This window comes from Marmota flaviventris, chromosome 7, assembly GCF_047511675.1.
Source record: "Marmota flaviventris isolate mMarFla1 chromosome 7, mMarFla1.hap1, whole genome shotgun sequence".
Lineage (NCBI taxonomy): Eukaryota > Metazoa > Chordata > Mammalia > Rodentia > Sciuridae > Marmota > Marmota flaviventris.
Window position 1 is genome coordinate 72995949 of NC_092504.1, and position 144179 is coordinate 73140127.

Sequence of the window (144179 nt, forward strand, 5' to 3'; positions counted from 1 at the left end):
AAGATAGAGATTTCTCAGCAGGTGTAGGTTTGTTTCAAGAGAGTAAAATACATCCAAGATTTTAATTGAAATCACAAGCCATCACTGATCTTGAAAAGGAAAAAAACACCTTTGACTGAAAAAAAATATTAATTTTTGCTAACTGAATAAGTCAAAATGGCTTCAATTTTACAATTTCTTAAGGTTTGATTTTTTTTTCATTTTAATCATTTATGTTTCATCATATGAACTACGGATTCTTTTATTGGCTACAGGAAATATTTACTACTGTGGAGGAAAGGGTATGCCCAAGACATAATTAAAATGATTAATGGGCTCTTCCTATAGGACAAACTTCAGGCTGTATTACAAAGGCAAAGGCATCTCATTGAAAGAGTGGGATGAATAAGAGGGGTGGAGAAATTGAATATTCAGCATATTTCAAAATGAACCTGTCAAATGGAAGAAATATTGGGTATATACAATCTCCCAAGAAAACAGAAGGATCATGGTAAGAGCTGTGTTGAAAAAATGAACTTTTTTATTTACCAGTGAAGGTTAAAAACTATCAAGTAGCCTGGAAAACAAAATGGCTTTGTAAAAAGCAACATATATTAAACACTGGAGGCAGCCAGTGTTCCCCCAAATCCAAATGCACATGAACTTTACCTCTGAAAAGATTATTGAATGATTATGAAATAAATGCTGTTAACACAAATTTTATTATTTATCCAGATCAATCTCTTAGTTTATCAAACAAATCTGAGCATATCATGAAATCCAATGTGCAGTTGCAAATATAGAAAAATTCTTAGGTTGTCAATTTATCTGTGAGTCCAGACTTTGAACTCAAAATAAATAAATAAATGGCAGTAGAAGAGGAGACAGGAAAGGGGGAAAGGCCAGTACAAAATTATGCTGTTAAAGTTGCCTTTGTAGGCAAAAGGCTGGATTCCTCCTCTGATAGCACAAAGGAATGCATCCCAAAATTTCCTGTCTGAAAAGCATCATGCTGGGACATTTCTCTCTGACCCTGTCCCTGTTTGTTACAGGTGCTCATGGGATACTAACCTTGGTCTTGCCCACCACACTTGCACACAATCTGACCTTCTTGTAACTTAGAAACAGGCCTAAGAGCAGTCCTAAGTGGAGAGAGGTGTGGTGCAGGCTGGAGGAGGGATGTTGTTCGAATGAGCTCAGCTCACAAGGAATTGTCCACCACAGCAGCAACCAAAAGTGGAGGTGCACAGAGGAGGTGTGACAGCACCAACAGCACCCAATTCAGCCCACCCCTCCCACCATACAGATCCACTTGTAAACATCTCAAGTTCACTCTGGACAGCTTGAGGGAGAGGCTAGTAGTAATATCTAGAAAACACAATACTGGAGGGTCAATGGAACTAGCTGGTCCCCATTGCTGCTATTTCCCACAGGCCACAAGCACCATTTTTTATTTCTCTCTTCTAGCGTCCTTTCTAGAACTTCCTTATTCTTGGCCATTACTTCAGCTGTATTAAGCTGCTTGCCAGGTGACAGCCCAGCTCTTATGAGATCCATTGACAGCCTCCATCTCTATCCCCTTGACAATTCTTTTCTAAAGCCCATTGGATATGCACTGGAGTAGGAAAAAGACATCTTACAAGTCAGTATTGTTACTGTTCAAATATGTATACGTGCAGTAGATGTTAATGAAATTCAAATCTAAGGTTTAAGAGGATGGCTTCAAAGACAGAGAAGAGATATGTACACTTCCTCTCTAATCTTTCTCTCCAAATTACCTGCTTTTTCTCCCCTTTATTATTCCATCCCCAACATATCAGCCTTCTGTAGCAGCATTCTTGCAGTTTTTGCCATCCCAAGAAGAGCAACTGGAGTATAATTATCAGATGATGCTTCATTTGCTCTTTGCTTTCTTTTATTTTAAACCAAATCAACTAGTCCCCTCCGTTATAGATTAGTTCTGACATCCAACGAAATAACAACAAATTACATGAGAGTACATACATGTTCTTAAATAAATTTCTGCAAACATACATTTTTCCAATTTACTTTTTAAAATGTTCCTCAAAAGGGGATTGTTGAAAGCCATCTCTGGGCTGTGTGTAGACTATATCATACATCACAGCCCAGTGAATAGAAGAATCTGGTGTCTGGGAACTTCCAGTAGACATTTCCTCTGGCAGACTTCCCATACACGCTGTGAGTCCTATTCAACATCTACCAAAGGTCCCACACAGTACTGGAGTTGGGGTGACCTGCTGTAGCTGCACAGCCCCCCCTGAGATGGGTGTGACCTGCCAAGACATGAATCAACCTGCTGACTGCAAGATATCAGGAAGAAAGACTCCTCCCCTCAAACCTTATCCCTGCCTTTGATGTACCCCCTTAAATAAACCAGAGGAGTTATTTTATAATTCTCTAGTTCCAGCTCCTGTGTTGACTAGACCTATCAGGGGCTCCATATTTTGAAAATATCTTTCTGACTTTGTCTTTTGGTTCTTCACTAATTATTGTAGACTTTAATTTCATAGGTGGCTTAAACCTTCCTGAGCAGGAAAAAGAACCCCCCTAACAAGGCACAGTATTTACCAGTACTGGTAAATACTTCCCTATTAGAGGTAAAGTTAGAATAAAGAGAGTATATAAAAATAAATGAGGTATACAAATGATGGGGCATCCTGTGAGGGGAAAGATAGAACAGCTATTAGACCATAGCTGTAAAATTTTTAGAGCTGAAAGGAACTTAGAAATGATGAAATCCAGCCCTGGCAAATTTCTTCTTGGAGGTGGCTCTATATGTACTGCTGTGGTGGGACAGGAGGACCAGACAATTATGCCTCCCCATCGTGGATAAGTTGATAAATTTTATTATGTGTTTCTTACTACAATAAAATATATAAAAAAGTGATTATAATACAAAAGGATAAACAAACTAGGGTTTACTTAAATTAGGAATAATCTAAAAAGAAGATATTTATAATTTTGGCTTTTTAAAATATTTTTGGTCTATATTGTACATAAAGTATGGATAAATATTTTCATATGTGTAATGAAATGTACATGTAGGGAACTGTAAATCACAGTTACAGAAAAAGCAGAATACTTCCAAAAATGGGAAAACCTCTTTGACTTTGATATTTACATAATAACCAGGTAAAGCAGATGTTATGATATGATGCATTAATGAAATGTTGTAAAAAGAAATAAATGTTAAAGTTTAAAGATAAACATTAAAAGTCATGTCTCTACTCTGATATTGCAAGAATATGGCAGGGCACCCACTGGTGGGTAAATGACATTCCAAGATGACCACATCAGGTCTACATCTGGTGATCCCCGGGACCCTTTAATTCCTGTAAGTATTTCTGTCTAAACAAGAAGAGCTATATGTGATATGCTGTCTTGAAACAGACCCCAAAACAATAAAAGAACTAGTCAAAAAGTGGTGGGATCGGAACTGGAGCTTGGTATGTAAAATGTGAATATTAAGGAAAGCTGGGCAAAGGGAACTTGGGAAATTTCCACACTACCTTTGCAGCTTTTTTGTAAATATAAATTGTTTAAGTACTAAAAGCTTATTAAAAGTGGAAGAGGTACTTAAGCATGTACTTGTACACATAACCCCACAAACTTGAGCTGCAGTGATGATCTGATAAACAGGAACTGAGAGGAATACACATGGAGCATTTCAAAAGCAACCCATGGAGAGAGGAAGAAGCAGTGATTGCAGAGGGCCTACAGGGCACCTGTGTACTGGTCACATTCTACCTCTTGACCTGGACTGGTGGCTGCAATATGTCTTCAATATATGATACTTCACTTTACTGTGCTTTTTGTTACATTGCCAAAAGAGAAGTTTTGAAACACAACACAGTACTGGTAAATACTTCCCTATTAGAGGTAAAGTTAGGATGAAGAGAGTATATAGAAATAAATGAGATATACAAATGATGGGCATCCTGTGAGGGGAAAGATAGAACAGCTATTAGACCAGGAGTCTGAATTTTTTAGAGCTGAAAGGACCTTAGAAATGATGAAATCCAGCCCTGGCAAATTTCTTCTTGGAGGTGGCTCTATAGGTACTGCTGTGGTGGGACAGGAGGGCTAGACAACTGTGTCTTAGCAAAACTCTCGAGAATCTGTTGCAACCAGATTATATACCACTGAGGCATCTGGTGAAGTGAAGTTAATTTGCAGAGCCAGAATTTCCCAGATATGACACAAGAGCTTCATTCCTAGAACCCAGGCCCTCAACTCTACCTATAGCTCAAAGCTCCCAGCCAAGAATCTTGAGATATTACAATTCCTTTAAAGAACTATCAGTAAGTTCCACCAACCTCAAAGCTTATCAAAGACATGAATTTCTATCTGAATGTGTTTATTTTACTGTAGAAATGGCACTATGTTTCCAATATATTTTAGGTTTATTACTTCTAGTAGAACATTAGCACACTTGTTATTTCTTGAAGAATGGCAGATCAAGGATACAAAGGCTGTTAAAACTGTCCAGCTTCTAATCTGCTTACTCATTTTGAACATAAGAAATCTGGTAGCACAAATATTAGCAACTTGTCAAGAGTTTCTATAGTTAAATTCTCCTTTGTTATATCAAGAAATTAGCTGGCATTTCTTCCTAATTCTGATTGTCCAATGAGATAAGTTAACATGCAATATGTAATAGCATTAGGTTTTGATGTGGATTATTTGATGAATAATTCAGTTATTTCTGTAATTTTTTATTAAAAATAATTATTGCTTACCTATGGTGTAATGAAACTGAACAAAAGACTACAAAAATTTTTCATTAGATATTTTTTAATGTGAGGGTAATTCATAGAAAATTAAAGCAGAATTTAAGAATGTTTGTGAAGAAATAATATTCTTAGGTAGGCAATTATGAGAAAGATAATCATCAAAATAGCCAAAGTCACATGATTTTTCCACAAACCCCAAGGTGAGAGATCAATGTTCTGCAGTCCCAAGAATTCTTCACCATAACACCTGAAATTAAACACAGAAAGAATGTAACTTCATTCCTAGAATCTATGAAATTTTAGTCAATACAGTTGCTGTTCCTTAAAGACATCTCTATGCACACAAAATCTTCAATAATTATCCCTTCATATATAATACCTATGAATCATTAAATAAATCAAAGGGGTATACATATCCTAATATTTAAAAGAGGAAGGGAAGTCGGCTTAATGAACTTGGCCAAGCTTATAGTCACATTAAGAACCAAATTTCTAGCTTGATCAAATTCATATGTTTTTAAGTCTATAATGCTGCCCTCTTCAAAGGGCAGACATGATTATCAAGTGACCTATCACTTACTCCTGATGGGGAAAACTGTGGCCTAAGTTATGACACCTATGCCCCTTCCTAAGATGATCAAAGTTGTTTGCAGTTCTGCTTATCCTCAAGACAACCTTCCTAAAAAACATAGGCTTAGAATTCTAAAACCAGGACCAGAGAAGAGCAAGGGCTTCCAGACAGAGTTATGTAATTCAAAATACAAAATTGTATTATTACTAAGAATTATTTCTAAGTTATTTGAACATCCAAAAGGGATTTAAAATACCAGTATTCTCTTTTTTATTAATATCAAATGATTAAAAACAGTAATAGTAAAGTAAAATATAAAAAGTACAAAACAAGATCTTATCATTTCACTAAAACCAGCATTTTTATTTTAAGAACTTGATGCAAAAATGAGAATTCCTTCTTGACTTGTTGAAATATGTGTTTATTCACTAAAGGACATAACCATTGATAGGGAGAATTCCAAGTCAGTGTCTCTCTCTCTCTCTCTCTCTCTCTCTCTGTCACACACACACACACACACACACACACACACACTCACACACACACATAATGTGAGCAGAGGAAAGGACTAGATCCAGATCTTAATGTTATACCCTTTATGTTACTGCAGCCCTGTTAGGGCCTACTGTGGTCTATGGGCTGGGCTGACAGCACAGAATCCATACATCCAGAGACTATAAGCTTTGCTAAACTATCAAACAGCCTGTTTCAAACTCAAATGCTCTAAAAACTAAAAATCACTCAAAAACTGAAACATTAATTTTCAACAGGCCCCCAGTGAACATTTCTATACAAAAACAATTTGGACTGTAGCATAATGCAAGTACAACATGTTCACATGCATTAGTGCACAATGACTCACTTTATGAGGGAGAAAATGTAGGCTCAGAAAGGTTTGTTGACCCTGAAAATTCTTGTTCCAGCTCTAAGCCCAGGGGACTCTCTATATCTCATCATAGTAATAATAAAGTCTCTTAAGACATTGGACACAAACTTACATTACGTAGTTTGGACAGTTATTGCCAGGTGTTATACTGAGGGCTGGACAGAAGTATCGTCCCAAAAATTCATTATGCTGCAAAGCCTATGTGACGCAAACGACAATGCAAGGTGGTTTTAAATTTCAAAACATTTCCAAAGAATCATAACAATTAAATCTTCAACTTCAATCTTTATTGTTATTTCCAAATATATACAAAGTTGCATATTCACAATATATCACAAATTAACTAATTTCCCTGGAAATTAAGAGGCCTAAGGTTGGGATATTCCTTCCAATTGGCCAAGAAGGGAAATCTCTTGGTAGATCACCCCATAGCCCCTTCTTTCTTCTCTCTTTAACTGTGTAACCCTATAATCTTTATAACTAAAATGATGTAGTATTGCTCCATGAATATTACTGACTTATGGTAATGATCTTTTCTTGTTTTCATCAAAATCACTTGTAGGAGTTAAAATCTTGGTTACACTGTATTAAGACATGGTTTTCTTTGGAGTTGATTCCTTTGCTAGCGCCATAGGACTAGGAGTGTTATTTAGCCTCTTTGTTTCTCATAATTTCTCTTTAATCATAAGCTAAGTATCCCAGTCTCCCATCCTCTCATTTATTTCCTTATTGAATGGAAACACAATGTTTTTCATCTGTCATTCTTTCCACTTTACTATAAGATTTATTCTCCTCACCTTTCCTCATCTGAAACAACAGGGTGACTGAGGAAAACCCCAGATGACTCCCTGACCTTGTGCTAAGGAATAATAGGAAGTACTCCTCCATTGCTCCTGGAAGGTGTCCACAGGTCATGGCAGGGGAAGTGAGACGTATAGGCTTTATTTTCACTGTTCCCTCCTTGGGCACCTATTCACAATGATAGTCAAGGACAACTTACTGTAAAGCCATAATAAGGAATGCTGAAGTACTGAAGCCACAAGATCTGAGGAGCCATGCTTCCAAAATACAATGACAGACCCAAAGAAATCTACAAAAAGCAAAAATCATGAATTAGAACTGATCCAGGAATTTCATGAGGAATTCTAGAGAAGATCATCTTCAAGAATGCTATAACCTTCTGAACATTTCTGGTAGGAACAACTCTTGAAATTCTTTGACCTTGCTCTAAATATTAATCTTCCTTTGCATGTGTAAACCTCACATGGCTAAGACTGTTTAGGGTTTTAATTAATGAAAATATACTCTAGTCTATATCATAGATTTCATTTATTTGGAAGATCCTTAATTGTTAATACTATATTTTCATGTTTTTCTGTACTTGCAAACAATGGAAAATTAAGAAATACATTCATCCCTTGGTATCCAAGGGAGACCAGCTCTGGTACTCCCATACATAGATACTCAAATCTGCAGATCTCAAATTCCATTATTTTAAAAGAGCATAGTATTTGCATGTAATCCCAAGCAAATGCTTTATACTTTAAATATATGTGTCCTTTGCATTTTAAATCATCTCCATATTTCTTTTACCTACTATAATATAAATCTTGTATATGTAGTTTATACTATATACATATAACCATATAAACTATATAGTTTAGGCAATAATAACTAAAAAAGAAAATGTACATATTCAGTACATACCTAATTCTTGTTCTGTATGTTTTCCATCTGTGGTTGTTTGAATTTTCTAATGCAGAACTCACTGACACAAAGAGCTGAATACTGACTATCCTAATTATAACACCAACATGTGTTGCCCCTAATGACCCTGAAAATCTAGGAACTTATACAAGAATGTTCCTGAGCTTCACATACACCTCTCCATTTCCATACAACTGTAAGATTTGTTATTTACAAGGATTTTCTTTTTGCATCCATGACATTAATAATAATTTGGGGCTCAGAATTGTAGGCTTCAGGTTTTCCAATGCCTAGAACTTATTAACTGTATAGCGTGGTGTAGTACAGTAGAAAACATGGACAATCCATCCCTCTGTTTAAAGCTATGAAAAAATGATATTGCAATGCAGATTCAGGAAGGAGTGCTGGAGATGAAGGAGAGGCCCACATAACACTGGCCCCAACTGGGGTGAGGTGAGCTGGGATTTGCACAATGGTGGCAGTGCCTTGGTGTGCCTGCGTATATCAGACTTGACCTACCAGAAGTGCCTGGTGTATAACATGACATCTCTGAGTGAAATAAAATTTTACAACTGGCTTTTAAAATTCTACACGAAAACTTCCAAATCACAATCAATGTATCAAATAAATCAAACAAAACATCTCTATTTACTGAAGGACTTTTTTTTATAGTAGATGAAATACAAATTAGACATCACATTGTTGATGGTATATATTGGCAGTTGACAAATTCAGAAATTGAACTAAACTTTGACAAGAGTATGTGTAAGCCATGCTTTTATGGTTGCCTCAAAATGAACCCCAAATTATAGATAACAATACCACATTAATAAAAAGAACTTTTTTAAGTGTTGTATATGTGCCATTCAAGGGCATCTCTTTCTATTGTACCAGAAAGGATGTATACACCAATTGGCTGAGCATCCCTGTTTAGCCGATATTGTGTGGGGTGTGTGGTAATAGGCTCTGTTTATCTGTTGATTCATCTATGTGAGTGCAAATTTTAGGACCATGAAAGATTATGACTTTGTAATCATTTTCTAAAAAGATGAAACAGAAACATATTGATATTAGCGATTCTCAGGAAGCCAGACAACAGGTGACCTAATACTATGGACTTTAGAAATTTCCAGTAATTTTAAAACATTTTCAAAATGCAAGAGGCATCCAAGCTAGACCCCCTGTTACACTTCTCATGGAGCTTCACTTTCACCTTGGGGAATAATGAATCCAACCAAACCAGCTCTGCTGCTTACACAGCTGGCAGCTCTCTAACACCAGCATGAAAGGCAGGTAGACAGCCTGTGGTTTTTGCGAGGGAATCAATCATTATTCTTGTTTTTGAAGTCCTAATTTATAAACATTCATAATCACCAAAAAGTCTTTTTTAGAAGCTCATTAATAAGAACATAGCTAAGATAAGTAACTACATGAGGACACTAGCAGAAAAGCCTATATAGGAGCAAGGAAGAAAGTGGTACATTCTTTAATATAAACTATAGTTCAGTCTATGGCTTCCTGAAACCATCAGATTCCCACATCCAGAATCCTCAAAACAGACTTTTTCATGACAGGAAGGTGTCAGAGAAACAGGGGGAAAAATTCTGTTCCCAGAGAAGCCCAATTCACACTCACCAACATAAACATAAAATAGATGTTCATGACCTGTCTTGTTATAGTTACATCACTATGATTTATTCCTATGGCCAGTGACATGGAAATGGATGAAAAAGCCACCATCATGAGGGTAAAGATCATGATGAAGAAAGTCTCCACTGCTGGTTTTGATCCTTAAAGAAAACAAAGGATCAGTTTAGCTGTGTAGCTCCCTGTGTATCTGGAACTGTTTATAGTGCCAATAACACTACAGTATCCTGAGAAAGTAAGATCAGAACAACAAAAAACATCACTCACATGCAACTACCCTGTGTCACTAATTCCATTGTTTCTCTTCATGTGAATGAATGGTAGCCATATTTATAACGTAAATCCCCCTAGTATAATCACCACATGGCTCTGTGATTGGGAACAGGGCTGCCAAGCTTCTTAAATTACTTTATAATTATCATGAGCTAATGCTCTGTATTAGAATGGTCTGAAGATTTTGGAACATCTGTAAGAATACTGATAAGAAGTCTACAGCTCTAAGATTCCATGCCTAATTCTCATAGCACACTTATTATTTATAAAATTGAAGTTTCCAGCTCTATTAGTGGTTTTAATCCTGGGGTGAGTTGTCAAAGAAAATTTGTGTGCACACACACACACACAAATCAGAGAAACTTATAGAAATGATAATTCAGTGATCCTGGTGTGAAGCCAGAGCAAAATGCACAACTGATTCTGTTCTACATCATCAAACAAGTAATTTTATTAAATCAATAAATCCCAAAGTCACCGTCTTCCTCTCGTTAGAGTAGGAGACAGGGAGAAAAGATATGCATACATTGTTTTTTTCAATCTCTTTCTACATATCTCTGTATATCATAGATATTACCAGCCTGTGTATGTTTTTTCTCTACATAGAGATACATGTAGTAAGATATAGAGAAAAAAATACAGATAGGCAATAAATATCCCAGCTTCTCTAGCACAGTCTCAAATAATTCGACAAATGCTTTCTGTGTTTGAGTATGACACATGGCATCCTTCAGAAACATATAGTTCTGTAAATAAATTTTCAAGTTCAGTTGGGAAAAAGTCTAGAAAAAGTGTCCACATTAACCAGCTAATTTAGAGAATATACCATCAATACATGATTCCTTATAGCTTGTTTTATAGTTTTGGGAACCAAAAGCGTGTTTGCAATGAGAAGTTAACATCTCAACATATTCAAGGCTAGAGACACATCCCCTTTGTCTTGTTACTTACCCACCATGAAGTATACTATAAAAGTAAATATAAAACTTGGCAAGAACCTCTTGGCTAGTAAGTCAGATAAAATATTTCCAAAGAAATAAGACGACACCCTGTAGTATCCACTGATGTGCTCGTGTCTACAGAACAAAAACACACACCACATACCCCAGATTAGTCCAAGAAGGCACAGCCCAGATGAGATGCTGCTGTGCAGACTCCTGCTGCCACCAGGTCTGACACTGCAGCTGCTCACAGGCTCCAGGCTGACCCCCCACCCGCATCCTTCTCCACCTCAGATGCAGCCTCCCTGGGGCATCAGTCCCATGAGGCTCTTGCTGTGACCCTCTCATGACAGCACTCCTCCTGCTGCCACCCACTCTGGCCCATATCACCCCTCCAGGGACAGAGTCTGCATGTCCTCACTCTCCTCAGAGACTCTGCTTCTGCTGTCAGGCTGGCTCTGCCTGATGAGCAGGAAGCACTTCAGTGGTAATGGAGGCTTTTCTTCTCTCCACTTCTGAGTGTGAAAGTAACATTGTTACTTTCCAAAGCCCTGAAGCAGATTCAGATCACTAAATTTGTTTACTTCTCTTTTGTTAAAAAAGAAAAAGACTTCTTCCTCCAGTAATCCTGCCTCCAAGGTGCAGCACTGTCAGCAATCAAATCCTCATCTCCCCTCTTCCTGACACCTTTCTTCCCTAAATTCCGAAGTCTTTCACCACTGTCTTCATTCCGTTCCTCTCTGGTGGGTGATTCCTGTCCTGGGCATTAAAGCTTGGGTAAATTTCCTCCATCCTTGAAAAATACAAGGGCAAAACCATCTTGCTCTTTCTTGTAAGGCTGCCCTCTGGGTCTCTTCACTTTTTCTTTGATCCACATACTTTGTCAACTTCATATCTCATTTCTAATTTGCTGCTTACATTTCCACTTAATCTCTACCAAAGCCTCTAAAAAATTTCCGTGGGAGGATCATTATGACCTATTTTTTTTTTCTAAAAACTAAAGATACTTCTTAACCCCTTTATTCCTTGCTTTCTCGGCAGAATTGGGATTTGATGACCATACCCTAACCTTGAAATTTCTTTTTTCTTTGTATTAGGCCCCACACATTCTTGACTTTCTATCCCAATTGGGACTGCTTTTTCTCACTTAATATTGGTAATCCTTATATATACTTTGTGTTTTACATGGTAAATATGTATAATTTAAATGTCAATTTGAAAACATAAAGAACATAAGGGAAAAGAATAGAAAAATAAATACCAGTAATCCCCAGAATCATATTTTTGGTCTAATTCTGCATTTAACCATTTTCCCCCAGCCAGCAATGTCCCTTACTAGAATAGAGATCAACTCACAGAAATAGCTGCTTCTGGACCACAAAGAGTTTCACGGCTTACACGCTGCTGAAATACTGGTGAGTCAGCAGGAAGAACAGCATTACTGCTCTGTCAGGACAGAATGGGAACAAAAGCACCTCAGTTAACTCAGCACTCTTAGGTTGGTTTCTTCCTATAAGACTCCTTCCAGAAATAATGTAACATCAAATACACCTTAAAAAGAAAAGTAGAGCTCTTTAAGTTTAAACAGATAGGAAAGCCTGTCCCCCTCTAGTGGTTCCCCCAACTCTGTATCTCCTCATTGGTACCCCTGTCACTCCACACTACAGCAAAAATTGAAATTCTTGTTTTGGGTTGCTGTGCACTGACTTGTATTCCCTAAAATTCACCTGTTGAAGAGATAACCCCCAATGTGATAGTACCAGGATGTAGGCTTAAGGAAGTAATAAGGTTTGCATGAGGTCATGAGAGTGGAGCCCCATGATGGGATTAGTGAATTGGTGGAGAGGAAGAAACATCAGCTGTTCTCTGCCATGAGAGGATGCCCAGTGAAGGCCCCATCTACAAGCCAGGGAGGGACTCTCATAGGAGCCTGACCTGCTGGAAGGGAATTCTAACCCCAGACTTCCAGACTCCATTATTGAGAGAAAATAATATTCTGTTGTTACAGCCACCAAGTACATGGGATTTTCCTATGACAGCCTGAGCTAACATAAAAATACTCCCTCATCTTCAAATTAACTCACAAAAATGCTGTATGTCATTCCTAATGTACGAAAAGAGAAACATTAAACTAAATGAACCTAAATAAATCTCCCAAGGGTTAAAATATCTAATTATCCAGTTTGGTTTTAAAGTGAAATAATAAGAAAGTAAGACATATGGAAAGAAATGAGATAGGGGAGGAAACCCCTGCTCAGCTCCTTGCTGTCGTCACCCAGGACAGGGCCATCAATAGCCTTGACAGTTATCCTTGATGTGGGACAGCCACTTTCCTACAGGATTTTCTAGGATGCTCAAAACAAAAATCAATCTGATGCTTATTTATAATATAAAAAGCAACTTGATAGTGTGTATTAAGCTTTAATACTTATTTCTTGGTTAAAATAATTGAGGTTTAGAAAGAAAAGTTTTCAGTTAATTTATACTCCAATAGAAATAAGGATTTCATGAAAGCATGCCACCATCCCTGAAACAAAGAAAAGCTTCCATTCCAAACCAAACAACTGAATTGACAGTGAAAACCAGAAAGTGAGATGATGTGTGTATCATTTAAATGACTTAAAAAGAAGAGAACATTTTTATACATGTAAACCCAAGTAAATAATTCCAACTACTTAGAAAAAAGAAAAAGAAAAAGAAGACCCCATAGGCACATTTTTTTCACCTAAAGAATGAAGAACTAAGGGGTGCAAGCTGTTTTTAGTATGAAAGTTCACATAATAATCAAAGTGAATGGAAAACAGCCAGGCCCAAGAGAAAAACCACTATATAACTTTTGCTGTTGGAATAAACATAATATCAAGTTGAAAGGCAATTTCAGAAACATGGGACAGGGCAAAAATTCACTTTAATTTGTTGTCTCGAATTTAATAATACAAATACATTTAATAATGTAAGTCAAAAATACAAATCAAAATGAGGTTAGTGTTCATTTTTTCCAGAAAACATCTGAAGAAACTGCTAAAGTTCCTCTTTATTTCTTTGGCTTTTTCTATTAAAACAATTAATGGTTAGCATTTCACTACTTTAAAATTGCAGCTGATGACCGATTCCTTAATTTTTTCCCAAATGCTTCCTGCTACATGATATAAATGGTACACAACTTTGAGAATCTGTGATTATGCTGAGCTTGGTTAAGAAATGGTATCTACACAGGGCATAAACCAAATATTGGCAGAGTTGTAAAAAATTCCAGAGATCTCTGCCTTTAGAAGCCAAAAAGGAGACTTAACTCTGTCTGGAAAACAGCTGTAATAATTGTCTCTTCGTAGGGAAACACAACCTGATTCAATAAAGAGGAAAATTCACTGTACTTGAGTAAAGAATTAACTTTTATGGTTATTCTTTCATTCAAAGCAACCAGCCTGTAACAGGGATCCATTTCAGGCATTGAGTATGAACTTTCCTGCTCAAACACAGGAGGCTTATTTTAAAACTGATGTGTTTTATTCTCTTTTCTTCCTATTTTCCTTCTTCCCCTCCCTGTGTGTGTAGAAGTAAGATTCACATTTTTTGTGTGTCCTAGTCTGGGCTATCATATCCAGGTCATTAACATGTTCAGAACATTAACAAGAATAAGGAAATTGGTATTAGTAAGATGTGCAAACATAGAAACTGGTACCAACAGATCTGACCAATGACTTCTTCAAGGCACCATGTGGACATTCTATATACCTTTTAAAAAGTATACTTGGAGTCTGGTTCCAGAATTTCCCTTTAATAACACTTTGTTCCCCCTTCTGGAAATGTTAATCTGCTCTTTCTTTTTCATATACTAGAGGAAATCAATAAAATTTATTTTTGTGTGTTTTGCAAAACCCTGTTCTCATGATTTGCACTGGCATCTGGGACAAGGACTGAGCTTTTGGAATCAAGCCTTTTCTAGACATCAAAATAGATTCAACATCAAATTCCTCAAAGGTTATCAATATTAAAATGGGGATGAGACTGTCCACTTCTCTGGCCATTGGTAGGTAACATGAGCCACAGCTGTCAATAATGGAGCTCAATGCCTAGCAAGGAGTGGTTCTCCTTATATGAATTATGATGAGAACCCTGTGGACTCTGATGTTGAGAATCTAGGTTCAGACTATGATGCAACTGTTTAAAATGACATCCTGGTATGCAAGTTTTTGGGATACATTTTGACTGAAACTAGAAAGGATCATAACACTGACAAGTACTTTCCAAATGAGAGGATAAATGCCATTCCATCCACGTGTGGTATACTCCCAAATAAAAAGCATTAGGAAAATTGGCTCACAAACCTCCAAAGAAAAATTATCAATAGGACTATATCAAAATTTAAAAATCTGTGCAAAAATGGTACTATCAACAGAGAGAAATAAATCCACAGAATAGGATAAAATATGCATAAATCATGTATCTGAAGAGGGATTAGTAACTCATAAATATAAAGGACTTTACATTAGCAGCAACAATAACAAAAAATCCTGCTAAGAGCAAAAAAAAATCCTATTTTAAAACTGGAAAAGGACTTAAAACAGACATATCTTCAAAGATCTAATGGAACTCTGTTCTTTCAAAAAAGAAAAATAATCAATTTTGATGAGAATGTGGAGAGATTGGAACTCTATGTTCTGCTGCTAAGAAGGTAAAATGAAGTAGAAGAGAGTATGCCATTAGTTAAAAAAATGAACAGAATTTCCAAATGATACAGAAGTTCTACTTCTGGTATTTTCTCCAAAGCCTTACTGAAAACAGAATTCAAATAGCTATGTGTATACCTATAGCAGCATCACACAAATAACCAAGATGTGTAAGCAATCCCTATTTTTAGCAATGGATGAGTGGACAAATAAAATGTAGTATATACATATGATAGAATATTTTTCAACCTTAAAACAGAAAAAAAAAATAGAATACCTTAATTTAGAAGAACCTTGAGGACATTATGCTAAGGTAAATAAGGCAGTCATAAAAAGATGAGTATAGTATGCCTGCACATTCATGAGCTTCCTAAAATAGCCACATGCAGAAACAGAAAATTGCAGATGGTTGCAGAGGTGGCTGTGGGTGGTTTCTCTTAGGTGGGTTGAAGATTCCCCCTGGGAAGATGAAGAAACCCTCTGGAGTCAGATGGTGGTGATAGTTGACAACGTGAATATATTTGATGTCCCAGAACTCTGCACTTAGAAATGGTTAAGATGTGTATGAGATGTGTGTAACTTACCACCACACAAGTATACATATGTGTGAAAAAAATTAACTCTTTTATTCAGTTTTCAATACATTTACTGTCCCTACCCCATAATAAAACACCAACGTTTACCCTCTATTGTCATAAATTCAAATTATTTTTTAATTATTATACATAGCAGTAGAATCTATTTTGATACAATAAGTTCAAATTCTTAATAGATGCCCCTGAGCTTGAGCAAAGTGACAGAATTTTCTCAAAATCAAGAGCTAATTTTACTTACCTATTTTGTATTTCAGTACAATCATTTTTTTAGCCAAAGGAAAGTAGCGCCTACAACAATTCCCAGAATGAATGTGGAAATTATCTTTTCAAAAATAAAAAAATGAAAACAGAAAGAAAAGAGTTTCAATTGCATGTAAAAATTTTATTATTAAATATATATATTAGCAATGGATGAGTGGACAAATAAAATGTAATATATATATATATATATATATATATATATATATATATATATATATATATATAAAATAGGATATCATATGTATATACTACATTTTATTTATATCATACTACCTAATCAAATTTATCCACTAAAATACACACTTTAAATGATTTGGCCAGAGTCCCACTGCTTTCTAAATCAGTCATTAACTGGAACTGAACTCTCAACTATCATGCCAGTGAACATGCAGCTTTGTACTTCAAAAGATCAAGTAAAAACAGGATGTCTTTACTCTGATCATTGGAAATGAATGAAATTTCAAGGCTGAGGAGGTAGCTTACCAATAGAATGCTGTCATAGCATATGTTACATCCTAGGTTTTGATCCTCACCATTTCCAAATAAAGAGATAAACAAAAATATAATAACATATATACACACACTCATACAAATTCTAACAATGGGATTTTGAATGATAATGCAGTAGTAATAGACACCTTTACAACTTGTAGGATATCCCCACCTGCACTAGAAAGTACATTGTCACTGTCACCAAAGCTCTCAGCCAGTTGAGGACACCCAAATGTTCCATGACCATCTCCAAAGACATTGCTTATCTTCCAATCCCAGCCAGTGAGGTCTACATTTACTTGGCACACCTGAGCCTCAAATTCTTTCTTTGCCATTCTCACTAATCTTTACTTACATAGTCTGTATGAATGGCTCCCATAGAGAGTGGACCAACATTTGTTTGTAGAATAAAAAGTGGCTTAAGAGTGATTTAATTGTCAAAAAGTTAAGGGTTACATTGTGATATATTCTATGTAAGGAATTCCTCTTATAATTATTCTTGCTTTAAATATAATAATATAGAAAATTGTAATGCAAAGAAAACAAAATATGCTACCATATAGCTTGGAAACATCAAAATAAAAAGAAACCTCAACATTATTGTAATATCAAGCCATGAGCTAATTTGTAAAGAACACATATGGCGAGAAGTCAAACAAAAGGCAAAAACAAGAATCATAGTCTGTAAACACTAGTTTGTAAAGACCAGATGCTGGAAACAATATTATTTAAATGTTTCGCCTATGAGATGTTCTTAAAATTCATTTCCTAATAAGAGAAATTTAGGAAGGAAAATCCTTTGCCCTGACATTTTTCAAATACCTTCAGGATATGCTCTATTTCATTTCAATAGCTCAAACTTTCAAAACAAATGCAGTTGGTTCTATTGACATGCAGCACACACATGTATACAAGAATCTATACTTTTACGCAGTATGACTTTTAAGATATTAAGACTTCAAAATATATGCTCTGCATTCTTTGCTTCTTTTGCATCCAAACTTGACATCTTACACTGACTGAATATTACCATTAGGATGTTTCTTAGATATTTTCAATTTTCAAACATATTGACAAATGATGGATCCTGGATCATACTATGCTTTCACAAAGTTTATATGTGGTATTTCTTCTTCCATAAAGAAAAAGAAAGCCTTTGAGCAAACTGAAACTCTCACAACAGAGCAAATGACACTATCTACGAGCTTTGTGCATCTGTCCACTAGTCTCTTTCAAAAGAGATAAAAAAAGAAATTTTCCAACCATCTTACTATGACTTTGTTCAGATGTATTTAAAAAACATTTCATTTCTCAAGGTGTGTTTTGAGTGATGTTTGTAGATTTCTATTAAAAAAGAAGTAGAAGGAGGAGGAGGAGGATCCATAGTCAAATGTTTGTTTTTTATGTGAATATAAACAATGAACTTCCAGGTGATTAGTGATAATGTTGTCAAAATTGATTTGTTCAGAAAACTTGGCACATTAAAAGAACATTAAATCTTCTTTCTCCAATAATCTTCATTCCTAGATCTTCTCAGTATTTTATCTGGTTAGATGTCAAGTCTGAATCATGTCAAAAAAATAACTAGTCCAGAACAAAGTACAACAATAAGACAATAAATACAGGATTATCAGCAGGAGTCATAAAATTTTTAACAACTCCATTTTTACAAGCTTAGAGAAATAAAAATAATGTGAGAATAAGAACCCTATGCAAGGGTCAGTAAACTAAAACATACAGATCAAATAGGGCTAGCCTCCTATTTTTCTTAAGCATATAAGCTAAAAATGGTTAGATTTTTTTCTATTAATTGGGAGAAACAAATCAAGAATAATATTTCCTGCAATATGGAACATCTAAAGAATTCAAAATTCAGTGTCCATGAATAGCATATGTATTAGCTGTGGCTACTTTGATGCTGAAGTGGCAGGGTTAACTACTCCAGACAAAGGCCATCTATAGCTCTCAAAGTCCAAAATATTTACTATCTGGGCCTTTATCAAAGAGTATTTGCCTGCTCCTGAGCTAATATTCCAGCATTTACAAACGGGAACAATAGTTGTCCTGCTAAACTCAGGGAGCTACAAGGTTCTACCCTTATTTTAGAGACTGCATCTTTTCTGAACACTGTTGGAATTCCTTCTGTGGAACTGAGTTTGCTGATGAGGCAAGTAGGCTGAATGTGCAACCTGGAGGCTTTCGGCCTATTGTCTGCACCTTAAGGAAGCCTAGACCCAAAACATGCACAATCCTGGTATTTTATAGATAGGTGTGTTCTAATAATGCCTGCCCATAACTACCATATATGTATTGAACAAGACATACCAGTTATAGAGGCAAAAAAGAAAAACCTAATGCATAAATTACTCTAAAGAATCAAATCACTACATCATCTCACTACTGAACAATGGGCAACTAAGGTTCCATGATGTAACTCACCTGACAATTTTCCAAATGAAATAACATCTATTATGAAGAATAAAATGTAACTTTTGGTTGACAAGGCACTAAAATGCCTGTGTTCTGAGAGAAATGCCAAAGCACAAGGATCAAAAATGTTTGCAGGATGGAAAGCATGATTGAGAAGGAGATGCTGGCTCTCAGGCACACTTGCAAATCAATAATACTTAAAAATGAAAAGTACGGTGCTTGTGCAGGGAAGTCAGTTATTTGGAGCCAAAACCAAGACACATCTAAATATTCCACAGAAACTCAATGATTGATAATAAAAATAATACCACTCCAAAACAAGCTAAATTGATTTTCTTATAAACTACCTGAGAGAGAACTAGTTTTTTGTGTGATATAGGGCCATGAATAAATCAAAAAATGGGCTGGCTCTGTAGCTCAGGGATACAGCAATTGTTTAGTATGTATGAGGCTCTAAATTCAGTCCTAGCACTGCGGTGGGGAAAAAAAAAAAAAAAAACAACCTTAGAAGTGATCATCAACAACTACTACAGAGCCAGTAAAAGGAAAAAAAAAAAAAAAAAAGAACACCATCACATCTTACATAAAGGAGTTAAGCAGACGTGAATAGCCTTGTTTAGTCTGGTTATTTCCTGTGCATAAACTGCACATTCTTTGAGACATCTATGGCTTTACCAGGATTAGAATCTCTTAACGAGGAGGGTCAATTATAAGGAACAGCATTCTGCCTACAGTCTCTTCCCTCAGACAGTGCACAGAACAAACTATCATCAGGAATAGTCAATAAGACTAGGTTCCTTCAACATCTGATATCAAGAGCAAACCAACCATGGTCCATCTATCTTCTTCCCTCTCCCTTCCCCTTTTGTATTTTCTTTCTCTTTAAAACCTCTTCATAGTCTCTTCTACCATATGGCACACCATGAATTTTCTGTTTTCAGATATCATGTCTCTGTCCTCATAAGAAAATAAAATCTATGCCAGTAGAGGTTTTAATTTTTACCCATTTCATTCACCAGTAGAGTATCAAAATGGAACACATACTCTTGAGTTGAACTTTTCAAATGAATCAATAAATGATTGTGGACAGCTACTAGGAAATACTATATTTAGTTGATATTTTCCTTTCTTGACACTTTTTAAAAAATAAAATTTTGTTGAAGATTTTCCATTAAAATTTGTCTACATCATCAAAATTTTGAGTTATATAGTCCAGGAAAACACTTTAAAAAGCATTGCAAAGGTAGAAATGTAATTGTGTCTTACCTGATGTGTTATTCAGCTTTTTATCATTGTGAAAAAAATACTTAAGAAAATCAACTTAAAGGAGATATTATAATTTTCATATGAGGTGTCCCCTGAAAACTTATTTGATAATGCAGCAATATTCAGAGGTGGAATGGTTGAATTGTGACAGCTGTAATCTGACCTGTCCATCCATTACTATGGAATGTCTTAAGTAGTAACTGCAGACACATGGGGTGTGCTAGGAGGAGGTGGGTCACTGGGGAGCATGCCCAGAAAGTATTGTTCTTCCTGAGGCCCCTTCTCACTCTCACTCTCTGCTTCTGAGCATTTACACTTATTTGTATAAGTGCTACCTCCCCCTGGGCCCAGAACAATGGAGTCAGTCCTCTATGAACTGAGACTTTCTGAAACCATGAGACTCAAATTACCTTTTCCTCCGGAAGTTGTTTTCTGCTATTTTGGTCACAGAAAAAAGGACACTGACAGGAGATAAGATTTATTTTGGTTCACAGTTTCAGAGGTTTCAGTCCATGGTCTATTAGTTAGATTGTTTTGGGCCTGAGGTGAGGCAGAACATCATGGCAGGAGGGCATGATAAAGAAAAGCTGCTTACCTCACGGCAGCCAGGAAGCAGAGAGAGCAAAGGAGGAACCACAGACAAGATAGTCCCTTCCAGGGCAACCCCCCACCACCCCAGAGACCACTTATTTCAATTAGGCCTCACCTCCTACTTTCCCAACCTCCCAATACTGCCACCAAACTATGAATCCCTCCATCCTTTGATGAGGTCAGATGATCCAACCACTTTCCAAGAGCCTCACCTCTGAATACTGCTCTATGGGGACTATGCCTTCAACACATGAGTCTTTGGGGGAAGACTTACATCATTTCCAAACTATTACACTGGTTCAATTGACTCTTTCTATATCTCAAGTAGAATAGGAATGACAAATAAATGGGAGGGTGGGTAGAAGATAAAATAATCCTGGAGCAGTTCATATCAGAACCAAATAGCTCTCACATGATTATTTCACAGCATAATTAGAAGAATCTGTCAGTTACCTGTTTTATCCAGGGCTGGGGATGACCCACCAAGTTTTGGAATGAACGCCAGGTGATGCCTATGAGCTGATGACCAAAAGAGGTAACATAGGTGATCTCCTCCCTGAATAAGCTCTTCTTGTTCTGATCATGAAGTACCTCACCCTGACAATTTCCAATGTCATTCAGGATATGTGGTACAGGTAAGTATGGGTGGGTTTTCCTTTTAGGTTTTCCCTGTTTCTATATGGGCAAGAGCCTTGGCTTGTAGTATACCATGCTTCCAATTGAACATGCTCAAGGAATCAATCTTATTTACACCGAATTTACATAATGTCCCTTAAGACTGACAAAGAGGTTAAAAGGAGAGGAAGAAAGGATCTGGAATATGAACCTGTAGGCAATGGTAACAATTCTAACTTTGAATCATTTCCAAGGATCTACTGTTGCCCTTTTGCCCTTCCTTCACTTCTCTTTTTCTCCTGAAATATGCCCCTGTCAAATCCTCATATAAAGTATTCTGGAAGTGCTTAGAAGTCACCATAATCACTTGTGCTCCATCTGGGTGTGAAGATAGGGAAGGAAAATTATTCCCTGGGCTCTGAAGCTCTGTGGAGTCACTGAAATGTTTAGAGTTGAAAGTTCACCATTACCTAGAAATTTTCCTAGGGTTTGTTATTTTTGTGAATAAACTTAAACATTCGCTGGAGTGATGGTCTTAGAAAAGACTCAGTATGACTCATTGAAAGCACATTTCCCTTCAGGATGATGTTGTGATGAGCACCCTGACAGTGAGAGAAAACATGTGGTCTGATCAGGTACTAGTCGTTCAAGCTCTTCTTGTTCTGATCAGGTACTAGTCGTTCTAGTTCAGATTTTGTTTCTCCACAGATGGGGGATTTTTTATAAAAATCAGCTAATGCTTCTATGACTGACTTTTCATTCGTTGAAGGCATTTCAGTGTTGTTGGCTGGAATAAAAGTGGATAACAGGCCTCAGATTACTACCTCATTAGTAACAGATTACTACCAGTTTTACCAGGTTTTCTGTGAACTCTTATTTGTATAACTCCTAAATTCTGAAACTTGAGTACAAAAAAACCAACATAATCACTTGTAAATTAGATAAAAATACTCACAGTATTCACTGACAACTAAATTTATTTGGTTACCACATTAATATGTAAATTCACTAGGCTGTGTTTTAATGAGCTACTGCATTGCTAAACCTTAACCAACTTAATTTGGCAAAAATATGGAAATGTTAGAGATTCACATACCTTCTGAATTTTGCTTTATTATACCATTAATGACATCAAAGAAGACTTCAGCAGGATTGACGTAGTGCTCACAGCTGTAACCTAGAAAAGACACCAGCAAGAACTCCACATAGGTCTTGGAAAATAGAGCAGATTCAGTAAGTCTGATGGAGGTAAGGCTAGGGAAGACTGACTCAATAACTTCTTTCTCCTTGCTCTCTTTTCATCTCACTGATTTATCCTTTCCTCTTATACATTTAGTCCTACAATATTTCATACACTCTGTCCCCAAGTTAAAAAGAAATATTCCAAAACATTTTTGAAATCTATAGACCATCTTATATTAATCCTTACTTCTCATAAATCTTTGAACCCCAAGTAGCTTTCAATATGTCTTGGTGCTTATTAGTACTTCTTCAAAAATCTAAATATAGGTCCAAGAAAAAATATTAAGTTTCTTGTGCACTTTCAGTTCATGTAAAGAATGCTGAAACAGCAATATGCATATCAGCAAGGATTGCTTGGCTACCTACTAAATCCATAGATCCAAAAAAATCACCTCTCAAGCTGCCATAACTCCAAATAGACAAGAAATTCCCATAGAAGCTTTATCAAGAGAATGTGACCAGCACAGCACACCTGAGCTCTCACTTCAACTTCCTGTGGCACAATCATCTAAACTTGGCCTGAGCTCTGACTTTTCATTTCCCTTGGATTCCCCAGATTCACATGTATTTGATTATTTTTAAACAACAAAGATTTAATAAAAACAAATTGAGGAAGATAATATTAACAATTTGATTTGGGGTCATGGAGAAACATCTATAAAAATACCCAAAAACTTCTAAAAAGAAGAAGATGAATAAGCCATTAAAGAAATCATAATATTTAATCTGAAATAGAAAGAACCAAGCAGCCTGGAATGTTGGTCCATTAATGTCAGATTCAGGGCCAGCCATTCCACTCAAGACCACACCACTCAAGATCTACATCTTCAAACTAAAGTTACTAGAAAATGCAGCAGCATCTCATGAACCCTCAGGAAGGCAGAGCAAGATCATGTGTCAGGGGAAATACTGGAAAACAACAATCTGTTACATGGTCCAAAAGGCAATGATTTGGGACTTTTAAAAAATGTTCAACCAACGAAATAACTAACTGTAAATCCAATATGTTAATTACTTAACTGTAAGGGAAAGGTCACCACAACTGGGGATAGAACAGGCAATGAATGGCCCATGAGAAATACACGCATATCCCCACTCCCTCCCAACACAGACACATACACACACACACACACACACACACACACACACACACACACACTATGCATACTCACGTAGGACAAGAGAAAGAGAGAGCCCTGAATAATAAGCAAGTGCTGCAAAATGAAGGAACACTCTGGCACCAAACTGATCAAAAATGTTTGAGGGTGGTGAAAATCCAGTTAGGTCTATGCAAAGATCAAGCAGCACTGTTGCTACCCCCTCTGCTCTCCCCAGGAGTCTATGAATGAAGGATCATGCATGAAAAGGTCAACTACACCTGCTGATTTGAAGTACTCCAAAGCCATCTTGGCAGGACCATGGTACATTAGTTTTCCTGAGGCCAATATAGTGAGGCTGTCAAATAGCTGGACGATGGAATACAGAGGCTGATAAATAGAGAAGATGATTGTTCATCCCTGCTCTGAAAGGCTAAGTGAAAAAGGGAAAATAATGAATTATTAAACTTCCAAACCTTGCACTTCTTGGTAAAATACTTTATTCCTGTCAGTAGAGCATTTTCTCTCAGTTCAACTTGATCTCATCTCACAAACTTCTCATTTCAATTTATACTTGATATTAGCACAAAAAGACCGGGCCGGGTGCAAACTTCATGGATCATTTCAGCCTTTTATTCCAGAAGGGGATTACATTCACAGGAATGGACTCACTCTTCTGGTGGAGACCCTGGACAAAGGAGGGTTCTGGGCTTATATAAGCTATACTGAGAGGTGACTGAACTAATGATCTTATTAGTTTAGGGCACTTAGGAATTTGGGGTATGACTTACTGGGTGAAATGGGAGAGGTCTAGGGTCAGTGGGCAGTTTGGGCACTCAGGAAATAGGTTTGTGAGAATTTGAAAATTTGTTTTTACTGGGAAATATTTTTACTTGGGGAAGAATGGAGGGTCTGGGGTCAGCGTACAGTGCTTGTCTCTTTCCCTTCAGTGTCCTACTGTACTGTCACTGGGAAAGGGTTTATTTGGGAAAGGATTAATGCTTTGGCTTCCTTTCTAGGGATTGTTCTGTCACTGGGAAGAATGAACTGGGAAAGGATCAATGCCTTTAATGTGCTAATTTTCTTTTTACATCCTCTGTCCAAGCCATACTATTTTAGGGTTTGTCATATTCCATATCTCATACTTGGAAACCGGGGAACCTAAATTTAATCTTTTATAAAGAAGATAAAGATTCTTAAAATTTGATGCATCAACAGTCTAGAATTGGCTAGAATTTTAGTGAAAATGCACATTCCTATATAGTCTTCCCAGACAGTGAATTACAATATCTGGAGTTATGTATAATGAATCTGTATTATTAATAAGCATCACAGATAATCTCTAAGTACACTCATTTTGAGGAGTAGTTATGGACCAATGATTAAAAAATATCATATAACTAATTCTCATTGATCATTTAAGTATTCTGGCTCATTAGGAATTGGTTTTCACTTCTATCCTCATGATATATTATTACTAAGCACTCAGAATATCTTCACTAAATACTTTAGAGTTAGACTTATTTCCATTTACAAAATGTTGTTATAAGGCAGTTCTAATATTATCATTTCCCTCCATTTTACAGATAAGGCTTAAAGGTCAAGCAACTGAAAAGGGACTCACAGTTACTAAGGGGCAAGTTGGGGATCTGAGCTCTGAATTAATGCTAAGCTAGGAACACTGCTAAACTATCTTTTATAGAAGTTATTACTTATGGGTAGAAGAAACAAAGGCCACAGTCACTATTCAAAACAGTTATTTAAATTATTTTAAGAGAAGAATCATTTTAATTTAAAAATTTGATAAGCACCTTGTGCATCTAGCAATGTATCCAAGAATGTTCTCATTCAATGAAAAACACAAGATAGGAATCTGTAATTTCAATATGATGATTAGAAGTAGCTAATGGTTCCTTGTAAACAAACAGAGGGTTACAACCCAGTCTTAAAATAATATAAGTAGAATATTGAAAGCACTAACAGGAGTGAGTTAAGAAAAGAGATACTCACGGTTAAAGAACAAGGTGAACAAAGAGTAAAGTGAACAGGTCTATTCTGAAAGTACCAGAAGCAGTTCTGTGTCACACAATAAGCAGTGCTTATGTGTGTGCTTGTCTTGGTGTTGTGTTGGGTGAAAAAATAACTAAAGTGAGGAGCAAAACAAACTCATGATGAACCCTTCACTTAGAAACTGCAACTTTAAAGGCCATAATGAGTTGGGAAATGTCTGGAAGATGGAAATGGGATTGCCTGGGAGCCATGTCATTCAATGAGTGCTGAGTGTAAATAGACGGTATGGAGAAGCGGTGAAATCTGAATAGCCCTGGATTGAATCCTGGCAAGCCATGCTTATTGACTGGGGAGTGCAGGCAGTGGTGTGGCCTCCCTCATTGGAATAGGTAGTATTTGGAGTGGAAGGGCATGATGGCAGAAAAAAATTATGTAGGGAGCTCCAGAGAGAGCAGGAGGGGCTATAGACGCAGTGGAGTATGACAGTGAGGAATACAGGTGAGAAGAGTAGGATTTCATCTGTATTATATTTGCATCCTTTCTGTCAGTATGAAATATTTTTCTATATTTTTGAAGATGATGTCTAAACCTCAGCTATTGAAAATTTTCTTATAAGTGATCCCTCATATTTTTCTTTCTTGTAAGAGGAAAGTCATTTCTTTCATTTCATTCTTCCACATCTTCAAGCCCCAAATCTCAGCAGTTTGTCTCCATCCTCCCATCCCAAGTCTAATCCTGAGCTGATCCTGTTGAGTCCCTTGAAAACAGATCCAGAAACTGCCCAATTCTCACCATAATTATCGTAGTCAAAGCTCCATCTGCCCTCAGCAACTTCTTCATGGGGTCCTCCCTCAACTCTCAAACCATCCCCATGTCCCCTAGGGACAGGAAAAGCACACATCTGAGATGGCCTATGAGATCTCTGCAATCTGACAAGAGCCCAACTCCACCTCATATCCTAATCCACCTGTGATGGTCTGAACTGGGTCCTCCCCAAACTCAGGTGTTGAAGCCATATCCCCTAGTGCCACAAAATGTGGCCACATTGGACACAGCACCTTTGAAGATGTTATTAAAGTTAAATGTGGTCTTCGAAAGTCCCACATCTGCCTTTCCAATTAGGAGCAAATTAGGACAAAGACACACAATGAAGTTGATGGCCATCTACAAGCCAAGGAGAAAGGCTAAGGAAGAAACAACCCTGAGGATGCATTGATCTCAAATTTCTACTTCCATAGCCATAAGAAAATTAATTTTTTTTGTTAAGCCCCCAGCCAACCTCTACTACCTTTAGTCCATGGGTCTGTCCCTCTGGCCTCTCTGATGTCCACACACCAGATATGACCTGCCTCAGGGCCACTACTTCTTACAACCAGAACTCTCTTCTGAATTTATAGTACATCTCTCTCTCTCTCTCTCTCTCTCTCTCTCTCTCTCTCTCTCTCTCTCTCTCTCCTCATGTGTCACATGCTTGTGGTCTTACCTGACCTTTCTGCTATTTTAAAAGCTTCCCAACTTTACATGATCTTCCTTCCCTTAGCTCTTGTTTCATCTTTCTTGAACCACTTCTTGTTTATTGACTGTATTCCACTAACCAAGAGGAGCACTTTTTTAGATTCTGAATCCTCTGCACCAAGAATACCAGGTGAACAGATAGTAAATAAATTAAAAAACAACGTTGCCATAGCATTTACCTTTTCAGGAGTTTAATTACCTTATATGCTGTGTTCCAGTCTAAACCAGTTGTGGGCTCATCCAGGAACAAGATAGAAGGATCAAGGATCAGCTCCATTCCTATACAAATCATTTTTCTTTCTCCTTTAGATTTCACCTAAAACACGAATTACTATCATCATCCACATGAATGAATATAGTCACTGTCATTTGATGAATTAACCTGTACCATTCTTCATAGAGACATGTTATCTCATTATGTTGATTATTCTGTATGTTAAGTAAATGACACCTGGGAGAAGGAGAGGTTTCTATTATCATATGCATAAGGTGAGGCCCAGAACAAAGTTATCAAGTGACTGCACCTGATATGATATAAAATTAACTAGAGTGATAGTAGTGGTAATATCATGTATTATTAAAGCTCAGGCTCTAATAGTCCTGTATGTTCCTCACCAAGTCAAGTATTTAGTTTTAAGAGAATAAGTTACAACACTAAAAAAAATATGACTCTGACATAAAAAAAAATCCCTACTAAGTAGGAGAGGAAACTATCTATAGCGATCTTTCAGTGTTTTCTAACCACCTCCCACTGACACACCTGCCTCCACAAAACAATCCCAAGTGGATTGATAAAGAGAGTCAAGTTGGAGCCAGGAATGTACACTTTTTACCATACCATTTTAGCATCTTTTCATCTTTTCATAATTTCCCCCCAAAATGTTGTTTTCTATACCTTAATTTACCTTGGAATTCCTGATTCATCTTTTCAGAAAAATCCAGAAAAGCGAATATTCCACAGGGCAACTGGCCCAGTCTTTGCAATGAATAAATATATACGGAGGGGAGAAAGAAGGTTTTGGGGAGGAAGGAAGTAGAAAACACATCTGGAATTTGGAGTCTCCAAACAGATGATATCCAAATGCTATTAATGGCCCTTGATTGGATATTATTAACAAATGAACTATAAAAGACATTTGGGTACCTTTATCAAAATGTCATATGCTTGTACAAATATGCCACAATGGAATCTATTATTCTGTATAATTATTATAAACTAATAAAAACACTTGAATATAAATATAGAGATGATGCTTAATATTAAAAGTGCTACACAAATACATGATATTACCACTAGTATCACTCTAGTTAATTTTATATATCTCCCTAAATAGATAAAAACCTTGAAAAGAAAAGTATACTAAAAAATGTAATTGCTTGGAGTTTTAGGAAACCTTTTCCTACAGGAGATTTTTCTTAAATTTTTTCTCTACTTTAAGTAACAAATTATGACCAATGTCGTGGAGTCTAATGGAATTCAACTTTTGACAAGCTAACCAGTATTGAAGGGGGGAATACAATGAATAATTTACACAGGAAAAAGTCAACAAGATACTGAATGTCAAATGTCTGTCCTATTTTTTCATCCTCCCTTTATATCCATGTTGATCTACTTACCTGTAAAACAAAACAAAAAGGATTTTTAAGATTAAGAAAACCTTAAAAATTGTGAACTTAAAAAAATGATTTGTATTAAATCTTCATCAATCACAAGTCTGAAGCAATTGTATATTGTATACCATGATTGTGACAAAAAAATATGGACTTAAAACAGCTGATTATACAGAGACATTTTTTAGAGACATTTTATTGATTGATAATGTGTTGATAAGATAAGTAAATGTACTTATTTCCTTTTGCAATTATGTGAGAAGAGGTAAACAAATGAGAAATCAAAGAGAATAATGCAAGAGTCTGGAAATAAAAACAACAACAACAAAAAATACTGGAGAGAATGAGAAAAGAAAACTGTGAAAGAAAGAAGAAAGGCTTTACAAAATAACTTTATCACTACACAAATTAGAAGTAACTCCAGAGGTAAACAAATATCATTTGGAAGCCCAATTACAACAAAGTGAATCACAGCACAAGAATTAGCGAGTCCCAACCAGCTCACACAGAAGGAGGTAGTGAAGGAAAAGCAGAATTAAGATTTGGGTGACAAAACAAATGCTTTAAGATGCAATATTACAAAGTTTGAGACCTGGAGAGACATGATGATAGGTTACCAGAGTAGAAAAAGAGCACAGAGTCCCCTAACCCTAAAACTGAACCAGGTAGGTAAAGTGGGACGGGGCAACAAAGAGAGAAAGGAGGGAGCAGAAAAACTCTTAAGCTCACCCACTTAAAAACAAGTAGAAAAGCCACAAAATTTAAAATGTGACAGGAACAGCAGGGTTCTTAGAACAAATAGCTAAAAACCAAATCTGAAAAGAAAACTGAACTGAAGTCCACAGTCCTTCCACCCCTTAAAGTTATCCCTTAAATCACCATGGCCATTTCCCATACCCAGACAGCTGCATCAAAGAACACAGAGTTCCTGTGCTCATAGAGTTGCTGCACTCAGTCACCAGGATCCTCACCACCACTAAAAGGATCTGATAGAGGGTAAGAGGTATACAGTGACCCATGGCACTCATAGGGACTCTCCAGATTCTGCATCCTGAATTCCTACACACAATAAAAACAACCAACATACAACACTGCACCCTCCAAGCAGACAGCTTCAAGCCCCTGAGCTGACAAACCAGAACTGCCTGGTGGAGGTTCACAGCAACTTGCAAATTGGCTCCTATGCCCCTGTAATATGAACAGATCCACAGCCAAAGAATGATGGTAATTTCCTAAATGTCCAAACCCCACTGAAATCTAAATCAAAATTCAACAAGGTTTTTCTTTACCTAAGCATGGTTTACTATAAACAACTCTAACATTAACTTTGATAATATATATAACTCTTTAACTTGAATGATAGTTGTTACTCAATAATTAACATTGTACCCTCAACCCATTTGAAAGTATTTTATCCAATGGTTTATAACATCCATTGGAATCAATCCTATCTTTGCTTTTCTAGCTCTAGCTGATAAATGTTCCTCTTACCCCTAATTCATCTTCTCACCTAATCTGCTACTATTTCAAATATACAATATCTAATTCTCTCTATATCTGGATCTGAATTACCCTTTTATAACTTTACTCTCTTTTTCTTATTTTCAGTATCTCTTTTCCCTCTCCATTTGTCCAATCTTTCTCCTTTCCCCCATTTAGCCCTCATTTAAGTATAGTAATTTTACTAAATTAAATACCCATTTTTTGGCCTGTTACAGAAGTTTATTCCAAGTTTACACTGGATTTGAGGAACCATAAAAAACAAATAGCAAGAAGTTTTAGTTTCTCATAAGGTTGAACAGCATGAGGCTTAGCTCAGAAGCAATTATAATAAAGAGGGTGGCACCTCTGAAAGTACTGCTGATATTGGGATAAGTAGAAGTCAAACATGGTATAAAAAATTAAAAAAAAATCAATATGTGGATACTCAACCTACCCAGGACTCTTAAGAGAAAGAAACTCACAAAATAGTCCCTCCCTTAAAAGAAGAAGTGAGAATTATACCCACACAACGGTAGACATACAAACAGTATGAAAAGGCAAGAGAATGAACTACCCCCAATTTCCTATAATGCTTCAACTGACTTCATCAACACTATAGTAGAAGAAATGTCAGAGAAATAATTTAGAAAGTTCATAGTTAAAATGTTCTATGACCTAAAGGAAGATGTAAGAAGTGAAATTGAAAGAAAATACAGGAAGTAAAGATTATTTCAATAAAGATAAAAAAAATTCTGAAAAGGCATCAAATGGAAATGTTAGATATAAAAGACTCAAAAAACCAAATTAAAAATTTAAATGAAAGCATCACCAATAGATTTAACTACTTCAAAGACAGATTTTCAGGCCTGAAAGACAAAGTATATAATCTTGAAAATAAAGCTGACGATAAAGAAAAGAGGTTAAGAGACCATAACTAAAATATTTTTTAAAATGTGATAACATTAAATGACCAAATTTAAGATTCATTGGGATACATGAAGGCTCTGAAATTTGAGCTAAAGGGATGCACAGTCTTTTGAATAAAATAATACTAGAAAAATTTCCAAACCTTAAGAATGAGATAGAAATCCAAATAAAAGAGGCATAAGAATTCCAATTATAGAAAAACCACAATAGATCCACTCTAAGACACATTATAATGAAAATGCCTAACATACAAAATAAGGATAGAATTGTAAAAGCCGCTATAGAAAAATGAAGCTAAACCAATCCAAATTTCAATTCATTTCTCAACCCATACCCTGAAAGTCAGGAGGACTTGGAATAATATATACCAAGCTCTGAAATAAAATTGATGCCAACCAATAATTCTATAGCCAGCAAAATTAAGCTTCAGAATTGAAATTGAAATAAAAACCTTCCATGATAAACAGAACCAATAGAATTTATAATTATAAAGCTTGACTTACAAGATACACTCATGGGAAAATTTTATGAAAAGGAAATGAAGAATAAAAATGATACGCAGCATAGGAATGAAGTGCACTAGTAGAATAGTCAAAGGAGAATCGAGTCTACTTTAAACATTAGAAATAAAACAAAATGACAGAGAATAAAAATCATCTCTAAATAACAAATTTGAAGGTAAATGGTCTAAAATCTTTAATCAAAAGACACAGGTTGGCAGATTGGATTAAAAAGCAGGACCCAACATTATGCTGTCTCCAAGAGACTCACCTTACAGGCAAAAACATCCACAGACTGAAAGTGAAAGGATGAAAAAGACATACCATTCAAATTTTACTCATGAACAATCAGGGGCAGCTCTTCTCATATCAGATAATGTGGACATTAAGACAAAATAAATCAGAAGAGAAAAAGAAGGTCACTTCATGCTGCCTAAGGGAGCATATCAAAAATATAATAATTGTAAATATTAGTCCCTCAAACAAAAGAGCATCTACATACATCCAACAAACATAATTTTTAATTTAAAAAATTAAATCAATATTATAAATCAACAAAACATAATACTGGGTGATTTTAATATACCTTTACATCACTGTATAGATCCTTCAAACATAAACTAAACAAGGATTTTACAGAATTAAATGTAAAACTAATAAGTGGAACTAATAGTCATCCATGAAATATTTCATCAATCAATGACTTGTTTCACTTTCTTCTTCTCAGCCGCACGTGGAAAATTTTCTAAAATAGACCATGTTTTAGGTCATAAAGCAAATCTTTGCAAAATAGAGAAAAATACCTTGCATTCTATCAGATCATAAAGGAATGAAGTTAGAAATCAATGATAATATTTTTAAAAAAACACTTTAACACCAGGAGATTAAATACTACACATTTGAATGATGAATGCATAGTAGAATAAATCAGAGGAGAAATAAAAAAATTTAGAAGTTAATGAGAATAGTAATACAACACATCAAAATCTCTAAGTTCATAGCATTGAGTTCATATATAATAATAATAGAAAGATGACAAATAAATAATCTAACATTACATCTCAAGGCCATAGAAAAACAAGAACAAATACACCAACACCAAAAGCAGTAGAAGATAGGAAATAATTAAAACCAGAGGAGAAATCAATGAAATTGAGAATAATAAAAAAAAAATTGGAGAGATCAACATAAGAAAGAATTGTTTTTTTTTTTTTTTTTTTCTGAAAGGATAAACAAAAAAAGAAAGGATAAACAAGATTGATAAACACTAACAAAAAGAAAGAAGGCTAAAAAACAAATTCAGGATGAAAAAGGAAATATCACCACAGAATCTATTTTGAAAATGTATATCCCAATAAGCTAGAAAATCTTGACAATGTTGACAAAAACATATTAAAATGGTAGTGCATCAAGATCAAGTGGGTATTATCCCAGAGACGCAAGTTTGGCTCAACATACAGAAATTGATAAGTGTAATTTGCCATATAAATAGACTTAAGGACAAGAATCACATGATAATATCAATAGTTGCAGATAAACCATTTGACAAAGTGCAGCACCCATTCATTTTGAAAAACTACAGACAGAAGAAATTTAACTGAACATTAAAATGCTATATATGACAAACCCAATGCCAACATTATACTGAATGGAGTAAAACTGAAATCACTTCCTCTAAAAACAGAAACAAGGCAAGTATGCCCATTTTCACACGTCCTTTTCAAAGTAGTCCTTGAAATTCTAGCCAGAGCACTCAGGCAAGAGAAGGAATCTGTAGAAATGCAAATGTAAAAAGAAGAATTCAAATTATCCCTGTATGCTGATGATATGATACTACTATATTTATAAGACTCAAATAACTCCAGCAGGAGACTTTGAGAACTCATAAGTGAATTCAGTAATGTAACAGGATACAATATCAACACTCATAAATCAAGCATATTCCTATACTCTAATGATGAATCAACTAAAAAATAAATTAGAAAGAGTATTCTATTCACAATAGTCTCAAAAAATACTTGGGAATAAATCTGACAAAAGTGGTGAAGGATCTCTACAATAAAAAATATCAAACTCTTAAGAAAATAGCTGGGTTCGGTGGTGCTTGCCTGTAATCCCAGTGGCTCAGGAGGCTAAGGCAGGAGGATTGTGAGTTCAAAGCCTATCTCAGGAAAAGTGAGGCAGTAAGCAACTCAGTAAGACCCTGTCTTTAAATAAAATATGAAATAGGACTGGGGATGTGGCTAAGTTCTTGAATTCCCCTGAGTTCAATCCCTGGTGCCAGCCTCCCCCCTCAAAAAATAAAGAAAATAATTGAGGAAGACCTTAGAAGACAGAAAAATCTCTCATATTCTTATATAGGCAGAATTAATATTATCAAAATGGCATTCTACAAGAAGCATGTACAGATTCAATGCAAATCCCATCAAAATTCCAATGACAATCTTCACAGAACTATAAAAAGCACTTATAATATTTATTTGGAAAAATAAAAGACCCAGAATAGCCAAAGCAATCCTAGGCGAGAAAAGCAGAGCAGGAGGCATCACAATACCAGATCTCAAATTATAGTACAGAGCTATTGTAACAAAAACAGCTAGCACCAAAACAGGTATAAAGACCACAGAGTAGAACAGAAGTCACAGAGACAAACCCACATAATATAATTATCTTATACTAGACAAAGGTGCCAAAAACATATGCCTTTTTAACCAATGGTCCTGGGAAAACTGGAAATCTATATGGAAGAGAATAAAATTTAACTCCAACCTCTCACTCTGCAAAAATATCAAATCAAATTGAATTGGAGACCTAGGAATTAGACCAGAAACCCTGCACCTGCTAAAAGGAAATGTAGGCCCAACACTCCAACAAATTAGCAAAGGAACTGACTATTTAAATAAGACTCCTAAAGTGCAAGAAATAAAATAAATTCAATAAGTGGGATGGCATCAAGTTAAAGTTTATGAATGGCAGAGGAAAGAATTAAGAGCATGAAGAGAAAACCTACAGAATGGGAGAAAATGTTTTCCATCTGCTTCTCAGGGCATTGATATCCAGAAAATACAAAGAATTCAAAAAAAAAATTAACACCAAATAAGTAAATGAACAAATCAGTAAGTGGGCAAAGAAATTAAACAGACACTTCTCAAAAGGAGAAATACAAACTCTCGATAAATACATGAAAAGTGTTTAATATCTGATAATCAAGGAAATGCAAATTAAAACTACATTGAGATTTCTTCTTGATCTAGTTAGAGTGGCAAATATCAAGAATACAAGTAACAATAAATGTTGATTAGGATGTGGGAAAAGGTACATTTATACATTGTTGGTGGGACTAAAAATTAGTGCAACCACTCTGGAAAGCAGTGTGGAGATCCCTTTAAATACTAGAAATGAAAGCACCCTTTCACCCATTTAGCCCACTCCTTGATATATCCAAAACATTTAAAATCATATACTATAGTGATAAAGTCACATCAATGCTTATAGCAGCACAATTCACAATAGCCAAGTTATGGAATCAAACTAGGTGCCCATCAAGAGATAAATGGGCAGAAAAAATAAAGTGGTACAAATATGAAATGGAGCTTTACTAAACCATAAAGAATGACATTATGCCACTTGCCAGTAAATGGATGGAACAGAAGTCTATCACGCTAAGTGAAAGTAACCTGTTCCTCAAATCTTAGGTTCAAATGTTTTCTCTGATATGTGGAAGCTAATCCAAAATAAGAAAACTAGAAGAAAGTTCAGTGAGATAGACAAAGGAGGATGAAGAGGAGAAGGAGGGGTGAGATAAGGAGAGACAGTGGAATGATTCTGACCAAACTTTCCTATGTGTCTATATGAATAAACAACAGTGAATAATCTTCCCATCATGTAAATCCAAAAGACATTAATTAAAAAAAAAAAAAAACTGTAAGTAAATAGCTGAAGTTTCAGTAGAGTAGAGGGAAGGATACAGGGCAGGGAGGTTAGAAGGGGAAGTGAAAGTATTGGGGACTGAACCAGAACAAACTATTTTCCATGCTTTTCTAATTATGTCAAAATGAATCATAGTGTTATGTGCAACTAAAAAGAGCCCATTTAAAAAAAAATCCTTGAATTCTTGTCATTTATGAAAGACAGAAGTGTATTTCAGAAAACAATACAACACTGTCCCCCAGAAGAAGAGAGGGAGAAGAAAAGTAAAAAAGGAAAGAAATAAACAACAACAAGAAGAAAAGTGCAAAGACATCAAATGATCTGTGTCTTGAGCAATGAGGGTGAGCTGTTCGGGGGTCTCTCCACATAGACCAACTCCATCCCCAGGATTAGATCACGGTTAAGATTATTTCTTCACTTAATTTACCCCTTTAAAGTAGGAATCTGGACACTTCTTTTTATCACTACAGAAAGCAGCCAGTTTTGACCACACACATCTTAGGAAACTTCTGATTAAGGTCATATTGCCCACACAGGGAAGTCTTCTTTCCTGGTTATGAATCTGTCAGGAATTTTCACATTACCTTGGAATCTGCCACTTCACAGAGACCTAACTTTTCAATGACCTTTTTGATTCGCTCATTTTTTTCCTCCTTTGACATAGTTGTTGGAAGTCAAAGAGAAGCTGAGAACCACATGTTTTCTCTCACTGTCAGGGTGCTCATCACAACATCATCCTGAAGGGAAATGTGCTTTCAATGAGTCATACTGAGTCTTTTCTAAGACCATCACTCCAGCGAATGTTTAAGTTTATTCACAAAAATAACAAACCCTAGGAAAATTTCTAGGTAATGGTGAACTTTCAACTCTAAACATTTCAGTGACTCCACAGAGCTTCAGAGCCCAGGGAATAATTTTCCTTCCCTATCTTCACACCCAGATGGAGCACAAGTGATTATGGTGACTTCTAAGCACTTCCAGAATACTTTATATGAGGATTTGACAGGGGCATATTTCAGGAGAAAAAGAGAAGTGAAGGAAGGGCAAAAGGGCAACAGTAGATCCTTGGAAATGATTCAAAGTTAGAATTGTTACCATTGCCTACAGGTTCATATTCCAGATCCTTTCTTCCTCTCCTTTTAACCTCTTTGTCAGTCTTAAGGGACATTATGTAAATTCGGTGTAAATAAGATTGGTTCCTTGAGCATGTTCAATTGGAAGCATGGTATACTACAAGCCAAGGCTCTTGCCCATATAGAAACAGGGAAAACCTAAAAGGAAAACCCACCCATACTTACCTGTACCACATATCCTGAATGACATTGGAAATTGTCAGGGTGAGGTACTTCATGTACCCAAAGATTTTCATATAATACTCTTGGTTCTTTCCTTGCAGCTAAGATATCTAATAACCTATAAAAGGACACACATGTTGTGAGAATTTTCCTTACTATAAAGGTCACATCTCTCACCTATTCTGAATCCAAATTCTGTTCAGGTTAGAAAGTGAACTAGCCAAAATATTCTGTGGTTTAACATATGCGTGTACATGCACGCAGACACACAAATTCTTACTTTCCTTTATCATGTGGTATAAGAAAGCCAAAAAAAAAAAAAAAAACGTTAAAGCAAGATATCATTTGCTTATCCAGTACAGATCTTCCAAGTGACCCTCACCTTTATGGATCCTACCCAAGCAATAAGAGCATTTACCTCTGAGTTATGTCCCACTGAGACCTTCAGCTCCTTATCTACACTTTTAATATTATTCCTTTATTTTCCTTTCTCATTATCTCATAACAAGGTCAACTGCTTTGTGCTAATTACTTTATCATGCTGTGTTGAAATGCTGAATTTAATAAGAATTCCTGGTCCTAGGATTAAAACCATAAGATAGTCCAAATGCACATTATCCACAGGACAAAGGCCCAGACAAGACATGAAAAGAAAATGCATGTCATTTGTAAAAGCACACAGAAACAGCACCAAAAGTCTTATTTGTGCTTTCTGTTATACTCACAGTGATTTGCCTCCACCTTGGGGTCCCACGATGGCATTAAGGCCAGGTTTCATGATCCCCCTGTAAACACAAAAACATACTGATTTATTATTTCACTTTTTAAAGAGTTCTATAGGTTCAGGGGCTACACTGAATATATTATTGAAGGCTAATGAAATTGCAGACATATAACAAGAACCAAATTTTAAGGAAAAAATCATTGGTTAAAAATAGTCTAGTATACATAGGATATAAATCACTAGTCAAGTCCTATGAGAGAAAAGCCTCAGATCCTTCAAAATCCCTTTCATTTATTCATGAAGCCACTAATCCCTAAATGGAAATGACACATTCTATATCAACAATCTGTGAAATTCTTATAAATAATCTCCATTCCTCTTACTCTTCTTAAACAGCTTCTGAATAATGTTTGATGATCAGCCTCTTCAAATCCCCTGGCATGCTTCCCAGTCAAGTAACACACAATTAATAAATCAATGATTTGTAGACTATCAGGAGTAGTGTTCTCACTTTTAAAATCTAATCAGAACAAAAGAATCAATACATCTTAAATAGAAATAAAAGACTGGAATAAAGCACTCTAGAGTATAAGAAACTATCACCTGTTCTTCACATTTGAGAAAAACATCTTACCAATTAAAAAGGCAAAACATGCCCTAGGATAGATGATTTACTGCTTTGTTCAGGATCTGATAAATGGACTGGAAAATGATCTGTGTAGAATTAGGAGACATCCCTCTAGCATGGATGTCCTTTGGGGATGTGCAGGCACAAAACAGATACAGTTGTGCTTCAATCTAATTAAGTGTGTATGTGAGGGTAGTGAGTATTCAGATAGAGAAGAAGGGGGTGATGATGGCAGTGTTGACTGTGCTAAGACCCAAGATGAAGTCAAATAGGCTGAATTTTGTCCTAAATATAAGAGGTGAATCTACTAAGAAAATTAAATGGAGGAAGGAGAACTAAGGGCAGGGACGTTGCAGGTGCACAGGAATGATCAAAGAGCAGTTTGACTTAACCCATTCAGAACACTGGTGTCTATGCCAGTCTCTCTTTAGAACTGTAAGGTACCTCAAAATGTGTTTTACAGTGGCCCACAGCACTCACACCACTAGGACTTTGGCATTCATGGCCGGTGCCACCTAATATGTCTCACAATGATACTAGGGCAGCTGGGGGCTGAGGTGAAATGTACCTTTCACTTTGCTTTTTAACTAGGAACAACTCACTCAATTACTGAACTAATATAATGAGCGTGTGATAAACCAGGAACAAGATGTGACACAGAAAATTCTTACTCTTTTGGTAACCTTCCTCCCCCAGTGTAAGGACACACAAATGACTGGGTACATCTGGGGGTGAAGATCAGTGTTAGAATGGGTGTTTAGCATGCATAAAGTCTTGGGTTCAATCATTAGCAAACTCCCAAATTAAAAATGCTTGGGTACACTCTCAAAGTGCATTTGTATATAGTTCCTAATGATCTTCTTTATTAATATCTACCTAGAAACTGCTTCTAAAATGAGTAGGAAAAGCCTTCTTATTCCCTAAGTCTTCATTCAGTGCCTGGAAAACTTCCCAGGTTTTTAAGATATGTACTGAAGGAAAGATCAAGCCATCCTGAATGATTCAACCAAAACCAAATGTAAATATGTAAAGGCAAAGTATTTCACAGGTACCAGTGTTTGGTTTTCTTTGACACTAAACCCAGTGTTGCAGAAAATGGAAGTAGTGTAGATTCCCAAATGCCATAGTTCCAATGTGGAGAGGTAGCTAATTCCATATCCATTGAGGCAGCTGGAAAGGATAAGCAAGGTAAATGAACCCTCACACAGAGTGTATTTTATATCTATTCAACCTGCACATATTCAAAGCATGGTACATTCACTTCTTTCATCACAAAATCTGTAGGGACAAACATATTTTAATTACTGTATTTCACAAAGGCTTGTTAGCTTTTCATAAGTCAAGTCTATCTAATGTAGTAAAAGATCCAAGCCTTTTATCCACCATTTCTCTCCTTATTCTCCTAGTCAGGATTTCCTAAACCTAGAGAGACAAGAAGTAGGCAAGATAGCAGGTGTTGCTGCATGGACAGAGATCCCATCCTAATAGCAGTCAAGGCCTCAGCCCAATCAGCCCTCAGATCCTCACCATTTCTTTTCCACCTATGCCTCAACATTTTCTATGCTATTTTATCACTTCCTTGATCTGAAGGGAGTTGCTGGAATTAACAAAGAAGTATAAAGTCACATAAAAAAATATCTAGAAAACAGAATGAATGTCTAATTCCATATAGATCTGCAGCCACATTGAGTCAAAGTACTCTTTTATAACTACTCTCCAGCCTTGGGGATCCAGGAAAAAGTTTTTGCTTTGTTTAGGAAGAATTTTTCCCTTGTGACACAAACAGAACTTATAGTGATGGTATCTATGCAAAGCCAAATTCACATCCTAACATCATATATGGGAATCAGAGACTCACAAATATCAGAAAAACATTGACACCCATAACGGTCAGTATCTGAACTCACAGAGGTACATGTGGTAGTGATAGGTTACATAGAAATATTCATTGCCCTCCTACTCTAGATCTCATTTCAACATTGCACTTTGAGTTCTGAATTTGTTGTGAGATGAAAAGAATAAAAATCATAATTGCCATGTACTTTAAAATATAATTATTTATTCCCAAATGACTTAAAATCATCATACTACAGTGACACAACCACATCAACATTTATAGCAGCCCAATTCACAATAGCTAAACTACGGAGCCAACCTAGGTGCCCTTCAACAGATGAATGGGAAAAAAATGTGGTATATATACACAATGGTATATTACTCAGCCTTAAAGAAGAATGAAATTGTGGCATTTGCTGGCAAATGGATGGAGCTAGAGAATATCACGTTAAGCAAAATAAGCCAATCCCAGAAAAACTGGAAGCTGAATGTTTTCTTAGGTATGTGAATGCTAATTTACAATAAGGCAGTGGGGGCTAGGGAAAAATAGAGTGGACTAGGCAGAGGGGAGTGAAGGGAAGGGAGAAGATACAGGGGTCAGAAGGTTAGTAAAATGAATTGGACATTATTACCCTGCCCTATGTGCATTTATGATTCCATGACTGGTGTTATTCCACATCATATACAACCAGAAGAATGAGAGGATATACTCTATTTCCATATGATGTGTCAAAATGCAAAATTCTACTGTCACGTAAAACTAATTAGAACAAATAAAAAATAGTTGATTTAAGAATATAAATTCTTATTACTCTGTACTTTAACTGTATAACTTCAATTAATTTACAGACATCTTATATTTAAATATGTTCTACCTGTCTTTATTAGAATAAGTGATAAGTAAATTGTTATAGAACAATTATAACTATTATAAAGAGACAATTTTAAAGCAACCATTCATTTAACACAGGTCTGTTTGAAAAGATAAGTACTTTCACAATATACTAGCATTTTAACTTTCTTGCTTCTAGACTATAAAGGATATAAAGTGCACAGGTACCAAAAATGCATCTGTTTCAGAAAGCACATTGTATTTCATAGTTTGGAAAGTTCAGAGTTACAATTATATACCCACAATTAAAAAACAATGATACAGGCATCCTTCCACCCAAACACAAGGCTTACCCATGAAAAACTAAAGACCTATTAATTGTTCAGTTTCTTAAATAAATATTGATATACGTTTTACAATCATTTTTAGAAATGGTGTGTCAGTTCAGTTCCTTTCAAACTAAACATACACTTAAAGATGACTCAATCATTTCAGTCCTAGTTTAGCCAAAAGATGTGAAAGCATATCTTAATATGTCTGTACACAGTCTTGAACACAGTAGCCAAGACCTGTATTCATTGTTGGTCAATATAGTGGTCTTTTAAAAAGTTCATGCACATACTTGATATTCCATAGTTCCTTTTCCTAAGTTGTTTTTTGATCAAATGGAAAGCCTTTCTTCTCTTTTACGTGATAAGAGACATTGTGAAAACTCAACACAGGCCCTTTCTTATCACTGGAAGTTGTCTCAGGGAGGTCATCAGAGTTTCTTTGGGACATGGAAATTGAACACAGGTCATTACTGAAAGACATCTGGATAGTTCTGCCTTTCTGTAGAGGGAAAAGCATTAGTAAGTTGATAGTCCATGTAAATCAAATTATAAACACTAGATAACAACATATGAACACATTTAAACCAGGATCCTTTTAAACTGTGCTGTAGTGAGTAGGTTCTTCTTTCTAAAGAAGAACCCCACATCACTGCGATAAAAAGAACCTTAGAACCTATAATGGGAGGCAGATCCAAACTAGAATACCTGCACTCCAATTAGATGTCACATTCCCAAATTAAGGTGTCCTAATAATTAAACAGTATGAAAATTATTCAAAACCCAGGAAGGCAGAAAAATGCAAATAATTATTAGTTTTGTCTGGCTTGAAAATCATAATATGATACAACCTCAATTCAGGAAGAGCCTAGAGGAGCATCATTCAGTGGTGGTATTTGTTTAATGTTAGTGTTTATAATATTTTTTACTACCAAAAGGAACTTATTCTAGCATTCTGGGGCAGGAGAGATTTCTCTGAATTTATAGTTGTACAACTTTGGTTGTTGTGCACCTTCAATCAGCAAAGTAGGTAAACGCCAACATTCTTTTACAATGACATTATTATTTCCTTCATGCACAAACATATGAAAATTATGAATTAAATCAAACCAATAGTTAAGCAGTTCAAAGCTTTAGAGCAAAAGTGAATATTAAGTTAAAAATATTTCATTACAGAAATTACAAAAGTTCCCTTAAAGTATTTAATCAGAATTAGACCTGTGGCTGAACTAAACTTGTTAAATTGGTTTTAAGTGCTAACTGCAATAATCCTAGCTCTCATTTTTAAAAGCCAAAGGCATTCATGAAGAACTTTATCTTTGCCTATGGTGGACTAGCTGCTCCAAACTAATCATCCTCCTGAGAACAACCATAGAAGCAGAGAGAACATGAGAAGGAGTGTGTGAAGAGTTCTCTGATGAGAGCAAGAAAGCCAATGGTACTGGAGGAACCAAAACTGTGTGGGCTCTCTCTCATCCAGCGAGTAGGTCCACAAAACAGGGTAGAGAAGAGTGTGACTGCAGAATTGCTAATCAAGACCTCTGGAGACCAAGCAGGAAACAGATCTGATTTTATTGCACAGTTACCATGTATATATTCTTAGGCAGTAGCTAAGCAGATTACAGGCAGCTACCAATGCAATTTCTGCTACCTGTCCTTGCAGTGACCAATTGAGGAGTGGACCATGGAGCAAGCACGGGGATTGCAACACATGGCCTCATGCCCAGGGCTGTGCCTATGGGGTAAGAGTTCTGCTGCTCACGTGCCTAGCACAAGGGAAGTTGCCTGCCACTCAGAAAACCTTGGTGTATGCCAGGTATGTAGTCCTCCATGTAGAAAATCCCACAAAGCAAGGAACAGCACTGGGCAATCCTAGAACCCTGTGCCTTTTCCCCTCTGGGGTTTGCAAATTCAAACTTTTACACACAGGGCACCACTCAGGAGCCAAGCAGAAAGAAGCTGCTAGAGGCATTGTCCAGGTAGCCCCTAGTATATCTGAGCAAATATCTCAACAGTCTTTCATCCAGGGAGACAAAATTTGGAATTGTGAGCCAGTGAAGGTGAGGATTCCTAGAAAACCAAGCTTTCGAGATCTCAGAAACATTATGTCCCGAGAATACAGGAAAACCAAAAAGAGACCATTCTCTGCTCAATCTAGGTCATCATTCTTGAAAAAATATCATCACCCAGATGGAGTGGCACATATTTTTGATCTTAGCAACTTAAGAGACTGAGGAAGGAGAATTTCAAGTTCAAAGCCAGCTTAGGAATTTAGTGAGGCCCTAAGTAGCACAGCAAGAACATGGTCTCAAAATAAAAAAGTAAAATAAAACGGCATGTGGATGTAGCTCACTGGTAAGGGCCCCAGATTAACAATACAAAGAAAAACAAAAGATATCCTCATTCAAATTTTCAAGTATGGCAGATATAGGAGCTAAAGTTCCAAAAATGAGAACATAAAAGAAGACCCACAGGTAATCCAGACTGGAGTTATTAAACATTGACATTAAAAGGTAGTTTTAATTACAATAGTAATATTTTAAGGAAAACAGATTATCACCTAATAACCACATCTTTAAAAAAAGATTAAAATAAAGAATTCAAGCTAGATATGGTGGTGCAAACCTCTAAATCCCAGCTACACAAGAGACTGATGTAGGACAGGGGGTCAGGAAAGCACTCTCCAGTGATGCTATTGAGCAGTCACTGAGGGTGGTTTTCTGGAGGAACAGTGCTATTCTAAGCACTAGTGTAAGGAACCAGCAGAAAGGCCAGAGGGCCTGAAGAGTGAAGGAGGGCAAGAAGACAGGTGATAAGGTCAAAGGAAGGAGAGCTCAGGCAGAGATCATTACTGACCACCATGAGAAATTTGACTTGGACTGGGAATGAGATTGAGGGTATCACAAAATTCTGAGTGAAGAAATGCCATGATGTAACCATATTTAAAAGGACCACTCTTACTTTTATCAGGGTAAGGATGGAGGAAGGAGATCATATAAAAGACTACTCTAACAACCAAAGAGCCAACAATGGGGACACTGTTCTCAATCCCTCCTCTGTTGCCTATGAGAGAACTTGGAAGACTTCTTTATCTCTGTATGTGCTGCCCCTGTGCAACACCACTTAGAAACTCCAAGAACAGAAATAGCCCCAGGTTTATCAGACACAACACACCAAGAACACACCACCTGTAGCACTCTCTCCTGGCCCACAAGAAAATGGGGGTGCAGGTGGGAAAGGCACAATACTTCAAGAGGAGGAGAACCTCATTCCCACAGCAAGGACTCTGTGGTCCAAACAGAGGATTTGTTAGGGTCCTTTATGATCTTAACTTGTTCCAAAAATATCCCAGTACCCTGCCTCACACACCTCATGATCACTTTAGGAAATAGAATAAGTATAATACATAATAACAGTTGACTTTATGTCCCATGGAAACTAGAGAAAAACTCATGCAAATTTAAAAGGAATCCAATGGAGAGGCTCCTATGAATCCAAACAAGAGCAGTAGGTATCAAGACGTGGGGGAGTGTGCGTCTGTGGGAGTCAGGAATACAACACTGGCAGGCGCCCTGGGAAGTCCTCACCCTTTGTCTCCTCTCTTCACCAAGCTGACCCCACTGTACTGCATCCTGTTTAGACCTTCTGTGAGAGGGTAGATAAACCTCTCAGTCAGTCCTTCCTCTTTCTTTGTAAGACTCTCACCTCCAGTGGCTTCAGTGGGACATGGCATCATTTATTTATCTCCAAATAAAATCCAGCTATCAAACAGTAGCATATGGACCACAAGGTCTTAGTGTCCAAGTGTGTACTGTCACATTTAGTATAAGGACAGTTACAGCTACAAGATCTTCAGACTTGTTATCTTCTAGAAACTTCTGTTTCACCTCCTGGATAAAATGAAGTGTATTATCTAGTGCCAGCTGAGCCTAAGAACTAAATTCCAGTCAGACCCTGCTTAAACAGCAAGGTCTTTCCAGTCACAAACCCAAGACATTGAGGTATTAATCAATAAAATATAGGAATACTGGTTCAGGAGGGTTTCTGACCAAGTACAGACTTCATTCCCTTCTTGTAAAAAACAATCTTATTCATAGACACCAGGATGCAAGCAGAAGGTTGAATAGCAATTTCTCCCTGTACTTATCATCCATCCCTGGTTTAAACAACTACTACACTACTAACTTTGAATATGATCCACCAAATATTTCCTCTCTGTATATAAATTAAATGTGTAGCTCAAAATCAGATATTCACTCTTGTCAGCCTCCTATTGAGTGTTAGAAATGGACAGATCTAGTGACATAAAATCAGCAACAAACTAGATCATCTCACCAACAGGATCAATCAAGTGTGTGTAATTGAATATAAAAATGACAGCCATAGACATTTTGCTTAACAATGGGCTGCTTCTGTGATGTTCCCATAAGATTATAACAGAGCTGGAAAATCCCTGTTGCCCAGTGACATGACAGCTGTCATCTGTTGTCAACATCATGGCAGCTGTTCTAGCAAGTGCACTACTCATTAAATTTGGGGTGTTGCTGGTATAAATAACCTACAGTACTTCTGTCATAAAAAGTATAGCATGAAAAGTTATGTACCATACATAATACTCAATAGCAATGGTAAATGATGATGTTACTGGTTACATGTTTACTATTCTATAGGTTTTCTTTCTTTCTTTTTTCAGACTTTGTGCATGCTAATCACCCACTCTAACACTGACCTACACCCCCAGATATGCCCAGTCATTAGCATGTTTTTACACTGGCAGAGGAAGGTTACCACAAGGGTAAGATTTTTCTGTGTCACAGCCTGCTCCTGATTTACCACACTCCCATTATGGTAGTCCAGTGATTGAATGAGATCCTCCCCAGTCAATGAGCCAAGTGAAAATCACATTTTACTTCAGTCCCCAGCAGCCCTAGTATCATTGGGAGACAGAGCAGGTGCCTCAGACCATGAATACCAAACTCATAGTGGATGTGAATGCTGTGGGGCAGATGTGCTGAAACGATTCCACTGTAAAACAACACATCTTGATGTACGTAGCAATTCTGAAGAGAGACTGGCATAGATACCAGAGTTGTGAATGGGTGAAATCAGACTGCTGTTTCGTCATTTCTGTGCAATTGAATTGTCCCTGCCCTTAGTTCTCCTTCCTCTGTTTCTTTCCTCTTGATAATTTCACCTCTTACATTTACGACAAAATTCAGCTTTATCTTGAGTGTAGCACAGTCAGTAATCACCTCCTTCTACTCTGAGTGTTCACTACCCTCACACACACACTTAATATGATTGAAACATACTTGTGTCTGTTCTGTGCATCCCTAAAGTACTTCCAGGCTAGAGGGATGTCCCCAAATTCTAAACTGAGCATTTTCCAGTCCATTTAACAGACACTGAACAAAGCAGTAAAATCTATCCTGGGTTGGTTTCTTTTTTCCTTTCTTTTTTTTTTTCTTAATTGGTAACATGTTTTTCTCAAATGTAAAGAACAGGTGATAGCTTTTTATACTCTGGAGTGCTTTGTTCCAGTCTTTGATTTCTACTTAAGATGTGCTGATTTTTGTTCTGATTAGATTTTAAAAGTGAGGACACTACTGCTGATAGTCTACAAATCTGTGGTTCATTAATTGTGTGTAACTTGACTGGGAAGCAGGTGAGGGGATTTGAAGAGGCTGATCATCAAACATTATTCAGAAGCTGTTTTAAGAGGAGTAAGAGTCATGGAGATTATTCATAAGAAATAGCTAATTATTTCATGGACTGTGGACATGAAATGTGTCATTTCCCAAAAAGGATTAGTGGTCTGAAGAATAAATGAAAGGAATTTTCAGGTAGCTAACACATTTTTATTATAGGTCCTAGTGATTGATATCCCTAATATACTGCACTACTTTTAATCAATTAATTTTTTTCTTTAAGATTTGGTGCTTGTTATCTGTCTGCAATTTCATCAACCTTTATTGAATATATTCGTTGCAGCCCCTAAACCTATAGAACTCTTTTTTTAGGTTTATTTATTTATTAATTTTTACTTTACACACAGAGTTATGAAAAATTGTGCTATATAACTCTTTAAAAAGTGAAATAATAAATCAGTATAATTTTGTGTTTACAGTGGGATCATGAAACCTGGCCTTAATGCCATCATGGGACCCCCAGGTGGAGGCAAATCTTTGTGAGTACAAAAGAAAGTGTAAATAAGCCTTTTTGATGCAGTTTCAGTGTGCTTTTAAACATCACAGGCATTTGCTGTGCTTACCTTGTCTGGTTCTAGGTCCTATGGATGACCTGCATTTGGACTATCTTATGGTTTTAATCCTAGGACCAGGAATTCTTATTAAATTTAGCTTTACTAACACAGCATGATAAAGTGATTAGCATATAACAGTTGGCCATATTATGGGCTAATGAGGAAGGAAGAGAAGGGAATAATATTAAAAGTGAAGAGAAGGAGCAGAAGGGTTCTGTGAGGACATGCATCAGAGATACAGGAGTGTATTGCCACGGTTGGGTCCATTAAGGTGAAGGTCATTTGGGAGGTCTATACTGGATTATCTGGTGATATCTTGCTTTAATGTTTTTTGGCTTTCTTCTAGCACATGATGAATAGGAAGGTAAGAATTTGTGTATGTGCTTGCATGTACAGACTCACACACACACGTGTTCAACTACAGAACTTGGCTAGTTCATGTTCTATTTTGAATGGAATTTGGATTCAGACTAGGTGAGGGATGTGGCCTTTGTTGGAAGGAAAAATCTCACAACATATGTGTCCTTTTATAGGCTATTAGGTCTGTTAGCTGCAAGGAAAAAACCAAGAGGATTATCTGGAAATGTTTGGGTACATGGAGTACCCAAATGTAATTCAGGATATGTGGTACAGGTAAGTATGAGTGGGTTCCCCTGTTTCTATATGGGCAAGAGCCTTGGTTTGTAGTATAACATGCTTCCAATTGAACATGATCAAGGAACCAATTTTATTTACACCAAATTTACATAATCTCCCTTAAGATTGACAGAGAAGTTAAAAGGAGAGGAAGAAAGGGCCTGGAATATGAACCTGTAGGCAATGGTATCAATTCTAGCTTTGATATCATTTACACAAGGGTCTACTGTTGCCCTTTTGCCCTTCCTTCACCTCTCTTTTTCTCTCCAAAGATGTCCCATAAAATCCTCATACAAAGCATTCTGGAAGTGTTTAGAAGTCACCGTAATCACCAGTGCTCCATCTGGGTTTGAAAATAGGGAAGGAAAATTATTCCCTGGGCCTTGAAGCTCTTTGTGGAATCACTGAAATTTTAGAGTTGAAAGTTCATCATTACCTAGAAATTTTCCTTGGGTTTGTTATTTTTGTGAATTAATTTACATTCACTGGAGTGATGGTCTTAGAAAAGATTCAATGTGACTCACTGAAACCGCATTTCCCTTCAGGATGATGTTGTGATGAGCACCCTGTCAATGAGAGAAAACATACAGTTCTCAGCTTCTCTTCGAATTCCAACAACTATGTCAAAGTAGGAAAAAAAATAATCCAATCAGCAAGGTTATTGAAAAGTTAGGTCTCTGTGAAATGGCAGATTCCGAGGTAATGTGAAAATTCCTGACAGAGTCATAACCAGGAAAGAGGATTTCCCCGTGTTATCAAAGTGACCTTAATCAGAAGTTAAGATGTGTGTGGTCAAAACTGGCTGCTTTCTGTGAAAATGAAAAAAAGAGACCAGATTCCCACTTCAAAAAAGTGAAAAAACAATCTTAACTGTGGTGAATTCTGGGAATGGAGTTGGTCTATGTGGAGAGAGCCCCAAATGGCTTTTCCATGGTCCTCCCATCCTCACTGTTCAAGAAACAGATCATTTGATGTCTTTTCACTGACTTTTCTTCTTTTTGTTTATCTCTTTCCTCACTTAGCTGCTCTTCTCCATCTCTTTCCCTGGGGACCATTGTTATATTGTTTTTTGAAATATACGTCAGGACTCAATAAATGAAAAGAATCCAGGAATTCTTTTTTATGGGTTCTTTTTTTTTTTTTTTTTGTATATAACATTAGGATTCATTTTGACATAATTAGAAAAGCAAGGAACATGTTTTGTTCTAATTCAGTCCCCAATGCTTTCACTTCCACTCCTCTCTGCCCCTGTACGCTTCCCTCTGCTCTACTGAAACTTCTGATATTTACTTAGAGTTTTTTTTTGTTTTTTTTTTTTTTTAATTAGTATCTTGTGGATATACATGATTGGGGGATTCATTGTTGTTTATTCATATATGTACATAAGAAAGTTAGGTGTGATTCATTCCACTGTCTTTTCCAATCATATCCCTCCTCCATACCCTTCACCCCCTTTAGGCTATTCCACTGAACTTTTAATTTTTTTAAATCACCCATATTCTTATTTTGGATTAGCTTTCAAAAAAACCTCAGCTTTTTGAGACAGTCTACTTTCACTTAGCATGATAGACTTCTGTCTCTGTCTCTCTCTCAACCCCCTTCTCTTCTGCAGCTGGCTGCTATGATCCTGGTAATAAAATCTCCGACAGGTAAACAGTTGTTTTGGCTTGTTGAGTTTATGGAGCTTTACAGTTATAGCACAAGACTTTCAGGTTGAAGTTATATTTTCCTTGTCCTTCCCTTTGTCTCTGTCTTTTTATATCTTACTCATTGATTTCAATGAAAATATCCCCCTAAATTCATGTGAGAGTACATTTGTTTCTCAATTGCAGCCATCAATTAACTATAGATACAAGGGTTCAGCAAAAATTAATTAAAAATATTCAGTAAGAATAAATAACTACATTGAATTTACCACATGAATTTATCTGTCTTCCTCCTGTAGTAAGAGGAATGGTTTATAGGGTTGAGATCAGGCAATGCATAGTACATATTTTTATTATTTATGAGTTTTGTGTTACATTCTTCTATTTATACCTGAAAGTTCAAGTCCTCTTTCTCGACACCAATCCAAAAATGAAGAAAAAAATTTTGAGAAAAAGAAAAAAGTGTTTATTGTTTTGCTAGCAAAGGAGAAACACAGGGAACTCCTTCCCAAAAGCTGTGATTCTGTCCATTTGCAGGAACAGGGGGGTGATTCCGAGAAAATGAGATGAGAGAGGAGAGATTAGAAAGGAGAAGTTTAGGGAAAAGATTAGGGAGGAGAAGTTTAGAGAAAAGAAGATCAGAGAAGAGAAGTTTAGGGAAAAGAAAATCAGGGAGAAGTTTAGGGAAAAGAAGATCAGGAAAAAGAAAAACATGTAGTCATAGTATCAAATGAAACCCTGTTACTTGTTATTATTATTATTTTGTGGTACTGGAATTGAACCCAGAGTGTTATACCGCTGAGCTACATCCCCAGAATTTTTTTTTTTTAATTTTTCAGTTTTGAGGGAAAGTAAAAAAAAAAAAAAAAAAAAGAAAGAAATCTCAATGTATTTTTAATTTGCATTTCCCTGATGCTAGGGATATTTAACAAGTTTTCATGTATTTGTTGACAGTTTGTATTTCTCCTGTTGAGAAGTACTTGTTTAATTCCTTTGCCCATTTATTGATTGGTTCATTTATTTATTTGGTGTTACTTTCTTTGGAGTTCTTAGTATAGGCTAGATATTAATGCCCTGAGGAGCACATGGCAAAGATTTTCTCCCATTCTGCAGGTGTCTCTTTATGCTCTTAATTCTTTCTTTTGTTATGCAGAATTGTTTTAATTTGATGCCATCACACTTATTGATTTTTTTTTATTTTATTTTTTGCACTTTAGGAGTTTTATTTAAAAAGTCTGCTCCTGTGTTGACATGTTGGAATGTTGGACCTGAATTTCCTTCTAGCAGGTGCAGGGTTTCTAGTCTAATTCCTAGGTTTCCAATTCAGTTTGAGTTCACATGTGTGCAGAGTGAGAGGTCAGAGTTAAATTTCATTCTATTCTATATGCATTTACAGTTTTCCCAGACCACTGCATAAAAAAGGCTATCTTTTCTCCAGCATATATCTTTGACACCTTGGCTATTATGAGATAACTGTATTATGTGGGTTTATCTCTGTGTCTTCTGTGCTATTTGATTAGTCCTCATGCTTGTTTTGGTGCCAGGTACCATGCTGTTTTTGTTACTGTAGCTCTGTACTATAATTTGAGGTCCAGTATTGTGATGCCTCCTGATTTGCTTTCCTCACTTAGAATTGCTTTGGCTATTCTGGGTCTTTTATTTTTCCAACAGGATTATATAACTGCTTTCTATAGTTCTGTGAAATTTGTCATTGGAATTTTGATGAGAATTGCATTGAATCTTTATAGTGCTTCTGGTAGAATGGTCATTTTGACAATATTCGTTCATCCTGTCTTATGATATGAGAGATATTTCTATTTCTATGGTCTTTCTCAATTATTTTCATAAGTGTTCTATAGTTTTCATTGTAGAGATCCTTCATCACTTTTGTTAGATTGATTCCCAAGATTTTGTTTGTTTTTTTGTTTGTTTGAGGCTATTGTGAATAGAATAGGCTTCCTAATTTCTTTTTTAGCAGATTATTTATTGGAATATAGGAATGTAATTGATTTATGGGTGTTCTTCTTCCATCCTGCTACATTGCTGAATTCACTTAGGAGCTCTCAAAGTCTTCTGCTGGATCTATTTGAGGCTCTTCTAAATATAGGATCATATCCTCAGCATACAGAGGTAATTTGAGCTCTTCTTTTCACATATGCATTCCTAGAGATTCCTTCTCTTGCCTGATTTATCTAGCTAGAATTTCAAGGACTATGTTGAATAGGCATTGTGAAAGCAGGCATACTTGCCTTGTTCCTATTTTTAGAGAAAATGATTTCAGTTTCTTTTCTTTCAGCCTAATGTTGGCCATGGGTTTGTCGTATATAGCTTTTAATGTTGAGGTAAATTTCTTTTCTCTGCAGTTTTTCTAGTGTTTAAAACATGAATGGGTGCAATACTTTGTCAAATGTTTTTTCTGCATCTATTGTGACAATCATGTGATTCTTATACTTAAGTCTATGTATGTGGTGAATGACATTTATTGATTTCTGTATTTTGAACCAACTTGCATCCCTTGAATGAAACTCACTTGATCTTGGAGCACTATCATTTAATGTGTTTCTGTCAATATCTTCAAGATTTTCTGGCTTATTGGGGTATAAATTTTCAAAATAGTTTCTGATGGTTCTCTAGATTTCAGTAGTGTCTGTGGTGATATTTCCTTTTTCATCCCAGATTTTGACAATTTTTTGTTTCATCTTTCTTTTCATTAGTTTGGCTAAGGGTTTAATCAACCTTGTTTATCCTTTCAAAAATCCAACTCTTTCTTTTGTTGACCACTTGAATTTTTTGTTATTCTCAACTTCATTGATTTTTGCTCTGATTTTAATTATTTTCTATCTTCTACTGATTTGGGTGTTGGTTTGTTTGTTCTTGTTTTTCTATGGCCTTGAGATAAAATGTTAGATTGTTTATTTGTTATCTTTCTATTCTTTTAATGTATGATCTAAATGCTATGAACTTTCCTCTTAGAACTGAGTTCATACTGTCCCAGAGATTTTTGATATGTTGTATGACTATTGCCATTTACTTCTAATTTTTTTTATTTCTCCCATGATTTCTTCTGCTATGCTTTCATCATTCAAGTGTTTATTATTCAATCTGCTGGTGTTAGAATGAGATCTTTTTTTAATCTTATCACTTATTTCTAACTTCATTCCTTTATGATTTGATAGAATGCAAGGTATTATCTATATTTGCAAAGATTTGTCTTGTGACCTAAAATATGGTCTATTTTAGAAAATGCTTCATGTGCTACTGAGAAGAAAGTGAATTGAGTGATTGATTCATGAAATATTCCATGGATATTGATTGTTCATTCCACTTATTCATTGTATTTTTTAGTTCTGTAGAATCTTTATTTAGTTTATGTTTGGATGGTCTATCCAGTGATGAGAGAGGTGTGTTAAAGTCACCCAGTATATTGTTTTGTGATCTATTTGGTTCTGAATATTGATAAGGGTTTGTTGGATATATGTAGATGTTCTGTTGTTTGGGACATTAATATTTATGGTCATTATTTTGTGGATATATGATTCCCTTAAACAGCACGAAGTGACATTCTTTGTCTCTTCTGATTAATTATGGCTTAAAGTCCACTTTATCTGATGTGATAATTGCTACCCCTAATTGTTCATGAGTACAATTTGAATGTTATGTCTTTTTTATCCTGTCACCTTCAGTCTATGGATGTATTTGCCTCTAAGGTGAATCTCTTGTAGCCAGCATAATGTTGAGGCTTGTTTTTTAATCCAATCTGCCAACCTGTATCTTTTGATTGAATAATGTTAGATCATTTACCTTCAATGTTGTTATATAGAGATGACTTTTATTCTGTGACATTTTGTTTTATTTCTAATGTTTAAAGTGGACTTGATTCTTCTTTATCTATTCTACTAGTGCACTTCATTCCTATGCTGCTTTTCGTTTTTATTCTTCATTTCTTCTTCATAAAATATTTCATTGCATCCTGTAGTTCAGGCTTACTAGTTATGAATTCTTTTGGTTCTGTTTAATCATGGAAGGTTTTTATTTCATGTTTAATTCTGAAGCTTAATTTTGCTGGGTATAGAATTATTGGTTGACATCCATTTTTCTTTCAGAGCTTTGTATATAATATTTCAAATCCTCTTGGCTTTAGGGTTTGGGTTGAGAAATCAGCTATAATCTGTATTGATTTAGCTCTAAATGTGATCAGCCATTTTTTTTTCCTGCAGCCCTTACAATTCTATCCTTATTTTGGCATTTCATTATAATGTGATTAGAGTGGATCTATTGTGATTTTGTATAATCTGAGTCCTATATGCCTTTTTATTTGAGTTTATATTTTATTCTTAAGGTTTGGAAATTATTCTGATATTATTTCATTCAAAAGATTGTGCACCCTTTAGCTCAAATTCCAGATTCTTTATCTATCCCAGTGAATCTTAAATTTGGTGGTTTAATGTTATCCCATATTTCTTGAATATTCTATTCATGGTCTCTTAACATATTTTCTTTATGGTTAATTTTATTTTCAAGATTATATACTTTGTCTTTGAGGCCTGAAAATCTATCTCCCAAAGTGGTCTACTCTATTGGTGATACTTTTATTTCGGTTTCTTTAGTGTTTTATTTCTAGAATATCCATTTGGTTTCTTTTCAGAATTTGTGTATCTTTATTGAAATAATCTTTCATTTCCTGTATTTTCTCTCTAATTTCACTTAATACATCTTCATTTAGGTCACAGAGCATTTTAACTGTGAACTTCCTAAATTCTTCCTCTGATATTTCCTCCACTGTAGTGTCAATGGACTCAGTCGAAGCATTATGGGCTGTTTGGGATGGTTCATACTGTTTGTATGTCTACCCATCTATAGGTGTAGTTCTCACTTCTTTTAAGAGAGGGACTACTTTGTGAGTTTCTTTATCTTAAAGGACCTGGGTTGGTAGAATATCCAGATATTGTTTTTTAAGTCCACATTTGATCTCTGCTGATCCCAATATATATCAGCACTACTTTCAGAGATGCCACTGAACCCTATTTATTATCATCACTTCTGAGCCAAGTCTTATGCTCCTCAACTTTATGAGCAACTAAAATTTGTGGCTGTTGTTTTCCATGGTTCTTCAAATCCAGGTGTAAACGTGGAATAAGTTTCTGGACTAGGTAAAAAAAAAAAATAGTTATTAAGTTTAGTAAATATACTAGAGCCTTAAATGAGGGCTAAATAGGGGGAAAGAAGAAAGGTTGGGCAAAAATGGGTAGGGAAAAGAGAGAGTGAAAATAAGAAAGAAATATAGAAAAGATATAAAAGCATAATTCAGGCCCATGTATAAAGGAGTAATAGATGGATGGTGTATATTTTTAGTAGCAAATAATGCCAGAGAATGAATAGGTGTAAGAGGAGCATTTATCAGCTAGAGATAGGAAAACAAATATTGAAGATCAATTTTAATTAAATGCTTTATATCATTAGATGAAATACATCCAAATGGTTTGAAGGTACAATGTTGGTTATTGGGTAGGAACTATCATTCAAGTTAAGGAATTGTATATGATCAAAGTTTGTGTTAGAGTTAATTTATAGTAAACCATGCCTAGGTGAAAAAAATCTTTTTGAATCTGGGTTTGGATTTCAGTGGGGTTTGGACATTTAGCAGATTACCATCATTCTTTGGCTATGGATCTGTCCTGATTACAGGGGCATAGTAGTAAATTTGTAAGGTGCTGTGAACCTCCACAACTGATTCTGGTTTGTCAGCTCAGGGGCCTGAAGCTGACTGCTTGGAGGGTGCAGTGTTGGATGTTGGTTGTTTCTATTGTGTGCCGGAGATCAGGATGCAGGTTCCGGAGTGTGCCTATGAGTACTGTGGCTCACTGTGTACCTGTTCCCCTCCATAGGATCCTTTTAATGGTGCTGAAGATCCTGGTGGTTGTCTGTGCATACATGACTATGAGTGCAGGAATTCTGTGGTTTGTGGTGCAGCTGTCTGGATTTGGGAAGTGGCCATGTTGATTTAAGGGGATGAATTTAAAGGGCTGAAGGTGCCATGAGATGACTGTGGATTCCAGCTCAGTTTCCTTTTCAGATTTGGTTTTAAGGTGGTTTTTCTGTTTTTAGGACTCTGCTTTTCCTGTCACACTTAAATTTTTGTCTGCCTTTCTACTTATTTTTAAGTGGGTAAGCTTAAGATTTTTTCTGCTCCCACCTTTCTCCTTCACTCGCCCCTCCCCACTTCACCTACCTGATTCGATTTTAAGGTTAGGAGACTCTGCACTTATTTTCTACTCTGGTAACTAAACTTTAAGTCTCTCCAGGTATCAGATTTTGCAATATTGCTTCTTAAAGTATTTTTTTTGTCATGCAAATCTCACTTCTGCTTTTCCTTCACTGCCTCTTTCTGTGTTGAGAGGTGTTTGGGACTTTCTAGCTCCCTTCCACCATCTTCACCAATCTAATCCAAGGATTCTTGCTCTGGGATTCACTTCAGTGTATTTTGGCTTCCAAATTATATTTGGTTACCTTAGTAGTTACTTCTCATTCATGTAATGATTAAGTTATTTTTCTATAGCCTTTTTCTTCTCTCATCCTCTCCCTCGCACTCTGTATTTTTTTCTTCCCCAGTATTTATTTCCAGACTCTGACATGTCCCTGTCTTTGAGGTATTAGAGATATAGTTGTGGACAAGAGGAACACAATGGAGAAAGTAAATCTTCCTTGTGTGAGTTGTGCAGGATCATGCAGATAAAGGGAGACAAATGTGTCAAGTTTACGGTTGATTATTAGGTGTAGGTGGTGTGATAAGTAGACATTAGGAGCTTAGTGCAAAAATAAGCTATTTAGAATGTATTATCCAGGGGGTTGGTGATGTGGCTCTTTGGTGGAGCACTTGACTATCAATTATGGGGCTCTGGGTTCAGTTCCCAGCATCACAAAACAAACCATCAAACAAAAACTGTAAGCCTGTGGTTCACCCTGTTATCTCCCTCCTTAGAGGCAATGAAGATAGTGGGTTCTACTGGCTGTTGTTTCCCATGGTCTTTCCTGATAGCCTCTCATGATTAGTGTATTTTTTTTAATAACCTGGGATGCCACCTTTCACCACTTATTTGTGTTTGTTGATTGACTGTGTTTACTTTGGAACTAATTTTGTGTTCCTAGAAAGGCACTTTCTTTACTGTCTTATTTAGCTCCAAGCAGGTACTTCCCTGAGTTGCTTGCTTGGATTTCCAGGGGAAACATATAACCGCAGTTGTTGGCATCTTAGAATCATATAAACTAATTGATTCAAATAGTTTATTTTTGTGGCTCTTAGGATATTTTAAAATAACAGAAATGTAGAAAAATAGTCTGATTACTCAAATGATATGATTGATTATGTAATAATTAATGTCACTTTATCATTAATATAATTTTCTTCAATTTCTCATTTGCTTTCCTCTCCTCACATAATTGCAAAAGGAAATTAGTACATTTCCTTACCTTACCAATACCATTATCAATGATCAAACTGGAAAATGTCTCCATATCGTCACCTGTTTCAAGTCCATCTTTTTTGTGACAATCATTTATATTATTAAAAATACAGTAAACAATTGCTTTAGACCCATGATTGATGAAGATTTAATACAGATGATTTTTTTAAATTTCATGATTCTTATGGTTTTCTTGGTCTTAAATCTTTTTTGTTTAAAGGTAGTAAATAAACATGGATATAAAGGAAAGATGAAAAATAGGACAGACATTTATTTAACATTCAATACCTTGTTGACTTTTTTTCTTTGTAAATTATTCTCTGTTCAGTACTGACTAGCTAGTCAAAATCTGAATCCCATAAGACATTATGTTATTGGTCATAATATCTTACTTAAAGTAGAGGAAAAATTCAAGAAAAGTCTCCTTTGGGAAAGGTTTCCTAAAATGCCCAGCAATTACATTTTAGTAGCATCAAGTCCATATTTATATTCAAGTCTTTTTTTAGTTTACAATAGTTATACAGAATAATAGATTTCATATTGGCATATTTGTACATGCATATAACATTTTGGTCAAGGTACCTAAATGTCTTTTATACTTCATTGGTAAATAGAATCCAATCAAGGGCCATGGGTAGCATTTAATTATGATCTGTTTGTAGATTTCAAATTCCACATCTGTTTCCTACTTTTTACCTCCCCCAAATCTTCTTTCTCCCTTACCACACATTTATTTGTTGTAAAGATTGGGCCAGTTGTCCTGTGGATTATCCGCTTACCTGGATTTTTCTGAAAAGATGAATCAGGTGTACCAAGGTAAGTTAGGTATACAAAGCATAATTTTGGGAAAAATATTAAACTGAAAAGATGCTAAAATGGTATGGTAAAAAACATACCTTCCTGGCCCCAAGTTGACTCTCTGTTTATTGGTCCACTTGGGATCATTTTGTAGAGGTGGTGTGTCAGAGGGAGGTGGTTAGAACACACTAAAAGATCACTACAGGCAGTTTCCTTTTCCTCTCCTATCTTAATAGGGATTTCCTTATGTCAGAATGGTATTCTTTAGTGTTGTAACTTATTATCGTAAAACTAAATATTTGACTTGGTTAGGAACATAAAGGACTATTAAAAGCCTGAGCTTCATATCAGGTGCAGTCACTTGGCAGCTCTGCACTGGGGCTCAGCTTATGCATGTGGTGAATGAGAGACCTTCTCCTTTTCCCAGGCATCATTTCCATGATGTACAAAATAATGAGCATAATGAGATAACATGTCTTTTTGAAGAATGGTACAGATAAATTCACCAAATGACAGTGACTACACTCATTCATGTGGATGATAATAATTTGTGTTTCAGGTGAAATCTAAAGGAGAAAGAAAAATGGTTAGTATAGGAATGGAGCTGATCCTTGATCCTTCCATCTTGTTCCTGGATGAGCCCACAACTGGTTTAGACTGGAACACAGCATACAAGATTATTAAACTCCTGAAAAGGTAAATGCTATGGCAACGTTGTTTTTTCATTTATTTACTCTCTGTTCATTGCTATGTACCTGGTATTCTTGGTGCAGAGGATCCAGAATGTTAAAAAAATGTTTCTCTTGGTTAGTGTGATACAGTCAATAAATAATAAATGGTTCAAGAAAGATGAAACGAGAGCATAGGGAAGGAAGTTCATGTGAAGTTGGGAAGCTTTTAAAATAGCAGGAAGGTCAGGGAAGACAACAAGCATGGGACACAGGAGCTGAGAGAGACAAAGAAAGAGAGACAGAGAGACAGAGAAAGTGAGATATGCTATGAATTTAGCAGAGTTCTAGTTGGAAGAAGCAACCAGTTGCCCTGAGGCAGAGCATGTCGATGTGTGTGGAACATGACAGAGGCCAGGACAGACCTTGGTACTAAGAATAGTGGAGGTTGGCTGGGGGCTTAACAAAAAAAAATTAATTTTCTTATGGCTCTGGAGGCAGTAATTTGAGTTGATGCATCCTCAGGTTTGTTTCTTCCTTAGCCTCTCTCCTCGGCTTGTAGAAGGCCATCAACTCTGTTGTATATTTTTGCCCTAATCTGCTCCTAATTGGACAGGCAGATGAGGACCCTCAATGACCTCATTTAAAGACCTTTTTGAAAGCACTATGTCCAATGTGGCCACATCCTGAGGCACTGGGGGATAGGATTTTAACATCTTAGTTTGGGGAGGACCAAGTTTAGCCCTTCATGGGTGGATTCGGACATGGGGTGGAGTGGATCTGGTTGCAGACTGCATTGTCCTCAGAGGCCATGTAAGAAGTATGGCTTTTCCTGTCACTAGGGGACATGAGGATGTTTTGAGAGTTCTAGAGCAGAACAAATGCGGTATACAAGACTGTGCTGTAGAGCAAGGGTGAGGGAGGACCCCATGAAGGACTCACTGAAAGATGAAGGAGTTTTGACTAGGAGGATCATGGTGAGAAGTGGATGGTTTCTGGGTTTGTTTTCAAGGGAACTAAGAGAATCAGATCAGGACTGGACCTGGGATGGTAGGATCCAGACAAACTGCTAAGATTTGGGGCCTGAAGAAGTGGAGGAATGAAATTTAAGAAATGATGTTTCCTTTTATCAAGATAGAAAAATGTTTGGAAATATTTATAGGAAAATTTTCAATAGCTCAGATTTAGACATCTCATCTTTAAAACTATAGAAACATTTCCTACTGATAGAAAGGATCTAAGAACAAAACAAGTGAACTCCTACTCTTCTCTCCTTGATTTCACTGCATCTACAGCCCCTCCTTCCCTTTCTGATGCTCCCTACATAGTTTCTATCTGTCATCATGCCCTTTCACCCCAAATACCCCCTACTGCAGACTCCAATCAGGGAGGACACATCATCATCTGCACACCCTAGACAATAAACATGACTTTCCCAGAATCCAATCCAGAGCTGCTCAAAATTCCCCAGTTATTCCTACTGTCTCTATTTATATTCTGCCTCAGAATCCTCTCCAGAAACATACTTTTCCTGTCTTTTTACAACCTGGAGCAGTTCATTTGGTGACTCTCCGCTGCGTGCATCAGGTGAGTGTTGCATGAAAGGATGCTGAGTTATCAGTGCAACATACCTATGAATGCGCCCCCTATAGGTGGTAGCAGCTTCAGCCCTCTGATTGTGGTGGTGTCAGCCTCCATCATCTGATTGTGATGGTGTCTACTGGGCCTCTCTGCTCTGAAATTATCATTCTTTACCCTGAGAAATAATTAGCATTTTGTGGTCTTATGCCTTGACCTGACCAGTAGGAACCTCTTCCATGTGGCTTTTGTGTTTTCACATGTCCTGTACGATTCTTTTACAGTACTTTACTTCATGGTCACGATGCTATTTATGGCTTATCATGTTCATCTCCTGAGTGAGCACTTTCTTCCAGCGGTCCTGGTTTATTCTGGTATAGTTAACACTTAGAGATCAATATCTGTTTGTTCAGTGTGCTCACTGATCCTAGAGTGGCATTGCTTCTAGGTCCATAGTAGACAGACCTGGGAAGTACATGTATAAATGTGTTTGTGTGTGATGTATGTATATACCCACACATAATATTAATATACTTTCATGTTTTATTTGGAAATATATTAAATAACAATATGAGCCTTTGTATATGTGTATGAGTGTGTGTGTGTGTGTGTGTAAAAAAATTATTTTTATTTTTTCCTTGCTGGGGATCCTCACCTAAGGCTTGTACATACTATGTACCCACTGAATTAATGAACTACATCTAGACTTCATATCTATTTTTTCTATAAAAATTCATGCATAAACAAAGATCTATAACTATTATTGTTTATGTTAGTGTGTATATATTGAAAAGCCCATGAGTTCATAAAAATATTTGTGATTCCAATCTGGCACCACTGTCTTATGTTTAGTCTTTGCCATTTTCATGTCTGTAAGTGACTTTGGACAGGGAGAGCTTGGGCTGCCATTATCTCAAAATATTTACTTACTTGCTCAGGGAAGTACTTTAATTTTTACTGGAAACACTCTCCCAGTAGTTCTGGTCACTGCTTTTTTTCCACTATCCCTGGAAACTCCTCTGCTCCATCTTTTTCAGCTGCTAGACATACCATCATTGGGAATTTGGATATTCTATTTACATCACCTTCAGACTGGGTTATCACTCTCCTTTTTTTGTTTACAAGGAGCCATTAGCTACTTTTAATCCACATTTTATTGAAATTATAGATTCTTATCTCATGTTTCTCTAGAAGATCCTTGGATACATTGTTAGATACACAAGGTCCTTATCAAATACTTAAATTAAAGTGATTCTTCTCTTAAAATATTTTAAATAACAGTTTTGAATAGTGATTTTGGCCTTTGTGTCTTCTACTCATAAGTAATAATTTATAGTAATAGTTTAGCAGTGTTCCTAGCTTTGCATTAGATCAGAGCTTAGATCCCAACCTTTCCCCATTAGTAACTGTGAGCCCTTGGTCAGTTGCTTAACTTTTAAGCCTTACCTGTAAAAGGAGGAAAATAATAATATTAGACTTTCCTTATAACAACATTGTGTAAATGGAAATGAATTTCACTCTAACTCATTTAGCAAATATATCCTGAGTGCTTAGTAATAATATTAGAGTATCTGCAATGCTTATTAAGGAATACAGATTTCCTATACATACTCCCAGAGATTGTAATTCCCTGTCTGGGAAAACTATGTAGAAACCTGCATTTTCACTAAATTCTAGCCAATTCTGTACTTTGATGTACCAAATTTTAAGAATCTTTAGTCTTCTGAATAAAAGCATTGGATTTAGCTTCCCCAATTCTCAAGTATATAATATAAGTTGAAATGAGAACTTTGTAAGAGAAAATCAAGTTGATCTGAGATAAAATGCTCTACTGGCAGGAATAAAGCATTTTACCAAGAAGTTTCCAGTTCAGATGTTTAATGATTCATTATTTTCCCCTTTAACTTAGCATTTCTGAGCAGGAAAGAACAATCATCTTCTCCATTCATCAGCCTGTGTACTCTATCTTCAACATGTTTGACAGTCTCACCATATTGGCCTCAGGAAAACTAATGTATCACGGTCCTGCACAGGAGGCTTTGGAGTACTTCAAATCAGCAGGTGTGTTTGACCTTTTCATGCACTCGATTTTTCATTCATACACTCCTGAGGAGAGCAGAGCAGGCAGCAGGAGACTACTTGATCTTTGCATAGACCTAACTGGATTTTCACCACTCCAAAACATTTTTGATCAGTTTGGTGCCGGATTTTTTCTTCATTTTGCAGAACTTGCTTGTTGTTCAGGGTTCTCTCTTTCTCTTCTCCTATATGAGTATGCATGGTGTGTGTGTGTGTGTGTGTGTGTGTGTGTGTGTGTGTGTGTGTTGGGCCTTTGTCTGTTCTCTTCCCAGGTGTGGTAACCTTTCCCTAATAGTTTAGTAATTAACATGATATATTTATAGCTAGTTATTCTGTTAGTTGAACATTTTTGAAAAGTCCCAAATCATTGCCTTTTCGACCATGCAACAAATTGTTGTTTTCCAGTGTTTCCCCTGACATGTGATCTTGCTCTGTCTCTCTGAGGGTTCATGAGATGCTGCTGCATTTTCTAGTAACATTAGATTGAAGATGTAAGTCTTGAGTGGTGTGAGTGACTATTAACTCAATGGAACAGCTGGCCCTGAATCTGACGTTAATGGGCCAACATTTCCAGGCTGCTTGGTTCTTTCTATTTCAGATTAAATATTATGATTTCTTTAAAGGCTTTTACATCTTCTTCTTTTTAGAAGTTTTTGGGTATTATTATAGATGTTTCTCCATGACCCTAAATCAAATTGTTAATATTATCTTTCTCAATTTGTTTTTATTAAATTTTTGTTGTTTAAAAATAATCAAACACATGTGAATCTGGGGAATCCAGGGAAGATGAACTAAAGAGCCATGCATAGGTCAAGTTTAGATGATTGTGCCACAGGAAGTTGAGGTGACTGCTCAGGCATGCTGTGCTAGTTATGTTCTCTTGATAGTGCTTCTCTGGGAATTTGTTGTCAATTTGGAATTATGTCAGCTTGAGTTGTGATTATTTGGATCTCTGGATTAAACAGTTTGCCAAGCAATCCTTGCTGATGTGCCTCCTGCCATTCCAGTATTCTCTAGGAGAACTCAGAGTACACAATACACACAGAAACTTAGTGTTTCTTTCTGGACCTATATTTAGATTTTTGAAGGAGTACTGATAAATACCAGAGCATATTGATAGCTCCTTGGGGATTTATGAGAAGTGAAAACTAATAATATAAGATGTTCTGAAGATTTCAAAATATTTTGAAATATGCTTTTTTTTTTTAACTTGGGGACTGAGTGGTTGAAATATTGTGTGACTGAATAAATAAGAGGAAAGGATGAATCAGTAAAGGAAATAGAGAGCAAAAAGATGAGGAAAAAGTTGTTGAGTCTGTCTTCTCTAGCCATAACTCCATCAGACTTATTGAGTTTTCTCTATTTTCCAAGACCTAGGTTGAGTTCGTGGTGTGTCTTCTTTTCTAGGTAACAAACGCGAATGCTATATCATCCCTGAAGAATTCTTCCTGGATATCATTACTGGTATAATAAAGAGAGAGTCAGAAGACCATGAAGGTATGTGAATAGCTTACATTTACATATTTTTGCCAAATTGAGTTGGTTGAGATTTAGCAATGCAGTAGCTCATTAAAACATGGGCTTGTGAATTTACACATTAGTGCACTGGCCAGAAAGATTTTTTTGTTGTGAGTAAGTGTATTTTTATTGACTTTACAAATTATCATTTCTTTTTGTACTCAAGTTTCAGATTTTAGGAGTTATACAAATAAGAGTTCACAGAAAAACTGGTGAAACCAGTAGTAATCTGTTATTAATGAGGTAGTAATCTGAGGCCTGTTATCTACTTTTATTCCAGCCAACAACACTGAAATGCCTTTAGATAATGAAGAGTCAGTCATAGAAGCATTAGCTGATTTTTATACAAAATCCCCCATCTGTGGAGAAACAAAATCTGAACTACAAGGACTCTCAAAGGATCAGAACAAGAGGTGCTTATTCAGGGAGGAGATCACCTATGTTACCTCTTTTGGTCATCAGCTCATAGGCATCACCTGGCGTTCATTCCAAAGTTTGGTTCCTCATCCCCAGCCCTGGATAGTTCAGGTAACTGACAGATTCTTCTAATTATGCTCTGAAATAATCATGTGAGAGCAATTTGTTCTGATATGGACTGCTCCAGGATTGTTTTATCTTCTACCCATCCTCCCATTTACTTGTCATTCCCACTTTATTTGAGATATAGTCAATTGAACCAGGGTTATGGTTCGGATATGAAGTGTCCCCAAAGACTCCTGTGTTGAAGGTCTAGTCTCCAATAATAGCCTTCAGAGGTGGGGCTCTTGGAAATTGGTTGGATCATTTGACCGCATCAAAGGATTGATTGATTGAGTGGTGGATTATAGCTTGATAGGAAATTGGGAGGTGGAGAAACTGTAGGAGGTGAGGCCTAGTTAGAAGAAGTAAGTCACTGGGGTAAGGGGTGCTGTGAAACAGTTCATCTTCTCTCTGGCTGCTTCCTTGCCCTCTCTGCTTCCTGGCTGCCTCGAGGTGAGGAGCTCTGCTTTATCATGCCCTCCTGCCATGATGTGCCATGTCACCTCAGGCCCAAAACTACTTAGCCAGCACACCATGGACTGAAACCTCTGAAATGTGAACAAAAAAAAAAATCTTATCTCCTGTCAGGGTCTGTGTTTCTGTGACCAAAATACCAGAAAACAACTTCAGGAGGAAAAGGTTATTTGAGGCTTATGGCTTCAAAAGTCTCAGTTCATGGACAACTGATTCCATTGTTCAGGGCCCAAGGTGACAGAGCACATGCCATGCTTAGGAAGCAGAGATGAGAGGGAGAAGGGGCCTCAGGAAGAACAACCCTGTCAGGGCATGCTCCCCAGTGACCCACCTCCTCCAGCCACACCCGATTTGCCTACAGTTACTTCCATTCCAACTAGGATGGACTGATTAGGTTATAGCTCTCACAGTTCAATCATTTCACCTCTGAATATTCCAGCATTATCACAGAAGATTTTGGGGGACACCTCATATCCAAGTCATAACCTCCCCTTTAAGCTGATTTTCTTACATATTTTGTCATAGTGATAAAACATTGAATAACACAACAGGTCAGACATAATTAAGTTTTTACTTGTGCAATGCTTTCTTAAGTGTTTTCCTGGACTATATAACTCAAAAGTTTTGATGATATAAACAAACTGTAATGGAAAATCTTCATCAAAATTTCATTTTTTAAAAAAAATGTTAAGTAAAGACAATATCAACTGAATATGGCATTTTCTAGTAGCTGTCCACTATCATTTATTGATTCATTCCAAAAATTCAACCCAAGAGTCTGTGTTCCATTTTGAGACTCTACTACACTAGTGAATGAAATGGGTAAAAATAAAAACCTCCACTGACATAGATCTTAATTTCTATGAGGACAGAGGGATAATAGTTGAATACAGAAAATACGTAGCATGCCAGATGGTAGAAGGGACTAAGAAGGTTTAAGGAGAGAGAAGGTTTAAGGAGAGAGGGCAGAAAGTAGACCAATGAGTATTGGTTTGCCCTTGATATCAGGTGTTGAAGGAACCCAGTGTTATTGACTACACCTAAGGGTAGTTTGTTCTGTGCACTGTCTGAGGGAAGAGCCTGAAGGCAGAATGCTGTTCCTTATAATTAACCCTCCTCATGAAGAGATTCTAATATTGGTAAAGCAACAGATGTCTCAAAGAATGTGCAGATTATGCACAGGAAGTAACCAGACTGAACAAGGCTAATCTCTGTCCACTTAACTCCCTTAAATAAGACATGATGATTTTTTTTCTTTTTTTTACTGGTTCGGTGGTAGTGATTATCACTCCTCTGGGCTTTTTGTTTCTCCCCAGTGCTGGGGACTGAACTTAGGGCCTCACACATGCTAAGCAATTGCTCTGCACCTGAGCTAAAAACCACAGCCCATTTTTAAGTTATTCATAGCCCGATGCCACACAAAACACTAGTTCTCTCAGACCATTTATAAGAAAACAGTTTAGCTGGTTGTTTGGGGATTATTATTTTTATTATCAATCATTGAGTTTCTGTGGAGTATTTAGATGTGTCATGTTGTTGGCTCTAAATAACTGACTTCTCAACATGAGCACCACATTTTTCATATTTAAGTACTGTTGCTCTCCAAGTGTGCCTAAGCATCCCCTTTCCAGTCATATTGTCCATGCTGCAAACATTTTTGATCCTGTGCTTTGGCATTTCTCTCAGAAAACAGGCACTTTGGTTTCTTATCAAAAGTAACATATTATTCTTTAATAGTAGATCTAATGTCATTTGAAAAATTGTCAGGTGAGTTAGATCCATGAATCTAATTGCCCATTGTTCAACAGTGACATGATGTTTGTAATGAGTTGATTCTTTAGATTTATGCATTAGGTTTTTCTTTCTTGCCTCTACTACTGGTATGCAATGTTCAAGACACAAAATGTAGTTATGGGCAGGCATTATTAAAACATGGCTACTTGTAATACACCAGGATTGTGCGTGTTTGGGGTCTAGGCTTCCTTAAGGTGCAGACACTAGGCCAAGAGGCTCCAGGTTGCATGTTCAGCCTACTTGCCTCATCAGTGAACTCAGTTCCACAAAAGGAATCCCAGCAATGTTCAAAGAATAAGCAATCTCTAAAATAAAAGTAGAACCCTGTAATTCCCTGTGTTTAGCAGGACAACTCTTGTCCAGGTTTGTAAATGTTGGCATATTAGCTGAGGAACAAGCAAATACTTTCTGGTAAAGACCCAGAAGGTAAATATTTTGCACTTTGAGGGCCACATATAGCATTTTTCTCAAATACTCAACCTTGCCACTTCGGTATAAATCTAGCCACAGCTAATATTTATTCAATAATGAACATGACAGTGTTTAAATAAAACTTAATTCATAGACAGTGAATTATTAATTTCATAGATGTTCCATATTGAGAGAAATATTATTCTTGAGATTTTCCTCCCAGTTATTGGAAAAACCATTCTTAGTTCAAGGGCTAGTGCTATTTGTTCTATGGGCTATAATTTACTGACTCTTGTCAAAGGGTTCTTATTCTTGTATTATGATTATTTCTCTAAGTTTTTGAAAATGGAGTTGCTAAAATGTATTACATCTTCCTTCTGATAATCCTGTATTTATTGCCTTACTACTGTCCTTTGTTTTGGACTAGTCATTTATTGGCATGATTCAGACTCTCTTATCTCACCAGAAAACATATTGGAAAGATCTACAATGAATGGATTCTTTTAAAAAGAAGGTTTAGTGTTCATTTAATGTGCTATGTTTTCTGATCAAATCAATTTGAACAACATTGTCATTAATCACTCAGAGTGTCATTGTTTCTATTTGCATATTAAACAATTAAAGAGTTAACTATGCATCCTCTTCTTCCTCTTTTCCTCTTCCCCTCCCTCTTCTCTTCCCTTCCTCTCCTCCTCCTCTTCCTCCTCCTCCTCCTTCTTCTTCCTTTGTGAAAGCTGCAAACAATCCATAGAACACACCTTGAGAAATGTTGTTTAAATACATCTGAACAAAAGCACAATAAAATGGTTGGAGAATTTCTTATTTTATCTGTTTTGAACAGAAACCAGAGGACAGATGCACAAAGCTCATAGATAATGTCATTTGCTCTGTTGTGAAATGTCCAGTTTGCTCCGTGGTTTTCTTTTCCTTTGTACAAGAAGGAATAACACACATGAACCTTGTAAAAGCATGGCGTGATTATGGATTTATTATTTTCTCAGGATGTTTGGAAATTGGCTGAAAATAGGAAACATCCTAAGATAATATTCAGTCTTAGTATAAGATGCCAAGTTTGGATGCAAAAGAAACAAAGAATGCAGAGCATCTGTTTTGAAGTTTGAATATCTTTAAAGTTATACTGTGAGAAAGCATAGAATCTTGTATACATGTGCATACTACATGTCAATAGAACCATCTGCATTTATTTTGAAAGTCTGATCTGTTGAAATGAAGTAGAGCATATTCTGAGGGTATTGAAATATGGCAGGACAATGTTTTCCTCCCTCAATTTCTCTTATTAGCAAAGGGATTTTAAGGACATCTCATAGGTGAAACATTTAAATAATACTGTTTCCAGAATCTGGTCTTTACAAACTAGTCTTTACAGATCATGATTCTATTTTTGCATTTTTGTTTGACTTTTTGTCATAAGTGTGCTTTACAAATTAGTTCATGGCATGATATTGTGGTAAATTTGAGGGTTTTTTTTAACTTTGAAGTTTCCAATAAATGTGGTAAGATTTTTTTCTTTATATTACAATTTTCTCAATAATTATATTCAACCTAAGAAGAATTTTAAGAAAAATTCTCCTAATAGACTATATTACAGTGTAACCCTTCACCTTTTGAAATTAAAACTTTCTTAAGCCACTTTTTATTCTACAAACAAGTGTGATATTGGTCCATTCTATCTGGGGGCCTTCACATACAGTGTGTAGTTAAAGATGGGCAAGAATGGCAAAGAATTGGAGGCTCAGGTGTGTCAAGTAAAGTGTAGGCATTGGCTGGGATTGAAAGACAAGCAATGTCAGAGGAGATGGTAATGGAACCTTTGAGCGTGCTCAGCTGGCTGAGTGCTTTAGTAACAATGACAATGTATTTTCCAGTACAGGTGGGGATATCCCACAGGTTGGATACGAACATGTCCTTAGCATTCAAAATTCCATTGTTATAATTTGTGTGTGTGTGTATGTGTGTGTGTGTGTGTGATTAAGTTTTGTTTATCTGTTAATTTTGAAGTAATGAAGATCAAACCCTAGGTGTGGCACATGCTATAACAACATTCTATTGGTGAGCAGTATCTCTAACCCTGAAATTTCAGGTATTTCTAATGATTAGAGTAAAGCCACTTGTTTTCACTTGAACCTCTTGAAGCACAAAGCTGCAATTTCACTGGCATGACAGTTGAGAGCTCAGTTCTAGTCAAAACTCTGATTTTGTTTCTGAAATTACTTCCCCATGCCTGCATTGTTCTGCTGTGCACTGTGCCTGGAGGAAACTTAGCTTGTCTAGTCCTCTGCTCTCTTGTCCTATCAAGTGTCCAAACAACAGAATCCTTACATTTTCAATTTGATTTTTAAAGCAGTGGGACTCAGGCCAAGTCATTTAAGGTGTGCATTTTAGTGGAGTAATTTGATTGGGTAGCCCTATATTTTATAACAAAATTTTACAACTCTTTTCTTTTTCTTTTCATTTTTCTTTTTGACAAGTTAATTGGCACATTGATTCTGGGACTCGTGGTAAGTGTCACTTTTCTTTTGCTGAGGGATCACTGTACTGAAATCCAAATTAGGTAAGTAAATTTGGATCTTGCTTTTGAGAAAATTCTGTCTCTTGGTTCAAGCTCAGGGACATCAGATAAGAATTTGAATTTATGACAATGCAGGGTGTTTCTCTTTTACTATGGGACAGCATGTGTTAGTGTATTGTAAATCAATGGAGGAATTACTTTGTGGTTTCACACATATATATGTGATGGTAAGTTACACACATCTCCTACACAACTTAACCATTTTTAAGTGCACAGTTTGGGGGCATCAGATACATTCACATTGTCAACTGTCACCACCATCCAACTTCAGAGCATTTTTTTCATCTTCCCAGGGGAAATCTTCAACCCACCTAAGAGTAACTACCCTCATCCACCTCTGCCACCTTTGCAACCATCTTTAACTTTCTGTCTCTGAATTTGGCCATTCTAGGAACCTCATGAATGTGAAGTCTTACAGTATTCATCTTTTCATGACTGCTTTAGTTTCCTTAGCATAATGTCCTCAAGTTTCTTCTAAATTATAACAGGTATTATAATTTCTTTTCATTTTTAAGGTTAAGGAATATTCTATCATATGTGTATACAACATTTTATTTATCCACTCCTCCATTGCTGAAAATCTGAGTTGCTTATACATATTGGTTATTTGTGTGATGCTGCTATGGGGGTCCACATACCTGTTTGAATCCTGTTTCTAATAGGGCTTTGGGACACAGACCCAGAAGTAGAATTTCTGTATCATTTGAAAATCTGTCACTTTTTTAAACCACTACCATACTCTCTTCTACCTCATTTTACATTCTTACCAGCAGCACACAGAGTTTTAATTTCCCACATTCTCATTAAAACTGTTTATTTTTTGTTTTCTGATATTACAGAGATCACTAGATCTTTGGAGATATGTGTTTTAAGTCCTTTGTGAATTTTAAAATAGGATTATTTGTTTTTGGTGTGTTTTATTGTTGTTGTTGTTGCTAAGCTGGAGATCTTAATGTATGGGTTTTTCATCTCTTTTCAGATACATGATTTACACCTATTTTATCCCATTCCATGGGTTTCTTTTCTCTCTGTTAATAGTACCTTTTTATGCACAGATGGTTTTAATTTTGATATAGTCCAGTTGATCTGTTTTCTTTGGAGGATTGTAAGCCAATTTTATTGATGCTTTTCACTTGCATGACTTGGGAGTATAGGACACATGATGGGATTGAGTTGTTCCTGCCTCTCACGTGGATAGCTCTTTATCAGTGTTATGATTCTTTCTAGTTTCAGTCATAATGTGTCCTAAAAACTAGCATTCCAGGATGTCATTTTAAACAGCTGCATCATAGTCTGAACCCAGATTCTGAACATCAGAGTCTAAGGGGTTCTCATCATAATTCATATAAGGAGAACCACTCCTTGCTAGGCTCCATTATCAACAGCTATGGCTCATGTTACCTCTTAATGGCCAGAGGAGTGGATGGTCTCATCCTTATTTTACTATTGATAACATTTGAAGAATTTTATATTGAATCTATTTTGATAACTAGAAAAGGCTTGATTGCAAAGCTCAGTCCTTGTCCCAGATGCTAGTCAAAATAATGAAAACAGATTTTTGTGAAAAAGAAAAAATGTTTTATTGATTTGCTAGTATGTGAGGGAAAGAGCAGACTAACATTTCCAGAGCTATTGTCCTCTCTTCGGGGGGAGGGGGGGGACAAAGGGCTATTAAAGGAAAATTCTGGGACCAGATTCCAAGTGTGACTTTTTTTTTTACACAGTACCTTTATTTTATTTATTTATTTATGTATGGTACTGAGGATTGAACCCAGGGCCTCACACATGCTAGGCGAGCACTCCACCACTGAGCCACAACCCCAGCCCCACCTAGTGTGACTTTTTTATTCTTGTTAATGGGCTGAAGGATATGATAACCCAGCCTGGGACAGGAAGAATATTAGAGTAGAAAGGTTCATACTCGATGCCTAAAGTAGATCCCTGTTACAGGCCCACTGTTCATTTATTTATTTATTCATTCTAATTAGTTATACATGACAGGAGAATGCATTTTGATTCATTGCCCACTGTTTTTGAATGAATCAATAACCATAAAAGTCAATTCATTACTCAAGTAAAGTGAATTTTTCTGCTTATTTAATCAGATACTCTTTTCCCATGAAGAGACAATTATTACAGCTGTTTTCCAATGTTAAGTCACTTTTTTATCTTCTAAGGACAGAAACGTTTAGTTGTTTGTTTGTTTGTTTGTTTTTTACAGCTCTGCTAGTACTTGGTTTATGTCCTGGGAAGATGTCATTTCTTAACCAAGTTCAGTATATGCCACAGTCTGGCTGAGCACAAATCAGGAGCCACTGAAGCAGGAACAAACTTTATTTCTGAACTCCACCAGCACACTCCACACATGCTCCCCACTCCCTGGGAATTCTCCCAAAGCCACGCCGCTCATCCAGGAACCAGCAACTGGAAAATATCTCTCCTCCAGCACTTCCCCAACCAATGGGAACTCTCTGGGAATCCCCGGGAGACCTCAACTGGAACTCCTCGAGAACTCGCTGGCATCATCTCTCAACCACTACTTCTGGCAAAAATGCCATGTGTCATCCCGACTCGGCTGTGGCCCTCAACAAGTATACTCACAGGCTCTCAAAGTCATGCCAGGAAGCATTTAGAAATATTGAAAATCTGTCATCAATTGCAATAAAGAAGTGAAATGCTAGCTATTAAAGTTTTTAGTAGAAAAATCCAGAGTAATAAAGAGGAACTTTAGCAGAAGGATTCTTAAGAAATTGAACACTAACCTTATCTTAATTTATATTTTTGACTTAGATTTGCTACCACCTTTTTGTAAGTTTGGGCATTGTAAAGTGGCTTGTGTATGTGGCTTATCACATCCATCTTGATGTGATAAGTTCTAAAACAAGTTCCACACAGACAAGATAAACTGGGTTTAAATGGGCTGGCTGCAACATGAAGCTAAGAATCCAGCAAAAAAATTATACAACAAAGAAGGTAGTATCCAGAAAGCTGGGGAGTACAGCTGTTTGACCTTAAGGTTCAAGCTTCCAGACTGGAAAGAGAGTGAGCAAGCCTGTAGTTCCTTTATTTATACAAAAGGGGGCTTCAAAGGATATCCAAGGAATGTTCTTTTGCCCAATAAGGTAGGAGGTGGACTGTCCAGGCCCAATGGGTAACGCCCAACTACACAGCAACCTCTATAGCCTAGCCAAAGACTTAGATCACCTGCTTTTGCTTTGCATAAGCCACAAAATGACTTATAAGGCCAGACCAAAATCTCCTTGGCTTCAAGGCCGAATAGAGGCTATGCAAATAGCTCAGGGATGGCCTCCCACAATCAGTGATTGATTCTTCTGCTTAGGAAAAAGAAAACATTCTCAGTTTTGTCTCTAGCACCAGGTTATCAGAGCTTTCTTCAGAGGTGAATAATCAGGGCCTCATCATTTGACATTGCTGGAGAAGCCAACAATTCGGCTCTTCTTTGGGACCAATCAGTGTCTTTGCACTCTATCTAACCTCTGTAACTGAGGAACTGGGTTAGAATCCTGTGTGGAGAATGAGCTTATTTGAATAGTTTTATGGTGTTGTAGTCACAGCTGAATAAATTAGGAAAAAAAATGTATTTAGAAAAATATTTGAATCCAGTAATCCCACGTTAGGGTGTTTACACAAAATACCTGAAGTCAGTTTGTTGAAGAGGGATCTACACTCCCACATTCAGGGCAACACTGTGCACAATAGTCAGTTCAGGAATCAATCTAAGTGTCCATCAGCCCATGAATGGATAAAGAAAAACCATGTGTGCACGAGGGAATGCTGTTCAGCCTCAGGAAAAGAAAATTTGCCATTTGTAACAACATGGATGGCATTAGAGAACCCTATGCTAAGTAAAATAATCCAGTCAGAGAAAGGTAAAAGGCACATGTTCTCATTTATGTGTAAATTCTGAAACTACTGGAGTCATAAAAACAGAGAGTAGAGGCTAACATATAGGGAAATGAGGCGATGAAGGTCAAGGTGAAATCTCCTAAGGCAGGAAGGATAGGTTTTACTTTTTCTGAGAGATACACTATACTTGGTGGTGAATCCAGCAAATAATACTGTACAATTCACACTTGCTGAGCATAAATGTTTTCACCATAAAAATTATGAACATTTGAAGCAGTAGGCATCACTATAATTATTTTCATTTTATTATTCTTTAACATTGTGTTTTTGAAACATAACATCACTTTGAACCTAGTACATATGAATATAATTTGTCCATTTATGAAGAAAAGATAAATCAGATATATAAGTAGATACAGCACATGGGTTACCACATTGAAAAAACTGGATGTATTAAATTATTTAATAATTATACTTGTTTAGTGTCAAATAAATCACTTTACATATTAGAAGGAATTTTACTGTCCTTTCCCAGAATCATGAATATTACTGTATTATTAAATGCGCGACAATAAATTGAATTGGATTTTTGCTCTGTCCCATATTTCTAAAACTGCCATTCAACATGTTGTTACATTATTTCAAATCCAAAATTAAACAACTTGTTGTCCCTTGGACCAGCCTATTTTCCATTCAATTTAATTACTGTGTGAACTTTTAAATTATAAACAGCCTGAACTCTTAGTTCTTCAGTATTTAGGTGTAAAAAACAATCTACGGACTCTCTTTTTTTCTTTAAGTTAGTTGAGATTATTCATTTGACCTTACATTTATGAAAGTGTTCTTTTTTGTCATTTAAATGATGCACATCATCTTTTTCTCTGGTTTTTCCTGTTATTTCAGTTGTTTGGTTAGGAAGGGAAGCTGCTCCCTATTTCAGGGATGTTGGCATGAATTCATGAGATACTTATTTCTGTTGAAGTACTTTTCATTCTAAATCTCAATTATTTTACCAAGAAAAAAGCATTAATAGTCTACATACATGTGATCAAATTACTTTTTTAATACAAAAAAGTATCAGATTTATTTCTGTTTTGATCACTTTGGAAATCTTGTAGGATAGTGGCTGTTCCATATCAAAGATAGCTGTCAAGGCTACTGATGGTCCTGGCCTGGGTGACTGTAGTAAGGAGCCGAGTGCAGGTTTTATCAACACCTCATTTCCTTCCACATGCCTTAATTTCTTATTACTTCTCCTTAAAACCAAGCTGGCACAAAACTCAACTCAAAGTAAATCAAAGACCAAAGAGAACAAAAAGTGACCCAAGTCTTTACCATGTTGGCTTAGGACCTGACTTCCTTAACAAGACTCTTAATATGCAAGAAGTAAAATCAAAGAACAATAAATGGGATGGATTCAACCTAAAAAGTTTCTTCTCAGCAAGGAAAAAGTTAATAATGTGAAGAGAGAGCCTACAGAATGGGAGATAATCTTTACCACATTAACCTCAGCACTAACCTCTAGGATATATAAAGAACTCAAAAAAACTCTACACCAAAAAAAACAAAAAACAACCCAGTCAATAAATGGACTAAGGAACTGAACAGAAACATCACAGAAGAAGAAATACAATTGATCAAAAAATGTTCAACATCTCTAGCAATTAAAGAAATGAAAATCAAAACTAGTCTGACATTTCATCTCACTCCAGTAAGAATGGCAGTTATCAAGAATACAAGCAATAATAAATGTTGCAGAGGATGTGGGGAAAGGTACCCTCCTACATTGCTGGTAGGACTGCAAATTCTTGCAACCATTATGGAAAGTAGTAAGGACATTCCTCGGAAAACTTGGAATAGAACCAGCGTTTGACGCAGCTCTCCCACTCCTCAGTTCATACCCAAAGCACTTAAAATAAGAATATTACAGTAATTCAGCCACATTACAAAAATACTCAGCAGTTTTTTAGTCAATTATTTATAACAATTCAATTCACAGTATGGAACCAACCGAGATGCCCTTTAACAAATGACTGGGTAAATAAAATGTGGTATATATACATAATGGAATATTACTTGTTAGGGTCCGTAAACAAGTCAAAATGGCACCTGGCATTTTGCCAGAGGGAGTGGTTTGTGAAGTAACACCAGCTAGCCATTAAGATGATAGAGATTCCTTAATGACTGACTGCTGTGTCTAGATTATGTCAATTAAGTTAAGCTGTGTGTAATCATTATGATCATTATGATGAGGATTCCTTATTGGTTGATGGCTGTATATAGTTTATATTAATTAAGATAAGCTGTGTGTAATTATATATATATATATATATATATATATATATATATATATATATATATATATATCCCTACTGTCCTACAATAAACGGCTCCCACTCCTGCTGTATCAACCTTCACAAATTGCTCGTCACCCCCCCGGTTAGTTTGCTGCAGCCGGACTGCGGCAATTACTCAGCCTTAAAGAAGAATGAAATGATGGGATTTGCCAGTAAATGGATGGAGCTGGAGAATATTATACTAAGTGAAATAAGCCAATCTCAGAAAACCAAAGACCAAATGTTTTCTCTGATTTATGGATGCTAATTCACAATAAGGGGTGGAGTGGCTAGGGAAAAGTAGAAGTGCTTTGGATTAGGCAGAGTGAAACAAAGAGAGGGGAGAAGGTGTGGGGATAGGAAGGATAGTAAAATGAACTGGACAATATTGCCTTATGTGCATATATGATTACACTAGACGACTGGTGTGATTATACATCCTATACAATCAGAGGAAGGAGAAGTTATACTGCATTTATGTATGATGTGTTGAAATACATTCTATTGTCATGTATAACTAATTAGAAAAAAAATTTTAAAAACTGGATAATCAAATATTTTAACCTTTGGGAGCTTTATTTAGGCTTACATAGGTTAATGTTTCTCTTTTCATATGTTAGGAATGATATTCAACATTTTTGTGAGTTAATTTGAAGATGAGAGGGTATTTTATGTTAGTTCAGGCTGTCATAGGAAAATACCATGTACTTGGTGGCTTAAACAACAGAAATTTATTTTCTTTCTACTGGAGTCTGGAAGTCTGGGACCAGAGTTCTCTTTCAGTAGATCAGGCTCCTGTGAGGGTCCCTCCCTGGCTCTTAAATGGGGCCTTCACTTCCTCTCATGGCAGAGAGCACCTGATGTTTCTTCCTCTCCACCAATTCACTAATCCCATGATGGGGGTTCCAATCTAACGACCTAATCTAAGCCTTATTACTTCCCTAAGGACCTACCTACCTCCCAGGACTGTTACATCGGGGACTATCTCTTCAACATCTGAATTTTAGGGAGCACAAGTCCATGCACAGCAACCTAAAACTGGTATTTTAATACATGTCATAGTGTGGAGTCACAGAGGCACCACTGAGACACAGAGTTGGGGGAGCAACTAGAGGCAGGTCACACTTTCCTGTCCATTGAAACCTAAAGAGCTATGTTTGTTTTTAAATTGTATTTGATGTTACATTATTTCTGGGAGGAGTTCTGTGGGAAGAAACAAACCTAAGAGCACTGAGTTGACTGAGTTGCTTTTGTTCCCATTCTGTCCTGGCAGAGCAGGGGTGCTCTTCTTCCTGATGTTCTACCAGTGTCTCAGCAGCGTGTCAGCGATGGAATTCTTTGTGAACCAGAATCAGCTCTTTCTGTGAGTTGGTCTCTGTTCTGGTAAGGGGCATTGCTGGCTGGGGGAAAATGTTCAAATCCAGAATTGGAACTGAAATGTGATTCTTGAGATTACTGGTATTTTTCTTTTCTTTTTCTTTGTATTCTTTTCATTTTAAATTGCATATCTTTATCATGTACAACACAAGCTTTTGAAGTATATATAAAGATTACCAGTATTCATTGAGAAAAAGCAAAATCTTGATTGGGGTGGAAAATTCAAGAGTGTATAGGACCTGTTACAAAGAAAAGTGAAATTTTATGGAGGGTATGGCAGCAAATATCAATTCTGTGGAGAGGAATAAAAGGGCTGAGAAATATCTTTTGTTTTTAGAAAATAATAGGCCATAATGACTCTCTCAAAGAAATTTTCAAGAGATTTGGTAGAGATTAATTGGTGGCTTAAGCAGCAATTTGGAAACAGGGTATGAAGTTGACAAAGTATGTGCCAAGAACAGCCCTGAGTGAATCATAGACTGCAGAGAGCCAGAGGGCAGCCTTACAGGAAAGAGCAGGGTGGTTCTTCCCCTGTATTTTTCAAAGATGGAGGAGATTTGTCCATGCCTACATTCCCAGGACAGGAATCACCAGAGAGGGAAGGAATGAAGATTGTGGTGAAAGAGTTTGGAATTTGGGGAGAAAGGTGCCAGGAAGAGGGGATTTGATTGCTGACAGTGGTGCACATTGGAGGCATGATCACTGAAGGAAGAAGTGTTTTTCTTTTTTTAACATGAAAATAGAAATAAACAAATTTAGTGATATCAAGCTGCTTGGAGGCCTTGGAAAATAACAATGTCAGCATCTTCCCACTCAGAAATGGGGAAAAGGAAAAACAAGAGTTACCCCTGAGATTGTCCCCTAAAGTGCTGCTATTCAGGCTGAGGCAACCTCAGAGGAGAAGTAGAGTCTCTGAGGAGAGTGAGGGGACACAGATTGTGTGACCCTGGAGAGGTAAGGTGGGGCCAGAGTGGGCGGCAGCAAGAGAGGGTCACAGCAAGAGTCTCATGGGGTGATGCTCCAGGGAAGCTGCACCTGAGGTGGAGAAGGGTGTAGGGGGTCATCCTGGAGCCTATGGGCAGCTGTAGAGTTAGATCTGGTGGCAGCAGGAGTCTACACAACAGCATCTCATCAGGGCTGTGTCTTCTTGGACTAATTGGGATGTGTGGTGTGTGTTTTTGTTCTGCAGGCATGAGCACATCAGTGGATACTACAAGGTGTCATCTTATTTCTTTGGAAATATATTATTTGATTTACTATCCAGGAGGTTCTTGCCGAGTTTTATATTTACTTGTATACTTTACCTCATGATAGGTAAGTAACAAGACAAATAGGATGTGTCTTTTGTTGGATATGTAAAAAAATTAAGTTCTGTTTGCAAAAACGTTTTTGATTCCAAAAATTATTTTACAAGCTATAAGGGAGGAATCATGTATCTATTGTATACTCTGTAAAATAGACTTTTGCCCAAGTAAACGTTAAAATGTATTTACAGAATTATATTTTCCTGAGGGATGCCATGTGTCATACTCAAACAGGGAAAGCATTTGTAGAACTATTTAAGACTGCACTATAGGAGCTGGGATATTTAATGCCTATCTATATTTTTTCTCTATATCCTACTTATGTATCTGTATACAGAAATAAAATATACATAAGCAGATAATATCTCTAATATCTGTAGAGATATGTAGAGAAAGATAAAAACAGTGTACATATATCTTCTCCCCCTGTCCCCTTCTCTAAGATGGTGATTTGGGGATTTATTGATGTAATAAAAGTACTCATTTGTTGAAGTAGACAGAATAATTTGTGCATTATGCTCTGGCTTCATTGAATTCTCATTTCTATATGTTTCACTATTTCATACACGCACACACAAATACACACACTCACACATACATATACACACACCAGAATATACTTTCTTTGACAACACACTAAAGGAGAACCAGTAATAGAGCTTAAATTTTTCATTTTACTAATAAGAAGTATGTCATAAGATTAGGTATGGAATCTAGAACAATAGACTCCTGATCAGTGTTCTTGTAACTGTTTGAAATCTTCAGACCATATCACACAGATCATTAGTCATGATAATTATAAATTAGTTTAAGAAACTTGACAGCCCCATTTTCAATCACAGAACCATGTGGCAATTATTCTAAGGGGCTTAGCTTATGGAGATACCTCCCCTCGGTAACATGAAGGGACACAATGAAATTTGTGACCCAGAGTAGTTGCATAGTGGATGAGATTTGTGTTCTCTTCTTCATTTCTCAGAATACTGTAGTGCTATTGGCACAAAAAATATCCCCCAATATACCATGAGTTACACAGAACTGATCCCTTCCTTTTTTCTAAGGATTAAAACCAGCAGTGGAGGCTTTCTTCATCATGTCCTTTACCCTCATGATGTTGGCTTTTTCATCCATTTCCTTGGCACTGACCTTAGGTGCAGGTAATAGTGACACAACTACAGCAACACATATTGCAGACATCTATTTTATATTTATGATGGTGAGTGTGTACTGTTCTTCTCTGGGACACAATTTTCCCCTTGCTTATGCTTGTACCTTCTTGTCACGTAAGCCAGCTGCAGTAGTCTGTGTTTGTGATTTTGATGCTTTTAGGAGGTCACAGACTGAAACATGGTTTTGTTAGTTTATAATGTATTTACTTAACTTAAGCACCATGTCCTCACTAATGTAATTTTAAAAGAGATTTCTTGCTGACATATTATGAAGCCCTTGATAAATTGGAACTTCCAAAAACAGAATAATTGGCTGATTGCCTCACAAAAGTCACCAGGCTGTCTGCCTGCCTTTCATGCTGGTGTTAGAGAACCCAGCTGTTTTACCAGCAAGGTGGTTTGGTTGGATTCATTACTCTCCAATGTGAAGGTCAAGATTCATGAGGAGTGTAACAGGGGTCTAGCTTGAATATTTCCTATATCTGTGGGTCTAGCTTGGACATCTTTATAACAGGGAGTCTAGATGGACACCTCTTGCATTTTGATAATGTTTTAAAATTACAGGAAAAGTATAAAGTCCATAGTAGTAGCTCTTGTCTGGTTTCCTGAAAATCTCTTATAACCATGTATTTCTGTTTCATCTTTTCAAAATCATGGTTATTAAGTCTTTATCTTTCATGCTCCTAAAATTTGTACTCACATAAATGAATCAATAGATAAACAGAACCTATTACCTCATTTTACCCCCTGACAACATCAGCTAAACAAACACGTTCAGCCTACAATAGGAAGAGATGGCTTTCAGTGACACATATGTAGCACATATACTTTAAACACATTTTTTATTAGTGTGGTTATCCATATAGTTATCCATAATGTCAGGGTTTGACATAATCATTCAGGCTTAGCTTGCACATACTCTTGCCAAAGTTTAGTTCTTCGCTTTCTGAATTTCAAATCTACCAATGTATATCATTGAGAAAGTGATATTTATATTTCATCTGCTATAAAGAAAATGTCCTTCAATAAATAAAGATGTTTTGTTTGATTTATTTGATATATGATTGTTATTTAAAGGTTTCTATGTAGAAATTTAAAAATGCAAAAATTGCTTTTCACCCAGAGAAAGGTCAAGGGTGGCATATGCAGGCACAATGCAGCTCTGCCATTGCTGTGCATATTCTAACCCTCTTTGCGTCAGTTGGGTCATGTGTTGTGTGGGTCTCTTAGCTGCCTCTCATTCATCTCCAGCATTTCTTCCTGAGTCAGCATTGCAATACCGCTTACTCATAGCTTTAAATGGGGGGATTTACCACATTTTCTTCTACTATACCACCTTAGACCATTTATCAGTTCTAGGCTTTGGGAAACCTGAAGCCTGTATTCTGAAACCCAAATTCTTAACATCATGGATACAAAATACAAACTCTTGTAAACAACAAATCTGGTTGCTGTTTGGAAGTAGAGAGGAATACGTAATGCTCAGGAATGTCCCTCTATCGATTCCTAGTTTTTTGGGATTATTAGGGGGGGGGGGAAATGGTAATAGTATAATAAGAAGAGTCAGGAGTCAGCTCATTGTGTCTGTGAGTTCTGCATTGGAAGATTCAACCAACCACAGATGAAAAACATACAAAACAAGAATTATGTCTCTACTGAATATGAATAATAGCTTTTAGTCATTATTCCCTAAACTATAACATATACATGGTTACATGCCTATGGTATAAGCTACATATGTAGCATTTATATGGTATTTAATATTATAAGAATCATGGAGATGATTTAAAATATAAAATATGTTCATAAAGCATAAAGGATTTACTTTGGGTTCCTTATTTTAAAAATGTGATGCTATTTTGAAATAAAGGGATTTGAACATCTGCAGATTTTGGTTTCTCTGTGTGGGTCCTGGCACCAGTCTCCTTTGGACACCAAGAGACAAGTGTACTTCTTAATCTTCCATTATGTAGGAGTACAGAGAATGTTCTTGACAGAGTATTGACAATTAAGGATCTTCCAAGTAAGTAGAATATATAATATAGATTATACTCTATTTTCCTTAACTTAAAACCATAAGCAGCCTTAGCCATGCAGAAATTTACACATGCAAAGGAAGACTAATGTTTAGGGCAAGTGCAAAGTATTGCAAGAGTTGTTCCTAGAGGAAATGTTTAGAAGGTTGTAGGGTTCTTGGAGCCTATCTTCTCTAGAATTTCTTTTTTCTTTAATTTTTTTTATTGTTGGTTGTTCAAAAAATTACATAGTTCTTGATATATCATATTTCACACTTTGATTCAAGTGGGTTATGAACTCCCATTTTTACCCCGTATACAAATTGCAGAATCACATCAGTTACACATCCATTGATTCACATATTGCCATACTGGTGTCTGTTGTATTCTGCTGCCTTTCCTATCCTCTACTATCGCCCCTCCCCTCCCCTCCCCTCCCCTCTTCTCTCTCTATCCTCTCTACTGTAATTCATTTCTCCCCCTTGTATTTTTTTCCCTTTCCCCTCACTTCCTCTTGTATGTAATTTTGTATAACCCTGAGGGTCACCTTCCATTTCCATGCAATTTCCTTTCTCTCTCCCTTTCCCTCCCACCTCTCATCCCAGTTTAATGTTAATCTTCTTCTCATGCTCTTCGTCCCTACTCTGTTCTTACTTACTCTCCTTATATCAAAGAAGACATTTGGCATTTATTTTTTAGGGATTGGCTAGCTTCACTTAGCATGATCTGCTCTAATGGAATCCATTTCCTGCAAATTCTATGATTTTGTCATTTTTTAATGCAGAGTAATACTCCATTGTGTATAAATGCCACATTTTTTTATCCATTCGTCTATTGAAGGGCATCTAAGTTGGTTCCACAGTCTTGCTATTGTGAATTGTGCTGCTATGAACATTGATGTAGCAGTGTCCCTGTAGCATGCTCTTTTTAGGTCTTTAGGGAATAGACCGAGAAGGGGAATAGCTGGGTCAAATGGTGGTTCCATTCCCAGCTTTCCAAGAAATCTCCATAATGCTTTCCAAATTGGCTGCACCAATTTGCAGTCCCACCAGCAATGTACAAGTGTACCCTTTTCCCCACATCCTCGCCAGCACTTGTTGTTGTTTGACTTCATAATGGCTGCCAATCTTACTGGAGTGAGATGGTATCTCAGGGTGGTTTTGATTTGCATTTCTCTGACTGCTAGAGGTGGTGAGCATTTTTTCATGTACTTGTTGATTGACTGTATGTCCTCCTCTGAGAAGTGTCTGTTCAGGTCCTTGGCCCATTTGTTGATTGGGATGTTTGTTTTCTTTGTTGTTGTTGTTGTTGTTGTTTGTTTGCTTTCTTATTGTCTAATTTTTTGAGTTCTTTGTATACTCTGGATATTAGGGCTCTATCTGAAGTGTGAGGAGTAAAGATTTGTTCCCAGGGTGAAGGCTCCCTATTTACCTCTCTTATTGTTTCTTTTGCTGAGAAAAAACTTTTTAGTTTGAGTAAGTCCCATTTGTTGATTCTAGTTATTAACTTTTGTGCTATGGGTGTCCTATTGAGGAATTTGGAGCCCGATCCCACCGAATGTAGATCGTAGCCAACTTTTTCTTCTATCAGACGGCGTGTCTCTGATTTGATATCAAGCTCCTTGTTCCATTTATAATTAACTTTTGTGCATGGTGTGAGAAAGGGATTCAGTTTCATTTTGTTGCATATGGATTTCCAGTTTTCCCAGCACCATTTGTTGAAGATGCTATCCTTCCTCCATTGCATGCTTTTAGCCCCTTTATCAAATATAAGATAGTTGTAGTTTTGTGGATTGGTTTCTGTGTTCTCTATTCTGTACCATTGGTCCACCCGCCTGTTTTGGTACCAGTACCATGCTGTTTTTGTTACTATTGCTCTGTAGTATAGTTTGAAGTCTGGTATCGCTATACCACCTGATTCACACTTCCTGCTTAGCATTGGTTTTGCTATTCTGGGTCTTTTATTTATCCATATGAATTTCATGATTGCTTTCTCTATTTCTACAAGAAATGCCGTTGGGATTTTGATTGGCATTGCATTAAACCTATAGAGAACTTTTGGTAATATCGCCATTTTGATGATGTTAGTTCTGCCTATCCATGAACAGGGTATATTTTTCCATCTTCTAAGATCTTCTTCTATTTCTCTCTTTAGGGTTCTGTAGTTTTCATTGTATAAGTCTTTCACCTCTTTTGTTAGGTTGATTCCCAAGTATTTTATTTTATTTTTTATTTTTTTTGAGGATATTGTGAATGGAGTGGTTGTCCTCATTTCCATTTCAGAGGATTTTTCACTGATATACAGGAATGCCTTTGATTTATACGTGTTGATTTTATATCCTGCCACTTTGCTGAATTCATTTATTAGCTCTAATAGTTTCTTTGTAGACCCTTTTGGGTCTGCTAGGTATAGAATCATGTCAACTGCAAATAGTGATAATTTAAGTTTTTCTTTTCCTATTTTTGTGCCTTTAATTTCTTTCATCTGTCTAATTGCTCTGGCCAGTGTTTCGAGAACTACGTTGAAAAGAAGTGGTAAGAGAGGGCATCCCTGTCTTGTTCCAGATTTTAGAGGGAATGCCTTCAGTTTTTCTCCATTCAGAATGATGCTAGCCTGAGGCTTAGCATAGATTGCTTTTACAATATTGAGGTATGTTCCCGTTATCCCTAGTTTTTCCAGAGTTTTGAACATAAAGGGATACTGTACTTTGTCAAATGCTTTTTCCGCATCTATCGAGATGATCATATGGTTCTTATTTTTAAGTCTATTGATGTGGTGAATAACATTTATTGATTTCCGTATATTGATCCAGCCTTGCATCCTAGGGATGAATCCTACATGATCATGGTGCACAATTTTTTTGATATGTTTTTGTATCCGATTCGCCAGAATTTTATTGAGGATTTTTGCATCTAGGTTCATTAGAGATATTGGTCTGTAGTTTTCTTTCTTTGAAGTGTCTTTGTCTGGTTTAGGAATCAGGGTGATGTTGGCCTCATAGAATGAATTTGGAAGTTCTCCCTCTTTTTCTATTTCCTGAAGTAGCTTGAAAAGTATTGGTATTAGTTCCTCTTTAAAGGTTTTGTAAAACTCTGCGGTATACCCATCTGGTCCTGGGCTTTTCTTCGTTGGTAGTCTTTTGATGGTTTCTTCTATTTCCTCAATTGATATTGGTCTGTTTACGTTGTCTATATCCTCCTGACTCAATCTGGGCAGATCATATGACTTAAGAAATTTATCTATGCCTTCACTATCTTCTAATTTATTTGAGTATAAGGATTCAAAATAATTTCTAATTATCTTCTGTATTTCTGAAGTGTCTGTTGTGATATTGCCTTTTTCATCCCGTATGCTAGTAATTTGAGTTCTCTCTCTTCTTCTCTTCGTTAGCATGGCTAAGGGTCTGTCGATTTTATTTATTTTTTCAAAGAACCAACTTTTAGTTTTGTCAATTTTTTCAATTGTTTCTTTTGTTTCGATTTCATTAATTTCAGCTCTGATTTTAATAATTTCTTGCCTTCTACTTCTTTTGCTGTTGTTTTGCTCTTCTTTTTCTAGGATTTTGAGATGAAGTATGAGATCATTTATTTGTTGTTTTTTTTCTTTTTGTAAGGAATGAACTCCAAGCAATGAATTTTCCTCTTAGAACTGCTTTCAAAGTGTCCCATGGATTCCGATATGTTGTGTCTGTGTTTTCATTTATCTCTAAGAATTTTTTTAATTTCCTCCTTGATATCTTCTATAACCCATTGATCATTCAGTAACCTATTGTTCATTCTCCAAGTGATGCATGATTTTTCCTTCCTTCTTTTATTGTTGATTTTCAGTTTCATTCCATTATGATCAGATAAGATGCATGGTACTATCTCTACTCCTTTATATTGTCTAAGAGTTGCCCTGTGACATAATATATGATCTATTTTTGAGAAGGATCCATGTGCTGCTGAGAAAAAAGTGTAACTGCTTGATGTTGGGTAGTATATTCTATATATGTCAATTAAGTCCAGGTTACTAATTGTGTTCTTGAGTTCTATAGTTTCCTTATTCAACTTTTGTTTGGAAGATCTGTCCAGTGGCGAGAGAGGTGTGTTGAAGTCACACATAATTATTGTGTTGTGGTCTATTAGACTCTTGAACTTGAGAAGAGTTTGTTTGATGAACATAGCTGCACCATTGTTTGGGGCATATATATTTATGATTGTTATGTCTTGTTGGTGTATGGTTCCCTTGAGCAGTATGCAATGTCCCTCTTTATCCCTTTTGATTAACTTTGGCTTGAAATCTATTTTATTTGATATGAGTATGGACACTCCTGCTTGTTTCTGAAGTCCATATGAGTGATATGATTTTTCCCAACCTTTCACCTTCAGCCTATGTATGTCTTTTCCTATCAAATGCATCTCCTGTAGGCAGCATATTGTTGGGTCTTGTTTTGTGATCCATTCTACTAGCCTGTGTCTCTTAATTGGTGAGTTTAAGCCATTAACATTTAGGGTTATTATTGAGACATGGGTTGTTCTTCCAGCCATATTTGTTTATTTCTGTTACTAAACATGGTTTGTTTTCCTCTTTGATTATTTTTCCCCCCTTTACTGTCCTACCTCCCACTGTTGGTTTTCATTGTTATTTTCCATTTCCTCTTCCTGTAATGTTTTGCCGAGGATGTTTTGAAGAGATGGTTTTCTAGCTGCAAATTCTTTTAACTTTTGTTTATCGTGGAAGTTTTTAATTTCATCTTCCATCCTGAAGCTTAATTTCGCTGGATACACAATTCTTGGTTGGAACCCATTTTCTTTCAGTGTTTGAAATATGTTATTCCAGGGTCTTCTAGCTTTCAGAGTCTGTGTTGAAAGATCAGCTGTTATCCTGATTGGCTTACCCCTAAATGTAATCTGCTTCCTTTCTCTTGTAGCTTTTAAAATTCTCTCCTTATTCTGTATGTTGGGCATCTTCATTATAATGTGCCTAGGTGTGGATCTCTTATGATTTTGCACATTCGGCGTCCTGTAGGCTTCTAGGATTTGGGATTCTGTCTCATTCTTCAAGTCTGGGAAATTTTATCGTATTATTTCATTGAATAGATTACTCATTCCTTTGGTTTGAAACTCTATCCCTTCCTGTATCCCAATGACTCTTAAATTTGGTCTCTTTATGTTATCCCATATTTCTTGGATGTTCTGCTCATGGTTTCTTAACAGTCTTGCTGAGCTGTCTATGTTGTTTTCAAGTTGAAATACTTTGTTTTTATTGTCTGATGTTCTATCTTCTAAGTGTTCTACTCTGCTGGTAGTATTCTCTATTGAGTTTTTAAGTTGGCTTATTGCTTCCTGCATTTCTAGGATTTCTGTTTGTTTGTTTTTTATAACCTCTATCTCCCTGTATAGTTGATCTTTTGCTTCTTGGATTTGTTTATGTAATTCATTGTTGAAGTGCTCTTTCATTGTCTGATTTTGCTGTCTGATGTCTTCCTTGAGACTCCAGATCATCTGAAGTATGTATATCCTGAATTCTTTATCTGACATTCCATTTGCTGCAGATATTACCTCTTCTAATGTTGAGTTGACCTGCATTGCTTGTGGTCCTTTCTTTCCTTGTCTCTTCATACTGTTCGCGTTTCTTTCTGCTTGGTGAAACTGTTGTGCTATTGAATTTTCCCCCTATATATTTATATTGCTCTTGTATAGTTGTGAAGTCTCCCTCCCAGGCGCGGGCGGCGGCTCTGCCCCTCCTCCAATTGGGGCAATGTGCCTACCACGCCGGCAGGCCGCTGGGCCTGTTCTGCCGGTCGGTAGCAGGTCCGCCTACCTTGCAGGCGCGGGCGGTGGCTTGCCCCTCTGCGGGCCGCTAGGCTTGTTCTGTCGGTGGTCACTGTTCTGCCTACTTTGCAGGCGCGTGCAGCGGCACTTCCCCTCTGCAGGCCGCTGGGCCTGTTCTGCCGGTGGGTCGCCGGTCCGCCTACCTTGCAGGCGCGGGAGGGGGGCGTCTCTACCCTTCCGCAGGCCGCTGGGCCTGTTTTGTCTGTCGGTTGCTGGTCTGGCCTGTTCTGTTGGTGGTCGCAGGTCCGCCTACCTTGCAGATGCGTGGGGCAGCTCTGCCCCTCCGCGGGCCGCTGGGCCTGTGCTCTCAGTGGTCACAGTTCTGCCCACCTTGCAGGCGCGGGGCGAGGGGGTGGCTCTGCCCCTCAGCAGGCCGCTGGGCCTGTTCTCCTTCTCTAGAATTTCTTATGAAATTCCTAGACCAGTTCTAACCCATGATTTTTATTTTTGTAGATTTTTTTGGGTCTGTCGTTATATTTTGAAAACATGACTCCTCAGCTCTCATGTATTCATTACTTCAGCATTCCTTATTATGGCCGAACGGTAAGGTTCCTTGACTGTCACTGTGAGTGGGTCCCCAAGGTGGGAACAATGCAAATAAAATCTACCCATCTGTTTCCCCTGCCATGACCTATGAATACCTTCCATCCATAATTTCCTTTCAGGAGCAATGGATGAGGATTTCCTAATAGCCTTTTTTAAGCACAATGTCAGGGACTCATTTCTGGTTTTCTTTAGTCACCCTGTGGTTTGAGGGCAAAGAAGGGTGGGGAGAATAAATCTCATAGTAAAGCAGAAAGATTGGTGAAAACATTGTGTTTCAGTTCAATGAGGAAATAAATAAAGGGATAGGAGACTGGGATATTTAGCTTATGATTAAAGGGAAATTATAAGAGAAGCAGAGGCTAAATAATACTCCTAGCCCTATAGCTCTAGCAAAGGAATCAACTCCAAAGAATGCTGTTTCTTAATGCAGTGTAACCAGATTCTAACTCCTATAAGTGATTTTGATGAAAACAAGAAATCATCATTACCATAAATCAGTATTATTCATGGAGCAATACTGTATCATTTTGGTTATAAAGCTTATAGTGTTATACAATTAAGGAAAGAAGAAGGAAGTCGCTATGGGATTCCAGCATGAGGTCTCCCTTCTTGGCCAATTGGAAGCAATATCCCAACCTTAGGCCTCTTGATTTCCAGGGGCAATAACTTTAGTTACTTCGCTGTGGTACACTATGAATATGCAACTTGGTATGCCTTTGAAAATACCATTAAGGATAAAACTTGAGGACTTAATTGTGACAGTTCTTTGGAAATTTTTTGAAATTTAAAACTACCTTGCCTTACTCTTTGTTTCACATAGGCTTTGCTGCATAATGAGTTTTTAGGACAATACTTCTGTTCAGCACTCAGTACAACACCTGGCCGTATATGTTCCAACTATGTAATGTAAGTTGTATACAATGTTATAAGGGGTTTCCTTATCACTGAGTTGAGGTATAGGGGGTCCTATGGTGTTAGAGGTGGTACAAGTCTTTTTAGGGACAACAAACCTTTCTAAGCCTACATTTTCTCACTCATAAAGTGAGTCATTATGCACTGATGCATGTGAGTATGTAGTACTTATATTCTGCTATAATCAAATTGTTTTCAATGTGGAGAAATGTTCACTGGGGCCTTTTAAAAGATTAATGTTTGAGTTTTTGAGTGATTTTGAGTTTTCACTTTTCAGAACATTTGAATTTAAAAAGGCTGCTTTAATAGTTTAGCAAAGCTTATAGTCTTGATATATGGATTCTGTGCTGTCATCCCAGACCATGGTCCACAGTAGGAGCTAACAGGCAGCAGTAGCATAAAGGGAGTAACATTAGGATCTGGATCTAGTGTTTCCCTCTGCTCACATAGTGTTGTGTATGACTGACTTGGAATTCTCCCTATCTGTGTTTATGTTCTTTAGTGAAAACACATATTTCAGCAACTTGAGAAAGAAATCTCATTTTTGCATCATGTCCTTAAAACAGAAATACAGGTTTTAATAAACTTAGAAGTCCTTGTATTCTATTTTTAATATTTTACTTAATCATTTGAAATTGATACAAAAATAATGAGAGAAAAGAGAATGCTGGTATCCTAAATCCCTTTTGGGAGTTCTTAGTAATATGGAAAATTTCTATTTTGAATTACCAACCATAAATACCTCCAGGAGGACAGGTTTTATATACTGGGCCTCCTCTCCTTGGTTTGATCTAGGTATGTCATGTTTGTAACACAGAGTGACCACCAGACTGCTGGGCAGGATGCAGTGGTTGGAAGTGTGGGACTAGATAAGGAGGAGCCATCACTGGCTTCATGCTCACATAGGGCTCCTTCTCACAAGAAGAAAGAAGCAGTTCCTCTTACAGCAGAGAGGCCATGGCTATTTTAAGAACTGCTAAATATCAAATGCACAAGAATGGCAGCAGGCCACCACTGAGGCTGCAGCATGTGTTTTAGTACCAGGTGCTTTTCCACCTGTGGAAGAAGCACCTATATGCTCCATCCTGCTCTGTTCCAGCTGGCTTTTAAGGTCTAAGTCTGTTTCCTGGGCCTGCAGGTAATATTCTGTGGCTGAGTATCTGCAATGCTCATCACAGTGTTGGAGTGAGAGCTGACAGACATGACTCTGGCTGGAAGCCCTTGCTTCCCTCTGTTCCTGGTTTTAGAATTCTTAGCCTGCTTTTAGGAGGGTTATCTTGAGGGTAAGCAGAACTACAAGGAACTTTGATCATCTAAGGAAGGGGCATAGGCATCACCATTTAGGCTACAGTTTTCCTCATCAGGAGTAAGTGAAAGATCACTTTATAAACATTTCTGTCCTTGAAGAGGATAGCATTACAGACTTGGAAATAAATGAATTTGAACAAGTAGAAATTTGGTTCATAGCATGACTGTATACTTGGCCAAGTTCATTAAGCCAACTTCCCTTCCTCTTTTAAATGAGTATGATATCTATACCCCTTCTATTTATCTTATTCTAATTATTAAGTAAGATATTAGGTGCAAGTTGCTTAGCATAGTATCAAGCTAAATTCTAAGTTTTCAATGACTGGTAGCTATAGCTATTGTGTATAAAGGGATAATTGTTGAATTTTGTTAACCTATAGATTTTTTTTTTAAGGAATAGCAATATATTGACTAAAATTTCACAGATGCTAGGAATGAAGTTATGTCCTTTCTGCATTTGATTTCAGGTGTTCTGGTGATGAATTCTTGATGATATAGGACATCGATCTCTCACCCTGGGGGTTGTGGAAGAATCACGTGGCTTTGGCTTCTCTGATGATTATTTTTCTCACAATTGCATACCTAAAATTTTTATTTCTTAAAACACCAATTTTAAGTTCTGCTTCAATTTTCTATGAATTAGATCCACATTTAAAAAGGACCTTGATTTAAGTATCTAATGAGAATATCTTGTTATGTTCTGTTCATTTCCATTACACTATAGATCAGCAACAATTATTTTTAATATAAAAATACAGGACAACAAATTGAATTAAATATCAAATAACCCAAGCCAAAACCTAATGATATTACATATTTCATTTTAATTTATCACATCAGACAGCAAGCATTAGGAAGAAATGCTGGCTAATTTATTAACCCAAGGAGGAAAAAAAAGGAGGATTTAACTCTAGAATTTCTTGACAAGTTGCTAATATTTCTGGTATCAGTTTCCTCATGTTCAAAATGAGTAGGCAGATTAGTAGCCCTCCAGTTGTAATAGTCTATATATCTTTGATCTGCCGTTCTTCAATAAATAACAAATGTGTTAATGTTGTTTTGGAAGTAAAAAACTTCAAATACTTTCTCTTCTTATATTTCTTGAATAAAAAAGATCCATGCTGATAGAAAATTATAGCATGTCCTACCACAGCAATATCTGCAAAGTCTCCTGCAAGAACTTCCCAAGGCTAGATTTGGCCATTCCTTGGTCTTTTTAGCTTTGAAAACCTTAGATTTATGGGTCATTGCCTGCTATATCTGTCCCTGCATAAGATATTTCACTACTTGGATGCTTCATTTGTTTCCATATATTCTCTGCATTGTTCATTTACCTGTAACAGGAAAGTATTTACAGTTCAGTGAATTCTCATATTTGAGGATATGTGTGCAGCCACTAACCTAGGTCAAGAATTGGAACATTACCACCACACTGGAACTCTGCATTTCCCTCCCCAGCACAATTCTTTCTCTCTCCATTGTTGTTTTGAATGGTCACTTGGGTATTCATCTCTGTTTTTTTTTTTTTTTTTTTTTTTTTTTTTTTTTTTACCAAAACATCACTATATCTCAGGTTTTCGCTCTTTGGTACACAGGTACATGCTTAAGACCCTCTTAAACTTTTTAAAATTTATTTATTTATTCTAATTTGTTATATATGACAGCAGAATGCATTTTAATTTATAGTACACATATAGAACACAATTTTTCATGTCTCTGGTTGTACACAAAGTAGAGTCACATCATTCGTGTCTTCATACATATACTTAGGGTAATGATGTCCATCTCATTCCAGGATATTTCCTACCCCCCAGCCCCCTCCCTTCTCCTCCTTTCCCTTTGCCCTATCTAAAGTTTCTCCATTCCTCCCATGCTTCCCCATCCCCCATCTCAATTATAGATTAGCTTCCTCATATCAGAAAAAAACATTCGGCATTTGGGATTTGGGAATTGGCTTACTTCACTTAGCATAATATTCTCCAACTCCAACCATTTACCTGTAAATGCCATGAATTTATTTTTTAATGCTGAGTAGTATTCCATTGTGTATATATACCACAGTTTCTTTATCCATTCATCTACTGAAGGGCATCTAGGTTGGTTCCACAATTTAGCTATTGTGAATCATGCTGCTGTAAACATTGATGTGGCTGTGTCCTTGTAGCATACTCTTTATAAGTTCTTTGGGTATAGACCAAGAAGTGGTATAGCTTAGGTCAAATGGTGGTTCCATTCCCAGTTTTCAAAAAAATCTCCATACTGCTTTCCAAATTGGCTGAACCACTTTGCAGTCCCACCAGAAATGTATAAGTGTTCCTTTTCCCCCACATTCTCACCAACACTTATTGTTGTTTGTGTTCTTAATAACTGCCATTCTGACTGGAGTGAGATGAAATCTTAGAGTGGTTTTGATTTGCATTTCTCTAATTGTTACAGATATTGAACATTTTTTTATATGTTTGTTGATTGATTGTATATCTTCTTCTGAGAAGTGTTTGTTCAGGTCCTTGGCCCATTCATTGATTGGGTTATTTTGTTTATTGGAGTTAAGATTTCTTAATTCTTTACATATCCTAGAGATTGATGCTGTATCTGATGTGTGTGTGTGATAAAAATTCACTCCCATTCTGTAGGCTTTTTATTCACCTCACTGATTATTTCTTTTGCTGAGAAGAAGGTTTTCAGTTTGAATCCATCCCATTTATTGATTTTTTATTTTGTTTCTTGCACTATAGGAGTCTTATTAGGAAAGTTGGGACCTAATCTGACACGATAAAAATTTGGGCCTACTTTTTTTTTTTATTAGGTGCAGGGTCTCTGGTTTAATTCCCATGTCCTTGATCCACTTTGAGTTTTGTGCATGGTGATAGATAGGGGCTTAATTTCGTTTTGTTGTGTCTGGATTTCCAGTTTTCCCAGCACTATTTATTGAAGAGGCTATCCTTTCTTCAACTCATTGTTTTGGCATCTTTGTCTAATATGAGTTAACTGTATTTGTGTGGGTTTGTCTCTGTGTCCTCTATTCTATACCATTAGTCTATAAGTCTATTTTGGTGCCAGTACCATGCTGCTTTTTTTTTTTTTTTTTTTACTATTGCTCTGTAGTATAGTTTAAGGTCTAATATCATGATGCCACCTGCTTCACTCTTCTTGCTAAGGATTTCTTTAGCTATTCTGGGTCTCTTATTTTTCCAGATGAATTTCATGACTGTTTTTTCTATTTTTATGAGAAATGCCATTGGGGTTTTGAATTTCATTAAATCTTTATAGTGCTTTTGGTAGTATGGTTATTTGGACAATATTAATTCTGCCTATTTAAGAACAAGGGAGATCTTTTCATCTTCTAAGGTCTTATTTAATTTTTTTCTTTAGCATTCTGTAAATTTCATTGTAGAGGTCTTTCACCTTTTTCATTAAGTTGATTCCCGTGTGTGTGTGTGTGTATTTTTTTTTTTTTTTGAGGCCCTTGTAAATGGGGTTGTTTTCCTAGTTTCTCTTTCAGAGGATTTCTCACTGATATACAGAAATGCCTCTTCAACATTTAATGAACTTTTAATTTTAAATAGTTTTTAATAGAAAAGTTGCAAAGACAGTGTGGCAACTTTCCATGTGCCCTTTGCCCAGATTCCTTTTATGCTAATATTTAATGTACCAAGCTCCATCAGTCCACTTCAGATTCTACCACATTTTTACTAGTTCTTTTATTGTTATGGGATCTGATTCAAGACTTCACATCACATTTAGCTCCTCTTTTTAGATGAAAATATTTCTAGGAATTAAGGGGTCAGGGAAGGTAAAAACAAAGTTTGCATGCACACATTTATTCGAATCTGAATAAATCAGTATATGTAAAAACAAAGTAAACATTGATGAAGTTATCAGATAGAAGAGAAAGGAAGCATCCATACTTAACCCATACAATAAACTTCTATAAATCAACAAATGGACCTTCACCCAATTGAAAAATAGGCTATGAACAAAAACATACTTGTTTCCATTATAATCAAAACACAATATTTTAAAGCTTTGAATAGGCACCTTATAAATGGGAAACTCAAGTGTTTTACAACTATATGAAGACATACCCAACCTTATCATGAATCAAAGAAAGGCAAAGCAAAATGAGGTCTCACTTTAAACTCATTCCAATAGGAAGCTGACAGGTACCAGTGCTAGTGAAGGGACAGGTAAAACTGGTGTCCTCATACCTATACTGGAACTATAAACTGGACAGTCATTCTGGAGGACAACCTAGCATTTCTGGGCAAATGTATTTATATAAGTGATTCTCAGCACTCCAACTTCTATTTCATACCTACAGAGAAATTAATGAAAAGTGATGAATGGGATTATGTATGTAAAAATTTTTAAATGGAGGTATTAGAGACAATCATTCACTATATGCCTGAATAAATAAAACATGGCAGTTGCATGCTATGAAATACTACATGATCATCAGAACAACTTACTAGAGCCACATAGTACAAAATATATCATAATTACACAGTGTCAAGCAAGATAAAGTCCAAGTATATCATAAACACTTGTGCTTCAACACATAAAAGATGTATATATACATACATATATAGGTAGGTGTGTGTGTGTGTGTGTGTGTGTGAAATGTATTGGCTTATATAAAGACTTTGGACATATTTTGATTAGTCATATTCAAAGGAGAGAGATGAAGATAAAAATAGGGCAATTGTCATGGCCATGGTAAAAACATTTGTATTTTGAACTCAAAGGATGACTTGGAGGATTGTTTTTCAAACCTTTTAAATATTATGCTTTGATCTAATGAGAAACAAATGTGTTATGTTCACTTGAACAGTCTGGAAGGCCAGTAGCAGTGGTACATACATACAAGAGGATCTCAAGGCAACTTGGTGAGATTCTGTCTCAAAATAAAAAATAAGAAGGATGGGGAGGTATCTCAGTGAACATAATGGAATAAAACAAAGCATTAGAAAATTTCCTCTTATGTATTTCTATTTTTTTTTTTTTAATTTCAAAGCTTGGATTCAGAGATAAAGTAACAAATCTAACAATCTATATTTGCAACTGCACATTGAACTTCATGGATGCTCAGATTTGTTTGATAAAATAAGGGACTGATGAGGATAAATAACACGATCTGTGTTAAGAGCATTAACTCTATGGCCGTTCAACATACCTTTTTAGAGTTCAAGTTCATGGGCATATGGGTATGAGGGAACACTGGCTGCCTCCAATTCTAATGTATACTACATTTTCAAAGCCACTTTGTTTTCCAAGCTACATGATAGTTTTTAACTATTATTGATAAATAAAACATAGTTTATCTTTTAAACACATCTTTTACCATAATACTTTTATTTTCTTGGGGAACTGGATATACTCAATATTTCCTCCATGTGACAGGTTCATAGTGAAGAGTGCTAAATATTGATTTTTCCCACCACACTTCTCCATTGCACCCTTTCAATGAGATGCCTTTGCCTTTTTATGCAGCCTTCATGTTGTCTAAAAGAGCCCATTTTAGTTAAATATTTGGTTTACTTTTTCCTCAATAATAATAAATATTTCCAGTCAGTAGAAGAATTGGCAGTTAATAAGAGAAAAAGAATATAGATGGCTCATATAAAAAATCAGAACTTTAAGAAATTATAAAATCAATTCCATTTTGATTTATTCAATTGGCAAAAATTAGTACTTTTTTTTAACGGAGAATTTTTTTTTTTCTTTTAGAGATCAGTGATGGGTGTGATTTCAAATAAAAATGTTAGGCACATTTTTCTCTCTTGAAACAAACTTACATCTGCTGAAAAATCTCTACCTTAAAGTTTTAAATGTTTCTTTCTTTCAGACTCTGGAAGAAGTCCTTCCTAGGACTTCTGTCTTTTCCAAAGCAACATCTGAGGTTCAAAATTTTTTACATTTCATGCATAAATTTTTTGTTTCAATTCAACTAAAAATAAATGCTATATTTAAAACAACATTTCCTGTGTTAGGAGGTGGGAAGATTGGCTCATATATTTTGGCATTTGTATTATTTGGCACAAACATTTTAAAGAATTGTCTGGAAATTTGCATCAAGACTATGTTTTCATAATGATTGATCTAATTATTATATTTTCAGATTTTTTTTTCATAAAGCATTCTAAAAGAAATATCTGGAAATTTGAAAAAACTTATGTTAGTCATAATATCATAGATAATCATTAAAAATGGAAAAATACAAATATTCATCAATAGCAGAGATGTGGTTAATGTTTTGCTTATTTTGTATATATTATAAATTCATAACTTATTATTTTATATAGACACATGTAAAATTAATGTATATTAACATACTCTGTTGCCATTAACAAAATTAGGATTTCAGAGCATGTTTATGTTCTAATACGAGGTGAAAAGGCAGTAAAGTGTACAAATAGTGCTTTGTTCTTCACTATTTTTTATTACAGCATTATAGATTTTCATAAGGTGGGATTTGTTGTTACATATTCATACATGTATGCAATATAATAATATAATTTGACCAATATTATTCCCTAGTATTTCCCCTTTACACACTTTCTCTTTTGCCCTGGTTCCTATCCTTTACAGATCTCCTTTTGATTTTCATGAGATTCTTCCAATCTTTCTTTTTCCTCTCTAGCTTCCACATATGAGAAAACACATGACCCTTAAGCTCCTGAGTTAGGCTTATTTCACTTGACAAAATGGTCTCAACTTACACCCATTTTCCCAAAAAGGACAATTCATTTTTCCTTATCTTTGAATAAAACTCCATTGTGTATATACACCACATTTTCTTTATCTATTCATCTGTGGATGGACACTTAGGTTGGTTCCATAGTTTAGATACTGTGAATTATGCTGTTACAAACATGGGTATACATGTATCAATATAATTTGATAATTTTAATTCTTTAGAATAAATATTGAGGATGGTAGATCTAGATCATAAGGCAGTTACATGCTTAGATTTCTAAGGAATCTCCATATTGATTTACCTAGTGGTTGCACTAATTTACAAACCTACCAACAATGCAAAAGTGTTTTTTTTTTTTCTCCACATCCTCTTCAGTACTTACCATGGTTTGTATCCTTGATGACTGCCATTCTCAATGTAATTTTGATTTTCATTTCCCTAATTGCTCATAATGTTAAATATTTTTTTCCATATATTTGTTGACCATTTGTATTTCTGCTTTTGAGAATTTTCTGTTTAGTTCATTTCTCCATTTAGTAATTGGGTTATTTGTTTCTCTGGTGGTATTTTTTTAGTTCTTTATATATTCTAGATGTTAATCCTCTATCAGAAGAGTAGCTAGAAAAGAGTTTCTTACTTTATCTAGCTTCTTTTCTTCTCTCTTCACATTGTTAAATGTTTCCTTGCTATTCAGAGGTTTTTGGTTTTTTTTTTAACTTGATCCCATTCTATTTATTAACTATTGGCTTTATTTCCTAAGCCATATGAGTCCTATTGAGAAAGTCATTGCCTGTGCATATATTTTGGAGTGCTGACCCTAAGTTTTTCTTCTAGGAGTTGCATAGTTGTTGTTGTTGTTGTTTTTAAATCTAATTCCTAGGTTTTTGATCCATTTGGAGTTAATTTTGTTCAGAGTAAGAGATAAAGTCTACTGTCATTCTTCTACATATGTATAATCAGTTTTCTTAGCCCCGTTTATTTAAAAGGCTGTCTTTTCCAATGTGTTTTTGGCAACTCTATCAAGGTTCAGATGACTGCATCTGAGTGGGTTTGTCTTTGTGGGTTGTTTTTCTATTCTGTTCTATGTGTCTGTTTTTATGCTGGTACCATGAAATTGTTGTTACTATAGCTCTATAGTATAATTTGAAGTCAGGTATTGTGATGCATTCAGCATGACATTTTTGGTTTAGAATTGCTTTGGCATAATTGAGAGCTTACTTAAATGTCTCTTTATACTAAGAAAGGTTTGATCTCACAAAATTGGAAAAATAAGTGGCAACCCCAAAGTGGATATAAGTTAAAGAAACTTAAATTCTCTTCTGGGGCCAGGAGCAGTGGCACACACCTGTAATCCCAACAGCTCTGGAAGCCAAGACAGGAGGTTTGCAAGTTCAAATCTATCCTCAGCAACAGTGAGGCACTAAGCAACTCAGTGAGACTCTGTCTCAAAAGAAAATACAAAAAAGGCTGGGGATGCAGCTCAGTGGTTGAGTGCCCCTGAATTCAAATTGCAATTAACATATTTTAGAATAGGGCAGGAAATTTAGTGTTCTCCAAACTACCACAAGGATTACCATAACCAGACAATTCCAGAAACTAATGAAAAATTATACTTTGTGAATGTAGATGTCCAATATCTCTTCCACCATACAGTAAAAGATAAAGAAGCAAAAGAATCTCACAGGCTTCCAGGAAGCAACCAAAAGTTGTGATGTATCAGATGAGCTTTACCAACTATAATTGCCAAGAGTGAATCACACCACTGGCTACTGGCAATTCAACCAGTAACCTGCACTGCAATAAGAACAATTAAAACAATGACAATACATACATGTAGCCGAAAAGAGTACCTACCTTGTCTTTCCCTCCATTATAGGCAATAAAACTACCCCCACAGCTTATTCCAAGTTAGCAGTAAATAGTATTTTTAAGAGGCAACACATTCATACTGGTAAAATCTTGTACTGTAAGAAGAACCAGACTTCTCAAGGTCTTCATTCCAAAGGATTCCTTCCTTTTCAGACTACCCTTCAATATTCTGGTATACTGAACAATTCTTAAAAATGAGAACCTAATCAACAAAAAACTCATACTAAGATTTCTTTTTGATGGATATCATTTTACTAGGGAGAAGGAAGAATAAAGAGATACAAATCACACATTGCAAGGACACATCATCCAGTTGAGAATCAGGATATATATTTTGTAATACATAAAGATTGAGACCAAGGGCCTCATTCAGTTAGTAGGCAACTCCTGACTACCACTGAAGTTTGCCTCTGGCATGCTTTTTCTCTACTGCCCAGAGCCTTCTGGTTCACAAGTTCTCAGCAAACGTGTATTGGCTGAAACAGAGACTTGCATGTTTTACACTGACACTGTTGACACTGATTTTTAGTACTTTCCTGAACCTGAGGTATTTTTCTTGCCAAATTCCCATTTCATAGGTGTCAAAGGAGAAAGTTAACTGATTCACTTAATGTTCAACCTTCCTATCAACCCAGAAATAGAATTTCTAGCTCCATAATTTCAGATATTTAAAGCCCCTGGTCAGCAATCCCAATTTGAAAGAGTAAGAAATGAAGGCTCAAATAGCCAACTAAGTGATTAAGTTGATTACTTTCAATTAACTTGAAATGAGAAAGTACTTTGGATTAATACAGAGAACTTGAGAGGGTATTTGCCATTGACTTTGCTGTTATTCTTAAAAAGAAATATCAATAAATTATTTTAAAATTTTAATTCCTACGTGTGGCGTAGTTATAAATAATATTGAATATAGCTATTTTACCCATCAATTAAAGATATGTTTCCTTTATTTTCCTATTGCACTTATGATCCAATACTGAATTTTGATACTGTAACTCTCAGGATCTCTTCAGCTTTCATTGCTTCAGTAAAAAAGGACTGGATGGCCTTGGTTGTTGAGCGCCTCCTGCTGGACTTCCAGGGAAACAACACTTTCTAGCTTTGAAGGACAATTATTTAACAGACTTCATCAAACATGAACCCAGTCCTTTTCTTGGGCAGGCCCTGGGCTATCCCAGATGTCATTGAGTGACTTGGCCATGAATAAACAACAGGATGAATCTATGTGATTGGCAATTAAATAACACCTGGATTTGGAATCAAATGATATGGACCAGATTTTCAATTTTGCTTGGTATTAAATATTTGCCTCTAGGATTCATGACTGTGGATGTTGGTATTTTGACTAGCTATTGACTCTCCTGAGCTTGAATTCTGTTTTCTAGAAAATTATGTAATAATATCTAGGACTTTGGTGAAGCCCAACTAAAGAAATGTGAATACATTTGCACACAGAAAAATGGGATGGAAACATGAAGGTTCCATCACTTCTCCTTTCAGTCCTTGATAGAAAATGCCATGTGAAAGTTGGCACCCATTCCCCCTAAATGAAAGGAATTGTGAAGGACACATCAATCAGAAGAAACAGACAACCCAAAATGAGTGCTGGAAAGAAGAGAATATTAACATACAAAAGGTCAAGAACATGGTATATCCATGTGCACATATTCTGCTATTTGGCTGATTTCTTAATCCTGAGTTTCCAATTTTCCATAAACTAAACCATAACAAAAGATATTAAAACACAAGCAACCAAATCATCAGTATACTACCAAAAGCGGCCTGTAAAACATAGTCTATCATTTCAAAAGAGTTAATAAGAAATTTTTAAAGAATCTTTTATTCTTAATATTATTGAGAAAACATGCAGGCAAATATTAAAACAAATACAAGATGTTGTAGAATCATATATGTTGTATAACATATACTCAATAGAATAAGATAAAAGACAAAAATATGTAAACTAAGGAAAGACGAAAAGGGAAAATAAGAGGAGTGTGTGAAAATAGAAAAAAAATAAAATGATAGAAATTTGACAAAAGCACAAAATATAAATTGATTAATGTCTTATTGATGTCCAAGTTCCAATAAGTGGTACAAAATGAAAAAAAAAATCAACTGTAGAATTTTATGACCACATTCAAAATAATGTTAAAAAATAAATCGTTGCCAAGATGTATGAAGGACAACATATTTTAAAAGGGTATTAAGTGGTACTATACTCGTTTGATAATGGAGGGAATAGGTGAATATTAGGCCTGATGAAAGATTATTGAATATTGAAATGGCACCGTACTCAATGATGTTAACTATCATGAATCATATGGATTCAGTAATAGAGCTTCAACATAGAAAATAATACCTATTACTAATATAAGGAGAATTAGCAAAATCACATTGCAATTGGAAACTTAACCCTACCTCTCTCAATCTTTGATAAAGAAAGTAGACAAAAATTACCTAGGCATGAAGATTTGAATTGAATATGGGAGTTAATATATGTCTATCAAATTTTATTTGGGTTGAGCATCCCTAACCCAAAACTCTGATATCTGAAATTGCTTGAAAATCTGGAAATGTTTAAGTAGTCAAAATGGAACCAGAACTGGAAAATTTCATACCATGAAACTTTGTTTGATGCAAAAAATTGCTAAAAATATTACATAAAATTATCTTCAGATTTTGTGTATAAGGTGCAAATATCCTGGATCATCCCTAAGAAATTTCACTATATGTACATGTGTTGGTTTGGCTGTGAGGTGTCCCCCAAAAGCTCATGTGTAAATCAATGCAAGAACATTCAGAGGTGAAAAGATTGTTTTGAGTCTTAACCCAATCAGTGAATTAATCCCCTGACAAGGATTAATGAGTATTAACGGAAGTTGGGGAGGATATGACTGGAAGAGGTGTGTCATTTGGGCATGGCTTTGAGGTATATATTTGGTGAGCTAAGCTTAGCTCTCTCTGCTGCCTGATCATCATGTGAGCTGTTTCTGTTTCCACACTCTTACATCATGATGCCCTGCCTCACCTCAAGCCCCAAGTAATGGAGCCATCTTGCCAGCTGCCCACACTGACGAGATGAGCTGGGTTCAAAAGAGCTGGCTGCAGCATTAAGCTAAGAAAACGGCAAAGAAATTACACAATACATGGACATGAGTTTCTCAGGTCCAGGGTGGGACTGCTCTGTGACTTCAAAGGTCCTCTTCCAGGCAAGAGAGCGAGTGCCTAAGGAAGGGGATGTTTCAAAAGGTGTGGCGGGGGTGCCCAATCCGATTGGGTAACACTCAAGTCCAGAGCTGAAGCACTTCCTTGCTGAGTGAAGGTAAAGGCCACTTGCTTCCACAGCACATGGCATGTGATACCAGTCCAATACATCCTTTCCTCAGGCCTGGGGGCGTGGTAGGGGGATGCTTTGCTCTTAGGCATGGTGCCCCGCCCCCCACAGAGCCAGCTGTCTATGGACTGAGGCCTCTGAAACTGTGAGCCCTCAAATCAACTTTTCTGTCACAGAGTGGCCAGCACCTCACCAGGGAATTATTGCCTGCTCAGAGGGATAAGCCTCTTGAGAAATTAAACTCTAGCACAATTAGCAAAAAACAAAAGACAGAAACAAAAGTCAGAAAGACAGTTTCAAAAAGGTGGATCCCCTGATAGGTCCACTCCACACAGGAGCTGGAGCTAGACAATTAGAAAATGGCTCCAGTGGTTTATTTAAGGAGTTACATCAAAGGCATGGGGTAAGGTTTTAAGGGTGGAGTCTTGTTTCCTGATGCATTGAAGTCAATGGGTTGATTGGCATCTTGGCAGCTCACAGCATCTCTGGTGCTGTGTGGGACGTGGCAAAGCAGAGCAGAAATCTACAATGTGTCTGGGCAGTCAACCAGAGGAAATTCCACTGGAACTTCCACTGGAAGTTCCCAGACACTATTCACTAGTTCTCCTATTCACTAGGCTATGATGCGCAACACAGTCCCCACACAGCCCATGGATGGCTTGTGACACTTTTCCTCCTCTAAAGTTGGTTTTGTCAGGTCTTTTAGTCACAGCAGAGAAAAAGCTGATTAGAACCACGTGTGTTTGCGTGCGCACATGCATGTGTATCTATGTCTAGATAAATTTATGTATGTAGATGTAAATATATAGATATATGCCAATGCCTGAAAAAAATCCCAAAGCCATACATTCCTGGTTTCAAGTATTTTTGGATAAGGGATACTCAACCTTCACTATGAAATTATTACCCAAAGTATTGCCCTGCAGAGGCAAGAATATAGAATCTACTGCTCATTGTGCTCCACAATTACTTGAAGTTAAATAGGCAGGGAAATAGGTTTTATTTAAAGCCAGTTTTGAAGAAAAATAAAAGAAACCATTTTGTTTTGAATTTCTTTTTTTAAATTTTTTACTTGTTTTAATTAGTTATATATGACAGTAGGATGCACTTATATAATTTGATAGGATATAATTTCTCATTTTCTGATATATATATATATATATATATATATATATATATATATATATATATATATATATATATTAGAATCACATTGGTCATGAAGTCACATACATACATAAAGTAATAATGTATGTTTCATTCTACTGTCTTTCTTATCCCCACATCCCCAGCCTTCCCCTCCTTTCATTTCCCTCTACCTAATCTAAGGTAACACTATTATTTTTTTGCATTACAATTCTTAATGCATATATATACCACAATTTTTGTAACTTTGTTGGTATATAAAGTGTGTTGACAACCAATTCAAGTCTTCATACATGTACTTTGTATAATGATGTCCATCACATTCCACTAGGTTGGCTATAAATAAACCAGGGACATGTGTGGGCATGGTGAAATCATTTGCCTAGGTTGCTTTCCAGGGATTTAATGCCCATTTTTGTTGAAGCTAATGACTTCACTTGGACCCATGCAGGTGTTGGATGGGTGATATTTTGACATCAGTGGGCCATCCTCATATCTGCTAACACCAGTATTTTCTGAACATGCATCCTGAGACGAGCCACAATATTGAATTGCACATGCATAGACCACTGCTTACTTCACCTCTAGTCACCTTTCCTCCTGCCTTAAATCACTGTGCTTCTTTATCTCAGAAAAACTCATAAATCTTAGTCTCAGGAGGGTCTCTGGTTTCCCCACGCTTAGTCAACACACATACATTCTTTCTCATTTACAAAATTTGTCATTCCAGTGACTAGCATACTTCTTGGTGTGAAAAATGGGCCTGGTTTACTAACAACTTGGTGAGACAACCATGAAGAAAGTCCAGAAGAACCTTTGCCATTGCTTATCAGGCTCTTGCTGCTATGAAGACCTGTGGACACCTTAAAACAAGTGTCAAGGTCACTTGTCCCAGGGACCATCCCTGGAACTTTACCCTGGTTCAGTACTGTGGACCTTCAGTGCTGCATAGTAGAAATGTTCCCTGAGTGTGATCTCTCTTTCATAATTGTTCTGTGAATATTTTTATTTAAATAATTAACTTTAAAAATTAATCAGCTTGGGCTGGGGATGTGGCTCAAGCGGTAGCGCACTCGCCTGGCATGCGTGCGTCCCGGGTTCGATCCTCAGCACCACATACAACCAAAGATGTTGTGTCCGCCGAAAACTAAAATAAATAAATAAATAAATAAATAAATATTAAAACTCTCTCTCTCTCTTAAAAAAATTAATCAGCTATTTACAACACATTAAAAATAATCCTGAAAACATTCAAATAATGCAAAAACACAAACCAAAAAAACAGACTGTAAATTCATCAGTTTAAAAAAGTGTGTGCATAGCAAGGCAGCATACGTTTTTATAAATATATATAGAGAAGTAACGGGGAGGTGAGGAAGATGGCGGCGAGGGGAGTGCATTGCCCCCGTGTGCCGCGTCACTGTGTGGGAGTATGACAAGTCAGGACGGCTAAAGGCTATCTTGTTAGGAATTTCCAGCAATAGTGGGGTGCTCCGGAACCTGGAGGAAGGATATCCATCGCACGAGGATCAGCTACGGGGACTCAAACACGAGAGATTTGTCGCACGGAGGGTAACACTGCTTATTCAGCAAATCGCCCCGCAGCTAGAGTCTGCAGTGAGCGCTGGGAAACGAGGAGGAGATAGTGGCGCAGGGATACAGCGCTGCAGTTTCTGCCAGCCGTGCAAGCACCGTACTCAGTGCTGAATTCTGGGTTTGAGACGGGGGAAGGAAGCGGTCCATTTCGGTTCTCCACACTGGTCAGACCACAGAGGAGGACAGCGGCCACCATCTTGGAGAGCTGACGTCACCATCCCTGTTTTCGACTGACCACAGCTCATTCAGCCATAGAATAGGTAATTTCAGGCTGCCATTCACCTGTGGCTTGCAGACAGATTACTCAGGCTCAGTGCCTGAGTGCTTCTTGGAGCCTACTCTTATCAGAGCATACACCGAGCACGGAGCGGCCGAGTTCCGGCTCCCGGAACTGCCCTGGCCCAGGGCTAAGGAGCCCGCGGAAACTGCTTCTCGTTCCGGGTCCTGCTGAGGGCCGGTTAGGACTCACCCGTTGCTTTGGTTACCCGGCAAAGGGAACGAAATGCTGCCATTCTCATAGGATACCAACATGGCAGAGATCTGATGTCATCAGAAAGCGGCGGAGGAGAGAACTTCATCAATACCAGCGGCGACAGAAACAGTTGGTCTCCTGGTAGGGAGGGTGAGGCACAGACACCCGAGTCTCTCTCGAATTGTCGTCAAGCCAGAGGGGAGGAGCCGGGCCGCCGCCCGTGCCCGGAGCAGGCCCAGCGGCTCACCGGCGTGGTGATCGCGTGACACCAATTGGAGAGGGGGCAGAGCAGAGCCGCCACCTGCGCCTGCAAGGTGGGCAGACCCGCGACACAGTGGTACATGGGCGTGGTAGGAGGGGCAGGGCAGAGCCGCCGCCCGCGCCTGCAAGGTAAGCAGACCTGTGACAGACTGGCGGGTCACGCCCAGCGGCCTGCCAGCGTGGTACACACGTCACCCCAACTGGAGTAGGGGCAGAGCAGAGCCTTCGCCCGCGCCCGGATCAGGCCCCGCTGGTGTGGTGGTCACGTGACCCCAATTGGAGTGGGGGTGGAGCGGAACCGCCACCCGTGCCAGCAAGGTGAGCAGACCTGCAACCAACCTGCAGATCAGGCCCATCGGTCCGCAGGCGTGGTAGGAGGGGCAGGGCAGAGCCACTGCCCGCGCCTGTAAGGTAGGCAGACCTGCGACAGGAGCCTGCCGGCGTGGTACACACGTCACCCCAATTGGAGTAGGGGCAGAGCAGAGTCGCCGCTCGTGCCAGGAACACGCCCAGAGACCTGCCAGCGTGGTAGTCACGACACCCCAATTGGAGTAGGGGCAGAGCAGAGCCGCCACCCATGCCCGACAGGTGGGCAGACCTGCGACCGACCAGCGGGACAGGCCCAGTGGCCTGCCGGTGTGACAGACACGTCACCCCATTTGGAATAGGGGCAGAGCAGAGCCGCCGCATGCGCCTGCAGGGTAGGCAGACCTGCAACCAACCGGCGGATCAGGCCCTGTGGCCTGCCGGCGTGGTACACTCATCACCCCAATTGGAGTAGGGGCAGAACAGAGCCGCTGCCCGCACCTGAAAGGTAGGCAGACTGACGCCTGACCCTGCAAGGGAGACTTTTCAACTATACAAGAGCAATATAAATATATAGGAGAAAAAAAAAAAACATTTCAAAAACACAACAGTTTCACCAAGCAGAAAGAAACGCAAGCAGTATGAAAAGAAAAGGAAAGAAAGGACCACAAGCAATGCAGGTCAACTCAACTTTAGAAGAGGTAACAGCTTCAGCAGATGGAATGTCAGATAAAGAATTCAGGATATACATGCTTCAGATGATGTGGAGTATCAAGGAAGACACTAGACAGCAAAATAAGACAATGAAAGATCACTTCGACAATGAATTACACAAACAAATCCAGGAAGCAAAGGATCAACTATACAGGGAGATAGAGGTTATAAAAACAAACAAACAGAAAACCTAGAAATGCAGGAAGCAATAAACCAACTTAAAAACTCAATGGAGAATACTACCAGCAGAGTAGAACACTTAGAAGATAGAACATCAGACAATGAAGACAAAGTATTTAAACTGGAAAAGAACATAGACAGCTCAGCAAGACTGTTAAGAAACCATGAGCAGAACATCCAAGAAATATGGGATAACATTAAGAGACCAAACTTAAGAGTCATTGGGATACAGGAAGGTACAGAACTCCTAACCAAAGGAATGAGCAATCTATTCAATGAAATAATACAATAAAATTTCCCAGACTTGAAGAATGAGACAGAATCCCAAATCCTAGAAGCCTACAGGACGCCGAATGTGCAAAATCATAAGAGATCCACACCTAGGCACATTATAATGAAGATGCCCAACATACAGAATAAGGAGAGAATTTTAAAAGCTACAAGAGAAAGGAAGCAGATTAATTTAGGGGTAATCCAATCAGGATAACAGCTGATCTTTCAACACAGACTCTGAAAGCTAGAAGATCCTGGAATAACATATTTCAAACACTGAAAGAAAATGGGTTCCAACCAAGAATTGTGTATCCAGCGAAATTAAGCTTCAGGATGGAAGATGAAATTAAAAACTTCCACGATAAACAAAAGTTAAAAGAATTTGCAACTAGAAAACCATCTCTTCAAAACATCCTCGGCAAAACATTACAGGAAGAGGAAATGGAAAATAACAATGAAAACCAACAGTGGGAGTTAGGACAGTAAAGGGGGGGGGGGGATAATCAAAGAGGAAAACAAACCATGTTTAGTAACAGAAATAAACAAATATGGCTGGAAGAAAAACCCATATCTCAATAATAACCCTAAATGTTAATGGCTTAAACTCACCAATTAAGAGACACAGGCTACTAGAATGGATCACAAAACAAGACCCAACAATATGCTGCCTACAGGAGACACATTTGATAGGAAAAGACATACATAGGCTGAAAGTGAAAGGTTGGGAAAAATCATATCACTCATATGGACTTCGGAAACAAGCAGGAGTGTCCATACTCATATCAAATAAAATAGATTTCAAGCCAAAGTTAATCAAAAGGGATAAAGAGGGACACTACATACTGCTTAAGGGAACCATACACCAAAAAGACATAACAATCATAAATATATATGCCCCAAACAATGGTGCAGCTATGTTCATCAAACAAACTCTTCTCAAGTTCAAGAGTCTAATGGACCATCATACAATAATCATGGGAGACTTCAACACACCTCTCTCGCCACTGGACAGATCTTCCAATCAAAAGTTGAATAAGGAAACTATAGAACTCAATAACACAATTAATAACCTAGACTTAATTGACATATATAGAATATACCACCCAACATCAAGCAGTTACACTTTTTTCTCAGCAGCACATGGATCCTTCTCAAAAATAGATCATATATTATGTCACAGGGCAAGTCTTAGACAATATAAAGGAGTAGAGATAATACCATGCATCTTATCTGATCATAATGGAATGAAACTGAAAATCAATGATAAAAGAAGGAAGGAAAAAGCATTCATCACTTGGAGAATGAACAATAGGTTACTGAATGATCAATGGGTTATAGAAGACATCAAGGAGGAAATTAAAAAATTCTTAGAGACAAATGAAAACACAGACACAACATATCGGAATCTGTGGGACACATTGAAAGCAGTTCTAAGAGGAAAATTCATTGCTTGGAGTTCATTCCTTAAAAAAAGAAAAAAAACAACAAATATATGATCTCATACTTCATCTCAAAATCCTAGAAAAAGAAGAGCAAAACAACAGCAAAAGAAGTAGAAGGCAAGAAATAATTAAAATCAGAGCTGAAATTAATGAAATCGAAACAAAAGAAGCAATTGAAAAAATTGACAAAACTAAAAGTTGGTTCTTTGAAAAAATAAACAAAATCGACATACCCTTAGCCATGCTAGTGAAGAGAAGAAGAGAGAGAACTCAAATTACTAGCATATGGGATGAAAAAGGCAATATCACAACAGACACTTCAGAAATACAGAAGATAATCAAAAATTATTTTGAATCCTTATACTCCAATAAATTAGAGGACAGTGAAGGCATAGATAAATTTCTTAAGTCATATGATCTGCCCAGATTGAGTCAGGAGGGTATAGACAACCTAAACAGACCAATATCAATTGAAGAAATAGAAGAAACCATCAAAAGACTACCAACGAAGAAAAGCCCAGGACCGGATGGGTATACAGCAGAGTTTTACAAAACCTGTAAAGAGGAACTAATACCAATAGTTTTCAAGCTACTTCAGGAAATAGAAAAAGAGGGAGAACTTCCAAATTCATTCTATGAGGCCAACATCACCCTGATACCTAAACCAGACAAAGACACTTCAAAGAAAGAAAACTACAGACCAATATCTCTAATGAACCTAGATGCAAAAATCCTCAATAAAATTCTGGCGAATCGGATACAAAAACATATCAAAAAAATTGTGCACCATGATTATGTAGGATTCATCCCTGGGATGCAAGGCTGGTTCTATATATGGAAATCAATAAATGTTATTCACCACATCAATAGACTTAAAAATAAGAACCATGTGATCATCTCGATAGATGCGGAAAAAGCATTCGACAAAGTACAGCATCCCTTTATGTTCAAAACTCTGGAAAAACTAGGGATAACAGGAACATACCTCAATATTGTAAAAGCAATCTATGCTAAGCCTCAGGCTAGCATCATTCTGAATGGAGAAAAATTGAAGGCATTCCCTCTGAAATCTGGAACAAGACAGGGATGCCCTCTCTCTCCACTTCTGTTCAACATCGTTCTCGAAACACTGGCCAGAGCAATTAGATGAAAGAAATTTAAGGCATAAAAATAGGAAAAGAAGAACTTAAATTATCACTATTTGCAGTTGACATGATTCTATACCTAGCAGACCCAAAAGGGTCTACAAAGAAACTATTAGAGCTAATAAATGAATTCAGCAAAGTGGCAGGATATAAAATCGACATGCATAAATCAAAGGCATTCCTGTATATCAGCGACAAATCCTCTGAATTGGAAATGAGGACAACCACTCCACTGACAACATCCTGAAAAAAATAAAATACTTGGGAATCAACGTAACAAAAGAGGTGAAAGACTTATACAATGAGAACTACAGAACCCTAAAGAGAGAAATAGAAGAAGATCTTAGAAGATGGAAAAATATACCCTGTTCATGGATAGGCAGAACTAACATCATCAAAATGGCGATATTACCAAAAGTTCTCTATAGGTTTAATGCAATGCCAATCAAAATCCCAACGGCATTTCTTGTAGAAATAGAGAAAGCAATCATGAAATTCATATGGAAAAATAAAAGACCCAGAATAGCAAAAACAATGCTAAGCAGGAAGTGTGAATCAGGCGGTATAGCGATACCAGACTTCAAACTATACTACAGAGCAATAGTAACAAAAACAGCATGGTACTGGTACCAAAACAGGCGGGTGGACCAATGGTACAGAATAGAGGACACAGAAACCAATCCACAAAACTACAACTATCTTATATTTGATAAAGGGGCTAAAAGCATGCAATGGAGGAAGGATAGCATCTTCAACAAATGGTGCTGGGAAAACTGGAAATCCATATGCAACAAAATGAAACTGAATCCCTTTCTCACGCCATGCACAAAAGTTAATTATAAATGGAACAAGGAGCTTGATATCAAATCAGAGACACGCCGTCTGATAGAAGAAAAAGTTGGCTACGATCTACATTCGGTGGGATCGGGCTCCAAATTCCTCAATAGGACACCCATAGCACAAAAGTTAATAACTAGAATCAACAAATGGGACTTACTCAAACTAAAAAGTTTTTTTCTCAGCAAAAGAAACAATAAGAGAGGTAAATAGGGAGCCTTCACCCTGGGAACAAATCTTTACTCCTCACACTTCAAATAGAGCCCTAATATCCAGAGTATACAAAGAACTCAAAAAATTAGACAATAAGAAAACAAACAAACAACAACAACAACAAAAAGAAAACAAACATCCCAATCAACAAATGGGCCAAGGACCTGAACAGACACTTCTCAGAGGAGGACATACAGTCAATCAACAAGTACATGAAAAAATGCTCACCATCTCTAGCTGTCATAAAAATGCAAATCAAAACCACCCTAAGATACCATCTCACTCCAGTAAGATTGGCAGCCATTATGAAGTCAAACAACAACAAGTGCTGGCGAGGATGTGGGGAAAAGGGTACACCTGTACATTGCTGGTGGGACTGCAAATTGGTGCAGCCAATTTGGAAAGCAGTATGGAGATTTCTTGGAAAGCTGGGAATGGAGCCACCATTTGACCCAGGTATTCCCCTTCTCGGTCTATTCCCTGAAGACCTAAAAAGAGCATGCTACAGGGACACTGCTACATCGATGTTCATAGCAGCACAATTCACAATATCAAGACTGTGGAACCAAACTTGATGCCCTTCAATAGACGAATGGATAAAAAAAACGTGGCATTTATACACAATGGAGTATTACTCTGCATTAAAAAATGACAAAATCGTAGAATTTTCAGGGAAATGGATTCCATTAGAGCAGATTATGCTAAGTGAAGCTAGCCAATCCCTAAAAAAACAAATGCCAAATGTCTTCTTTGATATAAGGAGAGTAACTAAGAACAGAGTAGGGATGAAGAGCATGAGAAGAAGATTAATATTAAACTGGGATGAGAGGTGGGAGGGAAAGGGAGAGAGAAGGGAAATTTCATGGAAATGGAAGGAGACCTTCAGGGTTATACAAAAGTACATACAAGAGGAAGTGAGGGGAAAGGGGAAAATAATACAAGGGGGAGAAATGAATTACAGTAGAGGGGGTAGAGAGAGAAGAGGGGAGGGGCGGGGAGGGGAGGGGAGGGGAGGGGAGGGGAGGGGAGGGGGGATAGTACAGGATAGGAAAGGCAGCAGAACACAACAGACACTAGTATGGCAATATGTAAATCAATGGATGTGTAACTGATGTAATTCTGCAATCTGTATATGGGGTAAAAATGGGAGTTCATAACCCACTTGAATCAAAGTGTGAAATATGATATATCAAGAAATTTCTAATGTTTTGAACAACCAACAATAAAAAATTAAAAAAAAAATAAAATGGGCTGGTCCTGTTGCTCAGTGGTTAGTTGCCTCTGCGTTCAATCCATGGTGCCAAAAAAAAAAGCATTAAAAATTATCAATCTTTCACTGACTTTTCACTGACTCCTTATGGGGACAATGTGCTCACCCATGAACTAGCCATCCTGAAAAAAAATTGGGTAAAAATTCTAAAACCAAAAGGGAGCAAGGGCTTGTAGGCAGAGTCATGTCTTTCAGTTGTCAGTCTAACACTGTGATCAGCATCACAGATACTCAGCTACAGGATGTTACCTGCAGGTACAGAAAAAAAGACTTAGACCTTAAGAACAAGTGGGAGCAGGCCAGGATGGAGCATTCCTGCCACATAGAAAAGTACCTGATACTAAAACACATGATGCAGCTACAGTTGTTGCCTGCTGCCATTTTTGTGCATGTTGGCATTTAGCAGTTCCTAAAATAGCCATGCCCTCTTTCTGCCTGGAGGAGAGATTCCTCCTTCCTCTTGTGAGGATAGCCCTTTGTGAACAGTTAGGCTGTGGTGGCTCCTGCTTATCTGTTCCCCTGTTTCCAACCACTGCGTCCTGCCCAGCAGCCTGATGGTGACTCTGTGTTACAAAGACACCACAGCCAGATCAAACCAAGGTCAAGGGGGCCCAGTAGAGAAAACTCTATTCATAGAGGTTTTACCTGTCAGTAATTCAAAATAGGAACTTGTCTGATTATTACAAATTATTCTATGTTATTTTAACATTCAAAAGGGATTCAGGACATCAGCATTCTCTTTTCTCTCATTAATAGGCACCTGGCCTATTAGCAGCAATAATAGAAAAGTAAAATATTAAAATATAAAACAAGGTCTTTTAATTTTTTAAACCCCTGCATTTCTGTTTTAAGGACATGATGCAGAAATAATATTTACTTCTCAATTGGCTGAAATATGTGTTTCTTTAATTGAAAAAGATAGCCACTGTGAGAGAATATTCCATTTCAGAACACATACACACACACAAATACACACACACGCACGCGCACACACTCACACATGCACTACATGGCCTTGGATTTTATGTGTCTTCCAATGGCCTGAGCAAAAGGAAGGGCCAAAATCTTGGGGGAGAATGTTCACTTCATGTATACTATGGCAGCCCTGAAACTTCTTACTAACATGAGCTCAGCTGACATGTAGCACAGAACCCATACACTGAGAGATTAAAACCTTTGCTAAACTGTCAGAACAACCCATTTTCAACTTAAATGCTCTGAAAATTGAGAACTCAAAATTACTCAAAACTCAACTGTAAATTAAAAAGTCAACATGATCATTTGAAAGGACCCAAACATTTCTCCACAATAAGTACAATTTTCACTGTAGCAGAATATAGCATGTTTATATTGATTAGTGCACAATGACTCAATTTATGAGGGAGAAAATATAGGCTCAGAATGTTTGTTGACCTTGAAAGTTTTCATACCAGCTATAAGCCCAGGGAACTTGCTGTATCTCATTACAGTATTATGTAAAACCCTGATGACACTGGACACAAACTCACATTACATAGTCAGGACACTTATTGCTGGTTGTTGTATTGAGTTCTGGACAGAAGTTTCCTCCCAAAAACTCATTATGCTGCAAAGCCTATGTGACACAAAGAATAAGACATGATGATTTTAAATTTCAAAAACTTTCCAAAGAATTATCACAATGAAATCCTCAAGCTTAATCTTTACTAGTCTTTTTTTATTTCTTATTTTTAGTTATATATGACAGTAGAATGTATTTTGATATATTATAAATACATGGAGTATAACTTATTCTAATTAGCATCCTATTCTTGTGGTTGTACATGATGCAGAGTTACACTGGTCATGTACTCAAATACAAGGCTAGGGAAGTTATGTCCAATTAATTCTATTGTCCTTCCTATCCCATCCCCCTCTCTTCTCTGAGCTTCCCTTTGTCTAATCCAATGGACTACTATTCTTCCCCTCCCCACTCTCCCTTGTGGGTTAGCATCCATATATCAGACAGAACATTCACTTTTGGTTTTGGGGGATTGGCTTATTGAGCTAAACATGATATTTAAAAGACAAACCAAGCTTCATATTCACAGTCTGTCATGGCAAAGTGATTAAAGTTATGAATCAAGAGGTCCAGAGTTGGGATGACATTTTCAATTAACCAAGAAGAAAGACCTCTTGTTAGATGACCCCATAGCCCCTTCCATCTTCTCTCTCTGTGACCTCTACAGCTTTATAAGTAAAATGATACATTGTTGATCATTGAAAACTGAAGACTTATTTTAATGACACTTCTTCTTTTCAATAAAAACACTTACAATGAATGATAGGTGGTAGGATCTTGGTTACACTGTATTAAGACACTGTTTTCTTTGGAGTTGGTTAGCTTGCTAGAGCCAATAGGGCTGAGTGTTATATAACCTTTGTTCCTCTTATAATTTCCCTTTCAACATGATCTACAATTCTAGTCTCCCATCTTCTCATTTCCTTATTGAATTCAAACAATGTATCACATCATCATTTCTGCTTTACTATGAGATTTATTCTCCCCACCCTTCCTCACCCTCAAACAACAGGATGATAGAAAGAAACCACAGATGATGCCCTGAACTTGTGCTAATGAAGGCTATTAGTAAATCCTCATTCACTGCTCCTGAAAGGACATTCCTGAGTGGGAGGTGTCCACAGGTCATAGCAGGGAAGGGTGGGTTTTATTTTCACTGTTCCCATCTTGGAGAAACATTCACAGGTGTAGATAAGGACAGCTTACCATAAAGCCATAATATGGAATGCTAAAGTACTGAAGCCAGGGGAACTAAGATCTTCTGGTTCCAAAATACAAAGACACACCTGAAAGAATCTACACAGAAAAAAAATGAATTAGAAGAGTCCAGAGATTTCAGGAAAATTGTTCAGAAGATGCCTTTTGAGATCTCTAGAAACTTCTCCACATTACTGCTGGGAAGAACTCTTGAAATCCTTTGAACTTATTCTAAACATTAACCTTCCTTTACATGTGTAAACCTCTGCCTGGCAAAGGATGTTCATGGTTTTAAGTTAATAAAAATATACTATCATCTATATTATATATTCCATTTATTTGAAAGATCCTTATTGTCAATACTTTGTCCTTAACTTCCTCTGTACCAGTACACAATGGAAGATTAAGAAGTATACTTTTCTCTTGGTATGCAAGGGAGATCAACTCCAGGACACATGCATACAGATACCCAAATCTGCAGATACTCAAGGCCCTTTATTTCACAATAGCATAGTATTTGTGTGTAATCCCAAGTAAATCCTTCATATTTAAATGTATGTATATATATATATATATATATATATATATATATATATATATATATATATATATATCCTTTGATTTTAAATTAGCTCCATATTTCTTATAATACCTAGCAGCATAGAAATGCTATGTATGTATTTCATACCATAGATATATAACTTATACACACTAAATAGTTTAGAGAATAATGAATAAAAAAGAAAAACTGTGCAGACACAGTACTTGTTTTGTAAGTTTTGTTTGTAGTCAATTGCATCTTATAATCCATAAAGTATGTATTTGAAGGGCTGACTGTACTCACTATTCTAATTATATCTCTACCATGTGTTACCTCTAAAAATCTTAGAAACCTACAAACATATACAGAACATTCCTGAGCAACACATATCCCTCTCTACTTCCACACATCAATAAGTGTTGTTATTTACAAAGTTTGCATGTTGTATCCATGATGTTAATAATAATTTGGGCTTCAGAATTGCAGGTTTCAGGTTACCCAAAGCCTAGAACTGATAAACAGCAGAATGCAGTGTAGTACAGCAGAATACATAGTGAATCTCTTCATTTAAAGCTATGAAAAAGCAGCATTGTAAGGCTGACTCAGGATGGAATGCTGGAGATGAACTAGAGGGACTGCTAAGGAATCCACATAATACTTTTCCTAACTTGTACAGGGTATGTTGGGATATGCATAGCAATGATAGTGTTGGTGTACCTGCGTATATCAGAATTGACTTAACAAGTGCCTGATACCTAACATGGTAATCCTGAGTGAAATGCAATTTCATGACTAGCTTTTAAAATTCTACATGGAAACCTTTAAATAACAAAATCAATCAAGTATCAAATAAAACAAAACATCTTATTTTATTGAAGTACATTTTTGTTACAGTACATGATATAAAAACAAGACATCACTTTTTTAATGATATTCATATTCATCTCCAAATTCAGAAACAGAAGAACTCAACTTTGGCAATAGTATGTGCTAAGCTATGCTGGAATGGTTAAACCCAAATGAACCCCAATATTATGGATAACTATAACTCAATAATAAACAATTCTTAATAAGAATATGTGCTCCATAAATGTCATTGAAAGACATCTTTTCCTTTTGTAGGTTGAGCATGTCTGCATCACTGACATAGTAGTGGAGGGAATGTGATAATTTGTTCAGTTTATCTGTTGAGTCATCTAAGTGAGGTCAAGATTTAGGAGCATGATAGATTAAGCAACTTTTTTAAAAAGCATAAAACAGAAATATATTAATGTAAGAGATTCTCAGTAACCCACACAACAGATGACCTAATACTATGGACTTTAGAATTTTCCAATAAATTTTAAAACGTTTTCAAAATGCAAGAGGCATCTGGCTAGACCCCCATAATACACTTCCCAGTGAGCTTGACTTTCACCTTGGGGAATAGTGAATCCAACCAAACCACCTCTGCTGCTTACACAGCTGGCAGTTCTCTAACACCAGCATGAAAGGCAGGCAGAGAGCTATGTTTTCTGTGAGGGAATCGGCCAATTTTTCTGGGTTTTGAAGTCCCAACCTATGAAGGTTTTATATGTCACCAAGAAGTCCCTTTTAAAAGCTCATTAGTAAGTACATGGGGCCAAAGTTAAGTAACTACATTAGAAACTGGCAAAAAAGACTGGATAAGAGGAAGAAGAAAAGTTGCACATTCTCTAATGTAAACTGTATTTCAATATATAACCTCCTTGAAGCATCAGAGACCCACCCACACAATCCTCAAAGCTGGTTTTACATGACAGAAGGTGAAGGGACAAACAAGGGGAAAAATTCTGTCCCAGAGAAGTACAGTTCACACTCACCAGCATAAATGTAAAATAGGTGTCCACAACATTTCCTTGTATAGAGACTTTGCTATAACCTGCTGCTAGAGCCAGGGTCATGGAAATGGATGAAAAACCAAAGATAAGGAGGGTAAAGGTCATGACAAAGAAAGTCTCCGCCCATGGCTTTGATCCTTAAAGAAAAGAAGGCATGAGTCCAGCTGGTGTAGCTCCCTGTGTACTTGTAAATATTTATTGTGCAAATATCAGGATAATATTAAGCAAACAGTAAGAGAACAAAAATAATCATCTTCTGTCCTAACACCCTGGGTCACCAATTTCATTATTTCCCTCCATATAACTAGGAGTGGGTATCACTAAGTCCTCATAGACAAATTGCCACATGGCTCTGTGATTGCGAATAGGGCTGTTAAGTTTCTTATAGTAGTTTACAATTATCATGAGCTAATGCTTTGTGTCATATGATCTGAAGATTTGGGAACAGCTGCAAAAACACTGATAGGAGTTCAGGGCTTCAGATTCCATGAATAATTCTTATCACATACACATATTTCTAAAATGGAAAATTTAAGCTCTATCAATGATTCAAACTCTATAGTGGGTTGTTAAAGAAACTTTTGGTTTGTGTGAATGTACATGTTTATGTGTGTGTTTGTGTGTGTGTATTAGTGAAAATTATGGAAACGATAACTCAAAGAGTCTGGGGTAAACCCAGAGTATAATTCACAAATGATATTGTCTACTTCATCAAACAAGTAATTTTATTAAATCAATAAACCCCAAAGTCATCATCTGTATCTAATTATAAAAGTAAACAGGAAGAGAATATAAGTGTATAATGATTTCTTATCTCTCTCTATATGTCTGTACAGATATTAGAGGTATCTAAGATCTTTCTGTTGATATTTTATCTCTATATTGAAATATATACAGAGAGAGAAAAAAAAAACGTAGAAAAAGGCAATAAATATCCTGGCTCCTCTAACACAGTTTCAAATAATTTTATAAATTTGGACCATATTTGTGCAAAACACACAGAATATGTATAGTTTTATAAGTGGGGATAAGTAAATTACCATTTTATAAGAAGTTTTAATAGTTCAGTTGGGAAAAGTCTAGAAAAGAGTGTCCACATTAACCAGCTATTTGTAGAATACCCAATAGACACATGCTTTCTCCCTTATAAATTGCTTTGCCATTTGGGGAACAAAATACATGTTTGCAAACAGAAGTTAACTTCTCCACATATCCAAAAGTAAAGACACATTCTCTTTGTCTTGTTACTTACTGGCCATGAAGTATAGTGTATAAATAAATATAAAACTTGTCAATATCATCTCAAGTAGTAAATCAAGCAAAAGACTTCCAAAGAAATAAGATGACACTCTGTAATACCCACTGATGGACTCATGTCTATAGAATAAAAACATACACCACACAGGCCAGGTTAGTTTAAAAAGGCACAGCCCAGATAAGATGCTGTTAAGACTCCTGCTGCCACCAGGTCTAACACTGCAGCTGCCCACAAGCTCTGTGCTCATCCCCCTATGTCCTTCCCCATCGCAGGTGCATCCTCTCTGGGACATCAGCCCCATGCTGTGAACCTCTCTCATGAAAGCACCCTTCCTGCTTTCATCCCCTCTGACCCCACATCACCCCTCCAGGAACACAGTCTGCATTTCCTCACTCTCCTCAGAGCCTCTGCTTTTCCTCTGAGGCTAGCTCACTGGAAAGGGCTAATCTCAGTGGTAAAAGAGGCTTGGTAAAAGAGGATTTTCTGGCTTGGCTTGGCACTTGGTGCATGCCTGTAATCCCAGAGGCCCTCGAAGCTGAGACAGGAGGATTGCAAGTTTAAAGCCACCCTCAGCAAAAGAGAGGTGCTAAGCAACTCAGTGAGACTCTGTCTGTAAATAAAACACAAAATAGGCATGGGGAGGTGGCTCAGTGATCAAAAGCCTTTCAATTCAACCCCCAGTACCCCTTCCCTCCAAAAAAGAAGCTTTTATTCTTCCCACCAGTGAATATGAAGGTGAACTTGTTATACTCATGACAAAGAGAGTCTCCATCCATAGCTTTGATCCTTAAAGAAAAGAAGGGATGAGTACAGCTGGTGTAGCTCCCTGTGTACTTGTGAATATTAATTGTGCCAATATCAGTATAATATTAAGCAAACAGTAAGAGAACAAAAAAATCATCTCTATCCAACATAGATGAAGATCCCCAAACCTTTTTTCAAATCTATTCTTATGTTGAAGCAAGAAAATGATCATGCCTTTCAACAAGATACCCTTGTCAGATACCAAACCTTAATCTTTGCTATTCCTAATGCCTCTCTTTCCAAATTCCAAACTCTTTCACCACTAGAAATTAATTCCTTCCCTCTGTGGTGATCCCACTCCTGGGCATGTAGGCATGGGCAAATCTCCTCCATCTTTGAAAACTACAATGAACAAAACTATCCTGCTCTTTCCTGTAAGGCTGCCCTCTGGCTCTCTCCATTCTTTGATCCACTCAGGGCTGCGCTTGGCTACATACTTTGTAAACTTCATATCCCATCTCCAATTTGATACTTAACACTTAAATATCTACCAAAGCTCCTGAATTTTCCTTAAGAGGGCCTTTATGACCTATTACTTTCTCAAACCAAAGACAATTCTCAACCCTTTTATTCCTCACTTTCTCTGCAAAATTGGGACTTGTTGACAACACCCAAACCTTGATATTTTTTCCATTAGTAGCAGACCTCATATGCTCTTGGTTTTCCACTCCATTGAAGACTGCTTTTCTCAAATAATATTGGTAAACTATATATACTTCAAAAGCTTGTGTTGTACAAGATAAATAGACACAATTTAAATATGACAATTTTAAGCATAAGATATGGGAAAGAAATGAGAAGAAAATAAATTTGCCAGTTATCCCCATTATGAAATCCTTGGCCCAATTCTGGATGTGACCAGTTTGCCCACCAGGCTTCAATGCCCCTTCCCTGAACAGAGTCCAACTCACACAAACCACTTCTTCTGGATCATGAAGAGATCCACCGCCAATGTTCTGCGACACAGGTAGACCATCAGGAAGAAGAGCATCCGTGCTCTGTCAAGAGAAAATGGGAATAAAAGCAGCTCAGTCAAATCAGAGCTCTTAGGTTGGTTTCGTCCCTCAGAACTCCTTCCAAAATTAATGTAAAATCAAAGACATTTTTTTTAAAGTGGAACTTTTCCATTTAAACAGACAGGAAAGCATCATCCCATCAGGGCTCTCCCTGAGTGTCCTCAGTGATGCCCTGGTTACTCCACACTATAGTACATATTGAAATTTCTGTGTGGACTGCTGTGCACTGACTTGTATTCACTAAAATTCATATGATAAAGAAATAACCTCCAATGCAATAGTACTGGGAGGTACATATTTAAATTTTATTTATTTATTTATTTATTATTTATTTTGAAAGAAATGACAGTAGAATGCATTACAATTCATATTACACATATAGACCACAATTTTTCATACCTCTGGTTGTATATAAAATATGTTCACACCAATCCGTATCTTCATACATGTACTTTGGATAATGATGTCCATCACATTCACCATCATTTCTAACCCTATGTCCCCTCCCTTCTCCTCCCATCCCTCTGCCCTATCTAGAGTTCATCTATTCCTCCCATTCTCCCATCCCTACCCCACTATGAGTCAGTTACCTTATGTCAGAGAAAACATTTGGCACTTGTTTTTTTGAGATTGGTAACTTAAGTAATGAGGTTTAGGCAAGGTCATGAGAGTGGAGCCCCCATGATGGGACCAGTGCCCTGGTAAGAGTAAGAAACCCCAGAAACTCTATGCCATGAGAGATGTAGGGTGACGGCGCCATCTATAGGCAGAGCGGGACCCTCCCAGGAGCCTACTGCTGGAAGGGAGCTCTGAACCCAAACTCCCAGACTCTACAACTGAAACAAAACAAAGTTTTGTCCTGTAAGTCCCCGAGTCTGGTGCATTGCTGTGACAGCCTGTGCTAAAACTTAGGTTATAAAATACTTTCACCTTGAATTTAACTCACAAAAATCCCGAGTATCATTCCTAATGTATGAAGAGAAACTTTAAGTTAAATAGAGCTCCAAAGGGTTAAGGTATTCAATTCAATTTGGTTTTGAAGTGAAGTAACAAAAGAGTAAAGGCATGTGGAAAGAAAATGCCAGAACTACACAAGACCACCAGAAAGCCTGGACACCATCCTTGATTTGGAACAACCACCTTCCTATGGGGTTTCCAAAGTGATAAAAAACATCAAACTGATGTTTATTCATAATAAAAATCAATTTGATCACCAGTGTGAAGACTATTAATATGTATATCAGTAAAATAATTGAGGGTTAGCAAGAAAAGTGTTCGGCTAGTTTATATTTCAAGTGAAATAAGGATTTCATGGGAGTTTGCCAACATCCTTAAAACATGGGCTTCCCTGCCTAATCAGACACATAAATTGATATTACTATAAACATGTAAAGAAAGGATATATGTACATCATTTAAATTACTTAAAAACAAGAGAAAGTTTTTCAAATGTAAACACAAATGAACAATTCCAACTACCTTAAAGGGTTTATAGAAAACTTTTTATTCATGCACATGAGAAGGTTCATTTAAAACCTATACATCATCATGCTTTCCCAGCATATATCCATGTTATAAAAACAGCTATCCTCCCTACAAGCAGTAAGTACACTTTACTTCATTCAGATGTGGGTGTGAATGTGTACTTTCAATTTAAATAAACACTCTACATCACCTCAAATCACCCACTTAAGTCCATCCTTTTCTACAACAGCCTCTCATCAACAGAAAATTATGGTGCAGCCTGGCTTCTCTAGACAGATATTTATCACACCTAAGAAATAAAGAACTAAGAGGGCAGGCTGTTCTAAATATGAAAGTTCATCAATAATTAAAAAGAATGGAAGAGACAAACAGCCAAATAAGTTTTAGTACCTAGTAAACCTAATATCAAGCTAAAGGTCCATGGGGAAACAATGGAATAGAAGAAAAATTTAATTAAATTTTTTTCTCACATTTAACAATACAGTAATATTCATAATTCTGAAAAAGGAAACAGTAAAATCCCTTCTAAGACAGAAGATGATTTACTTCATAATAAACAGGTTTTTATTATGAAAAATGTTTAATGCACTCAATGCTTTTTAAGGGGGCAATTCAGATGCCATGTATAAATACACATCAGAATTATTTTTTTTTTTAATAAATTGACAAACTATACTCAAACATTTGTGGGGCACAAAGTGAAGTTATCCTTCAAGAATTCAATGCTAGTTGGGTATGGTAGCTTATACCTGTATTCTCAGGCACTCAGGAGGCTGCATCAGGAGGATCACAAGTTCAAGGCCAACCTCAGCTATTTAGGGAGGCCCAAATCAACTTAATGAGACTCTGTCTCAAAAAATGAAAAGGACTGAGAAAAAAAACGTCCCTAGAGAGTAAAATGTCAAAGAATAAAAAAATGAGTCTATTATGTAGATCCATTGCTTTTAAAGTTCATATACTTTAATTTTTATCATTTTTATGGTGAGAACATTTGGAGTTTATGCTCAGCAATTTTGAATTCTACACTATTATGTACTGCATTCACCACCCTGTTCAATGTATCTCAATAGAAAGAAGATCCTATTCTTCCTGCCTTCCTGAGATTTGTACCTTTGACCTTCACATACACCATTCTGGCATACACCATTCTACTCTGTCTTTAAAAGACTAAAAGTGTCAGAATTTACATATAAGCAAGAACATGTGGCTTTTGTCTTTCTCAGTCTGGATCCTTTACTTAGCATAACGTTGTCAATTTCGTCTATGGTGTCACAAATGGTAAAATTCCTTTTCCTGTGGCTGAACAGCATTCCCTGGGGCATTCACCCATTTTCCTTATCTGTTTGTTAGCTGACAGACACTTAGATTGATGTCCAAATTGACTGTGCACAGGGCTACAATGAACACGGGAGCACAGATCCCTCTTCAACTAATTGACTTCAAATATTTTGTGTGAACACCCTGAAGTGGGATTAATAGATCCAAATTTTTTTAAAAAACCCATCATTTTCCTAATTTGTTTAGCTGTCAAAACAACACATTAAGGCTATAAAGTCAAAGTGGCTCACACCCTACACAGGATTCAAACCCAGTTCCTCATTTACATAGGTAAGAGGAATTGCTAAGACACCACTTGATTCCAAGAACAGTCCTAAACCACTGGCCTTCACAGCAATGTCAAATGAAGGATGGATATTCCTGTCCAAAGAAAGTTCTAAGGCCCTGGTTCCAGAGAAGAAGCTGAGACTTCATTTTCTTACCCAAACAATCATCACTAATCACCTGATCATCCAAAGCAGAGGTAGATGAATCACACACACAGAGGCTACTCTCACATAGTCCAAATATTCTAAAAAAAGTAGGTAATGATAGTCAAAAATGCAAATTAAAATAACATTAGTGTCCAATTTCTCCAGAAAACATCTGAAGAAAGGACTACACTCATGTATTTCTCTGAAATTTTTGACCAAAAGCTGTGGTGGTCAGCTTTTCACTTCTTTCAAACTGCAGTTGATGACAGATTCCTCAACAGTCTTCTTGCTGCACAGTGTACATCTTTCATGGCCTCAAAACCCTGTGATTCTGCTGAGCTTTGTTAAGAAATAGCATGTACACAGGACACAGACACTAACAGTTGTAAAAAAAAAATCAGAGATCTCTTCCTGAAGAAGGTAAAAAAGTGACTTAACTCTGCAAAACAGCTGTAATAGTCATCTTTTTGTAAGGAAACACCATCTACTTCAACAAATAGGAAAATTCACTTTAATAAATAAATTTAAATAAAGAATATTTATGGTTATTTTTCATTCAAAAACAATTTGCCTGTATCCAGAGTTCACTTCAGGCTTTTGGTATGCATCTTGCTGCTCAAACACAGGAGGCTTTTTTAAAAACTGACATGTCTTCCTTTTCTTTTCCTTAGTCTTTTCCTTTCCTCCTTCCCTACCTGTGGGGATCAAGATTAACACTGTTTCTCCCCCAGGATGGTTGTCATATCCTTCAATTCTTGGGTTCAATTCCCAGTACAAAAATAAAAACAAAACAAACAACAAACAAATACCATCTCATTATTTGGATCAGGATCAGCATCTGGGACAAAGACCAAGCTCCACAGTTCTCAACAGTAAAATGGGGATGAGACCACCCACTTCTCTGGCCCTTGGGAGTTAACATTAGCCATAGCTGTCAAGCATGAAGCTCAGTGCCTAGTGAGAAGTGCTTCTGTATACATGAATTGTGATGAGAACCATGAATTCTGGAATGTTGAGAATCTATGTTTAGAACATGAGCCAGCTGTTTAAAATGACACCTAGGAATAAGAGTTTTAAGGGCATATTATGACTGAAACTAGAAAGGAGCATGACACTAATGTAAGTGCTTTCCATACAGAGTTAGGAACAACTGATTCCCATCCATACATCTTATACTCCCAAGTCATGCAAACACCAAAATTGAGGAAACTCACAAACCACCAAAGAAAACAGAGCAAAAGTATATTTCAAAATCAAAAAACATCTCAGCATAAAAGGCATTATGAACTGAGTGCAAAAAAACCCCACAAAATGGAATAAAATATTTGTAAATCATATATCTGAAAATGAATGAATAACCCATAACTATAAAGAATTCCAATCATCATCAACAACAAAACACCCCAAAACCAAAGAATGCAACTTAAAAATTGGCAAAATACTAAAATCAAACATCTCTCCAAAGATCATGTGGATCTCTGTTATTTGAAAACAAAGTAAGCTTTTGTGAGAATGAGAAGATATTGTAACTTTATGTATTGCTGTTAAGAATGTAAAATGCAGTAGGAGAGGCTTTGGCAGGTATTCAAAAAATTACCACATAACCCAGCAATTCCACTGCTGGGTATCTGCCCCAAATGACTGTTGAAAGAAAGATTCAGACAAGTGTGTGCCCCCCATAGCAACATGACTACAATAGCTCAAAGGTGTTAGCAACCCTGATTTTCAGCAATGGATGAGTGGATAAATAAAATGTAGTTTCTACACATATATTATTTGGCTTTTAAAAAAAAGAATATATCCTATGCTACAACTTGAAGAAACTTAACAAGTTTATGCTGAGGAAAATAAGGCAGTCATGAAAAGACAAGTATTGTATGACTTCACATTGATAAGTTTCCTAGAATGGCCACATTCAGAGACAGAAAGTTGCAGATGGTTGCAGAGGTGGCAATGATGAGTATGGGTAGTTACTCTAAGGTGTGTTGAAGATTGCACCTGAGAAGATAAAGAAATGGTCGGCAGTTGGATGGTGTTGTCAGGTGACAACATAAATGGACGTTTTGGCACTAAACTGTGCACTTCAAAATGGTTAGGATATGTCCATGATGTGTAATTTACACACATACATACATATGTGAAACCGAAAATTAACTCTTCCATTCCCATTTCAATACACTATCTGATCCTACCCCATAATAAAACAGCAATGTTTACCCTGTATTGTCATAAATTCAAATTCTGAATGGATTTTCATTAGTTTCATCAAAGTAATAGCATTTTCACAAAATTGAGATTCAAATTTGCTTACCTATTTCGGATTTCCGTACAATCATCTCTCAGCAAAAGGATAATGGTGCCTGTAACCAGTCCCAAAACCAATGTGACAATTATCTTTTCAAAGAGAAAAATGAAAATTAGAAAGAAAAATTTCAATTACAGGTAAAACTTTTTATTACCTAGTCAAATATCTCCACTGAAATACACACTTTAAATGGATTGGCCAGAGTAACTGGGGAATTATCAGACAGTGGTTATTATTAGAACATTTTCTAAATTAAATTGAGAATGCCAGGATTCTGTGTTTTGGGTACTGAGAGGACAAGAGAGCAGATGACCTGATGAGATAAGAATCTTCCCAGTGTCTACCAATCTCTGTCCACAAATACCATACAGGGTTGCTGTGTGAGGAAGGCATATAAGGGAGATGTTTTGGGAACAAAATAAGAATGCTGACTTAAACTGAATTTTCAACTTTCATGCCAGTGAATGTGCACAGCTATAAACTTCAAGAGATTCAAATTAAAACAAGATGACTTCACTCTAATTGTGAGAAATAAAGGAAATTTCAGGGCTGTGGATGTAGCTAAGCAATAGACTGCTTGCCTACCATGTGCCAGACCTGGGTTTGATCCCCATCACTGCAAAGTACAGAAATACATAAAATTTTAATGCCACATCCAAATTCTAAGAATGGAATTTTGAATGATAAGGAAGAAGTGGACTGCACCTAGCTAACATGTGGGGAATCCCCACCTGCACAGGAAAAGTGCATTGTCACTGTCACCAAAGTATTTGGCCAGATGGGGTTACCCAAATCCTCCCATTACCATCTCCGCTCATATTTCTTGTCTTTCATTCCCAGCCAATGAGCCTTACAGATAACTTGACACACCTGAGCTGCCAATTCTTTGCCTTTCCCACCCATCTTCACCTACTCAGTCTATATATCTCCCAGAGAAAATGGACCAATGTTACATTTCCTCTTAGAATAAAACTCTCTTAATGGTGCTTCAGTTAGCAAAAGATCAGGGTTACATTAGAACATATTTTATGTAAGGAATTCTTATAATTATATGTGAGCTAAACATAATAATATAGGAGATAGGAATGTAAAGAAAACTAAATACCTACCAGTAATCTTGCAATAATCAAAGCTTAAAAAAATATCTCAATATTACAACAGTATCAAGCCATGAACTAATTGGTAATGGATACTTGGCAAATATGCAGGCAACATGCAAAGAAAAGAAGAGTGAATTGTAAAGAATAATTTGTGAAGACCAGACTCTGGAAAGAAGATTAGTGAAATGTTTCACCTATGAAATGTCCTTTGCTAATAATACAGAAATTTGGGGTGGGGGTAGGAATCCATTCCCCTGCTATATCCCCCAAGACCCTCAGAATCTGTTCATTATTACAACTAATCAAGTTTCCAAAATCTATGCTAATGGCTCTACCACCATGCAGCATGTGCATCTATGCAAGAGTCTATGTTTTCCCATTTTATAACTGTCAAGATATTCAGACTTCAAATTAGACACTCTGCATCCTTCATTTCTCTTGCATCCACACTTCATTTCTTTCACTGACTGAATATTATCATTTGGATATTCCTTAGTGATATTTAGCAAATTTTCAAATATATTGACAAAATGATGAATCCATGATCATTCCATGCTTTTAAGAAGTTCACATGTATTTTATCTTCTTGCATGAAGAAAAACAAAGCCATTGAGTAAACTGAACATTTAACAACAGAGTAGATGAGCCTAACTATGAGCTTTTTGTATATGTACAAATGGTCTCTGTTCAAAACAGATCAAGATGAGAAATTCTTCAACTATGTCATTCTCCCTTTTTCCAGAAGTATTTAAACAACACATCTCAAGGTATGGATTGATGGATATTTGTAGCTTTCTCTAAAAAAATTAAAAATTGAATGCATAATATTTAGCAAGAAGAGTGAAGCCGGTGGTATTATTATTCCAGACCTTAAACTATACTACAGAACAAAAGTAACAAAAACAGCATGGTATTGGCACCAAAACAGACAGGTAAACCAATGGTACAGAATAGAGGACACAGAGACAAACCCACATAATTATAGCTATCTCATATTAGACAAAGGTGCCAAAAACATATATTGGAGAAAAGATAGCCTCTTCAACAAATGGTGCTGGGAAAACTGGAACTCCACATGTAACACAATGGAATTAAACCCCTATCTCTCACCATGCACAAAACTCAACTCAAAGTGGATCAAGGACCTAGGAATTAAACCAGAGACCTTGTGTCTATTGGAAGAAAAACCAGGTGACATCTTCATTATGTTGTATTAGGCCCCATCTTTCTTAATAAGACTCCTATAGCACAAGAATTAAAACCACGAATCAATAATTGGGATGGATTCAAGCTAAAAAGCTTCTTCTCAGCAAAAGAAACAATCAGTGACGTGAATAGAGAGCCTACAGAATTGGAGCAAATCTTTACTACAAGCCCATCAGAGAGAACACTAACTCTAGGATATATAAAGCACTAAAAAACCTTAACACCAAAAAGAAATAAATAATCCAATCAATAAATGAGCCAAGTACCTGAACAGACACTTCTCAAAAGAGGATATACAATCATCAACAAATATATGAAAAAATATTCATCATCACTAGCAATTAGAAAAATGCAAATCAAAACTACTCTAAGATTTCCACTCACTCCAGTCGGAATGGCAGCTATTAAGAATACAAACAACAGTAAGTCTTGGTGAGGATGCGGGGAAAAAGGCACACTCATACATTGGGACGGCAAATTTATGCAGCCAATATGGAAAGCAGTATAGAGAGTCCTTGGAAAACTTGGAATGGAACCACCATTTGACCCAGCTGTTCCACTCTTCCGTTTTTACCCAAAGGACCTAGAAACAGCATACTACAGGGACATAGCCACATCAATATTTATAGCACCACAATTCATAATAGCTAAATTGTGGAGCCAACCCAGATGCCCTTCAGTAGATGAATGGATAGGGAAACTTTGGTATATATACACAGTGGAACATTATTCAGCACTAAAAGAGAATAAAATCATGGCATTTGCAGGTAAATGGATGGAGTCAGAGAATATAATGCTAAGTGAAGTAAGCCAATCCCCAAAACCCAAAAGTTGAATGTATCCTTTGATATGAGGATGCTGTCTCATAATGGCAATGGCGCTCAGAGCATGGGAGGAATGGAGGAACTTTAGATAGGGAAAAGGGGCAGGGGAGGAAGGGAGGGGGTTTATGGGTAGGGAAGATGGTGGAATGAGTTAGACATCATTACCCTAAGTAAATGTATGAAGACACAAATGGTGTGAAAATATTTGGGTACAACCAGAGACTTTAAAAATTGTGTTCTATATGTGTAATATGAAATGAATTGCATTCTGGTATCATATATAACAAATTGGAATAAATAAATAATTTAATTAAAAAATTGAATGCATAGTCAAATATTTAGTATGCAAGTATAGACAATGAATCTCAGAGAGATTAAGGAGAATGTTGTCAAAGTAGACTTAAATGAACAATAAACCTTCTTTTTTAAAATAATCCATTCATTTCTATACCTTCCCAACATATCTGGTTAAATGTCAAGTCTGAATCATGTCAACAAATAACTAGTTTACAACAAAATACAAAAAATCAGGCAATAAATTAAGGAATGTCACCAGGAAAGCATTGTTTTGATTTGAATTTTTCTAGTTGCTAGCGATAATGAATATTTTTTTTCATATATTTGTTGATTGATTGTATATCTTCTACATTTAAATAACTCCATTTCACAAAACTTACAAAAATAAAAATCATACAAGCTTAAGGACTCGATGTCAGAGCCAGGCATGGTGGTACATGCCTGTACTCCTGGTGAATTGAGAGGCTAAGACAGGAGGATGGCAAATTTAAAGCCAGCCTCAGAAATTTACCAAGGCCCTAATACACATAGCATCACCCTGTCTTTAAAAAATGTGAAAAGGTGTGGGAATATGTCTCAGTGGTATAGCCTCCCAGTGTTAAATCCTCAGTACCAAACAAAACAAAACCCCACTTATATCAAGGATTAGTAAACTATGGGCCAAAACCAAATAGTTTGTTTTTTTTTTTTCCATTTTTTTTTAACTTGGGAGGTAAAAGTTCAAGAATAATATTTCTTTCAATATGAATTTCAAAATCAGTGTCCTTAAATAAAGTCTATTGGAATGCTGCAATGTTCTTTGCTCATGTTAGCTGTGGCTGCTTTAATCATGAAATGGCAGAGTAGACTTTGTGAAACAAATGACATATGTGGCCATGAGTCTAAAATGATTAACTTCTGAGGTTTTACCTAAACGGGTTTGCCTGCTCCTGAGCTAATGTTTCAACATTTAAAATTCTGAACAAGAGTTGTTCCACTGAGCTCAGGGTTCTACAAGGTTTTTCCCTTACTGTAGAGACTACTGCTTCCCTGAACATTGCTGGAATTGCTTTTAGAGAACCGAGTTCAATGATGAGACAAGTAGGCTGAATGTGCTACCTGGAGGCTCTGGGCCTGCTGCTTGACTCTTAAGGAAGCCAAGGCTCAAAACACTCATAATCCTGATGTAAAAACACCTGTGTTCTAATAACATCTTGCCCAGAATACCATATGTTTCTTGGATAAGACACTTAACAATCAGTTTTAGAGACATGTAAGAAAAGCCTAATGAATAAATCACTCTGAAGAATCAGCTTATTATACTGCATCTTCCTGTTGAACAATGGGCTATCAAAGTTAATGCATCTAATTGGCCTGACATTTTTTCAAATGATGTCAAATCGATGATCTAAGAATAAAATATTGTCCTTGAACAATGGGACACAAAACTGCTTGAGAGAAATGCCAAATCACATGGACTAAAGAAGTCTGAAACAATGAACATCATCACTGAAGTGGGGATGCAGGCCCTCAGGTACACCTGGAGAGCAACAATACTTAAATATGAAAATGTGGTGCTTATGCTGAGAAGTCAGTTTATTAAGCCAAAAACATGCCATATCTTAATACACAGAAATGCAATGATTGACAATGAAAATATCAATAAAATAATAACCAGCTAAATTGATTTCCCTAATTGATTTCCCTACAAATGTTGGACAATAATAACCAGCTAAATTGATTTCCCTCCAAATGTTGGACAAATTAACTGAAGGAACAGTGTTTTGTGTGACATAGGGATAAAGATTAACTAATAAATAGGCCAGACATATAGCCCAATAGCAGAGCACTGGCCTAGCATGTGTGAAGTTCTGAGTTCAATCCTCAGTATTGCAACAAACAAACAAACAAAACAAAATAAAATAAAAACCTGGAGGACTGAAAACACCTACCACAAAGTAGATCAAAAGGAGAAAAGAACACCATCATATCTTATTTAAGGCAATTAACCCCACCATGAATATTCTTGTTGTATCTGGTTACTTCCTGTGCATAAACCACACATACTTTGAGTTATCTATGGCTTTGCCAATATTAAAATCTCTCAATGATGAGCATCAATCCTTACATTCTGCCTACAGTCTCCTCCCTCAGACAGTGGACAGAACAAACTATCTTCAGGAATATAAATGACACTGGGTTCCTTCAACACCTGATTTTATTGGCAAATCAATCCTCTTCTCCCTATTTTGAGCCTTCTCTCTTCTTCATTTCTATGATTTCTCTCTTATCTTCTGCATAGTTCATCTTACCATCTGACATAGTCTGTATTTTCTTTATTCATCTATCATTTCCCTTCCCTCATATGGAAAAAAAAGTCTACACAAGCAGAGAATTTTATTTTTACTCATTTCATTCACTAGTATAGTAGAGTCTCCAAATGGAACACATGATATTTCAATTTATCTTTGGAATGAGTCAATAAATGACAATGGACAGCTCTCAGCAAATTCCATATGTGGTTGATATTATCTGTCTGAACATTTTTAACAAATAAAATTTTGACTAACATTATCCATTATAGTGTGTGTGTGTGTGTGTGTGTGTGTGTGTATGTATATATATATATATATATATATATATATATATATATATATATATCAACATTTTTGAGTTATATAGTACAGAAGCCACTTAAAGAGCTTTACATGAGTAAAACTCAATTGCTTTTTACCTGTTGTGTTTCTCATGTTTTATCACTGTGACAAAAATAAAAATTTAAAATACCAAGAAAGAACATGTTATGGTTGGACATTAGATGTCCCCCAAAAGCTCCTATTATAATACAGGAAAATTCACAGGTGAATGATTGAATTGTGTAATCTAATTTGTCTGTCCTAGTTTGAATGGACTGACTGGGCAGTAACTGCAGGCAGGTGGGCTGTGGCTGAAAGAGATGAGTCACTGGGAGTAAAGCAGGGGGTGCCCTGAAAGCATTGCTCTTCCTGCAGCTCTGCTCCCTCTCTTTGCTTCTTGAGCCCATCATGAGCTGGACAGCATTTTATGCTGAGCCCTTCCTCCATGATGTGCTGCCTCACCATGGGCCCAGAACAATGCAGTCACTTCTCTATGAATTGAAACTTCTGAAGCCATGATCCCCAAATAAATGTTTTGTTTTGTTTTTCTCTAAAGTTGTTTTTGTCAGGATACTGGTCACAGCAACATGAAACCAAGTAAGAGAGAAATTTTATTTTGACTCACAGTTTTAGACATGTCAGTTCAGATTCTGTGGTTTAAGAGTAAGGTGAGGCAGAACTTCAAGGCATGTGGGTGTGGAAGTTGAAAGCTGCTCATCTCATGGCAGTCCAGAATCAGAGCAAGGAAGGTGTCAGGGACAACATAACCCTTCCAAGGCAGGCAACTTGACCTACTTCCTCTCACTAGTCCTGATTGGTACAGTTTACATCACCTCCTAATAATGTCATCAAATTATGAATCCATCAAAGGATTAGTCCATTGATGATGTCAAATGATACAGCCACTTCCAAAGAGCCCAACCTCTGAATATTGTTCCTTTGGAGACCAGCCTTCAACCATGAGTTTCAGGGGACCATTCATATCAAAGATAATACACTAGAATGATTGGCTGTTTCTAAATTCCAAATGGAGGGGGCGTGACTAATAAATGGAAGGATGGGTAGAAGAAAAAATAATCCTGCATAAGTCCATATTAGAAACAAATAGCTCTCACATGGGTATTTCACAGCATAACTGGAAGAATTTGTCACTTACCTCATTTATCCAGTGCTGGGGATTACCTGCAAAGCTTTGGAATGAACGCTTGGTGAGACTAATAAGCTGATGACCAAAGGAGGTGACATAAGGAGTCTCCTTCCTGACCCAGCACCTCTTATTCTTATCCCTTTTGAATTCATGCAGTTCAGTTTTTATGTCTTTGTAGAAAGTGGACTTGGCAAAATTATTAGCTAATTCTTTTATGTGTGATTCATCTGTCTTTGAAGGTATTTCAGTCTTGTTAGCTTTGGAATGGAAGAGGATAAGAGGTCACAGATTACTGCATAGAGTACTAACTCATTATAAACAAATTACTCCTGATTTCACAAGTTTTCTCTTGACCTTTTATTTGTACAACTCCTATATTTTGTAGCTTGAGTACAAAAATGAATTAGCATGTACATTCACAAATAAAAATGCCCACAGCACTCACTGACAATGTCTATTTGTTCATCACATCAATATGTAAATTCACAAGGTCATGTTTTCATGAATCATCTCTTTGCTAAACCTCGGGCAAAAATGTGAAAATGTGAAAGGTTCACATACCTTCATGTTCTTCTGACTCTGTCTTTATTACACCATGAAAGAAGTCCAGGAATATTTCTGCAGGATTAGTGTAGAATTCACAGGGAAAACCTACAAAATAAGACACCCCAGAACTCAAGCTGATAGTCTTGGAAGGTAAAGAAGACTCACATGCAGAGGATGCTGGAGGTGAGGGGTAGGTAAGGCAGATTGAACAACTTTTTCCTCATCTTCTTGCTCTCTTCTGCCCTCTCTAATTTATCCTTTCCTCTTCTTTATTTAATCACATAATATTTCAACAACTGTCTCTCTCAGGCAAAAAAAAAAAAATAAATGAATAAAACAAAAAAATGTATCCCAAACTATTCTTGGACTCTTCAGAACATCTTACATTAGTGCTTACCTCTCATAAAAATTCAAAATCCAAGCAGCTATCAATATGCTCTACTGTTTACTAGTACTTCTTCAAAAATCTAAATGTAGATCCTAGAAAGGATATTAAGTTTCTGGTGAACTGTGCACCTAGAGAATACTGAGTTCACCTAGAGAATACTGGAACAGCAGTAGGTATGTTAGCAGATGTTGCTTTGCAACCTACTAAATTCAGAGTTCCAAATGATCATCTCTCAAGATGCCATAATTCCAAATAGACAACAAATTCCCAGAGAAGCATTATTGAGAGAACATGACCAGCACAGCACACCTGACCTCTCACCTCAACATCTAAATTTGGCCTGAGCTCTGACTCTTTAGTTCATCTTCCCTGGATTCCCAACTCTCATGTGTTTGATGTGTTTTTAAGTGACAGATATTTAATAAAAACAAATTAAGAAGGAATGATTATTTACAACTTTATTTGGGGTCATGGATAAACATCTATAATCATATCCACAAACCCCTGAAGTGAAGCAGATAGGTAAACCATTAAAGAAATCAGAGTACTCAGTCTGAAATAGAAAGAAGCAGACAGACCAGAAATTTTGACCCATTATATCAGATTCAGGGCCAGCTATTCAAGACTTAAATATTCAATTTAATGTTTCTAAGAAACATTTCCACAAGCCCTGAAGAAGGCAGAGCAAGATTATGTGTCAGGGGAAACACTGTAATATCACAATCTGTTACATGTTTTAAAAGGCAATGGTTTGGAACTTTTCAAAAAAGTTCAACTGACAGAATACTAAGTGTGAGTTCAACATGTTACTTACTGAACTTTCAGGAAAAGGTCAACATAACTGAAAAGGAGAAAAAAGTCCCATGAAACAAACAAACACACACACACACCACACACACACACACACACACACACACACACACACACACGCGCACACACACACACACACACACACACACCAGGCATATTCAAATAAGACAGGAAAAGGGGAGAGACCTGAAAAACAAACAAAAAAATGCTGCAAAATGAAAAATAATTCTGGCATTGAACTGACCAAAGATGTTTTAGAGTGGAGACACCCCAGTTAAGTCTATGCAAGATCAAAGAGCATTCCTGTAGCACTCCTGGGGACTCCTCTCCTCTGCCAGGAGTCAATGAATAAAGGATCTAGGGCATAAAATGTTTAACCGCACCTGCAGACTCAAAGTACTCTAAAGTCCTTTGGGCAGGACCGTGATACATTAGTTCTCCTGAGGCCAGTATGGTGAGGCTGTCAAACAGCTGGAAGATGGAATAGTGAGGCAGATGGATGGAGAACATGATCCTGCGTCCCTGCTCAGAAATCCTAAGTGAAAAAGGAAAATAATAAATCATTAATTATCTGAACCTTGCTGGTATGGTGATGCACGACTATAATCCCAGTGGCTCAGGTGGCTGAGCCAGGAGGATCAAAGTTCAAAGCCAGCCACAGAAAAAGCAGGCAATATGCACTCAGTGAGACCCTGTCTCTAAATAAAATACAAAATAGGGCTGGGGTAGTGGCTCAGTGGTCAAGTGTCCCTGAGTTCAATCCCCAGTATCCCCCATCCAAAATATCTGAACCTTGAAATATTTTGTAAAATACTTATTTCTGCCAGTAGAGTATTTTCTCTCAGTTCAACTTGCTTTTCTCTTACAAATTTCTCATCTCAACTCATTACATACATGGAGTTGGGAATATTTAAATTTAATGCTTTTATTAAAAAACTAAAGAGAGGGGAGGGGAGGGGAGGGGATGGGGGATAGTAGAGGATAGGAAATGCAGCAGAATACAACAGACACTAGTATGGCAATATGTAAATCAATGGATGTGTAACTGATGTGATTCTGCAATTTGTACAAGGGGTAAAAATGGGATTTCATAACCCACTTGAATCAAAGTGTGAAATATGATATATCAAGAACTATGTAATGTCTTGAACAACCAACAATAAAAAAATTAAAAAAAGAAATTAAATTTTGTGGAAAATAAGAGCAAAACAAAAAGATGTTTTCTTTTTTACACTGAGTTTTTGCAATGTCTCATATTATTATCCTCAAAATACACCCCCCTTGTTACCAACGAAAGAGAACTAGTGATATTTGATACACAGGCAGAAATTCTTTTACATATATGAGAGTTAACTATCTATATTTGTGTAAAAAACATTTTTCTTGAAACTTTAATCTAAATATTATAAAATGGAGAAAGATGTTTCTCTTAAGTAAACACAGAAAGCTCTCATACACATTTTATATAATAAAAATCACTGGTCAAATCCTGAAAATTTAGGTTAAATCAGGAAAGACAGAATACAAATTCACTAATAGTCTATTTGTGAACTTTTTCTATCTAAATTTTCTGTCATGAAAAAAGTACTTGAGAAATGTCATTACATTATCTAAACTAGGTTCTCTAGAGAACAATAAAGAATTTAAAGAATTTAAAAAATTTAATATACAATTTAGAAATTTGATATAAAACTCAAAATTTTAAAAAAATGTACTTAGGTTTCTTTGTTTTACTAAAGAGATTTTTTTTTGCATCAATAGAAATGTTTTTTTTTTTTTTTTTTTTAAGTTGCAAAAACAGTATACCAGAAAAAAAAAAATAAATGAAATACTAATGAATGTAAAAAGTCTTTCAAATAACTCTTAGGTTTTCAAATGCATTGATTAGGATATTTTAAGCTCAGGTTTTTATTTAATTATAGCATTTTAGTTGTATGCTTATGTTTGAGATATGCATACCTTCTTTATGTGTTAATGCCATTATAACTGTTAACTTTCAATCACCACTGTTCAAGGAAGTATTAGAATTGTTCTTAATTTAAAAAAAAAATATTTTCAAATCACAATGAATACACTGAAGACTATATTGCTTCTTTCAACTGAGGAAAAGTTTGCATTAAATAAAATGTTACAAAATCACAAGAAAAAAATATTTAAAAAAACAAGTAATAAAAGGAGATAGAATTTAGAAAAAAAATGTTTAACAATAATGAGATTAAAACAATCAGCAAATTATGAAACCCACATGACCCACATGTAATTATTGAGTTTTGACTTTGCCTATCTCCTCTCATTTGACAATTTTCTGCTTCTGGATATTTGCATTGCTCACATCCAGCAGACTGTAAATCTAGTGTCACTATAGGGTTTAGAATGTTTACTGTTCTATCCTAATGCCTACTTTTTCTATTCAGATAAACTCTACTGTTTCATATTTTTTATTGGTTGTTCAAAACATTACAATGCTCTTGATATATTTTTAACCTCTTCCTTCTATTGTATCAAAACCAACAAAAATATTATTTGCATAATTTAGGTAAAATAATTATAACAAGTAGACTTACTATATCACATTTTGTTATTATTTGCCATATGTTTTAACCTCTTAGGAAAGGTTGATGACATATTCATGTTATGTTCAAAAACGTTTTGTGTGAGTTGGCTTTGTATTGGATGTTATACTAGGCATATCATTCCAATCAAATGCAAGAACTTATAGATCACTTCAATAAAAATGACTGAATTTAAAAAGAACACTGTATGAGCAACCAGACACCAGTAGAGAAAAGATGAAATGTTCAAGATTGTATGATTAGTTCATGTTGAGTTTGCAAATGAAATCTGCTTTTTTATTCAATTAGTATTCATAATGTACCTAATGTTTTATTTTCCAGTGCCTTAGACCACAATTTCTTTTTCTAATAATTTACAATAATTTTTCCAAATGTTTCACAACCTGTATTGTAATTTTAGTGAGTTCAGAGCAAAGAACATGAACAAAGCGGGGAGGAGGGAGAATAAGAATTGAAATGTTACCCTATTCCTCATCCCTTTCATTTTTCTGCTGGTTACTTTCTACCCTTTATTGAAAAGGAAAAAAATCCCATTTCAACATCATTTTCCTTTAGTACCTCTCTGTGCCAATCTGATTGTACTAATTCTGCTAATATTCCTAAATAAACTAATAGACTTCAAAAAAAAAAGACTAAAGAATCTTAAAGTTTATTGCTTTAGCAGTCTAGAGTTGACTAGAAATTGGTGAAAATGCAGTTTTCTAGAGAGTTTTCCAAGACAGTGAATTCAGGGAAATTGGTATACAATCTCTGGTGGTTGGAATAGAGAGTCCATATTATTAACAAGTATCTTAGATTATTTTGAGTATACTCACTTTTGAAACTAGTTATCAATGAAGTATTAGAAGGATGGTCATATACAAATTTTCATTGATCATTTAAGTATCCTGGCTCTTTAGTAATTGGTTTTCATCCTACCTTAGTAATACATTAATACTGTTAAGCACTTTGAATGCTATTTAGCACTTAGCTATATGTTTTAGTGATAAATTGAATTTCCACAATGTTTTCCCAAGGATATTATAATATTAGTATTTTCTTCTTTTGACATATAAAGTTTAAAGGTCAAGTAACTAACCAATGGCTCACAGTTACTAAATGGCAAGGCTGGAATCTGAGTCTGGTTTGATTTTACGGTAGAAACATTTCTCACCTACTTACCTACTTGTTATAGGAATTATTACTTATGGGTATAAGAAACAAAGGCAAAAAAAAAAAAAAAAAAAAAAAAAAACTTTTCCAAACTGTTTTGTAAATATTTTATGAGGAGAATCACTTCAATTTAAGAATTTGATAAGCACCTAGTATATCTAATATATCCAAAGATGATCTTTCTCAAAGAGAAAAAGGAGATAAGGTCTATAATTTCAATATGATTGGATTCAAAGAAGTTAATGGCTCCTTATAAACAAAAAAGGGAAAGTGATAACCCATTCTGGAGGTGATAAAAGTAGAATATCCAAATTCCCAACAATAGTGAGCTAAGAACAGAGATTCAAGGTGAACAAAGTGTGAAGTGAACAGGTCTAAAATTCAAAACTATAAGAAGCCTTTCTGTGTAACACAACAAGCAGTGTCTATGTGTGTGCTTGTGTTGCTGTTGTTTTGGGTGAAGAAGATAACTAATAGAGAGGACCAAACAGGACCATGTTGAACCCTTCCAAAAGAAACTGGAAATTATTCAACTGACAATAAGAAGCTGAGAAAGGACTGGAAGATGGACATGGGATACCTGAGAGTTCTAACACTCAAAGTGGGGCCTGAGGACTAACTGAATCAGTTTCAGTAATGCTTTAAAACTACTGTAGAGAACCTTGATTCCTTCCAGGAACCTAGAGAAACAGGATCTGCATTTCAATAAGTCCCAGGTGATGAGTATGCTCAGCAGTGCTTGGGAAGGACTGACCAAAGCTCTGGGCATGAGTAAAGAGGACTGTGCTAAGCAGAGTAACCCACAAAGAAAATATCTGTGAATAAAAATATCCTACATATATTCTGTAATGGGGCCTGAACTCCAGACCCGTTTCTTGGCATCTTCACTTATATGTGTAAGTGACATCTTAAACTTCAGAAGTTTAAATCCATACATATCTTCAGTTCTTGTTGTTTCCTCTCTTGTAGCATAGACACTTGCTCAAAGTGTCATGGGCATCAGAGGAAGCAAGGTTGTGACAGAAGGGAGGCCATGAAAGTAGTGTGATTGGCAGCTTAAAACAATATGGCAGAGGGGTTTCTAGAGGTGGTGGACAAAGGGAGAGACCATAGCTACCAGGAGATTGGCTTCCTTAAACAAATAAATTACTGCATAAGAAAGTAAGCACATATTTTGAGATAATGGGAGTTGAATATCTCCATGTCTGAAGTCACTTACAAATGTGAAAATAGCAAAGACTAAAAGTAAGACAGAGGTGTCAGATTGGCATCAGAAATGTTGTTATGAGTTCCTGGTCTTTTCAATGTATTCAATAACAGAAATAGCAATAAATATAGATATATCTATGCTCATGCATGTATTTTTAGGAAACATCTATGTATACATATATGCACCACAATTAGATGATAAAGGCTGTGTAGGTTGCATGCCCAGGTGTGTTTCACTGAGAACTCAGCATCCTTTCATGCCTGAGTCAGCTCATACAACACTCACTGGGATAAACCCTGCAGTGTGCCATTAACTTTTCAGATTGAAAAAAGACAGGAAAAATATATTTCTGTAGAGGATCCCAAAAAGGCAGGAAACAGAGACACTAGGGAGAACTGGGGAAATCTGAGTAGCCCTGATTGGATATTGGCAAAGCAATAACTGTGGAGTGAACTGTGGAGTGCAGATGATGGCATGTCCTCCCTGATTGGAGGTTGTAGTAGCACATGATGGCAGAAAAGCCTATGTAGGAAACAGCAGAGAAGAAAGGAGGGGCTGCATATGGAATGAAAAGTAACAGAGGGGAATCCAGGTTAGAAGAGTAGGATTTCATCTGTATTGTTCTTAGATACTTTCTGTCAGTTTGAAATATATTTATATTTTTAAAGATGTTGTATAAATCTCAACTATTGACAAATTTCCTATAAACATCCCTTCCCACCTTCCTTCCTTCCTTTTTTCCTTTCTTTCTTTCTTTTTTTGTGGGGGGAGGGGGCAGGGATTGAGTACAGGTGCACTCAACCACTGAGCCACATCCCCAGCCCTATTTTGTATTTTATTTAGAGACAAGATGTCACTGAGTGCTTGGAGTCTTGCTTTTGCTGATGCTGGATTTTAATGTGTGATCCTCCTGCCTCAGCCTCCAGAGCTGCTGGGATTATAGGTGTGCAGCACCCCACCTGGCCATTTTTCTTTCTTGATAAAGGAAATCCCATTTATTTAATTTCATTCTTCCACTTCTTCAAGCCCCAAATCTCAGCAGTCATTGTCTTAATCCTCCCATCCCAGGTGCAAATTCTGACCTGACCCTATTGGTTCCCTTGAAAACAGAAACCACCTTCTGCTCACCATGACCATTCTGGTTGAAGCTCAGCAGCTCCTTCACTGGGTCTTCTCTCATCCTTGCCTAACTGCACAGTCTTCCCCACAGCCATTGCTGTGCTCTAAAACCCTCAAAATATCACTATGTCCCCTAGTGACAGGAAAAACCATACTTCTTTGATAGTCTATGAGATCCATGAAATCTGCAATCAGCCCAACTTCACCTCACATCCTAAACACATTTCATTGGCTGAACTGTGTCCTCCCCAAACTCAGATGTTGAAGTCCTATTCCCCAGTGCCTCAGAATGTAACCACATTGGACATAGCACCATAAAGGAGGTCTTTAAGTTTAAATGAGATCATCAGGGGGTCCTCATCTGACTATGTCCAGTTAGGAGGAGATTAGGACCCAGACACACAAGGGAGAAGGTGTCATTTACAAACTAATGAAGAAATGACCAGAAGACACATTAGTTTCAACTTTTGGTCTCCAGAGATATAAGAAAATTTTTTGTTGTTGAGCCCCCAATCTGTAGCATTGTTGTGACAGTTCATCAGGCAACCTCCACTCCCCTTAGTCTCTGGGTCTGTCCCTCTGGCCTTGCTGATATTCCACACACATAAGACATGCTCTATCTCAGGGCCACTGGCTGCTTCTTCCAACCAGAATACTCTTCTGATTTATAGCACATCTCACTCTCTCCCAACTCAGGTGTAACATGCTTGTGGTCTTCTCTGACCTTCCTGTTTAAAACAGCTCCCTGCCCTCACCATGACCTTACTTCCCTATGTGTTTTTTCATCATTCTTGATACACTTCTTGTTTATTGACTGTAACTTGGTAAAAAAGAAGGAACACTATTTTTTTAGCTTCTGAATCTCCTGCACCAGGAATACAGGTAACTGGAAGTGATCAGATAGTAAACAGATGAAATGTAATGTTGCCATAGCATTTACCTTTTTAGGAGTCTGATGACATCATTAGCTGTTCTCCCATCTAAGCCAGTTGTGGGCCTATCCAGGAACAAGATGAGAGGATCAAGGATCAGCTCCATTCCTATACTAGTCCTTTTTCTTTCTCCTTTAGATTTTACCTAAAACACAAATTATTATCATTTTCACGAATTTTCTTCATCACTATCTTTTGGTGAATTAACCACCAGCAGTTCTGCTAGAGACACTTTACCTAATTTTCCTCATTATTCTGAACAGCAAGTAAATGACACCTAGGCGAAGGGGGATGTTTCACTCTAACCACATGTGGAAGCTGAGCCCTAGTGCAAAGTTCTCCAGTGATTGCACCTGATATGAAGCTCATTCTTTTAATAGTCCTGTGAATTCCTCACCACATAGTCAGTTTTAAGAGAGTAAGTTAAACACTAAAAAAGAAAGAAAAGAAAAGCCTATAAAATGGGGAAATGACTACTAAGATAGGAGAAGAGCTGTTCTCAGTTGGAGGCTGAGGCAGGAATTCATGAATACAAAGCCAGCCTGAGCAATTTAGTGAGGATCTAAGCAACTTAGTGAGGCCCTAAGCAACTTAGTGAGACCCTGTCTCTAAATAGAATATCAAAAAAGGACTGGAGATATAGCTCAATGTTTAAGTACCCTTGGGTTCAATCCCTGGTACCAAAAATAAACAAACAAACAAACAAATAAAATAGGAGGAAATATAAAGGACACTACCTATAATGATCTTTTAGAGTGTTGTGACAGCTTCCTACAGACATACCATCTCCACAAAGGATCCCAATTGGATTGAAAAAAAAAAAAAGAGAATCACGTTGGAGCAAGAAACATATACTACACACATTCCATATTCACATATTTTCAATTTCATAATTTTTTTCACCAATAATTATTATTGCTCATTCATCTTTTCAGAAAATCCCAGAAGAGGGTATATTTCACAGGGCAACTGGCCCAATCTTTTCACCAGTATATGTATGGAAAGGGAATAAAGAAGCTCTGGGGGAGGTAGGAAGTAAAAAATACATCTAGAATTTGGAGTCTCTAAACATATCATTATTGAATGCTCCTTATGGCCCTTGATTGGTTTCCATTAACAATTGTACTATAAAAGACATTTGGGTACCTAATTCAAAGTATTATATAAATGTCTAAATATACCACAATGAAATCTATTATTCTTTATAATTATTATAAACCAATAAATAAGGCCTTTGGGAACAATTATGGAAATGTGAATGAATATAAATATAGTCATTAAACAGTTGATAATACAGAGACCTTGTCCATTTTTTCACTGATACTGATATTGGTAAGGTAAGGAAATGTGCTTATTTTCTTATGTTAGTTTGGGAGAAAAGGGGGAAAATGAGCAATTGAAGTGAATGATATTATTACTAATACAGTTGCCTTAATACTTTAATTATTAGGTAATTGTTCATATCATTAGAGTAATCAAACTATTTTTTTTTACATTTCTGTTATGTTCAGATCATAAAGAACTAAAAAATAAATTATTTCAATCAATGAGACTTTATGGTTGTAAGAAGCCAACAACTTTGTACATTTCCCCTGGAAATCTAAGCAAAAAACTAATGGAAGTGCCGACTTGCAGCTAAATAAGAGAGTAAAGAAAGTACTTTCCTAAAAAGACAATATCAGTTAAAAAATAGCAGCCCCAAAGTAAACCTGACTCAATCCCTCAGCAAACAAAAATAACTGGTGAAAGGTGGCTCCTACACCACTGTAACTCAGGAGAGATCCACAGCCAAGGAATGATGTTCATCTGCTACAGGTCCAAACCCCTCTGAAATCCAAACCAAGATTCAGCATCATTTTTCTTTACCTTGGCATGGTTTACTATAAATAACTCTAACATCAATTTTGATAATTTACAGAATTCGTTAACATGAATGAGAGTAGTGACCCCAATAGCCAACACTGTACCTTCAACCCATTTGAATGTATTTTATCTAATGGTTTAAAGTATTATTTGGTGTCAATCTT

At 36.7% G+C, this 144179-nt stretch overlaps 2 protein-coding genes and 1 pseudogene across 2 annotated transcripts in view; 1 reads left to right on the forward strand and 2 right to left on the reverse strand.

Moving 5' to 3' along the window:
- Window positions 1-6298: 6298 nt before the first annotated feature.
- LOC139706359 (broad substrate specificity ATP-binding cassette transporter ABCG2-like) lies at window positions 6299-42121 on the reverse strand (annotated as a pseudogene).
- Window positions 42122-45125: 3004 nt separating this feature from the next.
- Window positions 45126-72743, forward strand: LOC139706360 (broad substrate specificity ATP-binding cassette transporter ABCG2-like). The gene is given in 11 exon segments (XM_071614011.1): window positions 45126-45292; window positions 47765-47824; window positions 48433-48532; window positions 49081-49158; window positions 49160-49234; window positions 49723-49737; window positions 58999-59135; window positions 62595-62746; window positions 64172-64261; window positions 64563-64810; window positions 72468-72743. Coding segments are annotated over 11 exon segments (1398 nt in total).
- A 32059-nt stretch (window positions 72744-104802) lies between these two features.
- LOC114082688 (broad substrate specificity ATP-binding cassette transporter ABCG2-like) overlaps window positions 104803-144179 on the reverse strand; it is a 56696-nt gene continuing 17319 nt past the window's right edge. Inside the window, exons 3-11 of the mRNA XM_071614831.1 lie at window positions 142161-142297; window positions 135550-135701; window positions 133984-134073; window positions 133432-133679; window positions 126240-126322; window positions 120589-120675; window positions 115225-115314; window positions 113987-114072; window positions 104803-104916 (exon numbers count right to left, since the gene is read on the reverse strand). Coding sequence (XP_071470932.1) covers window positions 113988-114072; window positions 115225-115314; window positions 120589-120675; window positions 126240-126322; window positions 133432-133679; window positions 133984-134073; window positions 135550-135701; window positions 142161-142297 — 972 coding nt within the window. The 3' untranslated portion in view covers window positions 104803-104916; window position 113987. The remainder of the gene's footprint in view (window positions 104917-113986; window positions 114073-115224; window positions 115315-120588; window positions 120676-126239; window positions 126323-133431; window positions 133680-133983; window positions 134074-135549; window positions 135702-142160; window positions 142298-144179) is intronic.